General features: G+C 43.4%; 2 protein-coding genes across 4 annotated transcripts; one reads left to right on the top strand and one right to left on the bottom strand.

Moving 5' to 3' along the window:
• The first annotated feature begins 63,817 nt into the window (after positions 1 to 63,817).
• TRPV3 (transient receptor potential cation channel subfamily V member 3) lies at positions 63,818 to 85,641 on the top strand. The gene is made up of 16 exons (XM_040423338.1): positions 63,818 to 64,002; positions 68,489 to 68,572; positions 70,060 to 70,211; positions 72,361 to 72,537; positions 73,607 to 73,747; positions 74,267 to 74,547; positions 74,660 to 74,836; positions 75,280 to 75,438; positions 76,539 to 76,637; positions 78,636 to 78,709; positions 79,501 to 79,666; positions 80,070 to 80,136; positions 81,227 to 81,498; positions 82,130 to 82,242; positions 82,521 to 82,600; positions 84,800 to 85,641. The coding sequence occupies exons 1-16, from the start codon at positions 63,869 to 63,871 to the stop codon at positions 84,913 to 84,915; spliced, it is 2,292 nt and encodes a 763-aa protein (XP_040279272.1). The 5' UTR covers positions 63,818 to 63,868; the 3' UTR covers positions 84,916 to 85,641.
• Positions 85,642 to 86,786: 1,145 nt separating this feature from the next.
• Positions 86,787 to 110,480, bottom strand: ASPA (aspartoacylase). Of its 3 annotated transcripts, none has more exons than XM_040423341.1 (7): positions 110,471 to 110,480; positions 103,747 to 103,987; positions 95,666 to 95,861; positions 94,301 to 94,394; positions 91,663 to 91,770; positions 87,764 to 87,873; positions 86,787 to 87,367 (listed from the first exon to the last, which is right to left on the bottom strand). In XM_040423341.1, the coding sequence occupies exons 2-7, from the start codon at positions 103,977 to 103,979 to the stop codon at positions 87,170 to 87,172; spliced, it is 939 nt and encodes a 312-aa protein (XP_040279275.1). In that variant the 5' UTR covers positions 103,980 to 103,987; positions 110,471 to 110,480; the 3' UTR covers positions 86,787 to 87,169. The 3 variants fall into 3 exon arrangements, with proteins under 3 accessions (XP_040279275.1, XP_040279274.1, XP_040279273.1); XM_040423340.1 differs by lacking the exon at positions 110,471 to 110,480 and adding an exon at positions 110,100 to 110,464; XM_040423339.1 differs by lacking the exon at positions 110,471 to 110,480 and adding an exon at positions 109,864 to 110,080.
• Positions 110,481 to 112,670: the final 2,190 nt, after the last annotated feature.

Below are 112,670 nucleotides of genomic sequence, written 5' to 3'. Positions count from 1 at the left end.
ATTCACCTGACAGAAAAGAACTTGTGATTCTGTGGCTGGAGGTACATTAGGCGGTCACTGGATAAAAATAGAACTGCAGGCCACTGGAGTACAGGCCCCAAAAATTAGGCATTCACCTGACACAAAAGATCTTGTGATCCTGTGGCTTGAGGTATATTAGGCGGTCACTGGATAAAAATAGAACTGTAGGCCACTGGAGTACAGGCCCCAAAAATTAGGCATTCACCTGACACAAAAGATCTTGTGATCCTATGGCTTGAGGTATATTAGGCGGTCACTGGATAAAAATAGAACTGTAGGCCACTGGACTACAGGCCCCAAAAATGAGGCATTCATCTGACACAAAAGAACTTGTGATTCTGTGGCTGGAGGTACATTAGGCCGTCACTGGATTAAAATAGAACTGTAGGCCACTGGAGTATAGGCCCCAAAAATGAGGCATTCACCTGACACAAAAGAACTTGTGATTCTGTGGCTTGAGGTACATTAGGCGGTCACTGGATAAAAATTTTACTGTAAGCCACTGGAGTAGAGGCCCCAAAAATTAGGCATTCACCTGACACAAAAGAACTTGTGATTCTGTGGCTGGAGGTACATTAGCCGGTCACTTGATAAAAATTGCACTGTAGGCCACTGGAGTACAGGCCCCAAAAATTAGGCATTCACCTGACAAAAAAGGCCTTTTATGCCGCTGTATATACATAAGACAAGGACCATTCTTTGTTCTGGGTGGTGGCGAATATGTGTGGGCTGGCATGAGGAAATTCAATTACACGTGGTCGTCACAGGTGTTGAATTCCTCTAAGATCCATGCCTCATTCATTTTTAGAAATGTGAGGTAGTCCACACTGTTGTGAGCTAGGCGCTGCACTGAACGTCCTTTTGGACAGAATACTCGATGAGGGGCAAGCCAAGAGTTCCATGGCAAATTGTGCCAGCTCTGGCCACATGTCAAGCCTGCACACCAAGTAGTCCAGGGGTTCGTCGCTTCTCAGAGCGTTTACATCGGCAGTTAACCCGATGTAGTCGGACACCTATCAGTCTAGGCGTTCCCTGAGGCTGGATCCGGAGGGCGGCTGTCGATGGGTTGTCTGCAAGAATGATCTCATATCCGTAGTGACCAACACATCTTCAAACGGCCCTCTTCTTACAGGCGCAGTAGGATTGGTACCCGCACCTGTTTCACTGTGGGTGGAAATTCCTCTGCCAGCGCCTGCAACAGCAGAATGCAGCATCTCTCGCAGCAAGGCCTGGAAATGCTGCATTCTTCCAGCCCTCTGTGATGGTGGTAGCATGTCTGCCATTTTGTGTTTGTACCGGGGGTCTAAGTACGTTGCCACCCAGTACTGGTCCTTGCCATTTATGCTTTTTATACGGGGGTCCCTCTGCAGACACTGGATCATTAAGGCCCCCATTTGCACTAAATTAGAAGTGGTGGAGCGCCCTGGCTCCTGCTCATCGCCTAGGAGAATGCGGTCCTCTGTCTCCTCCCCCCAGCCATGGACAACACCACGTATCTCCGAAAAGTTTGAAGTCCCCCTATAAGCCTGCTCTTCTTGCTCCTCCTCCCCCTAGTCACCATTTTCCTCTGACTCCTCTTCAGACTCCTGCTGACTTGTCTCAGATGGAGTAGCCCCCCTGGAAATTCATTCATCATTGCTACTTCCTCATCTTCCTGCTCCTGCTCCTCGACGGCTTGATTTCAATAACACGACTCAATGCATGCTCCAGAAAGAAGACGTAAGGTACGATGTCACTGATGGTGCCCCGGCTGCAACTGACCAGTTTGGTGATCTAATCAAACGGCCGCAGAAGTCTGCATGCGTCGTGCATAAGCAGCCACTGGCGCGGTGAAAAGAAACCAAGCTCCCCAGAACCTGTCCTGCTGCAGAGTTCGTACAGGTAGTTGTTGATGGCACGTTGCTGCTGGACCAGCCTATCACGCATATACAAGGTGGAGTTCCTAAAATGGCCAGAGATTTTCCTGGCCTGCCGCAAGACGTCCTGGACGCCAGGGTATTTGGCAACGAATCGCTGCACGACTAAGTTCAGGGCGTGTGCTGTTGGCACCATTGTCGCACACCACTTTACCAACTGTCAAATTTAGCAGGGTTAGCCACTGATCGGCCTGTGACCGCAGAGCTGAAAGGAGTGTAGGACCGGTGTGGTTCTTGGCTTCCAGGCACAACATCCGCAGCACAGCATGGCAACGTCTCACCTGGGACATTGAATAGGTTCTGGGAAGCTTGGGGGGGCGCAGCGGAAGAGGCGGTAGCAGTGGAAAAGGAGGAGTTTGCTGAGGAGACGGAGAATGGAGTAGGAGGAGGAGAAGAAGAGGCAGGCCTGCATGCAATCCGTGGCGGTAACACCAAATCCACAGGTTACATGCTTGAGGTTCACCCAGTGGGCAGTAAAAGTTATGTACCTTCCCTGCCCGTGATCAGATGTATCTTCGCACCAACACTGTGTGCCAGAGATATATTCACTTGCCGCTGAACGTGGCCATATAGCCAGATGCCCTTCTGGGAGAAATATTTCCTTCCGTGGACCTTCCATTGCGGTGTGCCAATGGCCACAAATTTACTAAAGGCCTCCGAGTCCACCAGTTTATATGGCAGTAGTTGGCGGGCTAGCAGTTCCGATAAGCCAGTGGTCAGCCGTTGGGCAAAAGGGTTATCCGGCGTAATCATCTTTTTACGCTCAAACATTTGGGACAAGGAAGCCTGCCTTATGCCAGATGAATGCGACAATGGCACGGTAGAAGGTGGAAGGGAGGACAAATGGGAGGATAGAGGAGAAGAGACAAGACGTGGAGCGCCAGGAGTGTGGCTTTGTGGGTTCTGACAGCGTTGCTCCCACTGGGCTCTGTGATGGGAGGCCAGGTGCCTTCTTAAGGTGGTTGTCTCTAGGTGAGTGTTGTGCTTACCGCGACATATGCGTTGACAGCACAGTCTGCATATGGCAACACTATTGTCAGCAGCTGACACGTTAAAAAAAGCCCACACTGCGGAGCCATGTGCCAGCATCCTGGAAGCGCCAGAAGTGACCGTGCATGGTGGATGGCTAGCTCCAGATAAATTTGCAGTCTGCTTTTTGCCTCTTGTGCCCTGCAAGCTGTACCTGCTTCTCTTCCTTCTCCTCCCTCTCTGCTGCTCCGTCTCTCCCTCTGAACTCCCCTCCTCTTACTCTCTTGTGGGCACCCACGTGACGTCCATCGACACATCATCATCCTCACCTTCACCACCACTGACATTTGAGATCTCGGAGTAGGCAGCAACAGCGGGGACCTCCCTCCTTGGGCTGATCTGGGTACTGTCGTCAGACCGCTGGGTAGCGGCCGTTGCTACCTCCTCTTCCTCATCCGATGCCAAGAATTGCTGCACATCGGTAAGGTCTGGGAATGGATGGGAAAATAATTCCTCTGACTCGTGTGGAGGGGCTATTGTGGTGGTGGTGGTCGATTTGGGGGTGCACACAGCTAAGAGTGAGGAGGGTGCAGATACAGAGGATGAGGAGGGTGCAGAAGCGGAAAGGTGAGTGAGCCACTCAACCAACTCTGGTGTGTCCTTTGAAGTAATCGCACGCGGCTTCTCCAATTTCCCACTTAGGCTCCGGCCTGGTGCACCTGCCCGACCCCTACCACCCCTGCGAAACAGCCTGCCTCTTCCTCTGCCTGTCATTTTCAAAATGACCGTGTGCCTAAGTCCCTAGAGAAGAGCAGTATTTGTGGAAGCAGGTATATTGCAGGCCTCAATCAATATTTGGTGGCAGAAGGTATATCCAACCCCTTAATCAGTCTTTTGTGGAAGCAGGAATAACACGGTTGCAATTAGTTGTTTCGATACCGTTTGAACCTCTATATAGCTGCGGTATCACAGCGGAATCGCACCTAACTGCTGCACAGTTCAAATGCACTATATAGAAAGTATATTATAGGTATATTACACCCCTGCCTCAATCAGTTTTTTTGGGGGGCAACTAGTATATCACACCTGTTGCAATTAGTTGTTCCAATAGCGTTTGTCCCTCTATATAGATGCGGTATCGCAGCAGAACTGCACACAACTGCTGCACAGTACAAATGCACTATAATATACTTTCTATGTTAGAAAGTATATTATAAGTATATCACACCCCTCTGTATATCACACCTATCGGTAGCACACCTATACCAGTCCTTAAAAGGACTTTTGTGGCCCTATTAGCTAGCATTTGGTGTCCCTAACAGGCTGTCCCTGCTCCACAAAGCAACCTCTCCCTACACTGACAAAATACAGAATGTAAAATGGCAGCCAGATTAGGTAATGTTATAGGGTGGGGGTGTGTCCATGTGCTGAAACGTCTCAATTGGCTGTCCTGTCCCACCTGATGGATGTGTCATGGGTCAAAGTTCGGCGCAATGCAATAGAATACGGTGCGCGCGAACATCGCCATATGTTCGCATGTTTGGCGGATCGCGAACGCTCAAAGTTCACCGCGAACCGACCACCGGGCGAACCGCAAGGCCATCACTATACACCAATGTCTTCTCCTGACGTCTAGTGCCACAGGTAAATATCCGGCCAGTGACTTGCCTCTCCAGGGAAATGTCACTGTCGCGACCAGTCATTGGCTGCAGTAACACACACGATCCCATCCTTGCTAGATGTTTACTTGTGGCACTGGAAATCCGGAAAAGATAGCAGGGGAACCTAGGAGCTGGAGCCGAGCGTCTGGGAGCAGGTAAGTATGCTTCTCCCTATAGGTCATGCTTTGTGGGAGGGAGGATAAAAATGTATATAAGGGGTGGACAACCCCTTAAAGCGCCATAAAAGCCTTTTATTTATTGAAATCAGTGGTGGTCCAAGATTACCGGTATCTATGACATATCAGATAATCATTTGCTACTGGACTTTATCTGTATTATTATAAATTTTAAAGCTCCATTAATTCCCAGGCACTGTACATATGAAAAAAGGGGTTTACATGCAAAATATAAAACAAAAAGAAGTACAATAAATGGGAGATCCTGTCCGAGAGGGCTTACAATCTACAGTCTCCCAAAAATGAAGGTTTAAACATTTGAAAATTTTTTAGGGACCCTTAGGCCTCCTGCATACGACCGTATTTTTTTGTGGTCCGCAAAAACGGGTTCCGTTTTGCTGTGATCCGTGACCGTTTTTTCGTCCGTGGGTCTTCCTTGATTTTTGGAGGATCCACGGACATGAAAAAAAAGTCGTTCTGGTGTCCGCCTGGCCGTGCGGAGCCAAACGGATCCGTCCTGAATTACAATGCAAGTCAATGGGGACGGATCCGTTTGACGTTGACACAATATGGTGCAATTTCAAACGTATCCGTCCCCATTGACTTTCAATGTAAAGTCAGGAGTTAATATACCATAGGATCTGAGTTTTCTCCAATCCGATGGTATATTTTAACTTGAAGCGTCCCCATCACCATGGGAACGCCTCTATGTTAGAATATACCGTCAGATTTGAGTTACATCGTGAAACTCAAATCCGACAGTATATACTAACACAGAGGCGTTCCCATGGTGATGGGGACGCTTCAGGTTAGAATATACTAAAAGAACTGTGTACATGACTGCCCCCCCTGTAGTTAACACATTGGTGGCCAGTGCGGCCGGCCCCCCCACTCCCTCCCCTGTAGTTAACTCATTGGTGGCCAGTGGGCCCCCCTCCCTCCCCTGCAGTTAACTCATTGGTGGCCAGTGCGGCCGGCCCCCCTCCCTCCCCTGTAGTTAACTCGTTGGTGGCCAGTGGGCCCCTCCTCCCTCCCCTGTAGTTAACTCGTTGGTGGCCAGTGGGCCTTCTGCCCTCCCTCCCCCTCCTAATTAAAATCTCCCCCCTATCATTGGTGGCAGCGGAGTGTACCGATCGGAGTCCCAGTTTAATCGCTGGGGCTCCGATCGGTAACCATGGCAACCAGGACGCTACTGCAGTCCCGGTTGCCATGGTTACTTAGCAATTTGTAGAACCATTATACTTACCTGTGAGCTGTGATGTCTGCGTCCGGCCTGGAGCTCCTCCTACTGGTAAGTGACGTCCGGCCGGGAGCTCCTCCTACTGGTAAGTGACATACTGTCGGTTGAAAAAGCTTTTATGCAGACGGATCTTCGGATCCGTCTGTATAAAAACTAACCTACGGCCACGGATCACGGACACGGATGCCAATCTTGTGTGCATCCGTGTTCTTTCACGGACCCATCGACTTGAATGGGTCCGTGAACCGTTGGCCGTGAAAAAAATAGGACAGGTCATATTTTTTTCACGGCCAGGAAACACAGATCACGGATGCGGCTGCAAAACGGTGCATTTTCCGATTTTTCCACGGACCCATTGAAAGTCAACGGGTCCGCGAAAAAAAACGGAAAACGGCACAACGGCCACGGGTGCACACAACGGTCGTGTGCAGGAGGCCTTAGGCATTGGCATAGTGTGGTTTGTTAAGGAATGGCCTTCTACAGACAGGGTTTATTAGAATACACCTTTTTTTCAAATATTCCCTGTATACTGTCCTCACTAGGAGGTCATTATGCTGAGTAAAGTATTAAAAAGCATCTGTTACATGATCAACCCTATTAAAGGGATTCTGTCACCTCATTTTAGCTTATAGAGCTGCGGACATGCACAGCTAGATCGCCGCTAGCATGTCCGCAATATACCTGTCCCATAAAGCGGTGTCCTTTTATTGTGCTTAAAAAATTATTTTAGAGATATGTAAATGAGCCTGGTAAGGTGCCCAAGGGGCTGTACTAACCTTCTTCGTACCCAGCCACGCCCCCCTGTGAAGGAGCCCAGCACCGCCTGAGTCCTCCGAATCTCCTCCTTTCTTCACAGTTAGATTGTCATAATCTCGTGATGCGCGAGCTCATGCACAGTGCCCGTATAGTGTTCCTTCACTGTGCTGGCATCAGCCTCTGGGATCTAACTGTGAAGAAAGGAGGAGATTCGGAGGACGCAGGCAGTGCTGGGCTCCTTCACAGGGGGGGCGTGACTGGGCACGAAGAAGGTTAGTACAGCCCCTTGGGCACCTTACCAGGCTCATTTACATATCTCTAAAATAATTTTTTACGCTCAATAAAAGGACACTGATTTATGGGACAGGTATATTGCGGACATGCTAGCGGCGATCTAGTCGTGCATGTCCGCATCTCTATAAGCTAAAACGAGGTGACAGAATCCCTTTAAAGGGCTTCTGTCACCCCACTAAAGTGTTTTGTTTTTTTTGGGCTAGTTAAATTAGTTATATTGCGATATATGAAAATATAATGGTGTTACTTACTTTGATCCAGCAGTTTCTTCCAAAAACGAAGTTTTATAATATGTAAATTAGGTCTCTACCAGCAAGTAGGGCGGCTACTTGCTGGTAGCTGCTGCAGAAAACCGCCCCCTCGTCGTGTTGATTGACAGGGCCAGCCGGGATCTCCTCCTCCGGCCAGCCCTGTCGGCATTTCAAAAATCGTGCGCCTGTGTTCATTCGGTGCAGGCGCTCTGAGATGAGGAGGCTCGCCTCCTCAGAACTCCCTCAGTGCGCCTGCGCCGATGACATCACCGAAATAGAAGACGTCATCGGCGCAGGCGCACTGAGGGAGTTCTGAGGAGGTGAGCCTCCTCATCTCAGAGCGCCTGCACCGAATGAACACAGGCGCGCGATTTTTGAAATGCCGACAGGGCTGGCCGGAGGAGGAGATCCCGGCTGGCCCTGTCAATCAACACGACGAGGAGGCGGTTTTCTGCAGCAGCTACCAGCAAGTAGCCGCCCTACTTGCTGGTAGAGACCTAATTTACATATTATAAAACTTCGTTTTTGGAAGAAACTGCTGGATCAAAGTAAGTAACACAATTATATTTTCATATATCGCAATATAACTAATTTAACTAGCCCAAAAAAAAAAAAACACTTTAGTGGGGTGACAGAAGCCCTTTAAATCAGGCATAAAGTCTATTAGAGTTGCTCGTGGTGACTAAAATTAGCCCTATTTCTCTGCAGTTGGCATTACCATTGCAGATAAATTCTTATTTGTAGTTATATCTAGGTCCGACCCCTGAGCTGCTTTAGAGAAGGTGAGCATGTGAAGAAATGAGACGTGAGCCGATAAAGCCTGGTCTGAGGTTTGAATGATGGCAGGGAGTGACTGAATTATAGGGAACTAGTCTAGGGTCTGAATTTTGGGATCTGAAATAATGTTGGGGTCTAGTCTCCAGTAAAGGGGTTATCTGGGCTGTATAAAAATTGCAACCATATCAAATAGCATCTGAGATCACTGCTGTGGGCAATTCCCCTCCCTTACAGAGCATCTGTTACAATGATCAACCCTATTAAACCAGACATACTGCCTGGTAGGATTCATCATGGTGACTAAAAGAAGGCTTTTCTTTCTGTAATCTGTATTGTTGCAAATAATTTTATTAATATGTAAATGTGGTGCTTGGAGCACCAAAGGGCTGGTCTAGCCACTCGGAGCACTGTTTCATTTTCACCTCTCCCTGTTGACGTTCCTCCTTCCAGGGAGATTGACTGGGTCAGGCATCCTTACTGCCCGGATGCCTGTCACTGAAACCTCGTGCGTGCAATGGCGCAGTGAAGATCTCATGTGGTTGTCCCCGCACTGAGATATTCACTGTCCATGCACCCATAGTACTGCTGCCAACGCATGTGTGAGGTTTGAGGGCCAGGCAGCAGAGCAGTGATACTGAACAGCCCTGTCAATCTCACTGGGAGGAGTAGCAACAGGGAGAGGAGAAGATAAAGCAGTGCTCCGAGGAAGTAGACCATGCCCTTGTTGCTTTGATCACCTAATTTGTGTATAACTAAAAATAAAAAAATGGTAATACCAATTGCAGAGAGAAGGGCCTAGGTTCAGTCACCATAATCAACCCTAGCAGGCACTATACCTAGTTTAATAGATTTGATCATGGTGACAGATGCTCTTTAAGGGAGGGGAATTGCCCACATTAGTGATCCCAGATGATTTTTGCAGATATGGTTGCAATTATTTTTTTTATATAGCCCAGACAACCTCTTTACTAGAGATTAGATCCTAACATTATTCCAGATCCCCATAATTCAGACACAGACCCCATAATACAGTCACCACCTGCCCTTATTCAAACCCCAGACCAGTATCTGCTCAAGTCTCCCCACTCTCACCTTCTGTTAAGCAGCTCAGGGGACTGCCCCACAACAGGTTCTGCCCACCTCTAGGATGGTTTGTGCAATAGTTCCTGGAGCCAAAAAGCAGCCAGAGCTGCAGAAGAAAAGCAAGAAGCAAGGAGAGGAGTGTGATCTTGGCTGTTATCTACTAGATTAATGCAATAGATGACAGCCAATTTAAATGAAAAAAACTAAATTGGTTGTTTATTTTGGGTAAGGAAGGAGCAATGCCTGTATTACCTCCCTATATCCACCCCTGCGTTAGCATGATATGGTCCTATATCCACCCCTGCGTTAGCATGATATGGTCCTATATCCACCCCTGCGTTAGCATGATATGGTCCTATATCCACCCCTGCGTTAGCATGATATGGACTGGGACAAAAATGTATAAGGATTGTCTTTAAAAAATAGGGACTATCTCAGCAAATTGGGGAATGTTGGCAATTGCATAAACCAATGGAAAGATTTGTTATAGATGTTATAAATGTTAAAAATTATTTATCAAAAGTACTGCAGGATTTGTATGGACAAGTGCAGTGAAAGTGTGGATGTGACAACCCGCCTGTGCCGTGCATGTCCTTGAACACTACAGAGGACAAGCTAGGATACATTCTTTTCTATTTACAGGCACGTTCTGAATGATTCACGCTGCATGGAGTCTTCAGGTGTCCTGTTTATCAGAAGGTAGAGTTCTTTCAGGAAGCATGGGACATGACATAATGAAAACATAGAAAAGAATGTTATATTTCCACCCTGTCCGTGCCTATGAATCACTCTTTTATCTGCATATTTTCATAATACAATCACATAATAATTAAAGATAGAATTGTGAAATTAAATATATTTTCTGTAATATATATGTGTCCATGTACTGTAGTTTCAGGTTTTTCAAGTTTATGATGTTAATTATGTGGAAATATTGGCTGAATTTCAAGAAGAAACTTTTTTTCAATCAATAACATACAGCATGGAGCAGGCTCGGTCTGGCCCACAGGGGTACAGGTGAATCCTCCGGGGGGCCTCTGAGCAAGGTGGGCCCCTAGTTTCCCACCCCCTGCATAAGTGGCACATAACACAGTAGACTTACTGCACTACATACATATATTCAATGTACAGCACCTCAACCAGCCTATGTTCATATAAAAAACTTGATAGATTATTAAAGAAACTCCCTAGTTTATTATTTATTATAGACGGGATCAGAGCTGAGATGACTTCTAGGTATAGAGGAAAGCTGCCAGTGTCCTCCTCTCCCCAGGACCAACATTCTCAAAGTTGCTGCAGGGACCCCCATATTCAATCATCTGGTAACATCTTGCTTCTGTGTGAGCGGGTAATATTTGAATATATCCATACGGTGGCCCTAGGCACCCCAGTCTGTCACTGGCATGGAGGTTACTTTCTAAGGGGGTTTTCTCACCTGGGACATTTGGCATATTAATAAGAAATGGTGTAATAGCATAATAGTCTGTGTCAAGAACAGGGCCCAGAAATAACTGGAGAGCAAACCGTGCATTCACACAGCCACCCCTCCATTCACTGCTATGGAACCTCCTAAAATAGCTGAGCACTGTAGCTATTTCTCATAGCTGTGAATAGAGATGTGTCTGGAATTAGTGGTTTGCTCTCCATATACTGGTAATGGACTTCCAAAAATGGTCAAGTCCATTAGTGCTCTCCATTTATGATGGGGCCCTATTGTTGAGATAGGAGCGGAATCTCGGAGGTGGAACTCGCATCCATCAGACACGTATGGCATATCCTATTTATATCCTAGACGGGACAACCCCTTTAGTCCTCTCCGCAATTTTTGCAAAACAAATCACTGTCGCAAAGTTGCATGTTGGATCCATTCCTGTTTCTTTAAGGTGCTACTTCTCCATTTGCCTCTTAAAACCAGATGTTACCTTTTTTTGGCTGTGAATCTGTGGAATAGTCTAACCCAGGAGGTGGTCAAAGCAGGAACAATTCATGGTTTTCTAAAAAGGATTAGACGAGTCCATATAACAGAGTAACATGAATACATATGGAAATGTTTTCCACTCCACATTCCCTTCCATCCCTTGGTTAAACTCAGGGGCAGACTGGGAATTTAAAGTGGGCCTGGAAAGAAACCTAGGTGGGTCTACATTGAAATAAGGTGGGGGCAACGCAAGTAGACGGAGCCAGTAATACCATAGTGCAGCAGTCAATATAGCACAAGAGCCATAAACAGAACACTGAGTAAAACAGAACAGTAGCCGGTGCAAGTGTATTGGACCCTAATCATGGAGGGGACAAAATACCAGCAATAGGGCAATATTCATGAATGTAAGTGTAATGACCGGCGTCACGCACAGCCAATATATCTGGCAACCAGAGAAGTGTGAGAGGGGAATATAAGGAGGTTTGGGAGTGCTGGACAAGGAACAGCTGAGGAGAAGGAGCTACGGATCCCTGAGTGAGCCAAAAGGGTTTGCAAAGCAAACCCAGAAAGCTACAATAAGGAAACAACCCTATCTTACATAGAGCGTGCAGCCAACCGCTGCGACCTCCTGACCCCGGGTACAACGGAGTCAGGCGTGGCTCTTGACACCCTCGTGACAGTACCCCCCTCTCTACGAGGGGCCTCCGGACACTCAGGACCAGGTCTCTCAGAATGAGAGGCATGAAAAACCCGAACTAGCCTGTCTGCGTTTACCTCAGACGCAGGAACCCACATTCTTTCCTCGGGACCGTAACCTCTCCAATGCACCAGATATTGAAGAGAGCGGCGGACCCGACGAGAATTAATAATTTTGGATATCTGAAATTCTAGATTACCATCCACGACAACAGGAGGGGGTGGCAGCGGTGACGGTTCTAGAGGTGGAACATATTTTTTGAGTAACGACTTATGAAAGACATTATGGATTTTAAAAGTCTGAGGTAACTCCAGGCGAAAAGCCACGGGGTTGATGATGGCTACAATTTTGTAAGGACCAATAAACCTAGGACCCAGTTTCCAAGAGGGAACCTTCAATTTGATATTCCTAGTAGACAACCACACATAGTCATTCACTCCTAGGTCCGGACCTGGCGACCGTCTCTTATCAGCCATGCATTTGTATTTACCTCCCATATTTTTCAAGTTAGCTTGCACCTTCTGCCATACCGATGAAAGAGATGACGAAAACCGTTCCTCTTCGGGAACCCCAGAAGACCCCCCCTCTTTGAAAGTACAGAATTGGGGATGAAAACCATATGCACCAAGAAATGGTGACTTGCCAGTGGATTCCTGACGACGATTATTTATGGCAAACTCAGCTAACGGTAAATATGATGACCACAACTCTTGGTTTTCAGACACAAAACATCTTAGATATGTCTCCAGGTTTTGGTTGGTACGCTCAGTCTGTCCATTCGACTGAGGATGGAAAGCTGAGGAAAAGGACAAGTGTACCCCCAAACGGGAACAAAAAGCTTTCCAAAATTTAGAAATAAACTGGGTTCCCCGATCCGAAACAACATCGGAGGGGACCCCGTGAAGCTTCACGATCTCACTGACGAATACCTGAGCAAGAGTTTTAGCATTAGGTAGTGCGGGTAACGCAATGAAGTGTACCATTTTGCTAAACCTGTCCACTACTACCAAAATAACTGTTTTACCCGCAGACAAAGGTAAGTCAGTGATAAAATCCATTGACAGATGTGTCCATGGTCTATTGGGAATGACGAGTGGTAATAGAGACCCTGCAGGACGTGTATGTGAAACTTTTGCGCGTGCACAGGTAGAACAAGAAGACACAAAATCCAATACATCCTGACGCAACCTTGGCCACCAAAAACGACGAGACAATAGCTCCAAGGTTGCTTTACTACCCGGGTGCCCAGCAAGTGCCGAATTATGATGTTCCTTTAATAATTCGAAACATAGGTTCAACGGTACAAACAATTTCTCTGAGGGGCAAGAGACCGGGGCGTCCCCCTGGGCCTCTAACACCTTCCCCTCCAGAACAGAGTGTACCACAGAAAGAACCACTCCTCTTTGAAGAATGGGCACCGGATCACTCACATTACCCCCTCCAGGGAAACAACGAGATAGTGCATCAGCCTTAGTATTCTTTGCCCCAGGACGATAGGTAATCACAAAGTTAAACCTGGTAAAAAATAGCGACCACCTAGCCTGTCTAGGGGTGAGACGCTTAGCTGATTCGAGGTACAGAAGATTTTTGTGGTCCGTAAACACAGTGACGGGGTGGACTGCCCCCACTCCTCAAACGCAAGTTTAATAGCTAACAGTTCCTTATTGCCAATATCGTAGTTCTTTTCTGCTGCAGATAGTTTTTTAAAAAAGAAAGCACAAGGACGCCATTTGCCAGGAGACGGACCCTGAGACAGCACAGCCCCCACTCCCACCTCTGATGCATCGACTTCACAATAAAAGGCTGAGAGACATCAGGTTGGACTAGTACAGGTGCTGAGGTAAACCTCTCTTTTAGAGAGGAAAAAGCAACTTTAGCGGCGTCAGACCATTTAGAAAAATCAGTCCCCTTCCTAGTTATGTCAGTAAGGGGTTTTACAATAAGTGAATAATTTTTAATGAATTTCCTATAGAAATTTGCGAAGCCCAAGAACCGTTGTAGTGCTTTGAGGTTCTCAGGAAGATCCCAATCCAAAATTGCCTGGACCTTCCTAGGATCCATACGGAAACCTGAAGCAGATAAAAAATAACCTAGGAATTGTATCTCCTGAACGGCGAAGACACATTTTTCAATTTTAGCATATAATTTATTCGTCCGTAGGACCTGCAGTACTTGTCTGACATGCACCTCATGTGTTCTCAGATCAGACGAATAAATTAAAATATCATCTAGGTATATTACCACAAACCTGCCGATTAGATGACTAAAAATGTCATTAACGAAATGTTGAAAGACGGCAGGAGCATTGGTCAGACCGAAAGGCATAACTAGATTTTCATAATGCCCCTCAGGGGTGTTAAAAGCTGTCTTCCACTCATCCCCCTCCTTAATACGAATCAGATTGTAGGCCCCCCTAAGATCAAGTTTGGAGAACCACCTAGCACCCGCAATCTGGTTAAACAGGTCAGGAATGAGAGGAAGAGGGTATGGGTCTCGGATGGTTATCCGATTTAATTCGCGAAAATCTAGGCAAGGACGCAGGCCCCCACCTTTCTTTTTAACGAAGAAAAACCCTGCAGCCACGGGTGAAGAAGAGGGTCTGATGTGTCCCTTAGCCAAACTCTCGGAGATATAATCTTTCATGGCTTGTCTCTCTGGACCTGAAAGATTATATAACCTGGTCTTGGGTAATTTTGCGCCGGGAATAAGGTTAACCGGGCAATCATAAGGACGATGAGGTGGTAACTTCTGACAACCCTTTTCAGAAAAAACGTCCTCAAAATCCGAAATAAATGTAGGTAGGGTAGTTATGGAGGCGACTAAGCAATTGCTATTTAAGCAATTTTCTCTGCACTGCTCACTCCACTCCAATATCTCCCTGGCCTGCCAATCCACCACTGGATTGTGCGTTACCAACCAGGGAAGACCCAGCACTACCGGAGTGGGAAGCCCCTCCAGAACAAAACATGAAAGCATCTCGTTATGGTGGTCCCCTACCCGAAGGTGTAAATTATGAACAATGTGGGTGAGGTTTCTCTGAGACAGAGGAGCAGAATCAATAGCAAATATGGGAATAGGTCTCTGTAGCGTACTGAGAGACAAACCCTTAGTGCGGGCAAAATGGGCATCTATCAAATTTACCCCTGCTCCACTGTCTAGAAAGAAAGAAATAGTATCTGTCTTATCACCAAAAACAATAACCGCTGGCAACACAAATTGCGATGTACGTATGGAGGAAACGTATACCCCCCGGCTGACATCCTCCACACAGCCTGGGGTTAGTAGTTTTCCGACGTTCTTTTGTTTCTGAGGAAAGAAGGACAGACATTAATGAAATGACCCCTCTCCCCACAAAAAAAACAAACCCCACGCCTACAGCGAGCCACAGGAGGACGAACCTGACGAGTAGTTCCTCCTAGCTGCATAGGCTCGTCTAAGTCCGTACAGACTAACTGCTGCTTGGGAGGGGTTACCAATGGCTCCGGTTTTTTCAACCTGTCCCTAAGGCGTCTATCTATTCGGATAGAAAGGGACATAACCGCATCAAGGGAAAAGGGGGTCTCATATAATGCAAGCGCATCCTTAACCCTTTCGGATAACCCAGAGCAGAACTGACTCCTGAGAGCCGGGTCGTTCCATTGGGTATCCGTAGACCACCTACGGAATTCAGAGCAATACTCCTCTACCGGCCGCTCTCCTTGTAAGAGTCTCCGTAATCTTGATTCAGCCAGTGCGACTCGGTCAGGGTCGTCATATATGAGACCCAAGGCCCCGAAAAACTCATCCACTGACCGAAGCGCCTGGGAATCAGTAGGTAAAGAGAACGCCCAGGACTGCGGGTCCCCCTGCAGCAGGGAAATAACAACCCCCACCCGCTGTTCTTCATTACCAGAGGAGTAAGGGCGCAGTTTAAAGTATAATTTACAGGCCTCACGGAATGTCAAAAACTTGTCCCTTCCCCCAGAAAATCTGTCAGGGAGAGGGACCTTGGGTTCCGCAACAACCTGGTTACCAGTAGCAACCGCTGGGCTTGCGTCTGTTGTATTTGCTGCTGTTGCTGGAGGACCGACGCCTTCAATCCTGCCACCTCACAAGACAGGCCATGAAATTGTTTGGACAGAGCAGCAATTTGATCCATACTGGATTCTAAGTAGGTAAAAAAAAAATATATATTTTTTTTTACCTACACAAAAATAAGGGCCAGATATAATGTAATGACTGGCGTCACGCACAGGGAGGGAAAAGGGAAAGCCCTGCCCAAGGGAGAGGGTAAGGTGGTGACCCCTGACTCACCTTGCAGCTGGCACCTGACTGCCCTGACGTCCCTAGACGGGTTCCTCACCCGTGCGGCGATCACGTGCCTAAACCCTGGCTTTCCCTGAAATGAGCCCTAGATAGTGAACTGGCCGGTGGGATCGCTAGTCCGCACCACTGAACTAAGAAGGAAACACCAGGGAGAGGACAGACAACACAGACAAACACATACACCCAGGTGGGCGACCACAGCAGTCCACAAAGGTCCAACAGGGATCCGGAGGGTAGCGTTTCTGGATCAACAACCAGAGAACGCAGTAACACAGCTCCAGAGGGTCAGAATAGATGTCCAGGCAGGAAGCTCTATATCTGGCAACCAGAGAAGTGTGAGAGGGGAATATAAGGAGGTTTGGGAGTGCTGGACAAGGAACAGCTGAGGAGAAAGAGCTAGGGATCCCTGAGTGAGCCAAAAGGGTTTGCAAAGAAAACCCAGAAAGCTACAATAAGGAAACAACCCTATCTTACATAGAGCGTTCAGTCAACCGCTGCGACCTCCTGACCCCGGGTACAACGGAGTCAGGCGTGGCTCTTGACACCCTCGTGACAGTAAGTTAACCAAATGAAATAGAGGATAAAAGAAAATTGGGAAGAGAGGAAAGAAGAGGTCTTGGGGGAGGAGGAGTAAGGAAAGGGTAAAAGATTGATTCCCAAAGGGATTCTCAAGTCTGAAGGTTCCAAAACTTTGATAAACTATGGCTATCTGCCAGTTGTTAAAGGAATTAGGCCTGTTTGAAGAGGCAATTGAAAACCAGGACATTATTCTCCTCCCATAGTCCTTTTCAGCTTGATGCCAGACACGGGATACAGCACCCCAAACTGAATTTAAAAAATGTATAGTCAAACTGTTAGAATGGTTTATTTCAATCATTCATTGGCATCATGTAGAGGCATTTGTTGAACTTCTCATAAAGTGCAGTGCGATTTAATTTCTATATAGTACTGCCCTTAAAAAATAACAGCGGAGTTTTGATTGGTTGCTATAAGCAGACATTTTTTTTCCTTTTGACACTTTCATAAATCTGCCCTTTCCCTCTTTTTTTGTATTGTATTGCTATTGCTCATTCTTGTAGTCAACAACACTCAACATCAATCTGTCAATATGTTGTTTTCATGCTTGATATTGGTTGGATGTTGCTTACGGTATCTATTTCTGCATGAATTCAACCATTGTTATGTCACTGATCATCTTAAGGTTTGTCGAGTACAGGAAAAACAAGATCTTGTCTCACCATGCCGCATCAATGGGATCTCAAAACAGCATCTTGTTTACATAAAGGTTTTTTTGGGTTACATTCCCAACCCGTTTAAGACTTGGACCAAGTCCTTTATCAGATATACAACACTATACAATCAAGGTACAGAGAGGTGCTTTCTACATATACAGTATTTAATAATACTAATTACTTGGATGGGACAGCTGCTACATATTAGACTGAGCTATCTTCTTTCAGCTCCGTCCACTGTATAATTTCCGGTGTCGGCAGCTGCCCAAAATAGCTGATCAGTGTGTGTGTGAGGTATTGGACACCCACTGATCTGACATTGATGACCCATCCTGAGGTTAGGCCATGAATGTCTAATTATCCCCAAAAAATTATTTAAGGAAAATACAACTAAATTAGAGGTTAGCATACTTGAGCCTCTTGCATAAGACTATACTAGACAATACTAAATTCTACAGTTAAACTAGACAGCAGCCATGTTTTTCTAATTCTGCGCAACCCCTTTAACCTCCTAACAGTGACATTAAATTGGAATGCCAACTGGCACGGACCCTGCACTTTGACTTTAAGAGAAGTCAGGGCCAGGCGTGAACCCGTTTACACTGCCTGGTCCTGTCAATCAAAGTGCAGAAAGAGTGGCAGTTACAGAGAGAGCAGAACCTGTAGGTGTAATGGCAACGCCCCCGTTGCTCCTAGAGGCTCATTTGCCTATAATAAAACATCATTTTTCTCAGCACTGCGGGCACATATGAACATGGGACCAACACAGATGTCTTCAGCTGCCAAGTGCACATGTAACAGGTCAGCCAGTGTCATAGGGACAAATCTGCTGACAGATGCCCTTTAATACTGTTTTGTTGCCATTTAATCATGGTCAGACTGGCTCACCAGAGGACCCTCTAGTCGGCCCAGGCTCTGACACAACAATGGAGTCCAAAGGTCCAGCAGAGGACAACCCTGTTTGGAGATGACTTTGTGGTTTAGATAAATGTGGAATTTGCTGTACCTTCTGCAGTGCAAGGGGTGAAATCTGCAGTGACATCTGCAGCATAAATTGACACGCTATGGATTTAAAATCCACACCACATCTCAAGTTGTGTGCGGATACCATTGTAAAAATTTTCGAAGCTTGTCAATGAGATTGTTTTTGTTTTTTTTGTAATTTATTAAAATCTCACCTGCTGTGCTGCTACTGTAAATGCTGTGGGTTTTCTGTAGCAGAACTGCATGGCCGCACCTAGCCCTTCTAGACCTCTCACTGTGCATCAGCGGAGTCGGACCACTACTCTTCATATTTGTACGGTATACAGGTTTCATGGTGCACCCCATCTTTCATGCTATTGTTTTGTTGCTTTTCATTTTGTGCATCAACAATGTATTATCTGATGAGTATCACAGTAGACAGAATAAAAAAAAAAAAGTCTTCTATATGAGCAAATATGAGCTGCGAACCATCGACCCTACAAATTAGGGGACAAATAAAGGAACTCTAAGAAGCAGAAAATGCTAATCCAGATCTGCTGCCAGTACTGTCCTATTTTCATTAAACCATTAATGACTGGACTATTTTAGGGGTAGTACCAGAGCGGGCACTCCCATTTCTACACCCTGCTAATATCTCTAATGGCTAACAAATAATGTCATCTGTGTGCTTGATTCCAGGTTCTTTGATATTTTGCCTTAATAACATTGCTACCTGTATGTAACTTATGTATTGTATTACAGGAAACGTGCCTGGTTATCCAGCAGGTGGCAGTGTATCTGGCAGAGACAGATGTTTAGATAGAATGGAATTTGCCATTCCATTCTCCCCCCTGTTGGGCAGAAGCGGGCTAGTCCTGCTTCCTACCAAGGGAGAGGTTGCATGAAGCTATAGTGGAGTCTACATTTGAAAGCAGTGAGGGGAATGACGCCCCTCCTGCAGCAGGAGTCTACCAAGAGAAGCAGCTCATAGATCCCCTTGACTCCTTATAGTTTGCAGACAAAGTATTACGAGGCGGCCTACAGCCAAAGGCAAGCCACTCAAAGGTACCAGAACTGTCATAGAGTCCAGCTACCAGACCAAAGCCAGAGTCTATCACAGCAGAGAAAGATAAAGCAAGGTATCCAAGTTTGCCTGCCAATTTACCCCAAAACCTGCTGGAGCCAGAGAAAGACGAAATATTGTCTAGATGCAAGTTTATTCAAGTAAACCTTTTGAACTTTTACCAAGTCTGGACTCTTACTCGACCAACTATTACTCTTCCCTTTATTGCTATGGAGCCTAACCCTGAAGAGCGACGGTATCCAGGTAGGAGCACTGTGACACACACAAAACTAATAAGGCTGCATCATCACTCGGCATTCCTAAAAACCTGGGACACAATCGGCCCTGGGGGTGGCACGTTGTATAGGCCTTGAGGACCAAGTAAATATGCAAAATAACAGAACTCCTGCTATGGCTTTCTTTCACCTTGTGTAACATGCAGTAAAAATAACATAGTAACTACTGTATGTGTTTTTTGTTTTCATTTTTGTTATTTTTGCACAATAAAAACATGTTTTATAGAAAGAAAGTTATTCTTGTCAAAACTTTTTTATTTTCTTGTCAACAAAACCTTTTTTTTGTGGGATAGGTTGTAGTTTTATTGGTTAATTTTAGGGGGGTATATAATTTATCAGCTGTATTTGATACTAGTATTAGGCTAAGCTGCTATTTATTTTCTTTAAAAAAAAAAAGACAAACTTTATGAATGAAAACTTTAAAACTACAGTAGTTGCTAAGATAAATCAGGTGCGAACAAGAAAAGTAACCCCAAGAGTATGTATTGTGGAAATTAATTTTTAGGTGCTAATTCAATATAATATACAAGCCTACATATAACTACATAAAATACACCTTGACCCAGTTCCTTGTATGATATAATGCGCAAAACAAAATATGTTCCGTGTATCGTATCGTTTTTGGCAGGCTCTCTCTCTGATTCAGATGCAGTGCACGCCAATCTCATTGGGTGTGGAGGAAGCCTACTTTTTCAGAAAATCTCTCTTCTTCATTTTTAGGTCACCACTAGATATTCTAATCTTAAATTTTTATCGCAAATATCGGCACTTAGAAAATTTGCGAAGATTTAGAATATAGTGCTATATCTTCATAATCGCGAGTATTCTAGATTTCATCTACCCTCACTGCTTCTTGCTTGTGGGCCAATGAGAAGGCTGCAATATCTTTGTCTGAGCTTAGCAACATCCCTAGCAACCAATAGGAAAGTTGCCTACCCCTTACTATATAAGAACCTCCCCAGCAGCCATTTCCTGCAGTTTTTTGCAGTTCTGAGAGAGAGAGAGCAGTGACATTGCTGTGCTCTGCGCTTTGCTGACTCATCTGGATCCTTATTCAATTACATTAGATAGTTAGCTCATATATATATATATATATATATATAATACAGATAGTCAGTAATATCTACTCAGACCTGATAAAATGTGAAGTTGCATGTATTGCGCCAAAAAATATGCGCATCATTAGTGCCGATTTGCGCAATCGCGAATATATTGGACCACTTTATCTGCATATAAGGCTATTGTTCTGCCATGCATGCGAAATGTAATAAAAAACAGTGCTGTAATGTAAAATTACTTACAGTGATCAGGAGTTCTTCCTCACAGTCACGAAAGTTGCTGCCAACCATTTTCTCCAGTCTCAGGAAACTTCTAGCAGCTTTAAGAATGTAGCAAAAGTGAGCCACACCTGTATTGCGCGCGCAATACGGACATATTACATTGCCGATTTTCGCAATCAAGAAAATAATGACTGGAGATCATAATTCTAGAATTTGCGAAATGATATAAAGCCAAAAATTAGCGAAATATCGCGAAAAATGACTAGTCACCACATGGGAGTCCACTAACCACAAATATGGTTTATGTTTTCTATTAAATGATAAAGTATTACAACTCTTAACAGCATGAGCCTTAAAGGCTGCAGACATAATGGCATTGCATCAATTATGTAAATTAAATAAAAATTCAACTTGTTCTTATTAAAACTTTTCCTGTGTTTTGTCTTCTGCAGCTTGCATGTATTCCAGTGCATAGCAGGAGGCCATTTTGTTCTTTATCTGTTAGGCTTTCTGAGGGATAAATTGCTGAATTATGATCATGGTAGGGAGGAGACGGGTGGGGCACCTAAAAGTTGCAGTGGTGGTAGGGAAGCCAGGGGATGACCACCCTGGCATGGGCACAGTGGAGGGGCGTGGCAAAGTCAAGTGGGCAGTGACTCTGTGGCAGGAAAAGGGTGATACATTAGGTTCGTGTGTGTGGGTCGGTGGTGGGGGTGGGAACAACATTAACCGCTTTACGTCCGCCCATAGGATATAAACGTCCTATGGGTGGACGTCTATTTCTGAAAGCACGTTTTAGAACGTCCTTTCAGAAATAGCAGCTGCACGCTAATCGTGCAGCTGCTGATCGGGTTGCCCGCTGTCAGTGACAGCAGGGCAACCCTAAGACAAGGCAGGGACAGTGCCCAGGTGTCCCTGCCTTCCGGATCGCTGCAGACACAGCGCTCACCGAGCGCTGTGTATGCAGAGAAGGAAGCGCTGTGCGCCTCCTGTTCTGGCCCGGCAGTCATGTGACCGCCGGGACCGGAGAGTGCAGGGGCTGTGTGAGGTCTCTCAGAGACCTCGATCAGCCCTGCTCTGAGGCTGTACAGCGCTGGATTGCTGCTGTACAGCCTCTCTAGGGGTGCATTTGTCCTGTAACTGGGGCTACTATGTCAGCCCCAGTTACAGGAGAAATCAACAGTGAAAAAAAGTGAAGTAAATGTCCCCCAGAGGTCTTGTATGACCTTATGGGGGCCGAAAAGTGTAAAATAAAAAAAATAAAAAAAATAAAAATAAAAGGTTGAAAATAAAAAAATTAAAAAAAGTTTCACATGTAAAAAATAAAAATCCCCAAGTAAGAAACGAAAAAAAAAAGTTAAAAATAGAAAAAATAAAAAAAGTATACATATTAGGTATTGCCGCGTCCGTAAAAACCAGCTCTATAAAAATATCACATGACCTAACCCCTCGGGTGAACACCGTAAAAAAAGGTGCAACACCAAGTGATCAAAAATGCGTATGTCCCACAAAATAGTACCAATAAAACCGTCACCTCATCCCGCAAAAAATGAGCCTCTACATAAGAAAATCTCTCAAAAAATAAAAAAACTATAGCTCTTAGAACATGGAGACACTAAAACATCATTTTTTTGGTTTCAAAAATGCTATTATTGTGTTAAAGTGAAACAAATAAAAAAAGTATACATATTAGGTATTGCCGCGTCCGTAAAAACCAGCTCTATAAAAATATCACATGACCTAACCCCTCGGGTGAACACCGTAAAAAAAAAAAAAAAAAACTGTGTCAAAACAAGCAATTTTTGTCACCTTGCATCACAAAAGGTTCAACACCAAGTGATCAAAAACGCGTATGTCCCACAAAATAGTACCAATTAAACCGTCACCTCATCCCGCAAAAAATGAGCCCCTACATAAGAAAATCTCTCAAAAAATAAAAAAAACTATAGCTCTCAGAACATGGACACATTAAAACATAATTTTTTTGTTTCAAAAATGCTATTATTGTGTAAAACTTTAATAAATGAGAAAAAGTATACATATTAGGTATCGCCACGTCCGTAACAATCTGCTCTATAAAAATGTCACTTGACTGAACCCCTTAGGTGAACGCTGTAAAAATAAATAAATAGAAACTGTGCTAAAACAACCAATTTTTTGGTCACCTTGCCCCATAAAGTGTTATAATGAATGATCAAAAAATCATATGTACCCAAAAATAGTACTAATAAAACTGGCACCTTATCCCCTAGTTTCCAAAATGGGGTCACTTCTTGGGAGTTTCTACTGTAAGTGTGCATCAGGGGGCTTCAAATGGGACATGGCATCTAAAAACCATGTGGAGTTCCTTTCCTTCTGCGCCCTGCCGTGTGCCCATACAGCAGTTTATGACCACATGTGGGGTGTTTCTGTAAACCGCAGAATCTGGGTAAAAAATATTGAGTTTTGTTTGGCTGTTAACCATCGATGTGTTAAAGAAAAAAATTGATTAAAATGGAAAATCTGCCAAAAAAGTGAAATTTAAAAATTTGATCTCCATTTTCCTTTAATTCTTGTGGAACGCCTAAAGGGTTAACAAAGTTTGTAAAATCGGTTTTAAATACCTTGAGGGGTGTAGTTTCTACAATGGGGTCATTTATGGGGGTATCCACTATGTAGGCCCCACAAAGTGACTCCAGACCTGAACTGGTCCTTAAAAAGTGGGTTTTGGCAATTTTCTAAAAAAATTTGAAGAATTGCTTCTAAACTTCTAAGCCTTCTAACTTCCTAAAAAAATAAAATGACATTTCCAAAATGATGCCAACATAAAGTAGACATATGGGGAATGTTAAATAATAAACATTTTATGAGGTATCACTTTCTGTTTTAAAAGCAGAGAAATTGAAATTTCGAAAATTGCGAATTTTTCCAATTTTTGGGTAAATTTGGGATTTTTTCATAAATAAAGGTGAAATATTTTGACTCAAATTTATGATTATCATGAAGTACAATGTGTCACGAGAAAACAATCTCTGAATGACTTGGATAAATAAAGGCGTTCCAAAGTTATTACCACATAAAGTGAGATATGTCAGTTTTGCAAAATTTGGCCTGGTCAGGAAGGGGGCAAATGGCCCAGATGGCAGGTGGTTAAAAAAAGATTGCACTGAAGCTGTTGCCTGTACAGCATGCAGCAACTCACCAAGATGCAGTGCTATTTGCGGCTTCTGGCTCCTGCCAGCTCTAGAATCTCCAACCACCGTGGCACACATGTATGAAGTCTCTGCCCTATCCTCACATGCAGCAACTATGTCACCTGCATAAACCAAAGACCAGATGACAAAATTCATTCAGACCCTGGACCAGACACTGAGATAAATTAGAAAAACAGGAACTTACTGCAAACTGTTTATACATTAAACCAGTGCTTTAAGTGGGCCAAAAGAGGTGCCGGTACTCTATTAGGCGCCGGTGCTCCCCCCCCCTGCACATCAGACCCCCCCATCACACACATATATATTAGTTCCTCTATGTACCAGTACAGTACCCCCCCCCCCCACCACCGCACATTCGTTCCTCTCTGTACCAGTACCCCCCTGCACATCAGACCCCCCCCCCCCACTCATCACACACACACACATTAATTCCTCTCTGTACCAGTACCCCCCTGCCAGGGGGGTACTGGTACAGAGAGGAATTAATGTGTGTGTGTGTGTGATGAGGGGGGGGTCTGATGTGCAGGGGGGTACTGGTTCAGAGAGGAACGAATGTGCGGTGGTGGGGGGGGGGTACTGGTACATAGAGGAACTAATATATATGTGTGTGATGGGGGGTCTGATGTGCAGAGGGGTACTGGTACAGAGAGGCACTAATGTGTGGTGGTGGTGGGGGGGGGGGGTACTGGTAAAGAGAGGAACTAATGTGTGTGATGAGGGGGGGGGGGGTCTGATGTGCAGGGGGGTACTGGTACAGAGAGGAACGAATGTGCGGTGGTGGGGGGGGGGGGCCTGGTACATAGAGGAACTAATATATATGTGTGTGATGGGGGGGTCTGATGTGCAGGGGCCCCCTACACATCAGACCCACCCATCAGACACATATATATTAGTTCCTCTATGTACCAGTACCCCCCCCCCCCCACCACCGCACATTCGTTCCTCTCTGTACCAGTACCCCCCTGCACATCAGACCCCCCCCCCCCCCCTCATCACACACATTAATTCCTCTCTGTACCAGTACCCCCCTGCCAGGGGGGGGGGGGGGGTACTGGTACAGAGAGGAACTAATGTGTGTGGGGGGAGGGGGGGTGCCTGTCACTCACCAGTACTCTTCAGAAGTTGGATTCCAAAGCAAAGTCGATGTTCTTTGCTGCACCGTCCGACTCCTGACTCCAAGGAGGACCAGTCACTGGTCGCCGCACTGATCGCTCCTCAGTCACAGGCGCGCGGGAAGGAGTTGACGTCACCTAACGTGAGGTCAACTCCCTGCCTGCGCCAGCCTGAGCCGTACTCTGCAACGACCCGCCCCCCTCCACTAGCTGCCCAGCCAACGACATTAGGGAGGAGATACTGCCAGCTCTCCGCTGCGCTCCGGTACCGGAAACCCACGTACTGGGCGCACGGAGAGGTGCTGGTACTCTCCAGGGCAATTTTTGGAAGTGGCGGTACTGAGTACCGCCGCGTTCCGGCCCACTTCAAGCACTGCATTAAACTAAATAATAAAAGTGTATGCAGTAATCTCATAAAGGGAACCTGTCACCTCCCAAAACCATCCCAAGCCGCCAGTAGTACCTGCGTGTAGCCAGCAATGTGTTTCTGATGATGCCTTTGGGGCAGGGAAGGGGGCGCAGTTACCGTGACTTGAAGCAAGGAGGCCGCTGCCCCCTTGACTTCAAGCATGTGTGGAGAAGCGCATCGGGCAGGGGATAAAGGAAAGTTTTCAGTTCTTTTGCTGCATCTGCCTTCAGGAAGAAAGGCATCATCAGAAATACACGCAGGTACTGCTGGCGGCTTGGGATGGTTTGGGGAGGTGACAGGTTCCCTTTAAGCTCTCCCTAGTGGCCGATATAGACAGCAAGAATATTAAAGTGTATAATGTGATAGAAAAATGAATCCAGCCTACAAAGGAGGCAATATGGACAATCAAAATACATTATTATGTGTCTTGTATTACGGTAACTTCCTCTACATATTAAATGTGATTTACTGTAGTGAGACAACCCCTTTAAGTACATCGTGCTCATGTGATGATTATATGAAAAGCTGGGCTCTACAAAAATACTGCATCCTGGGAGGATACCGCGAGGGTGCTGGCAGATGTTATTACTTGTGCTTAGTTTGTTATTGTTGGCATTATATGGCACATAAAATAGGAGGAGAAAGCAGTGCGAGCCTGGATGCTTTGCACAATATGGCCAACATACAGCCACATACTACTGTGTCAGGGAAGAGTTGCAAGAATTGCATCTGAACCACGTGAGAACCACTTGTGACAAATGTGGCATCACTCCTTTCTCCAAATTTTCATTCTATATGACTAATTGTGTAGCAGTAGAAGTGTACGACAAGGTGGGGGTGTCACTGTGATGCATCATAAGGTAGGAGAGAATGCCCTTGGAAAGGGCCTACTTTGTCTACGTCTTATCCCATCCCTCAATCCTGTCACTTATTTGCTATAAAATACTAGACATATGAATTATGGAGCATAACGGTGAGATATTTTATTATTTCCCCAAAAAATATTGCATGTACAGTATATATCTTTTCTCTTGGTGATACATAATGATCTACATCTGACTAATGGGAACAATATAATTGCTTTGCCCAAGAAGGAAGCTAACTGAATGTGCCCGTCTAACAGCTAAAAGGATATCCTAATGATGATATTAATAGAAAGAGCCAGAGGGAATATGTAATATGATGTAGTGTAATGTCCCAATAAAATGGTGTGACTCATATAACATGTAATGTGCAGGCTCGGAGTGGCCCACCGGGGAGGCTTGAGATTTCTCGGTAGGCCCCCAGTCTCCTGCGCCCGGAGATAAGACGGAGGAGTAATTTTTTCTCTTGTTTCTTTAGGAGAGATAATTATTGTAGTCACTAGGTGGCAGTATCGCACCATGATGCAGCCTCCGACCGGTGTAAATTGTACAGGAGGCCCTGCAGTATCTTCTAAGCTTCCAAGGCTGCTGGCATTGAAGGAGGAGAGAACATGTGTGGCCATCCTCCTGCCCTCCCTGCTGTCAAAAAACGGTGCTTGCTGGAGAGAAGGACACCTCTGTGGTGCTGGGCTCATTTCTCAGGTGTTTGGCAGTAGTGAGCTGTATGAGAGTGTAAGGGGGAAATAGGGGATTTGTTTATGGTAGACTCAGATCTGTGAATGTGTGATGCTCTCTGCAGAGTTCAGAGTGGCATTGGGGGGACTCTGCCTTAGGTCTCCCCAATGCGTCTGCTTTAGGTGCACCCCCATTAGTGCCACAGCTCCAAATGCCCCCACTCTAAATGCACCCCTAATATTGTTTTTTCTCCAGTTGCCCCCTAATACCTCTGCTCCAGGATCACCACTATTACCCTGCCTCAGGTGATCCTAATGCCTCTGCTTTAGGTGCACAGCCATAAATGCCCCAGCTCCAAAGACCCCCACTCTAAATGCACCACTAATATGCCCTCTTCTCCAGTTACCCCTGCTCCAGGATCCCCGCTATTACACTGCCTCAGGTGACCCTAATGCCTCTGTTTCAGTTATGACCCTCCATTTGTGCCCTCTGCTCACGTTGCTCCTCTAGCACCTTTGCTTGGGCTTTGTTAAAGGTTATGACCTGCAAAGGGGGTTGGACTTATGACTGAAAAATTCTGCACAGTGCGTCACATTCTCCAGTATTGACACATATGGTTTATATGGCGGTAGTGATGATATTCCGTATTTACAGGCATCACTGCTACCATGTAAAGAGATACTGGTGGTGGAAGATTTGAAGGGGTTGTCCAGGTTTTCAAGTTATCCTTCCCACACCATAGGGCATTACTATATAATTAGTGGGGTCCGATTCTGCAACCCCCACTGATCCCAGGAACGGGTCCTGTTCCTTCTTTTTGATGGTGTGGCAGGCCACACACACGCCCTGCTGCTCCATTTAATCTCTTTGGGACCACTGGAAATAGCCAGCGTTGTACTCCGCCATCTCCAGCGACCCCATAGAGAATGGATGGAGAGGCAGTGCATGCTCGACCTGCCTCTCAGTCAAGAAGGGACCCCCATGATCAATGAAACGTGGTTGTCAGGGCGGGGAGTGGGGGAAACCCCCCACCGTGCGATGTCAGAGGTTAAAGGGGATCAGCCTGGCCAAAAAGGAGAGATAAGGGAGCAGGTCACCTTCTACCGCGTCCCCAATCCTCTCCCTGACTCCTCACCATATGAGCAGACCCCTATGGTGGGACAGCTCATACACTGGATACCTAATATCCTGAGTCACCCTGGAAATCCCTCACTTAGGAGCAGGGGAGAGACTACCTGTTCATCCACAACATGGAGGAACAGGAATCTCTAACTAAGGCCAGGCTGCAAGGAGGGGAAACACATACAGCTAAAGGAGATGGCAGGTAAGTGAAACCAGTAACACACTTACCTGCCACAGACACACTGACTGGAACCCATGCACAAGTGCTGGTGTCCACACCAACATTAAAGGACGCAGCACACACCACGAACCACAGAGGAACCCAGGACACCATAGCTGCAATAACTTGAGACAGGGGAATGTCTAGCAAACATGACACCAAACACCACCAGACATGTAACACCAAACTAGACATTCAAACACCCTTCATATAACCCACTCCATAAAAATAGGGACAGGAAGGGAAGTAGACACCGGGATAATATAGATGACCACAAGGGTGGCCCTCACTGGACAGATGGAACAACCAGACAGAGCATAACTCCAGCACACACCAAGGCTGGAGTACCACTGACTCCTGACCTAAAGCCACAGGTATAAGAAGCACAAGTGACCACACCCAGTCAGGGAGTTAACCCTTACAGCACCAGACAGAGGGAGGCTACAACTTAAAGGGGAAGTGCACACACAAGCTAACTAAGCCACACGTTACCACCGGCAACAGCATGCGTGGCAACCATGTCACGGCAATCACCCAGAAGACCGAGACACTGCCACCGCATGCTCTCACAGCAACACGTTGCTGCGGGCAACCGCAAGTGTGGCAACAGTGTCACAGCGTACACCATAGGCCGTGACAGTGGTCTTAAGAAAATACATTATTATGTGTCTTGTATTACGGTAACTTCCTCTACATATTAAATGTGATTTACTGTAGTGAGACAACCCCTTTAAGTACATCGTGCTCATGTGATGATTATATGAAAAGCTGGGCTCTACAAAAATACTGCATCCTGGGAGGATACCGCGAGGGTGCTGGCAGATGTTATTACTTGTGCTTAGTTTGCTATTGTTGGCATTATATGGCACATAAAATAGGAGGAGAAAGCAGTGCGAGCCTGGATGCTTTGCACAATATGGCCAACATACAGCCACATACTACTGTGTCAGGGAAGAGTTGCAAGAATTGCATCTGAACCACGTGAGAACCACTTGTGACAAATGTGGCATCACTCCTTTCTCCAAATTTTCATTCTATATGACTAATTGTGTAGCAGTACTAGTGTACGACAAGATGGGGGTGTCACTGTGATGCATCATAAGGTAGGAGAGAATGCCCTTGGAAAGGGCCTACTTTGTCTACGTCTTATCCCATCCCTCAATCCTGTCACTTATTTGCTATAAAATACTAGACATATGAATTATGGAGCATAACGGTGAGATATTTTATTATTTCCCCAAAAAATATTGCATGTACAGTATATATCTTTTCTCTTGGTGATACATAATGATCTACATCTGACTAATGGGAACAATATAATTGCTTTGCCCAAGAAGGAAGCTAACTGAATGTGCCCGTCTAACAGCTAAAAGGATATCCTAATGATGATATTAATAGAAAGAGCCAGAGGGAATATGTAATATGATGTAGTGTAATGTCCCAATAAAATGGTGTGACTCATATAACATGTAATGTGCAGGCTCGGAGTGGCCCACCGGGGAGGCTTGAGATTTCTCGGTAGGCCCCCAGTCTCCTGCGCCCGGAGATAAGACGGAGGAGTAATTTTTTCTCTTGTTTCTTTAGGAGAGATAATTATTGTAGTCACTAGGTGGCAGTATCGCACCATGATGCAGCCTCCGACCGGTGTAAATTGTACAGGAGGCCCTGCAGTATCTTCTAAGCTTCCAAGGCTGCTGGCATTGAAGGAGGAGAGAACATGTGTGGCCATCCTCCTGCCCTCCCTGCTGTCAAAAAACGGTGCTTGCTGGAGAGAAGGACACCTCTGTGGTGCTGGGCTCATTTCTCAGGTGTTTGGCAGTAGTGAGCTGTACGAGAGTGTAAGGGGGAAATAGGGGATTTGTTTATGGTAGACTCAGATCTGTGAATGTGTGATGCTCTCTGCAGAGTTCAGAGTGGCATTGGGGGGACTCTGCCTTAGGTCTCCCCAATGCGTCTGCTTTAGGTGCACCCCCATTAGTGCCACAGCTCCAAATGCCCCCACTCTAAATGCACCCCTAATATTGTTTTTTCTCCAGTTGCCCCCTAATACCTCTGCTCCAGGATCACCACTATTACCCTGCCTCAGGTGATCCTAATGCCTCTGCTTTATGTGCACAGCCATAAATGCCCCAGCTCCAAAGACCCCCACTCTAAATGCACCACTAATATGCCCTCTTCTCCAGTTACCCCTGCTCCAGGATCCCCGCTATTACACTGCCTCAGGTGACCCTAATGCCTCTGTTTCAGTTATGACCCTCCATTTGTGCCCTCTGCTCACGTTGCTCCTCTAGTACCTTTCCTTGGGCTTTGTTAAAGGTTATGACCTGCAAAGGGGGTTGGACTTATGACTGAAAAATTCTGCACAGTGCGTCACATTCTCCAGTATTGACACATATGGTTTATATGGCGGTAGTGATGATATTCCGTATTTACAGGCATCACTGCTACCATGTAAAGAGATACTGGTGGTGGAAGATTTGAAGGGGTTGTCCAGGTTTTCAAGTTATCCTCCCCACACCATAGGGCATTACTATATAATTAGTGGGGTCCGATTCTGCAACCCCCACTGATCCCAGGAACGGGTCCTGTTCCTTCTTTTTGATGGTGTGGCAGGCCACACACACGCCCTGCTGCTCCATTTAATCTCTTTGGGACCACTGGAAATAGCCAGCGTTGTACTCCGCCATCTCCAGCGACCCCATAGAGAATGGATGGAGAGGCAGTGCATGCTCGACCTGCCTCTCAGTCAAGAAGGGACCCCCATGATCAATGAAACGTGGTTGTCAGGGCGGGGAGTGGGGGAAACCCCCCACCGTGCGATGTCAGAGGTTAAAGGGGATCAGCCTGGCCAAAAAGGAGAGATAAGGGAGCAGGTCACCTTCTACCGCGTCCCTAATCCTCTCCCTGACTCCTTACCATATGAGCAGACCCCTATGGTGGGACAGCTCATACACTGGATACCTAATATCCTGAGTCACCCTGGAAATCCCTCACTTAGGAGCAGGGGAGAGACTACCTGTTCATCCACAACATGGAGGAACAGGAATCTCTAACTAAGGCCAGGCTGCAAGGAGGGGAAACACATACAGCTAAAGGAGATGGCAGGTAAGTGAAACCAGTAACACACTTACCTGCCACAGACACACTGACTGGAACCCATGCACAAGTGCTGGTGTCCACACCAACATTAAAGGACGCAGCACACACCACGAACCACAGAGGAACCCAGGACACCATAGCTGCAATAACTTGAGACAGGGGAATGTCTAGCAAACATGACACCAAACACCACCAGACATGTAACACCAAACTAGACATTCAAACACCCTTCACATAACCCACTCCATAAAAATAGGGACAGGAAGGGAAGTAGACACCGGGATAATATAGATGACCACAAGGGTGGCCCTCACTGGACAGATGGAACAACCAGACAGAGCATAACTCCAGCACACACCAAGGCTGGAGTACCACTGACTCCTGACCTAAAGCCACAGGTATAAGAAGCACAAGTGACCACACCCAGTCAGGGAGTTAACCCTTACAGCACCAGACAGAGGGAGGCTACAACTTAAAGGGGAAGTGCACACACAAGCTAACTAAGCCACACGTTACCACCGGCAACAGCATGCGTGGCAACCATGTCACGGCAATCACCCAGAAGACCGAGACACTGCCACCGCATGCTCTCACAGCAACACGTTGCTGCGGGCAACCGCAAGTGTGGCAACAGTGTCACAGCGTACACCATAGGCCGTGACAGTGGTCTTAAGACCCTTGTGTACATAGATTGGCGGTAATGTATTTGAATGTCTCAGGACCCCTTTTTTCATGATCAGTGTGGTGTTCCAGCAGTCAGACCCCAACAATCTGATATTTATCACCTATCCTGTAGATAGGCAATAGGTCATTATGGTAGGACAACCCTTTTAATTATAATGTAGATTATGTACAATATTTATCATGCAGTTAATACAAGGCACTTATTAATGTATTGTGATTGTCCATATTGCCTCCTTCCCATCACATTATACACAGCACATATCCGTGGTTATTACCACCGTGTAATCCAGCAGTGGTGGCCGTGCTTACACACTATAGGCAAAGGCTGGAAGTGCGCATAAGCCAAAACTTTTACCTATAGTGTGCAAGCACGGCCACCACTGCTGGATTGCAGAGTGGTCAAAACCATGGATACGTGCTGTGTATAATGTGATGGAAAAGAGTCAATATGGACAATCACAATACATTAGTAAGTGCCTTGTATTAATCTCTTCATGATAAATGCCAATTGCTGAGGTGAAACAACCCTTTTAACCTCTTTAAGTGTGCTACACTTAATAGGGTTAGGCATAAATGTCTTGGTGTGGGCATTGTGTGCTTCCTATGTGTGATTGGTGTGTGCTATATATGTTCTATGTATCAGTGGTATATGTGAAGTATGTGACATATGCATCAGTGGCATGTGAGCCATGTATAAGTTTCTTGTGTGCCACATGTGTCCAATGAGTGATTGGTGTGCGCTGCATGTGTCTTGTTTCTGACTGACTTAATGACTTAAGTGCAGGATATTGTCACGTTTCGGTGTGGGAGGGAAAGGGGTGAGGAGAAAAGGCCTGGAAACTAGGGAAAAGAGCGGGTCACTTCCTAGACAAACCCTAATCAAAAGTCCTGACTGACTGCAAGTATGAACTGACCCCAGAGGTAGGCGAGTTCATACACAGGAACCTAAAGTCCTAGCTCACCCTGTAGTACCCTGGTACTAATGTCAGAACAAGAGACAACCTTTTCCTCCAAAAGGTAGGATGAACAGGAGTCTCCCTCAGGCCTAAACACAAATGACAGGGAAAAGAGCACCACAAGAAAACTCAAACAATAAAAAAAAGGGGAAGAGGACACTTAACTTCAAATGGCAATGGAAGCGCCAGGAACTTAGCCGAGATCCAAACACCAGCAATCCAAAGATCCAAACAGAAGCTATAAACTTCACAGCATGGTGGGAGAAGCCACAATAAATAGGGAAGGTTAAATGACCACATAAGCAACACCTGAGGCCATTACCAGAAACAACACAGACACAAATTGATCCATAAGGAACCAGTCAGATCAAACCACGTGTTGCCAGTCTCACTGATCTCCTGGCACGGGAACGTCCATGACAGATATCCATATATGTGTAAATCCTGCCACATGTATGTTTGTGTATTTACCACACTGCGCCACATGTGTCCAATGAGTGATTGGTGTGCGCTGCATGTGTCTTGTTTCTGACTGACTTAAGTGCAGGATATCCATATATGTGTAAATTCTGCCACATGTATGTTTGTGTATTTTGCTGTGAATGTCTGCCATCATACTTCATCTTTGGATGCCAGGTGTGTGCATTCCACATTATGCGGAACAGAACAGCCGGCCTCTAATAGAACAGTCCTATCCTTGTCTGTAATGCCGATAATAATGTGACATGTTCTATAATTTTACAGACCGGCCATGCGGACATACAGACACGGAATGCACGCAGAGTCTTTTTTTTTTTTGCGGCCCCATTTGAAGTAAAGTCAATGGTACAGACATAGAAAAAAAAATAAGTTAGTGTGCAGGAGCCCTAAGGTGGGCCCCCAGAATCAGTTACACTGGTGGGCCCTAAGTACCCCAGTCCGACACTGGTTATGTGTCCCCTAAACACAAGACCTCGGAAACATTGGGGTAGATTTAAGAAGCCTGGCTCATATTTACAAAGTGTACAACTATTTGAAGGCAGCACAAACTGCTGACTGACCGCCTTAGCAAAACGCTGGGTCACATACTTGAATTGACCCGGTCATTCTGCAAAAATCTGTGTGAAACACTTCCAGTGTGAGCCAAGCAGTGGAGTCTGCTCAATACAGAGAACACGTCTCCAGCTCTCCCTGCTCCTCCTGCTGGTTGCAATAGGTAAAAAAAACCTGTCAATGAGGGGCGAGGAGAGCTTTGAGCTTAAAGGGGTTGTCTCACTTCAGCAAATGGCATTCATTATGTAGAGAAAGTTAATACAAGGCACTTACTAATGTATTGTGATTGTCCATATTGCCTCCTTTGCCGGCTGGATTCATTTTTCCATCACATTATACACTGCTCTTTTCCATGGTTATGACCACCCGGCAATCCAGCAGCAGTGGCCGTGCTTGCACTCTATTGAAAAAAGTGCTGGACTATGCGTGCAGTAAGCCAGACAGATGCACACTGGCGCAATATTAATAGTTTTTAGTTTGTGACGCCAATTGCAGCTTGCACAGGTACTGTGAATTTGGCTTCTCCTGGTCTTTGGATAAGTACTCACAGGACTGCTCGCAGGGTATGATAGCTTCTTCCTGGAGATCTGTAGTTCTGGAGATGGCTGCTTGCTTGTCAACCAGCTGAGGAAGATGACTCAGGCTGGAAAGGGTGATCCTGGGCCTCAGCCGAGGCTTGGATCCTAGGTTGGGATCCCTGTTTCTGGGAGCTCCTACCAACACAGCCTTCCCCAAGAGGGGGGCTGGTACACACTGGATCTAACTGGTTTCTTCCCTCCCTTGCTGCAGGGCGTGGGGCAGCCCACTTCTGCTCAAAGAGGAGGGGGGACTAGACTGGAATGTACTATTCCAGTCTAGGTATACTAAACTGGCTATGGTCCTGCTAAATACATTGCTGCCACCTGCTGGTGTACAGGGAAATTACAGCATAATATATGAAACCGGCATAGAAAATACATATAATGGAAAATGCAATGTTAGACTACACAAGATGACAATACATATGCACCTGACATGTTGTAGCAGGGAGAAAGAGTTTAGTGACATACTCCAGGATGTTACATGCGCACTCCAGTGGTCGGCGCTTTTTCTTGTAGTGTGCATGTGCGGCCACCGCTGCTAGATTACAAGGTGGTCATAACTATGGAAATAAGCAGTGTATAACGTGATAGAAAAATGATTCAAACCATCAAAGGAGGCAAAATGGACAATCACAATACATTAGGAAGTGCCTTGTATTAACTTTGTCTACATGATAACTGCCATTTGCTGAAGTGAGACAACCCCTTTTAAGAATATGAGGACTCTCTGTATTGAACAATTCAAGCAGTCTGGAGATGTTCATTGTAGATTATAGTGACCCAGCATTTTGCTAAGGCCCCTTTCACACGGGCGAGTATTCCGCGCGGATGCGATGCGTGAGGTGAACGCATTGCACCCGCACTGAATACCGACCCATTCATTTCTATGGGGCTGTTCACATGAGCGGTGATTTTCACGCATCACTTGTGCGTTGCGTGAAATTCGCAGCATGCTCTATATTCTGCGTTTTTCACGCAACGCAGGCCCCATAGAAGTGAATGGGGCTGCGTGAAAATTGCAAGCATCCGCAAGCAAGTGCGGATGCGGTGCGATTTTCACGCACGGTTGCTAGGGGACGATCGGGATGGAGACCCGATCATTATTATTTTCCCTTATAACATGGTTATAAGGGAAAATAATAGCATTCTAAATACAGAATGCATAGTAAAACAGCGCTGGAAGGGTTAAAAAAAAATTAAAAATAATTAAACTCACCTTAGTCCACTTGATCGCGGCCCGGCATCTCCTTCTGTCTCCTTTGCTGAACAGGATCTGTGGTGAGCATTAATTACAGGTAAAGGACCTTTGGTAGCGTCACTCCGGTCATCACATGATCCATCACATGATCTTTTACCATGGTGATGGATCATGTGATGACCGGAGTGACGTCACCAAAGGTCCTTTACCTGTACTTCATGCTCACCACAGGTCCTATTCAGCAAAGGAGACAGAAGGAGATGCCGGGCCGCGATCAAGTGGACTAAGGTGAGTTAAATTATTATTATTATTTTTTTAACCCCTCCAGCACTATTTTACTATGCATTCTGTATTCAGAATGCTATTATTTTCCCTTATAACTATGTTATAAGGGGAAATAATACAATCTACAGAACACCGATCCCAAGCCCGAACTTCTGTGAACAAGTTCGGGTTTGGGTACCAAACATGCGCAATTTTTCTCACGCGAGTGCAAAACACATTACAATGTTTTGCACTCGCGCGGAAAAATCGCGGGTGTTCCCGCAACGAACCCACACATTTTCCCGCAACGCCCGTGTGAACCCAGCCTAAGGGTATCTGTCACCAGGTTTATGCTGCCCTTCAGTATGGCCACATACAAACTCAAAAGATCGCCTGTTAAAAACCCCCCTTGTGGGACTAGTTAATGGTTAAATAAAAAGTTTTATTAAACAAATAAAAATTCCAGGTTAATAAAAAGCGGGAAAAAATGCAAAAATAAAATCCCCTTCACATATTTGGTATCACCGCATCCATTACAACCCGTACTTCACAATTATCATGTAATTTATCCCATACAATATTATTATTATTATTATTATTATTATTATTACATTGAACACTGTAACAAAATGCCAGAATTGTTGTTTTTTGCTTATTAGCCACCAAAAACCCTAAATTAAAAGCAATCAAAAAGTGTTATGTACCAGTACCCTAAAATGATACCAATGAATACTACAAGTCATCCCACAAAAATCCTTGGAAAAAAGTATAAAAGTTTTGAGGTTTTTTTTTGGGGGGGTTTTATTGTGCAAAAGGAGTTAAAAAAAAAAAAAAAAACAACAACTATATCTATTTGATACTGCTGTAATTGTACTGACCCAGTGAGTAAAGTAAAAATTCATAATCTAAAAACTCAGTGGCCATATTGCTGTTTTTTCCCATCACACCCAGAAAGAGTTAATCAGTAAGATATGTGTACCCAAAAATGGTGCCATTAATAGCTACAACTAGGTGCATTCACACGACCGTATAAATGGATCCGCATTTGTTCCGCAATTTTGCAGAACGGGTGTGGACCCATTCATTTCAATGGGGCCGCAAAAGATGTGGATAGCACATCGTGTGCTGTCTGCATCTGTTGTTCTGTTCCGCGGCCCCGCAAAAAATATGGAGCATGTCCTATTCTTGTCCGTGCTTGCGGACAAGAATGGGCATTCTCTATATAGCGCTGGCAAAATGCGGAACGCACACGCCGGTATCCGTGTTTTGCGGATCCGCAATTTGCGGACCGCAAAACACTTAGGCCACTTTCACACGGGCATCATGTTTTTTGCCCGGATAAGATGCGGGTGCGTTGCGGGAAAATGCGCAATTTTTCAGCGCGGATGCAAAACATTGTAATGCGTTTTGCACGCGCGTGAGAAAAATCGGCATGTTTGGTACCCAAACCCGAACTTCTTCACAGAAGTTCAGGTTTGGGTTAGGTGTTCTGTAGACTGTATTATTTTCCCTTATAACATGGTTATAAGGGAAAATAATAGCATTCTTAATACAGAATGCATAGTACAATAGCGCTGGAGGGGTTAAAAAATAAAATAAAAATTTAACTCACCTTAATCCACTTGATCGCGCAGCCGACATCTCTTCTGTCTTCTTCTTTGCTGTGCACAGGAATAGGACCTTCGATGACGTCACTGTGCTCATCACATGGTCCAATCACATGTTTCATCACCATGGTGAGGGACCATGTGATTGGACCATGTGATGTGACGTCACCACAGGTCCTTAGCCGGCAGCTCAATATTACAGAAGAAGACAGAGATCCGCAACTACGCAATCAAGTGGACTTGGTGAGTTAATATTTTTTTATTTTTAACCCCTCCATCACTACTTTACTTTGCATTCTGTATTCAGAATGCTATTATTTTCCCTTATAACCATGTTATAAGGGAAAATAATACAGATCGGGTCCCCAGCCCAATCGTCACCTAGCAACCATGCGTGAAAATCGCACCGCATCCGCACTTGCTTGTGGATGCTTGCGATTTTCACGCGGCCCCATTCACTTCTATGGGGCCTGCGTTGCGTGAAAAACGCTGAATATAGAGCATGCTGCGATTTTCACGCAACGCACAAGTGATGCGTGAAAATCACAGCTCATGTGCACCCCCCTATAGAAATGAATGGGTCTGGATTCAGTGCGGGTGCAATGCGTTCACATCACGCATTGCACCCGCGCGGAATACTCGTCCGTGTGAAAGGGGCCTTACAGTTGTGTGAATGCACCCTAATAAAACCCTCAAATCCCAAGCTCAGTCTCTGTATACCTGGTCCCTCTCGACATGGAAATATGAGAGCTCAGTCACTGGCTGAAACAGGTTACCATTTGGGGTCAGTGAGGTATGACTTTTTGAAAGCATAAAAAAAATACTGGCCAATCAACGACAAAACCTTTTTTGGGCCTTCAAGATTCAGTGTCTCTTGTTCATTACTACATTTCGAAAGCTTTCACAACTTTCTATTGACATATTCACGTGGCTGAGCTGTATTTTTTGGTGTATATAATTTATTGATTTACTTTTATTATTTATTTTTTTGTAATGGGGGGAAAGACAGCAGTTCTGTAATTTTTCTGCTGTTTAACTACTTCACATCTGGGCCATTTGCCCCCTTCCTGACCAGGCCTAATTTAGCAAATCTGACATATCTCACTTTATGTGGTAATAAATTTGGAACGCTTTTACTTATCCAAGCCATTCAGAGATTGTTTTCTCGTGACACATTGTGCTTCATGCTAGTCATAAATTTGAGTCAATATATTTCACCTTTATTTATGAAAAAATCCCAAATTTACCAAAAATTTCGAAAAATTTGGAATTTTCAAAATTTTAATTTCTCTGCTTTTAAAACAGAAAGTGATACCTCATAAAATATTTATTACTTTACATTCCCCATATGTCTACTTTATGTTGGCATCATTTTGGAAATGTCATTTATTTTTTTATGACGTTAGAAAGCTTAGAAGTTTAGAAGCAATGCTTAATATTTTTAAGAAAATTGCCAAAACCCACTTTTTAAGGACCAGTTCAGGTCTGAAGTCACTTTGTGGGGCCTACATAGTGGATACCCCATAAATGACCCCATTGTAGAAACTACACCCCTCAAGTTACTATAAACTAATTTTACAAGCTTTGTTAACCCTTTAGGCGTTCCACAAGAATTAAAGGAAAATGGATATCAAATTTTTAAATTTCATTTTTTTGGCAGATTTTCTATTTTAATCTAATTTTTTCGTTAACACATCGAGGGTTAACAGCCAAACAAAACTCAATATTTATTACCCAGATTATGCGGTTTACAGAAACACCCCACATGTGGTCATAAACTGCTGTATGGGCACACAGCAGGGCGCAGAAGAAAATGAGCACCACATGGTTTTTAGATGCCATGTCCCATTTGAAGCCCCCCTGATGCACCCTTACAGTAGAAACTCCCAAAAAGTGACCCTATTTTGGAAACAAGGGGATAAGGTGCCAGTTTTATTGGTACTATTTTTGGGTACATATGATTTTTTGATCATTCATTGAAACACTTTATGGGGCAAGGTGACCTAAAAATTTGTTGTTTTAGCACAGTTTTTATTTATTTATTTATTTTTACAGCGTTCATTTGAGGGGTTCGGTCAAGTGACATTTTTATAGAGCAGATCGCTACGGAGGTGGTGATACCTAATATGTATACTTTTTCTTATTTATTTAAGCTTTACACAATAGCACTTTTGAAACAAAAAAAAAAATGTTTTAATGTGTCCATGTTCTGAGAGCTATCGTTTATTTATTTTTTAAATGATTTTATTATGTAGGGGCTCATTTTTTGCGGGATGAGGTTGTGGCAAACATCGCCACTTATAGAATGTCTTTCTTGTCTGTACCTCTTCCCCTCCTCCCTTTTCCTGTCCCATTGTCTGACCCCACCTTTCCTTGTACCATAGTAATCTATGTATTGTATGTAAATGAGGCTGTTGGAGGATTGAAACCAGATGCGCATGCCTAGTAAAGTCAGTCGACTCCCAAACTGTGTGTCGTCCAGTCACTGGGGAAATTGTCTATGGATATTGACCTGCTTCTTCAGCTACAAGGGGATTTAAGTGAAGATATTGAGGGTATACCGTGAAGCTCCGCTACAGAGGTGATGGTTTTATTGGTACTATTTTGTGGGACATGCGCCTTTTTGATCACTTGGTGTTACACTTTTTGTGATGTAAGGTTACAAAAATGGCTTTTTTTGACAGTTTTTATTTTTATTTTTTCACGGTGTTCACCCGAGGGGTTAGGTCATGTGAAATTTTTATAGAGCTGGTTGTTACGGACAGGGCGATACCTAATATGTATACTTTTTTTTATTTATTTCACTTTAACACAATAATAACATTTTTGAAACAAAAAAATTATGTTTTTGTGTCTCCATGTTCTGAGAGCTATAGTTTTGTTTGTTTTTTGAGCGATTTTCTTATGTAGGGGCTCATTTTTTGCGGAATGAGGTGACTGTTTTATTGGTACCATTATGTGGGACATACGCCTTTTTGATCACTTGGTGTTGTCATTTTTGTGATGTAAGGTGACAAAAATGGCTTTTTTTGACACAGTTTTTATATTTTTTACGGTGTTCACCCGAGGGGTTAGGTCATGTGATATTTTTATAGAGCTGGTTGTTACAGACGAGGAGATACCTAATATGTCTACTTTTTTTTTATTTATTTCACTTTAACACAATAATAGCATTTTGTAAACCCAAAAAATTATGTTTTAGTGTCTCCATGTTCTGAGAGCTATAGTTTTTTTATTTTTTGAGCAATTTTCTTATGTAGGGGCTAATTTTTCGCGGAATGAGGTGACGGTTTTATTGGTACCATTTTGTGGGACATACGCCTTTTTGATCACTTGGTGTTGCACTTTTTGTGATGTAAGGTGACAAAAATTGCTTTTTTTGACACAGTTTTTATTTTTTTATGGTGTTTATCGGACTGGGTGGATCATGTGATATATTTATAGAGCCGACCGTCACGGATGCAGCAATACCAAATAAGTCTATTTTATTTAATTTTTTCTATTTTTTTCTATTTTTTTTATTCCTTACTTGGGGAATTTTTTATTTTTTACATGTGAAACCTTTTTTTAATTTTTTTATTTTAACACTTTTTTTTAATTTTTTTTTTACACTTTTCGTCCCCCATAAGGTCATACAAGACCTCCGGGGGACATTTAACTTTTCACTATTGATTTCTCCTGTAACTGGGGCTGACATAGTAGCCCCAGTTACAGTGGAAATACACCCCCAGAGTATAATACTATACTGTGCTGTACAGCCTCAGTGCAGGGCTGATCGAGGTCTGTGAAAGACCTCACAGCTCCTGCACTCTCCCGGTCCAGAACGTCCATTCAGAGATGGAGAACCACCTCCCGGACGTTTAAAGTCAACGTGCGGACGGGAGGTGGTTAAAGAAATAACATGTTAAGTAAAGAGAGACTGTTATACTTCTACTTCTGGCCTGATTCTTCAAATCACCTTTCCACTGCACTGATCCCTGGGGAGCAATGGCCTGAGGGAATACACCAGGGGTGGCCAACCTAAGGCTCTATTCACACGTCCGTGATGTGTTGAGGACCCGCAAATTGCGGGTCCGCAACACACCAGCCCGTCACCCCCATTGAAATGCCTATTCTTGTCCGCAAGCTGCGGACAAGAATAGGACATGCTCTATCTTTTTGCGGAGATGCGTACCCAAAATCGGGGGCGCGCTCCGCAATTGCGGCTGCAGACAGCACACTGTGTGCTGTCCGCATCCATTCCGTCCCCATAGAGAATGAATGGGTCCGCACACTTTCCGCAAAATTGCGGAAAGGATGCGGACCCATTTTGCGGACGTGTGAATGGAGCCTTACAGACACAAAGAGCCAGAAAATAAAACGTATGACTGCCAGGAGCCACAGGCTATACATTTACACAAATATGCGTGCACACGACAGTATTACTGCAATTGAGTTTTCACACATTTAAAAGTGCATTTAAACCACCTTTCCTACCTGTAATGTAGACAGCTTTAGTGAGACTTCTGGCAATCTTTGTTTTTCACAATGTGTTTTAAAATTTCTCAGATGACCGCCCCATGCTCAGGTGACCTCCCCATGCTCAGATGACCACCCCATGCTCAGATGACCACCCCATGCTCAGATGACCGCCCCATGCTCAGATGACCGCCCCATGCTCAGATGACCGCCCCATGCTCAGATGACCGCCCCATGCTCAGATGACCGCCCCATGCTCAGATGACCACCCCATGCTCAGATGACGCCCCATGCTCAGATGACCGCCCCATGCTCAGATGACGCCCCATGCTCAAGTGATCGCCCCAGGCTCAGGTGACCTCCCCATGCTCAGATGACCGCCTTATGCTCAAATGACACCCCATGCTCAGATAACCGCCCATGCTTAGACGACTGCCCATATGCTCAAACACACTTAGTGTGCTGGGCAGTGGCACCTGTGAAAAAAAGGCAGAGCAGCAGTGGCAGAGAGACTGAGGCCAGCAGCAGCCATTTCAGTCAGATTAGAGCCAATGCTGCAGACTGGCTCTAATCGGACTAAAATGGCTGCTGCTGGCCTCAGTGAGTCTCTCTGCCACTGCTGCTCTGATTGAGTGCCCACTGCCCTCCCCTGCTGCCCATCATTAACATTCCTAAAAATTTACTATGGATGGAGATTTGGCTGCTGCTCACTCTGACTGCTGCTGGAGGTGGAAGCCGGTCCTCCTTGCTTGCTGCGCCACTTCTTGCCGCCCCCACAGACCCAGCCCGCGGTCTGATGAATCTGGCTGCAGGGAGTGACTGAGTCACGTGCCCGCTCTCGGCGCTCTGAGTCCTCTCCAGTCTTTCGACTCGTTCCAGCCTTCCACCGCGGCGCTGACGGGGGCGGGACTTGGGCTGGCTGTTACTGTCTGCAGCAGGCAGCGCGTAAGTGAAGCGCTACTGCTGCAGATTATTAATTTGCTAGCTGCAGAGAGGAGAGTAAGAGCTGGCCACACCGCTCCCCTGCGAGGCGCAAATGAAGGTGCAAGGAGCCGCATGTTGGCCACCCCTGGAGTACACCGTTACACCACATCTCATCAGAGCCACTACCACTCCAATCTTCTGCTCCGGCTCCTCAGGGGCTACACCTCCACCTATGTATTATACAGGGAGTGCAGAATTATTAGGCAAATGAGTATTTTGACCACATCATCCTCTTTATGCATGTTGTCTCACTCCAAGCTGTATAGGCTCGAAAGCCTACTACCAATTAAGCATATTAGGTGATGTGCATCTCTGTAATGAGAAGGGGTGTGGTCTAATGACATCAACACCCTATATCAGGTGTGCATAATTATTATTCCTTTGGCAAAATGGGTCAAAAGAAGGACTTGACAGGCTCAGAAAAGTCAAAAATAGTGCGATATCTTGCAGAGGGATGCAGCACTCTTAAAATTGCAAAGCTTCTGAAGCGTGATCATCGAACAATCAAGCGTTTCATTCAAAATAGTCAACAGGGTCGCAAGAAGCGTGTGGAAAAACCAAGGCGCAAAATAACTGCCCATGAACTGAGAAAAGTCAAGCGTGCAGCTGCCAAGATGCCACTTGCCACCAGTTTGGCCATATTTCAGAGCTGCAACATCACTGGAGTGCCCAAAAGCACAAGGTGTGCAATACTCAGAGACATGGCCAAGGTAAGAAAGGCTGAAAGACGAGCACCACTGAACAAGACACACAAGCTGAAACGTCAAGACTGGGCCAAGAAATATCTCAAGACTGATTTTTCTAAGGTTTTATGGACTGATGAAATGAGAGTGAGTCTTGATGGGCCAGATGGATGGGCCCGTGGCTGGATTGGTAAAGGGCAGAGAGCTCCAGTCCGACTCAGACGCCAGCAAGGTGGAGGTGGAGTACTGGTTTGGGCTGGTATCATCAAAGATGAGCTTGTGGGGCCTTTTCGAGTTGAGGATGGAGTCAAGCTCAACTCCCAGTCCTACTGCCAGTTTCTGTAAGACACCTTCTTCAAGCAGTGGTACAGGAAGAAGTCTGCATCCTTCAAGAAAAACATGATTTTCATGCAGGACAATGCTCCATCACACGCGTCCAAGTACTCCACAGCGTGGCTGGCAAGAAAGGGTATAAAAGAAGAAAATCTAATGACATGGCCTCCTTGTTCACCTGATCTGAACCCCATTGAGAACCTGTGGTCCATCATCAAATGTCAGATTTACAAGGAGGGAAAACAGTACACCTCTCTGAACAGTGTCTGGGAGGCTGTGGTTGCTGCTGCATGCAATGTTGATGGTGAACAGATCAAAACACTGACAGAATCCATGGATGGCAGGCTTTTGAGTGTCCTTGCAAAGCAAGGTGGCTATATTGGTCACTGATTTGTTTTTGTTTTGTTTTTGAATGTCAGAAATGTATATTTGTGAATGTTGAGATGTTATATTGGTTTCACTGGTAAAAATAAATAATTGAAATGGGTATATATTTGTTTTTTGTTAAGTTGCCTAATAATTATGCACAGTAATAGTCACCTGCACACACAGATATCCCCCTAAAATAGCTAAAACTAAAAACAAACTAAAAACTACTTCCAAAAATATTCAGCTTTGATATTAATGAGTTTTTTGGGTTCATTGAGAACATGGTTGTTGTTCAATAATAAAATTAATCCTCAAAAATACAACTTGCCTAATAATTCTGCACTCCCTGTATTTGTGCTATTTTACATATAAAGTAGCATGGATTTACAAGTTATATTTTAATTAACCCTGTGATATATGGTATCAGACCCTGTCCTCAGCATAATTTTTCATGTTTTATTGGCTAAGGATATTATGTAGTAACAGTTATGAGACGCACAGAAGTGGATGAGACCACAGAAGGAGGTGCTCACAGTAAAAAAGGATTCGCCCCTCCTTTACAAAATTAACAGTAAAATACAATATACTGGGCACTCACACTATAAGTAGAACCATGAGATAGAAACAGTATTTTCAAATCGATAAATTTATTGATATACCCATACGTTAATAATGAAAATAAAATATAATAGGCTATCTAAAAGTTGATAGAATACATTGATACTAATAAATAGAATAAAATAGACAATATGTTAAGACTACCTAAAAGTGGATAGAATATAAATGACTGAATTAATAGACAATATGACCACAAGAAATTAATACATTAATAAGCGGCTACGGTAATAGATGCAACTGGTACCATAAATTACATGAATTGTCATGTATTAATGTCTAGTTCCGAAAAAATGAAAGATGGGACAAAGTCTCCGAGTGTTCCAAAAGTCCAATGTAACAATGGATAGCAGTCCTCTGTTACAATGAGTATTTAATGCGGCGTCCCGCTTATACTCACTGTTCGGTGATTGCTTATGTGGATTTCACTACTGCAATTCCGGTTCACTGTATCACCCAAAAGCTCGTTCTCAGGTTGTATCCGCCACCGGTCAGTATGGCTCTGGGCACCGCTCCGTATAGTTGAAGAGCCGATGTCCTCCAAGCCTGTGGTTTGCCTGCTTCCACTCTGAGTTAGCTCTGCGGTCACGATGTTAGAAATACTTGTGTTCAGATTTTGAGAAATCAAAGTTCTTGATGAGTCAGCGTGCCAGGACCTCTTGACTTACTGGATATTCCGGTTTTTTAGCGTCAGCCTGGAGTAGTTTCAGCAATATGTTCAACAAAGATTCATATATAGGTGAACTGGGGGTCTTGGATCAAACGCGTTTCGGGGCTTCACATTGCCCCTTCCTCAGTGATGAACAATCCCCCTTACAAAAGATCTTTTTATGTGAAATGCCATGCTGAATCCAATTATCCAATTAGATGTTACTCCTTCTATTTTTCACATTGTGATACCAATCAGTGCGTTGTGGATTTAAAAGTCTTTGTTGCTCTACCAGAATATACCTTTTTAACTTAATCACATTCCTTAATTTACATTCAGATTCTGTATACATGCCACCTTGAGTCTTATTTGTGTGACAAAGTATATTAATAAATAAAGAACATATCTGAATATAAATACACAGTGAATAATAATAACTGTCTCCATAAATATGTACATATAGTATGTATATAAATAAATAAATAGATGCATCCCCTGTTTCTATATTATCTAGGCAATTTTAGTGTTTCTATATTTCGCCCAGTATTATGTGAGTATCTCTAGATTGGGTTTTTATAATAGCCATATAGCTGGTAACCAATTATTCCTAATGATGTTGAAAAATATTACACCTTATTAGAAAATAGGAAAAACACGAAAAAATCAGAAAAAATATTTTTCATTAGTATCCTTGTTATCCGTAATAATAATTAATATTGTATATAAAAATTGTATATAAAAAACAGAGCAAATATAGAGAACAGAGCAGATATGCAAAATCCTTGGTTAAATAGCTCAAAAGATTTTCTTGTTCTTAAAATTAAAAAAAAAAAAAAAAAAACCTTTTACAAAAAAACTCCCAAAAAAAAATTAAATTAATTTATTCGATTTTTGCATATAACTTCTTGCCAACAGTGATGATGGGGGACTAGTTGATCTTTGGATCTGAAGATGTGGTGTATAGGTGGATGTGCCACGCGAAGGGCCGAACCCCCCAGAATATATACACTGGGAAGGGTTTTGCCATCCGCGGGGGACATCCACCCAAAATTACAGAAACCCGAACAATTCGAATTCTGCATTCAATCCACCCGGCATTAATCTATTCAGTTCATAAATTCTTTGCGTTTCTAGCCTTGACATCTTACTTAGGGGGACCATATAAGTTAAGTTAAAAAGGTTGAACATATTGCTGAAACTACTCCAGGCTGACGCTAAAAAACCGGAATATCCAGTAAGTCAAGAGGTCCTGGCACGCTGACTCATCAAGAACTTTGATTTCTCAAAACCTGAACACAAGTATTTCTAACATCGTGACCGCAGAGCTAACTCAGCGTGGAAGCAGGCAAACCACAGGCTTGGAGGACTTCGGCTCTTCAACTATACGGAGCGGTGCCCAGAGCCATACTGACCGGTGGCGGATACAACCTGAGAACGAGCTTTTGGGTGATACAGTGAACCGGAATTGCAGTAGTGAAATCCACATAAGCAATCACCGAACAGTGAGTATAAGCGGGACGCCACATTAAATACTCATTGTAACAGAGGACTGCTATCCATTGTTACATTGGACTTTTGGAACACTCTGAGACTTTGTTCCATCTTTCATTTTTTCGGAACTAGACATTAATACATGACAATTCATGTAATTTATGGTACCAGTTGCATCTATTACCGTAGCCGCTTATTAATGTATTAATTTCTTGTGGTCATATTGTCTATTAATTCAGTCATTTATATTCTATCCACTTTTAGGTAGTCTTAACATATTGTCTATTTTATTCTATTTATTAGTATCAATGTATTCTATCAACTTTTAGATAGCCTATTATATTTTATTTTCATTATTAACGTATGGGTATATCAATAAATTTATTGATTTGAAAATACTGTTTCTATTTCATGGTTCTACTCATAGTGTGAGTGCCCAGTATATTGTTTTTTAAGGATATTATGTGCCATGAATAAGTAATATAAGATGTATATTACATGAGTTGTGGTTCATTTGAGTGATAATAATTCAACAAAGATATACATTAAAAGTGGTGTACATATACTGTATGTGATGAGTCTTTTGGTATTATAGGGGTATTTTTTCTTGTATAGGTGATCCATGCAGATGTTGCTGTTGGTCAGATTTGAACTGAGAACTAGAGATTCCTTTTTTTTTTTTTTTTTTTTTTAACATAAGAGATTCTAAACAAATTACATTTGTCTCAAATTTCCCCCAAAAAGTCAAATTCAAAGCTTTTGATTTGATTTAGAAGAATCTCTCACAATGGTGGCCACCATTTTATAGGTCAGAAGACAGAGAAGGAGACATCTGCCACCAAAAAGCATCATTTTTGGACAATATTTTAATATTTTTTGAAAAATCTGACAGTACAATTAGTACCTATACAGGCTGCTTGTTACCACCGCCAACTATATATATTACTGTCACTTTGACATTTCTATTGCTGTCTTGGTGTTAAAGAGCTTAAAAGCGGCTGATACAGTCCTAGGAGACCCCTGAGTGTCATATGTGACTTTTCAGGGCAATTGTATCTGCCAAGCGATGTGTTAGATTTGGGCCCACATTGAATTTTAGAACATTCGCTCAGAACCCTACAGCTATAAGGCAACAGTACTAACCATGGGGCCCTCATCCAGCCTGGCTTCTGTAGTTCTATTACCACTTCTTAGACTATAACAAACTATTCCACATTCTCTAGTATCAAAATAACAACAATGTGCGGTAACGAAGCCAAGTTATTGTAATTTGTCCTGCCTAAAACGAGACCAAGATCTGGAATAACCAGTATCAGTGCCTCATCATCTGAGAGCGTGCCTCCTGTAGGCACACTGTCTGTTCACAAATAGATCCATGAGTCTGCAGTTAGGACAAGAGGGGTGATTCCTACTTCAGGAATGTGTTTAAGAATGTGAAGACTCTTCATTAATTCTTTATGTGTGTCAAGAGACACATGTGATGTTCAGCGGTACAGTATGTCTGTACCCGTAAGCCACATTGTGTACTGTACAGATGTGGAAAGCATGGCTCCCAATAGTGCTGTGCGTAAAGTATAAAGAATAGTCCCGTTTATTTAAACAATAATCCAATAGTCCTACAAATATTCCCATATGTATCATGTTTGCATTGGGGGTATTATTACCACTAGATAAACTGATGCAAAGCTCACCAAATAAAACACAGTTCTATGTCCTGAAAGGACCGACAAGGGGGATGCAACTAGGGGGTGCTACTAGGCCCTGGAGCCCGAAAGGTTCCTCTGTCCTATTGAAGGAGAACAGTACTATAAATTATTATTATTATTATTATTATTAATTATTATCATTATTAAAAAAAGAACCATTAATTCTATAGCATTGTACATCAAGAGGGGGTTACACATACGTAATATAAAAAATACAAATACAATAAACAAGGAACTATTAGGCCGAATGCACACGGCCGTGAGCGGTCCGTGGTAACCCGGCCGGGATTCCTGCTGACAGCAGGAGCGCACGGCGTCATTGGTTGCTATGACGCCGTGCGCTTCATTCCGCCGCTGCACTACAGTAATACACTGGTATGATTTATACGAGTGTATCACTTTACAGCAGCGGCGGGATGAAGTGCATTTGGCCATAACAAACTGGTACAGAGGGGGGAGAGGACCCTCTCCGCGAGAGCTTACAATCTACAAGGGAAGGGAATGACGAATGATAATCAATGGGAGCATCAAGTTACACCTTGGAGGGCAGATAACATGGTATGAGTTAAAGTAAATCAGGGATTTTTTTCTGTTGATTTCCCTTGTATATATAGTAGAAAGCACATATAATGATGGTGAACCAATTTGGAACATTTGCAATATTATATCTTCTTATCTTCCTATTCCTATTAACAAAACACTTTGCTTTGAAACTGTTAGGCCTTTTCGGTCCAATCGGACTGGTGGTGTGACAGTAGAAAATTGCTGGTAATGGTATAAGACTCACTGATAGGACTGAAGGAGTTTGTACTTTCTGAAGGAGTTTGTACTTTCTGAAGGAGTTTGTACTTTCTCCATGCCCGATGCTTGTCTACTATTCTGAGCGGCTGCAACATGATGTGCTGGTAATGCGGTGTAAAGGCCAATTTTACTGCAAATGTGTTGCAGATTTAATCTATCACAATATAAGGCCTCTTGCACATAACCGTATGGCTTTTTCAGTATTTTGCGGTCCTTAAAAAAACGGATCCGCAAAAAATACGGGTGACGTCCGTGTGCATTTTGTTTTTTACGGAACAGCTGGCCCCTGATAGAACAGTACTATCCTTGTCCGTTATGCGGACAATAATAGGACATGTTCTATCTTTGAACGGAACGAAAATACGGAAATACGGAAACGGAAGGCATACGGAGTACCTTCCGTTTTTTTTGCGGATCCATTGAAATGAATGGTTCCATATACGGTCTGTATACGGAACGCAAAAAAAGGAGCGTAAACGGAAAAAAAAAGGGCCTAATTGGAGAAGGTCACATCAAAATGTTAAAGGGGTTTTCCGGGATATTATTGATGGCCTATCCTCAGGATAAGTCCTCAGCATTTTATCAGTGGAGGTCTGTCTCCAAGAACCCTGCTGATAAGCTGTTTGAAGAGGGAGCTGTCCTCTGGTGAGCACTGCGGTCTTTTCCCAGGCCAGTGAAGTCATGTTCATTGGTCACATGGCCTAAGAGCAGCTCAGTTCTATTCAAGTTAAGGGGTTGCTATACCAAGAACAGCCACCATAGAATGTATGGCGCTGTGCTTGATAAGCTGACCGATCAGTTATTGATTATCTATCCTGAGGATAGGTAAACGGCCAACACTAGTGGACCTTGTCCGCGGCCATAGTGTGTCAGGAGCAGTCGTGTACGGCAGCGTGTCTTGCTCCCGTACATGACTGCTCTTGTCTATGTTACAATGGAACACTAAAATATACTTCTTCACTAAAATATACATCTTCTTTTATGAGTGCGGTGGTTTCTTCCTCTCTGCTATTGGTGGATTTGCCTTACCACTGAGCACCGTCCTCCGGAGTGCTGGCCATCTCCTATCTACCTCTATCCTAAGGATAGGTCATGAATATTGTACTCCCAGAAAACTCCTTTAAACAAATTCTCAACATAATGGAGTATACTGTAGATTTTGAAATCCCTAACATACTCATAAATACATTAAATATAAACCTTATTTTATAATAGAACCCTGAGGGTATTGTATACATCTCAGAATATACTTTAAATGTAGGCAATAAATGTAATGTGAACAGAACTTAAAGGGGTTGTCCACGTATTATTGAGTGTTGGCCTATCCCTCAGGATAGAACTTTGCTAGCTGATGGAGCTATAGCTGAACAGCTGATCAGAGGGGGTGTCGGACCCCCACAGATCAGATCATGATGGTCTATCCAGAGGATAGGCCCTTACTTCATAGGTGGACAAACCCTTTAATAAATGTCTTTCCATGTAGGGAAATTAAGTTAAAGGGGTTGTTTGTAGCACAGAAATTTATATCATATTGGTTGGTCATCCATGATATCCAATTGCTAAAAAGCCACAACCATTGCCTACAACAGGCCAACCATGCAGCGGTCATATGGAGATGACAGCAGGCAAAGTGGGGCAGTGCTCCTTAACTGCCACTGCCCCTTGGTTCTAGCAATCCCACCAATATGTCATTGTCTGTCCTGAGACAACCCCTTTAATACATTTTCCCACTGTCCTGAAATAAAATAAAATAATCACAATAAAATCATCTATTCAGCTGATTAGTTATTCAGTAAAAAAATAAATTAAAAATTTCCCTGCCGTTTTTCCCTGTGCGATAACAAATAGACTGCACAGCATACAGGAAAAAAATACAATAAATAATGCATTAAATTAAATGAATACTTTTTTGTACAGGGTAGCCCTATGGCTGTAGGATGCCACTTTAATCCGTACTTTCCAACCAATAGGGCTATCAAAGAAAAAAATATGTAAATGTATAAAACATGTACAAGAGTAAAGAAAATGCCATGAGAAGGTGGGATGCTATCCAACCATCATTAAAGTGTGACACACACACACACATACCAAAACACACACATACCAAAACAGTACAAAATGGGACAAAGCTTCTCCAGATCTTCTGTACTGACCGTTCATTAAAAAGTTCCTTAGAGCATGGAAAAATGACACATTGCATTAAAATCTCAGTGAGCTCAACCTGCATGACCAGAAATGAAAAGGATGGATGGGAGGAGCGTACTCCTTACTACTACACTATGCAAGCTATTAATTACAGTATATGATATTTAAGCTGGCCTGAAAGTCACCTGTCTTCATTACCAAGGAATATCCTCAGGATCACTGGAAGCAGGCACTTCTCATTGGGATACTTGGAGGGAATACAATTTCTTCAACTTGTATGGAAACACAACCACATAAGGTGAGCTTTAGGATCTTTACCTCTTTATGTGTATCAAGCATGAGTTGGTTATTTCTACTGTCTTTTATGAAATGTTGGCTCTTGGTGAAGACTTTTAAGTATCCTATCTGTATTAAGTTGGATATAGTAGAGGTAAAGATATCTACAATGATGGATGTACAGAAATAGATCCTGTTTTTTATACATATTTAAGTATTCCAAGGATATCATTTTTTTTATATACAGTTTTCAGATAGTAGATATAGTGATGTGTCTTACTCTTGCTTCTTTTTTAGTATTCAAAGTATCTCACTGGTTTTATACAATTTTACGCATAGTAGATATAGTGTTGTATCTTATTCTTGGTTTTTTTTTAGTATTCAAAGGACCCCATTGGTTTTATAAATTTTTTAGATGGTAGGTATAGTGTTGTGTCTTATTTTTGGATCTTTTTTAGTAGTCAAAGGACCCCATTGGTTTTATACATTTTTTAGATAGTAGATATAGTCTTGTATCTTATTCTTGGTTCTTTTTTAGTATTCAAAAGGACACCATTGGTTTTATACAATTTTTAATGTATTCGGTATAGTGTTGTATCTTATTTTTGGTTCTTTTTTTTTTACGCTTGAATGGATCTAATTGGTTTTATACAATTTTAAGATAGCTTGGCTGCAGTTGACTCCTTGTGCTGTTCTCCATGGACACCTACATATTGATGATGTCCAGATTACAGCCTAAAGCAATAACCCACAAATAAGAGGAATTGTGTGTAGTAAAAACATTAGATGGATTGTATGAATATATAGAACAGAAGAAAACTGCTCTTCTGTCATGATCAATTAATAAGTGGATAGGTGAATTCTTCTTCTTGGAAATATGAAGCTCTAGTTGTATGCAAGGGCAGACTGGGAACTTAAAGTGGCCCTGGAAAAAAAAAAAAAAGTGGCCCCATTTTGTTGCTGGGAAACACAAGTAAGCGAGGTCAACAATCCCATAGCACAAAATACCATTCCAGCAAAAACAAATAATTCAGTGTAGCACAATATAAGGCCCCAAAAGCTGTCCCTCTGTGATGGTCATCAATAGCTACCATCTTTTGTCCTCCTCCTCCAGTTGTCTATGGAGTAGGGGCCTTAGGAGGTGAGGTGTGGGCCATAGCAGTTGAATTCAGGAGGGCATGTGTGGTCGCTGACCCGATTTTTACAGCATTTATTACTGTTGAGAGCTCATTATGTACCCAGTCAGTGGCAGAGAGTAGGACTTGGGTGGCCCCCTGGGTCATCGGCCCACCAGGAAACTTCACTTTAGGGTCTATGGCCAATCCGCCCCTGGTTGTATGGATGGAGTGACAGGTCATTTAAAGAAGTCTTGCTATCATGGACTTTTATGGCGTATCCTGGGGATGAAAATACCCATTACTATAAAGCGCATCCAGTGTGACCCCTTAATTTGTGTAGATGAGGCCTGGCTTTATCAAAATTACATTCCTAACTAGAAACACCATGTATTTTCTTATACTTACCATCAAAGGTATAGCTATAAAGAGTACATGGGTAAAAGTTGCAGATGGACCCTGGTTCCAGTGGGGGCCCAAAATCTCTGTGCCACATAGCACCCTGACAGACCCCGTTATAAGTAAGGGAGTCATCAGGTGCCACTGGGTTCTCTTTTATGCAGTATCTGGTACAACGCATATATGAGCGGAGCCAAATATAATTGACACTTGGGGGGGGGTGACTTGTTGCTGGTTTTACATTGGGGCCCAGACGTTTCAAGTTATGTTTCTGCCTATAAGTTATAAAAAGCTATAAAAATATCAGTATTTTATTCATCAGATTAAGCCACATAAAATAAATGTGTTATCCTATGTGTAAATGTGCCCAATCAGCTCTATCGCTCCTCCAGTCCGTGCACAAAGTAACGCTTAATGTAAGGGACAAAGCATAAAGGTAAACGTTGTAATTGCACGCTGATCCTTAGCACATGGGCAGGTCTGTGACAAAATGACTGCAAGCTAGATATGGCTGGCACACGAGCGCCACAGACATTGTCATACGTATAATTAGTCCTATAAATAGTCCTGTGTATGGCACGAGTAACCATAAAAGGAAAATTGTGGCTTCTGTAGATTATTATTATTATTTATTATTAAAGCGCCATTCATTCCATAGCGCTGAAAAGGGGTACACATACATAATACAGACCATTGCACTAATCATAAACAAGACGAGTTACAAACTGGTACAGAAGGAGAGAGGGCCCTGCCCGTGAGGGCTTACAATCTACATGGTATGGGAGAAGGACACAGTAGGTGTGGGTGAAGTTGGTCATGGCGGTATGGAGGCAGCAGGGTCACTGGTTGTAGGCTTGTCTGAAGAGGTGCGTTTTCAAGTTTCTTTTGAAGGATTCCACTGAAGGTGAGAGTTCGATATGTTGGGGTAGCGAGTTCCAGAGTATGGGGGATGCACGGGAGAAATCCTGGAGGCGATTGTGGGAAGAGGAGATAAAAGGAGAGGAGAGAAGGAGGTCTTGTGAGGATCGGAGAGTGCGTTTGGGGATGTATCGGGAAAGTAGCTCAGAGATGTAGGGAGGGGACAGGTTATGGACGGCCTTGTATGTATTTGTTAGTACTTTGAAGTTAATGGGCAATGGGGAGCCAGTGAAGGGATTGGCAGAGGGGACAGGCAGAGGAGTAACGGGGGGAGAGGTGGATTAGTCGGGCAGAAGAGTTGAGGATAGATTGGAGGGGTGCGAGAGTGCTAGATGGAAGGCCACAGAGGAGAGTATTGCAGTTATGAGCAAAAATATTGTAACCTGAGAGAAATTTGCCTGTTAAAGCAATTATGTATATGTGCATTTTATCAGAGTGTGGTCATGTATAGGGACAGAGTGCGCATAAGCAGTGGCTTTGACCATGGTGGCCAGAGGCTGGCACTGTTTTTGGACATCCATATAATAACTCCTGTACCTAGCTGACTGACACAGTTAAACTAATTTAGAGCAGATGTTGCCCTTGGCCAGAAATAACCCCCCGGACCCTTTGTGCTGCAAGGTAACAGTGCTAGCAAATGAGCCCCTAAGTACCCTGGCATAACGTTGGTTATAGCTTTTCAGAGAGAATTGGGACCCACTTGGAATAGGACAACCATGAGGGTAACAAGATTGTAATGATCACCAGTCATTTAATTAAAAGGGTTGATCAAAATTTTACAAGTGATGGCCTATTCTCAGGATAGGCCATCACTATCTCATTGGTGGTGGTCCAACACCCTGCAACCACACCAATCAGCTATTCTGCTCTGGCACTGGATGACGTCAACAGGACTACATTGTGTAGTAGATGGAGCTGGTTTTTGAAGCGCTGCCCCCGTTGAAGTGAATGGGAGTGCTGCAGTAACCAATTATATCCACCACAGAATGGAAGGTGCTGTGTAGCTCCAATCCTGACTTCCAGTACCCCCCAATCAGATAGCAATGGTTTGTCCTGAGGATAGGCCATCACTTGTAAAATCCTGAGTAACCCCTTCAGTTTTCATAATAGGAAATAAATAAATTGAATTGCCCTTTAAAGGGAACCTGTCATCAACTTTATTCTGCCCATACTGACGGCAGAATAATGTAGAGACAGGTGAGTTGATTTCAGCGGTCTGTCATTTATAAGTTAAAAGAAAGCGGTTGCCGAGAACCAACATCACAATCATTTCAGACTGGGCATGGAAAAGAGTCCCGGACACCTGAGAAGAGTCCTGGTTATTCATGAAGTACTGCTCTCCTGCCCACCTGCTGATTACTGACAGTCTTCTACCTAGTTTTCTCCCTTTGACTCTAGAAGAGAACTGCCAATCATCAGCAGATGGGTGAGAGAGCAGGAGATTAGGAATAACCATGACTCAGGTAGATTTGACTCTACTCAAGGCCTGGGCTGCAATGATGAAGATGCTGGTTCTCAGCAACCACTTACTTTTAGCTCCTGAGTGACACACCGCTGAAATCAGCATTTCTGTCACTATTTTATGCTGCCCTCATCGAGGTCAGCATAATGTTGATGACAGGTTCCCTTTAAGAGAGTTTTCCCTTTCTAACAAAGTCATCCAGCACTTGGAAATAAAACCATACTTTCTTTATTCCATATCGATTAAAATCACTCCAGTAGCATCTTACAGACTGTCAATGCATTTCGTTCAGTAGATTTTACCCATGTCATGATTTTACCAGACATGTAATAAAGAAATAATGGTTTTATTTATGAGTGCTGGGTGACTTTCTAGAATTTACTATACCGCTGGAGTACAGTCTGTGCACCAGACTGTTGCCTCTGTTGGCCTGGCTGGCATAAGTCCTTCATTAGTTTTCACTCTATACCCTGAAAATAAAAATTCTCGTAGTTCAGGTTTTTCGCTTACTACTAAACTGTGGTTGTAAAATGCTAAAACAGACTAAGGCTTCATGCACATGACCATATTTTTGGTCCGTGTCCGATCTGCATTTTTTGGGGATCGACCGCAGTCCCATTAATTTCCAAGAGGGTGTAAAAAATGTGGAGAGCACACAGATGTCATCCATGTGCTGTCCATCCGTTTGTTTGCATGGTCTCCCCCAAAAAAAGATAGAAGATGTCCTATTCTTGTCCCACATTTTACAATAGTGTGGGATGGGAAAATGTTGGACGCACACAGCCGGTATTCGTGTTTTGTGGGTCCATGGATGATAACGATGCAGACGATTACCTGCTATTTATTATCCTCAGATAGTGCTCCTTGCTAACTTTTTAGCTCAGGTCTAAAAGGACAGTGTTGTGATCTGTCACTACAGTTTAGCTCAGGTGCCTACACAAAGCTCGGAGGTAGTCTGAGACACCCCATTTGTCTCATTGTTGGTTCAGGCTACGGCAGATCACAGCTTTCCCCTAATGGATCTGAGCTAAAAGGCAGACAAGGAGTAAGATCTGAGGAAAATAAATAGGTAATCCTCTCCTGCAGGTACTAACGTACAGTACATATTATATTTGAGCTTCTGACTGAAGGGTCACTTTAACTCAATGTTTGTGTGGGAAACTATAAAATGATATGCCACCGAATGTTGGACCCAAAAACAACATGGACAACCTGCCCCACATCCGGTGATAAACGGGGTTCTTCATCACTGTAAAATGTGAAGGATCCTACATAGCTCCCATAGGTTTTAGAGTTTTAGAGAAGAGTATTCTTTTGTGCAGGATTCTTTTCAACATGACCTTTGTTGGCCATCCTCACCTGACTACAAGGTGTTTACTGCCTCGTTTGGTTCTTACTCACAATTTGACGGTGATGGGGATGTAGCAGTGACATAATGATACTCGAGAAACAATAAATGTCGTACATGTTTGATGAGTAAAATGGCTTAACTTATGAAAACCTGCAGCTCTAAAGCTGTCAACTTTGTGATGGTATTAATCACATTCGAGAACATCCCAGCCTGTAGGTTATGTTTTGGTTAAATTCCTCATTATGAACTTGGTCCAATTTTTTATGCATTTCAAAGGGGTGTTCCAGGTAATCAAAAATAGTTGGCAGCAGGGTCTGTGGGGCTTAAAGACATCAAAGAAGATTGCCCAGGTCCTACTGCTCTCTACTTCCGACTCCCACCCTGACACAAAGGGAATACCTTAAATAACCTCTAAAAAAATCACTGCCCAGAATGGTGACCCACCTTTTCCAGTGATTGGTTAAGCAGGCATTTTGAGGCATTTCCTGCATGTCGAGGCAGGATCTGGAAGCAAAGAGCAGCGGAATGGAACAACAGTGGCTGTCAAGGAATCGGTGGAGGTGAATATCTCTGATTGCCTGCAATACCAGTGCTCTAACTCAAATCTAGTGCCATACACTAACCTTTCCTTTATGTTCTGTGGTGCTCAGCATTACAGGAAAACACATAGGGGGCAGCATGGCATGCAATCAGTCTGCATGTTCCTTGATGCAACAAACTTAAAAAGCTGCAGCGCATCTACTAGTGTAGAATATGGGATAATGTGCCCCCTACTGTAAATGTAGAATATGGGATAATGTACCCCCTACTGTAAATGTAGAATATAGAATAATGTGCCCCCTGCTATAAGTTTAGCATGTGGGATAAAGTGCCCCTTACTGGACGTGTAGAATATGAGATAATGTGTTCCCTAGTGAAAATGTAGAATATGAGATACTGTGCCCCCTACTATAAGTTTAGAATACGGGATAAAGCGTCCCCTACTGGAAGTGTAGAATATGGGATAATGTGTTCCCTAGTGGAAGTGTAGAATATGGGATAATGTACCTCCTACTGGAAGTGTAGAACATGGCATAATGTGCCCCCTTCTGTAAATGTAGAATATGGGATAGTGTGCCCCAAGGTGGTGTACCCTTTATTTATCTATCTACCATCCTGAACATTGAAATTGCAACACCAAGAACGACAAGCCGAAAAGTTATGTAAATTGAGAAAGTAGTGGGTGACGCTAAGATCTGAAGATGATCAAATTTTGAAGCACCTATCTCCAATCTGTGGCATGTGTGAGGGCCATAAATGCCAGATTAAAAGCAATGTTTTTTAGCCACATGAAACCTCAAAAATCGAATCACGTTGTGCGGGATGATTGATGTCTCCTGTTAGTTGACGTGCCAGTTATCTCCACTTGCAAACTGAGAAGGACAGGATCCTTGAACGGAGAGACCTTGGTTTATCACTCTGGCAGTTTGCTATGCACCTAAGCTAAGATTTCAGCACTGTTTAACGCTACGTGTCTTGGTGTTTGGGAGAACAACAACAAACTGGAATGACAGCAATATATGCACAGAGGTGAACCTCTGCATGGACGGATCGTCTAATTAGAAGAATGGCGCATAGTGATCCATTCTGTACTGCAATGGAAATTGGACATCACATCCCAAGCCTAGGGTTGAAAACAGTGTCTACACAATTTATCAGATTTATTTGCATTACATTGGGCTAGAAGCCAGATGTTCACTATAGGTGTTCCATTAATCTCACACCACTACTCTCAAAAGCTTTCATGGTGGACAGCATCATGACAATGGAGGCTAGAATGGGGGTGTGTTCTCTTCCGTCATGAGTCCCGCTTTTGTCTTGGACACTGTGGTAGCCGAAGATTGGCCTGGAGACCACATGGGCAATGCCATAAGGCCTTTGCAAGGGACCATCACACCAGTCCTGGGGTGACATAATATTTGTAGCCAAACCCCTCTAGTCTTCATTTCAGGCACAGTAACAGCTCAGCATTACATTGGTTTGGTCATGGAACCAGTGGTGCAGCCGTTTCTCCAAAGTGTCCCAGCAGCCGTTTTTCAAGCATATTGCTTGTGCTACTGTCAGCACCCTGTATGGCCTAAACATGCTACCATGGTCGAGGACATCTGGGACGTCAATGTTCGGCAATTGCAAAGGGAGCTGTCAACATCAGATCTTGATGATTTGCGTGCCCAAGTGCATTCAGCATGGCAGAACATTCCTCAGACAAACATTAATAACCTCACTGATAGCATGCCAAGGCATGTGAGTATATTTCAGCATAGGCGCTCATACTCGATATTGAATTAATCTATCAATCAATATCATTAACATGTTTATTGATCCTGTGATTTCCATAATTCCCGGGTTTTTCCTTCATGGTGCTGAAATTTCAATGTTGTGGAGTCTTTCTATCTATCTATCTATCTATCTATCTATCTATCTATCTATCTATCATTGTTCATAGAATTTAATGTCAATTCTAAGATAACGCAATTGTAGGAGACATCACTATATGGACAGTATCATGTGTTACGTAATAGGCTTTGTACCTGGTTCTTGGTGTAGTTCATGCAGTGCCAGAGTTTACATCACCCTCAGTTATTTCTAGAATGACTTAGTCATTGTGTTTTTTTTTTTTCAAAGCTGTCACAACATCAATACCAATTGTGGACAGCGTGCACTCGCACGTCTGATTCTACCTGTTCACTGTAGTGGAATTCTGCCTCGGCTGTTACATACCGGCCATACATCCAGTATAACTATGAACTGAAACTGAACTATTAGACTATATTGAAAAAATCCAAGACTTTACATGTATATTTTGTATATGAGTCACCTGGTAGTGAAATGTGGGACGTTATAGTATCAAAGCTAACAAAAAGCAGCTAATGAGAGCTAACAGACTGAAGTAAAGTTTTTCTAAATTAAACTGACAAACCTCCACTACAATCCCATTGGTGAGGAAATACCGAATCCAACCTAATTTCCCCTCTTATTTAAAATAGGCAGTTATTTTTATTTAGAAAATCAACTTTACAAGATATAATCTACATATAATAACACGCAAAAACATTTAGTTTAACATTTACATGTAACACATAAATTCTGTTTACCATCCTCTCCACATTTTATAACATTATTATACTATTTCAGATATATCGCCACTTACGGTAGAATATTTTTTTACACGTTCACAGTACTTCTTTCCTATTTTGTCAAATGCTATTTAGATGTTTTGTGTCATTAAACTAATGTGTTTTTCCCATTTATTACAGAAAGATGAGTAAGACCGAAGGCGTGCCCCTTCTCGCCAAGGACAGGATTCCACCAGGGACTCCCCCCAGGACACATAAACTTCTAGACAATGGGTTGAAGAAGAGGTATATTTATATATGTTTACATTTATAGCAATATATGGTAGATAATACTACAATTTTGTTCTGTTCTTTTGTCTCTGGGATTAAGTGACAGAGCCCAAGTCCTCCTCATGGCTGCCAGTCGGGTACATAATGATCTGATGCTCTCAGCATTAATTAATGCAAGGAGCATCAGGTACTTATGTACCAGGCTGGCAGAAGAAAGTACCTTCCTGCAGTCAACTGTTTTGCCGTGGATGGTGATAGAGTTGAATGCTGTGGTGGGGGTGCCAGTATTTTGTGCTGCACTGTGTATTTGGTTCTGCTGGGGCAGTATTTTTTGCTGCACCACAGTATTGCTGGCCCTGCCTTCTGTCAATTTGGACCTGCCTACAACATGGGGCTACTTTTATTTTTTATTTTTTCCCAGGGCCAACTTCCAATAAATTTTTACCATACAGATGGATGGACACTGAATAATCAGTCATGTCATTCTTATCTAAGACTACAGCATTAAAGGGCATCTGTCAGCAGATTTGTATCTATGACACTGGCTGACCTGTTACATGTGTGCTTGGCAGCTGAAGGCATCTGTGTTGGTCCCATGTTCATATGTGCCCGCATCGCTGAGAAAAAGGATGTTTTAATGTATGCAAATGAACCTCTAGGAACAACGGGGGCGTTACCATTATTCTTAGAGGCTCTGCTCTCTGTTCAACTGCCACATCCTCTGCACTTTGATTGACAGGGCCAGGCAGTGTAAACGTGATCACGCCTGGCCCTGTCAATCAAAGTGCAGAGGGTGCTGCAGTTGCACAGAGAACTGAGCCTCTAGGAGTAATGGTAACGCCCCCGTTGCTCCTAGAAGCTCACATGCATATATTAAAACGTTATTTTTCTCAGTAATGCGGGCACATATGAACATGGGACCAACACAGACGTCTTCAGCTGCCAAGCGCACATGTAACAGGTCAGCCAGTGTCATAGGTACAAATCTGCTGATAGATGCCCTTTACTGGGGGGATGTATGAGATTAAAATTTTTATTTTATTTTTTCAAAAGATGGCGCCACTTGTATTCATGGGCTGTGTCTGATATTGCATTCCAGCCCAATTCATTTGAATGGGTTTGAGCTACAATACCTGATCCAAGACTGGTTCTCAACAAATATACATGGGAAGAAATTGTTCTGGTCACTTTGAATTTTAGAAATTCTTAAAGGATTGGGCATCCTCAATCTTGATTGTATTTTGGCAACAGAAAGTAAATATCGCTAGGGCTAAAGTAGTTACGCCTGATAGTAGACAATGGATGTCACACAACTACGACATGTATGCACAATGTAAGTCATGAGGATTAGGCATGTCAAAATCCTCCTTTCTCTCAATATCAGAAGATGAGGGACCTTTAGACTGCCCCATCCACATGACATTATGGATAGACCCAATGATGATTAACTAATTGGTTTGACCAGCTTAAAGAAAACCTGTCACCATATACTGTCCTGTCTGAGGGCAGCATAGACTGAAGATAGAAACGGTGATCAAAACACTAGGTCCCTTTCTGGAACTAAGTCAGTCATTTTGCTAAAATCTGTACTGAGCAGCTCCAGTGCAAGCCGAGTGCAAAGAGCGCCTCAGGGAGTCCTCAAATTCATGAGCTCCTGCACCTCCCTGACTCCTTTTACTAATCGGCAGCTCTCTTCCTATAGCAAACAGCAGCGTGGGGGCATTGTGGGGTGGGTGCTCATGAATATGAGGACTTCCTGGCATGCTCTCTGTATTAAACTGCTCAAGCACCTGGCTCCTGCTGGAACTTAACTTGGCTATGGGTGTCTAACAACAGTTCAAAACTGGTGACAGATTTCCTTTAAGAAGAGGTTACTTTAGACCATGAGTTACCCATTCGTGTAATTCATGTTGTTCAGAAACAGAAACACTGCCATATTTTGTTCATGCGATATGCCTGGTATTGCAGCCCAACCCTGTTGACTTGAATCGATATAACCTGTAATTCCATACACACCCCATGGGCCGTGATGCATAATTTAAGTCACATGAGAGTTAGGCATGTTGAAATCCTTCTTTCCCTCAGTATCAGAAGCGGTATTTGTCCAGCCGAATTCCAGCATATTTGCCAGGTAGCAGCCTGATCTCCGCCAGACCCATTATAGTCAATGGAACCAGCAGGCATTCCGTTAACTTCTGACAATGCTGGATCCAGAGAGCTCTGGCAGGCTGTTCCGGCAGACAACTCTTCAAGGGCTGCATAAGACAGAAACAGTCATCTAAACACTGGGTTGCTTTCTTGAACTGACCTTGTGGCTAATATCTGTACTGAGCAGCATAGGTTCAAGCCGAGTGCTGGAGTCCACTCAATCCAGAGAGCGCGCCAGGAAGTCCTCATAGTCATAAATTCATGATGGTGCTATTTCTAGTAATAAAGCAGACCTTAATCCTTGTAAACCCTTAAGATTTATTTACATAGGATGGACAATCCCTTTAAGCAAGAAGCATAATTTTATAAACGTAATATAGATAATGTTTAGAGTAACACACATTTGGCTGAAAGCTATGATCAGGACCTAAAGCCACAAACTACTACATAATTATTACATCTATTCTTAGGTACATCAATGTGTATCATAAGTAACACAACTGGTTAGGGTAGTAAGATTGGCTCTGCCCTAAATTATGCCACTCAAATCCAGTGTGCTTCCTTATTACAAGTCAGTCTTATTACTGTTCAGTCGTATAGCCGAAGTTCTTAAAATATCATCTTTCTTTTTCTACATATTTTATGTCTACTATTCTACCTCAATGGCCCTCTTGAATCTAGAACCGGTACTAACAGGAAATTCTCTCGGCAGTGACACCACTGATTTCTCTCTTGGTTCAAAAACCTCTTCGTTCCCAGTGTTTTCAAGGCCTATGGACTCAAACATAAAGCCTTGGTGAGTACCAATATTTTAAATTTTAAATTTTCAGACAAGATTTGTTGTATAAAGTTGTATTTCTTTGTGCTGATTTTGTGTAATTGTGAATTGGAGGCTGACAAGTATTACAGTACTCATTACTGAGATGTAGATATAACTGCAGATATAATGAAGATAAAGATAATAATGGTGAAATATCAGGGAATTTACCATTTGTTCGAAAAATCACATTTTCTGAAAGATATCTACTGTATATGACACATTCTAGCCATAACAGTTAACGTTTTTTGTGGGGGGGTTTTGCAGTGACCACCAAAAATGACATTAAAAAGAGGGCTGGTCTCCTCAAAAAGATGACTAGTATGTATAATATATATTGAAACTTGGAAATCTGGGCAAGATAAGAGAGTGTTTGGAAATTTTTAACTGTATTTTTGGAGGATACGATAATTACATTAGTTAATGCATTATGTATTGTCTTAAAGGGGTTGTGCAGGTTTCTACAAGTGATGGCTTATACTCATTTGATACCCTGTGCCCCCCTTTCCCCCCTTTCTAATCAGCCTTTCTGCAGTAGCTCCATACTGGAAATACACAGCTCTGTCCACTGAGTGTTTGATGGAACTGGTTACGGAGCCCTGCTCCCAATGAAGTGGCAGGGCTGGTTACGGCAGCCCTGCAGCCCTGCAGTTACCAGTTCCATCCACTACACAACGGACAGAGATATTTAGTTCTGGTTCCAGCTTCTAGTGCGGAACAGCTGATCATGGGGTGTGCGGTGTCAGACACCGGCCAATCAGCTGGTGATGGCCTATTCTGTGCATAGGCCATCACTTGCAAAATCCTGGGCAACCCCTCCAAAGAGACAAAAAATATACCGGTATGTAAAAAGGGCTCAGAGGGTTGAAAATAAATGTAAAAAAAATCCTGGTTCCTCACCTTTATCTTCTTCTAGTGTTGATCGAGTGCCAAAGTGCTCGGGTGCTCGAGTAGAACACTTTGGGATGCTCGGGTGCTCTACCGAGCACCCGAGCACAATGGACGTCAATGGGAGAACCTGAGTATTAAACCAGGCACCCCCTGCTCTGAAGAGGGGAGGGTGTCTGGTTCACAGGAAAAGGTCAGAAATTGATGGAAACACCACTGAAATGGTTTGGGAACAGCATGGGGAGGATGTCTGGATGCATCTTGGACTCCCACGTCGCTGCTGGGAACGATGTTGTCCGAGTAGTACGCCACTTTTACAGAATGACAATAATACGCACCAAACTGAAGATAAAATCGATTTTAGAGGAAAAATTGTTAGAAAACATTCTTTCCTGTATATTTACTTGTATATAAAGTGCAAGTGCTGCCAAAAATTACAAGGAAGAGGCACTTCGATACAACCTGTATATCACATAAAGTAGGGCCTCATTCACATTGTGGTACAATTGTTCAGGTAGTGGGACTCCTACACTCATAAAGCCAATGCACTAAGGGAAAGGGCTGCTAAAAATTACAAGGAAGAGGCACTCCGATACAACCTGTATATCACATAAAGGAGGGCCTCATTCACATTGTGGTACAATTATTTAGGTAGTGGGACTCCTACACTCATAAAGTCTATGCACTAAGTGAAAAGGCTGCCAAAAATCACAAGGAACCGGCACTCCAATACACCCTTTATTACACATAAAGGAGGGCATCATACACCCTTGAAAAGTTAGGATTAATGGCCTGCTGGTGACCCTCAAAAACATTAGGAGCAAGGGCCTGCTGGTGACCCTCTAAAACATTAGGGACGAGGGCCTGCTGCTGATCTGACCATCTAAAACATTAGGGGTGAGGGTCTGCTGCTGATCTGACCATCTAAAACATTAGGGGTGAGGGTCTGCTGCTGACCTGACCCTCTAAAAAATTAGGGATGAGGGTATGCTGGTGACCCTCTAAAACATTAGGGGTGAGGGTCTGCTGCTGAGCTGACCCTCTAAAACATTAGGAGCGGAGGCAGCCTAATAAGCATGTTGATATGATGGAGGAGGAGGAGGACGACGATAAAAGGAAGATTGAACAATATACCCTATTTTGTGGTGGAGGTAGTGCATGGGAAAACAGTGTATTCAATACACCATAAAAGCTACATTTAAAGTGCCTTTATATTCAGTCGCTTTCCTCTGGTGGAGTAGAGAAGTCAGGGGAAATCCAGGCCTTGTTAATTTTGATAAGAGTCAACCGGTCAGCATTTTCAGTTGACAGGCGGATGCGCTTATCAGTTATTATGCTCCCAGCAGCACTAAATACACGCTCTAACAAAACGCTGGCGGCAGGGCAGGCCGGCACCTCCAAGTCGTAGAGCGCCAGTTCGTGCCACGTGTCCAGCTTGGACACCCAATAGTTGTAAGGCACAGAGGGATCACTGAGGACGCTGACACAGTCTGCTACGTACTCCTTCACCATCTTCCAGCTGTAGATGACTTTCGGAAATGGGCACACATGCGGCGCACCTTCACCAGTAGCTCAGGCAAATTGGGGTAGGTTTTGAGAAACCGCTAAACCACTAAGTTAAACACATGGGCTAGGCATGGTATGTGTGTGAGTTTGCCGAGCTCCAAAGCTGCCACCAAGTTACGGCCATTATCAGACCTAACCATGCCTGGTTGTAGGTTGAGTGGCAAGAGCCACAGCTAAGACTGGTCCCTTTTACCCTGCCACAGCTCTGCGGCGGTGTGCTGTTTGTCACCTAAGCAAATCAGTTTCAGCACGGCCTGTTGCCGGTTCCCCACTGCAGTGCTACACTGCTTGCAGCTACTGACTGGTGGCTGACTGGTGCTGCAAGATATGAATTCAGAGGTGAAAGTGGAGGAGGAGGTGGAGGAGGAGAAGGCAGGGTTTCAGCCACTAAAGTAGGTGGTGGTGGATATCCTGATGGAAGCAGGGCCCGCAATCCTTGGCGTCGGTAGCACCTGTGCCATCCCGGGGTACGACTCGCTCCTGGCCTCCACAACGTTCACCCAGTGTGCCGTCAGGGAAATGTAGCGTCCCTGGCCAAAAGCACTTGTTCATGTGTCAGTCGTTAAGTGGACCTTCCCAATAACTGCGTTGGTCAGGGCACGGGTCACTGGTCCATAAGATGTGTTAGAAGGTCAGTTGGTAGATATTTAACGACTGATACCTCATCAATTTCCTGAACAAATTAGTCCTGGCATTAATTTCCATGCAGAAATGGTCAAGCGTGTACAGCCATCTCTTCGTGGAGGTCAATGGGAGTTTCAGTGTTCTTCTGATATGTCTACTACTACAGTAGGAAATGTCCTTTAGGTCTCCTTAGAAGTCATGGGATCACTCAGCCTAGAAACTGTAATGGATGATAGTGGTGTTATAAGGTGAAATAAACTATGAAGTATTTGTTCATCATAACTGCAATATGTTACCTCTATACCATGCTGGGGAACATAAAAAAATTACAATGGTGGTGGCTTAGCAACTCGGCTCTCCAATGATACTTTAATGAAGGGGTCCAGCCCATGGTGTAGACCCTTTATCTTGATCATCTCTTAACTTAAGACCCATTTATTTTAGTGGTATGAAGGCCCAACACTGATGCTATAGATAAAAGGCGGGTCAAAATATACTGAGACTAGAGAGCCAATGATGTATTTATAGGAGTGCAAAGCATTTCTGGAGATGAGTAGAAGACAATTATCTCATTATGTAAATAAGGGCAGGGTTTCTTCTGACAAAGCCATGGAGGAATCTACAGTGAACTGGCCATACACGTTAGACAAATATGGAGCAATCCTGCCAAAATAATGTGTAGAAGGGTAGTCCAATTGTCAGCAGAAATCTGCCATGAGGGGACACCATTTTTTTTAGGACCCACCAACAATCTAACGTGTGTTGGGCAACTCTAGGGAGATAGCAGTTGGCAGAACAAACATTCTGGCCACCATTACTGCAGATACTGTAGTAAAAAGGAGCGGTAGTTCTCTCAGTACAAAGCAGGGAATTCATATTGGTACATGATATTTATGGCTTTATTTTCCAGCTTCCACCAGTTTTGTGACTTTTTAGAGCAACCCCTCCCGCTAAACAGTAATCAGCTGTTCTGTAGTAGCTACCGCAGCACTTCTTCCATTCACTTCAGTGGGAGCAGTGCTCCAGTAACCAGCTTCATCTACTACAAAACGGACAGTTGTGTAGTTCCGGAGCTACTGCAGAACAGCTGACCGGCAGGGGTGCAGGGTGTCGGACCACCACTGATCAGATATTGATGGCCTATACGGAGTATAGGTCATCACTTGTAAAGTGTTGGACAGCCCCTTTAAAAATAAAAAATGTTGTTCGAGGGCAGACATTCCCGTTAAAGTTGTTTTTTTCTAATGACAAGTCAATATATTCAGACAATGACTGATTAGTAATGTGTTGCTGATTTACATATTTCATTTCCACAATACATTGATAAATTTATAGATATAATTTTGTGACATTTTTGAACCCTTTAAATTTTTTCCACATTAAATAGTGACAGCAGAAAAAGTGAGGATATCGATTCTCCACAAACCCCTCCAGAAGTGACAGACTATTTGTTAAAGCGATATAATAATGGGTAAGAACCTTTTCTATATGAAACAGGATAGTATAATGATCAGTGTTTCCTCTTATACAGTATACTGTATGTTATTGGAAAACCTGTGATCGCCACGATCACAATGATCATCATAATGTATGTGTATGCCTTATGTATAAACATTTCTTATGACTTTTGTTTTCTTTTTTTTAATTGGTGATTAATATTGTGTGTATATTCTTGAGTTGTAATGTCAAAGAGCTCAGAATGGTTTATCTAGAAGCATCTAAACATACCATCCACATGACTATAAGAAACTTTATAATATATCTTATCTTATCTTACTTTAAAGGCTGCTTTACTCAGGCCAAGAATCAGCCAGATATTCGCTAACAAGCGTTTATAGGAACACTCATTAGTGATTATTTGGCGATGTAAAGAATGAATGAGCGAAATGCTCGTTCATTCTGTAATATGCTCGTTTATGCGAACGCTTAAATCATCATTTTCTGGCAGCAGATTGTGCCGATTAAATACGCTCTGCTGTTGGCAAACAATGATAATGTATGGGGATAAGTGATTGCATTACTGATCGCTCCTCCCCGCACTGTGAATAAGAGGGAGATCACTGCATGTAAATGCGACGGTCTCCTTCACTGACAGGCAAGCGCTGGCAGGGAAGGAATACTTCCTTCCCAACAATTGCCTGCTATATTGTCACATGTAAAAGGACCTTTAGGAAATGCGTCTCTCTCCACTTATCAGGCATATTTCCTTTCCCCCTAAACTAACATTCTCTGTCTTGAGAGGCCAAGATAAACTGTCAGCTCAATTCTCTGCTCTCCGTAGACATCTATTAGCAGCATGTAATCTGATCCTTTAGTGCTCTGACAGTCCATCTCGGTCTCTGAAGATAGAGAATATTATCGTAGTTTAGGAGGGGTAGGTGATAGGGAGCCAGATAAATGGAGAAAGAGGCATTTTTTCTGCTAAGTTTCTTATATTCACTTGCATTATGTACATTGTCCTAAGGTTAGTGACTATTTAAGTTTCACACCTACTATGCCTGTATACACCCTAAAATGGCATAGTGATGTCCATTTTCATGCAAATCTGCTTAAGCCCAGCCTCTTAGATTACTGTTTGTAGGGCAGTTTCTTGAAAAACAGGACTGTTGGGAGCTATTTGTATATACAGATCAAATAAAGCATCCAGCTACTTCAGCTTCATAATATACTTTTATGTCCTAGTTGATCCAGGAACAGTTACAAAAATCCCTAGCTCTTGGGTAGAGTGACTTTACATCTCTTCCATGATCATATCACTTAGGATTTTTTAATAACCATAATGTTTCACTGAGGGTGGGCAACAGGAGATAGATCAAATGCATATGCTATCTGTCAGCTACATTGAGGCATCTTATAAATGACCTCATTTAAAACATCCTGTTTTAGTTTCACATGATCTTTACATATGTAACTCTGGTTTATAATAACACCATGTTTTCAAATGATTTTTTTCTAAAGCCCTGACTCATTAAATCCAAAGAAAACTGCAAAACGGCCCCCGAAAAATTTATTGTTTAAAGCTGTATCTGAAGGAGACGTGGACTCGTTGAAGAGACTTCTCCAAGAAGCTAAAGATTCGTCTTCCACATTCACAAAGAAAGCGGCACAAGGTCCCAATAATCTCAATCAAGTAACATTTTTATATACTGAGTTCTGATTTGCTGTTTTCAGGTATCAACAATTTATTTTGGTGAGTAAAATTAGACCGGCACTCAAAACACCCAGAGAAATGTGGATCCAAACTTATTTATTTAAAGGGAACCTGTCACCAGGATTTTGGGTATAGAGCAGAGGACATGGGTTGCTAGATGGCCGCTAGCACATCCGCAATACCCAGTCCCCATAGCTCTGTGTGCTTTTATTGTGTATAAAAGCCGATTTGATACATATGCAAATTAACCTGAGATGAGTCAGAGCTTGAAAATATGACTCTTCTCTAGTCACACAAGTAAGATATGACTCTTTTATGTTAATTTGCATATGTATCAAATAGTTTTTTTTACACAATAAAAGCACACAGAGCTATGGGGACTGGATATTGCGGATGTGCTAGTGGCCATCTAGCAACCCATGTCCTCAGTTCTATACCCAAAATCCCAGTGACAGGTTCCCTTTAAGTACAGTAAAATATATCGAGTGTGTGTATTGGCATCAAAGATACAATTTTATCGATAGAATATCGATTATAAAAAATCGACTACAATGAATCGATCCAATAAAATCGAATAGGTTAAAATACATACATAAAAATACAGATAAAATGCAATATCCTTAATTGATAAAATACTCGATTTTTCTGGAGACCTGAGTATTTTTTTCAGTTGAAGTCCCAGTACAATAAACCCATGTATATGGGTGAGTCCCAGTGGAATTAATCAAAGCTGTGTCCCAGTGGAGGTAATCAAAGCTGTGTCCTCAGAGCTTTATATAAGGAACATGATTTTGCCTTTTCAGGCCTGCATGATTAATAAAATGCACCAGCTTTCACGATTAAGCGTATATTTATTACTCACAACCTTTGGCGCTGATCGAGAGGTTCTTTAAATGGGAATTATTTCAGGTGGCGTCCCACCATTCACATCCCAGTCCAGCAATGTTGGTTTCCCTCTGCAGCAGCTCTCAGGATCTCGTCACAAAGTATCACAGGACTTGGTCCGTCTGTAGGTTCCGTGAGTCAAACAGAAACTTTTCCTTGTATAGTTGGTTTCAGTACATGGCCATGTAGAAATAGCAGTCGAGTTCACGCACAGGTACAGGTACAGCTTTGATTACTTCCACTAGGACACAGCTTTGATTAATTCCACTGGGACTCACCCATATACATGGGTTTATTGTACTGGGACTTCAACTGAAAAAAATACTCAGGTCTCCAGAAAAATCGAGTATTTTATCGATTAAGGATATTGTATTTTATCTGTATTTTTATGTATGTATTTTAACCTATTCGATTTTATTGGATCGATTCATTGTAGTCGATTTTTTATAATCGATATTCTATCGATAAAATTGTATCTTTGATGCCAATACACACACTCGATATATTTTACTGTACTTAAATAAATAAGTTTGGATCCACAGTTCTCTGGGTGTTTTGAGTGCCGGTCCAATTTCACTCACCAATTTATCCCAACAAGAGCAAGGGGTGGCTCTTTTTGTCCAGAGCACCTAGCGTGATTACTCATAGTGAGCCATCTGTTTATTCTCTCTAAGTGAACAATTCATTTTCATTGGCCTTTTTGTTTTATAATATTTAAAGGGGTTCTGCAGTTTTTTTAAACTGATGTTCTATCCTCTGGCTAGATCATCAGCATCTTATCGGCGGGGGTCCGACACCCGGGACCCCTGCCGATCAGCTGTTTGAGAAGGCAGCGGCGCTGGCAGTAGTGCCGCGGCCTTCTCGCTGTTTACCGCAGGCCCAGTGACGTCACTACTAGTATCCAATCGCCTGGGCGGAGCTAAGCTCCATTCAAGTGAACAGAGCTTAGCCCCGCCCAAACCATTAATACTAGTCGTGACGTCACTGGGCCTGCGGTAAACAGCGAGAAGGCCACAGCGTTGCTGGAGCGCCGCTGCCTTCTCAAACAGCTGATTGGCGGGGGACCCGGGTGTCAGACCGCCGCCGATGAGATGCTGATGATCTATCCAGAGGATAGATCATCAGTTTAAAAAACCTGCAGAACCCCTTTAAGACTTTATAAAACTGCAGAAATATCATTAAACTTATATATCTCTTTATGTTACATCTGGGTTAAATTGCAGATTTCTTCATGTATAAATTAACATCAAAAGACACCGGGAAAACATGTTTGATGAAGGCATTGCTGAACATTAATGACAACACCCCAGAGATAGTCTGCATTCTGCTGTCATTTGCTGAGGAGAATGGATTTCTGGCCAGGTTAATTAACGCTGAGTACACAGAAGAAAATTATAAAGGTAACAAGGAGCTTCCATAATCGATTATACCGTTAGACTGGGAAATGATTACAATGCAAAATAAGAACTTACTCTCATTAATAAGAGTCAGTAACTCAGACCCAAGGACTATTATACATACGTATACTGTATGTTTAATATCTCCTTCCTACTGGTCTTTCTCCCCAACAATGACCCCTAAGGTCCAACATACAGTACACACTCTTTGTGTTATCAACCCCAGCCACCAGCTACCACTAAGGTAAAAAGTAGTGGCTATGAAAATCTGATTTGTTTGTAATAATCCATTTTTTATAATATGTCACATGTGGTAGCAGTGACTTTGTTGGAATTAAATCTTGGTCTACAACAAAATAGCTGACCTATCATACTGGAGATATACTCATTGTATTACTTAGTAGAAACACTGGGGAAAGAATGTAGGGATAAGCTAAAATCAACATGTAAGGAAAGAATTTACATTGTTCAATGAAATAGATAGAAAGATAGATATATTCAGCAACCAATATTTAATAAAAAAGAGCTTAAAGGGGTTGTTCTAGATTTTAACATCAATGGCCCCAGGACAAGTCTGACAACCCAAACCATCTACACAACCACATCCATTGTGTAGTGGACAGAGCTGGTAACTGCAGTAGTGCTACCATTCAATGGGAGTTGTGTACTTCCACCGCCAACATAGGGTATCAAAGCTACCTCTGCTGATCATCAGGATAGGCCATCAATATCAGACAGGTGGGGCTCCAATACCCCACATGCCCACTGATCTGATATTGATGGCTTATCCTAAGGACAGGCTATCAATTTGGTAACCCTTTTAAAGTAAATGTCTTTAAAAATATAAATTTATATAATGTGATGCTGGTTGAATGTTACCAGAGAAACAACTATGTGATAAATTATGAGCTAGGTCACTCAGTCATGTGATATAAGCAGAAAGCATTGAACATTGGAGGTACAAGGGAAGTGGATGAGACTTGGACAATTTCTTTAAAATTGGTGGATGTTTTTGTTACCTTGTTGTTGATACATGTGATGATAAGTGCATACCTGACATTATTTCCTCCAGGTCAGACTGCACTGAATATAGCAATTGAGAGACGACAAAGTGACCTGGTGAAGTGCTTAATCAAAAAGGGAGCCAATATCAATGTTCGGGCACAAGGCCGATTCTTTAATCCAAAGCATAAACATGAAGGATTCTATTTTGGTAAGTTGTCCTATTTTATTGGTGAGAATTATAGAGCTCTTGAACAATTAATATATTCTATAATGCTTCTACAAAACCAGAGGTCTCACATTCTTGACATGTTAAATTTGTTAAAATTCTGGTATCACTATTACTTTCTGCCTAGAAAGGGAGTCAGCAGGAAAAGTTTCCTAGTTTAGTTCCATGGGAGTTGCTCATGAAGGTTCTGATCACACTACCATCATGACTTTCGTTCTTAATGCAGCCATGACAAGTATGTCTCCAGTATATACCAACAAATCCTCATGGATCCCATTGACTTCTATAACTCAAGTATTCTTCTAGTTTCTTGTGGATTTCACAGCAGGAAAAGCACTGTATACTGGGTGATTTTACCATAAAAATCACACAAAAAAACCCCTGATGGAACAGAACCTGAAGCATGTGCAAACAGAGGCTTCCCAAAGTGGTTATCAACACCTATATTTTATATAGCTATATATAGGACCAGTTTTTAATGTCTTTCTTGTCTTTTTTAAGGTGAAACACCATTAGCTCTTGCCGCATGTACCAACCAACCTGATGTGGTGCAGCTTCTCATGGAAAACATCCAGACAGATGTCACCATCCAGGACTCTTTGGGCAACACTGTCCTTCATGCCTTGGTGACCGTTGCAGAGAATTCAGAAGCACAAAATGTCTTCATCATACGTATGTATGATACAATACTACGAACCTGTAAGAACAAGTCTTTGGAAAGTATTGAGAATAATGAAGGCCTCACTCCAATGCAACTGGCAGCCAAAACAGGAAAGACTGAGGTAAGACATAAATCCTGATCTATTGCAAAAGACCAGCTCAGACATGAACCTTTTCATTCATTCATTATTATTTTTTGTTACCTAAATTTCTATATTTGATGTATTGATCCAGATTCTTCATTACATTTTGAGCCGAGAAATAAAAGAAAAGGAGAACAGAGTGCTTTCCAGGAAGTTCACAGACTGGGCTTATGGACCTGTTTCATCTTCACTGTACGACCTGAAGGATGTAGATACTTGTTCCAGGAACTCAATACTTGAAATAGTGGTTTACAACACCAGGATTGATGTAAGTACCAGGAATATTACAACCAATCAATAGGAAAAAATAGTAATAGAACTGAAAGAGTAATGTTGCAAAACTAAGTTTAAATGAGGTGCCTACTTCTCTTATATTGATGGCATAGCCTCAAGATAGGACATTAATATATGATTGGTAGGGGTTCAACACCCCGCACCCCTGCCAATCAGCTGTTTGGGAGTAGCTCTAGCACCAGAAATAGGACAGAGCTGGTAATCGCAATGCTGCTTCTATTCACTTGAAGGAGACAGTGGACAGAGCTGTGTAGTTCTGGTGCCTGAGTTACTCCCAAACAGCTGATCGGCAGAGGTATGGGGGTGTAAGACCCCATAAAATTAGATATTGATGGCTTATACTGATGATAGGCCATCAAAAGCAAAAGAGTGGACAACAATTTAAGTGTATTTTCTTTTTGTGTTCTTATCTTTTAGAATCGTCATGAACTGTTGGCTTTGGAGCCTCTTCATACACTTCTTCAGTTGAAATGGAAAAAGTTTGCAAGATATATGTTCTTTTTGTCTTTTCTTCTGTCATTCACCTACAATGTCGTCCTTACATTAGTCTCCTACTACCGACCACGTGGAGAACAGGTATGTCTCACTCATTTAAAGATATAATCATATATGCAGCCTAAGAGCCTTCTCCCATCAGGAAAACCTTAACCTTATGCCATAGCATTGAGTAAGAACATCACAGAGTCTCATACTAGAAGATTACTCTGCCTGAGCGGAGAGCCCCTGACAAGAGAGTCTCCTGGTACTGAGGGCTCAGCATGACCATAAATTTCATAAAAATATTAAAGTCCTATACAAGTTGTGATATAATGCCCATATTCTACTTGATCCAAGTCATATTCCCATGGGTTCAAGCAGGGATGTGACAAGTGGTAGATGGAGTAGGCAGCCTTTTGTTTTTGTTTTTTTGTTAGCAAGGATTTCTCTGCCTTTACTATTTTTACCTATTAGTGTTTTCCTGTATAAGTAGGAACATTAGGGATTGGTGAAATGTCATTCTGAACTTTAGGTACAGAGTCTGAAGCCAACCACCTTGGGTGCCAAGAAGACTTGTCCCACCCTTGTGTCCAAGAAGCTGAGATATGAGTTAGTTTGATGGGATCCTCACAATGTAGAGCTGCTGTCCTGTGAAATGGAAAGAACAATTGCGCCAGTCTTGATATCCCCTGCACCACTGGAGGATGCAACTAATTTATGTTGAGGTGCATGCCTCATTATAAATTCTCCTGCAGTCTGTGCACCTAACCAGAAATCTATGACAGCTCAGAACTGCCACAGATTTCTGACTTCATTTGTGCCAGAAAACGGAATTTCCGCTCAGCAACCCCTGCTCTATAACATGCTGCCTCCAGTTTGGATGGAATTTTCAATGTGACTGGTTTTCTTTAAAGTAGTATCATTAGTGACCGTAGTCCCCATGTCCCATATTGGCACAACAGCCCTACAATTTTCGGATGCCACCAAACCACTCTGTATATCTCAGCTTTCTGGACCATTTTGACAATATTGGTTGAGAGGGAATACGGGAGTAAGGTATAGTCACCCCTGAGTTTTTAGTTTTTGAATTATATCTATATTGTATAATGTTGTGCATTGATTGCTTACACAATAACATGATTGAAGATTTACAGTGTGTCCATAGCATGAACACTAACATGTCTCTTCTACGACCACAGGCTCTATATCCCTTAAGTCTAACATATGAGAGAGGGTGGCTCCAGCTAGTCGGGCAAATGTTTATCATTGTTTGTGCCACATACCTGATGATCAAAGAGGTGAGTAATACAAGAGTTATGAATTACAATGTGTTATTATGTAGATGAATCACTTCCATGTGTTGTGATTGTATCAAGCTTCTCAGCTATGATGTGACATAAACGTATCCTCCTATAGCATATACTGAGCAATCAGATATGGTGTAGATGTAGGTATAGAAACCAACGGGAAACCCGCTTCACATTGTCAACTTATAAGAAATTTCTGCTGTAGAAAATTATTGTAGGTAATAAATATCTCCTTCATGAATTTCCTCTCAAGATCTTAGTTTGTTGAACAGTTGCTTGCTCTCCATGACCCAACTCACTACTAAATGGAAAAATGGTTGTTCATAAAGGGCTTTTCTGAGGTTAGAAAAAAGGCATGCATATTTTTCCCCAGGAAGAGCACCACATTGGTCCATGGGCTGTGTCTGGTATTACAACTAGCCACAATAAAGCTCTATACTGCCCTTAAAATCATGGGCTAAGCAATGTGTCAGCAACTTATTTATACCATTTTGTTGAGTATCATATATACATATTCCTAGTAGTTATAAGCAGCTTGACTCCTTAACTCAGGCGGGTACTGTAGATAGGTAAGACAGGGGTTTTCCAGGATTTTCCTATTTCTGGCCTACCCTTTGGGAGAGGTCATCAGTATGAGATTGGTAGGGGTCTGGTTATCAGCTGTTTGTAGAAGCCGTGGTACTCAGCATAGCTCCAGTGAGCGCCGCGGCCTCCTTGGAACTTATCAAGCAGAGTGCTGTCCACTTGATTTAACTTTGGGACAGAGCTGTGCCTCGGCTATGTGACTGATGAACTTGACGTCGCTGGCCTAGGAAGAGGCCTATGCCCTCACGCAGCGCAGTAGCCTCTTTGTACAGCTGGTAGGTGTGTCGGGAGTTTGACCCCACCAATCTCATATTGTGAGCTATTTTGAGGATAGTCCATTAATATGAAAATCCTGGAAAACCCCTTTAATATTGTGGACTTTAAATCTGTAATACTGTTTTTTCCTTTTTTACTAACTTCACTGGACATTGATTTACAAGCACTAGAGGACCTGTAACCCTAATTAGGGCATCATATTCAGTCAACATATCTACTTTAAAATATAATCTGTGAAATTAGTTAAAGGCTATGTATATCTTTGGGGGTATATTTTTTTTTGCTGCATAGTACTCATTTTGAGCTAAAAATACTTTTTTCAATTGGTCTTTGAGGCCCTTTCTCTGTACAGTTTGAGATTCCATCAGGCAGCTGAGCTGATGGCGCCTTATCTCTGATCTCTGACCTAATAAACACAAATTTTAGCTCAATTCTTATCTCACTGATAGAATTTGGCTTAAATAAGTGTTCTTGAACTACAGTACTAGTAATTTAGAGATAAGGTTTATTAGATGACCAGCACAACGTGAAAGTGAGAGTACAATTCACACAGCTAGACAAAAAGTTAACCCTTTGTGACAGAACAGTTGAATGTTTTGAATAAAGAACAACTGAAACATTTTTTTTTGCCTAAAATAAGTAAAATGTAGTCAGAAAAATAAAATTGACCTCGAAAGTGTACATAGCCTTTAAAGCGGATCTGTCATTGGATTATGCTGCTCCATTTAAGGGTAGCACAGTAAGAGGGACAGTTCAGCTCTCCAATAACCAAAACAGCACATTAAACAATGTGCCATATCTGACTACTAGTATTTGTATACGCAGCAGCGAGCCATCAATCACTGGAATGAGAGCAGGGGAAGTGTTCTCCTCCTGCATACACTGGACTGATAGAGTATGTGTCTGGTGTATCCTCTGAATAGGGGACGACCTGTCCCAGTCTGATCAAAGATCTGCTTTAGGCATAGTTCAAAATTTTTATGAACTTTATGAAGGGTATTCATATTTATTCCTAAATGGTCTGATTTCAAGATTCTTATTTACGATGTAGTTTACGATATAGGGTAACAAATATATACAGTTTAGTTGAATAAATTGATACTAAATAACTGCTTTGTTTTCCCCTAGGGTGTGGTTATTTTCTTAGTGAGGCCTTCGGATCTTCGTTCAGTGCTGTCAGACGCCTGGTTCCATGTTCTCTTGTAAGTATGATGCCGTTTAAAACATTCCTCCAATTCTGTATCAGGTTTGAAATGAGACAGCTGTTCCAATTGACCAAATCTGTGTATACAGGGGAGTAGCTAGAGGGGTGCCTGAGGGAAGCCAGACTGCACAGCCATAGAACAAGACACCAGTAGTATAAATGGCCCATGGTAGATGGGGGGCCTTGTTACAGGTTTTGCACTGGAGCTCAGAAGCTTCAGGTTACACCTTTGAGCATATACAGGAGTGTAGATATTCATGTGAATTATCTATAAATAGTGTAACAGATTTAACATATTGCTCCATGCATGGTCTGCTTCATACTACATTCAGTGCTTTTAGTATAGAGCTAAGGGGGCATTCACACGACTAGAGTTTCAGTCCGCATCCAATCTGCATTTTTTGTGGATTGGGTGTGGACCCATTAATTTCAATGGGGCTGCAAAAGATGTGGACAGCACACTGTCCGTTCCCCAGCCACGCAAAAAAAATAGAACACGTCCTATTCTTGTCCCTTTTGCAGACAAGAATAGACATTTCTAACAAAGAGTAGGACGTGCTGATCCACAAAATGTGGAGCGTACATGGCCAGTATCTGTGTTTTACGGATGTGCAATTTGTGGGATGCAAAAAGGATACAGTCGTGTGAACGCCACCTATCCTTGTAGAAATGTCATACCATAATATCCATATGCAGACAAATGTTTGCATAAAATACCAATGACTATAATATGACTCTTAATAAAGTTGATCCATGATATCTAAGTGAGGATACTTTTTCCCCTTCTAGTTTCATCCAAGCGATCCTGGTTATAGCATCAGTTTTCTGTTACCTTTTTGGTGTCAAAGAATATCTGGCATTTCTTGTATTAGCCATGGCACTGGGATGGGCAAATATGTTGTATTACACAAGAGGATTTCAGTCTCTGGGAATCTACAGTGTTATGATCCAAAAGGTAAGCGATGGAGCTTCTGCTTATACTTGCAAATGCCACCAATATACACCTTCTCTTAACAATAAACTATAAGAAACTGGTACCGACTTGTCTTAGAAGATCATATGTTTGACCCTTGGGCAAAAGTATCCTATGGATTTGCAAAATGATGAGATGGTTCAGAAAAGTAGCAAGAGTGAAAATACTGTAGTGCTACGTAGTATCTGATTTGTTGCTATGGTCAACAGCCCTTATATGTGGCAATATGAGAGAATTCCCAGTTTATGACTGTCCTTAAGCTATAGTCCTATACCCATATTGTTACTATGCCAAGGTATAGGACATAGCAATTTGTTACATGGATATAATGACTAGGAAGTTAGACCTTAATAGTAACATTATGTTACTTTTCCCTTTCTTTTAGGTCATCTTGAATGATGTTCTGAAGTTCTTATTCGTGTACATTTTGTTTCTGTTTGGATTTGGAGTGGGTACGTATACTTTATTTTGTTATTGGGTATTGATGATAATGTCTCAAACTTTTCCTCTCCGTTTGAATACAGTATGTCCACCACACCTTATACATCTTTATAACTATAATTTAGGGATGGGTGAGCTTCAGTGTCCAGCAGGTGTAGGGGCACCACAGTTTCCTTTACACCCCATGCAGACTCAGAAATGGATCCGTAACTGGATTTGTCAAAGCAGCAGATTACTTTCTCCTCCACTGATAGCAACTGTGGTTGTCACATTAAAGAGGACCTTTCACCACTCTTTACATTCCTGTTTTATTAGCTTCATGCATTCCCCATGTAATAACTATTCTGGAGCCACTGTTCTTATGTCTGTATGTTGTGCCATTCCTTTTATTATTTCTACTAGAAGTTATAAATAAATTGCTAGCAGTCTGCAGTAAGGGTACAGAGGGGAGGTAACCAGTTGGGGGGGTGTACCTGCACAGACTCACTCTATCCAATCAGTGCCGCCTTTTTTAGCTTGTGCAGGGACACCCCACCCCACCCCCCCCCCCCCAACTGGCCACCTCCCCTCTGTACCCTTACTGAAGGCTAATAACAATTCATTCATAACTTCTAGTGCAAATAATAAAGGAAAGGCACAACATAGAGCCATAAGAATAGCGGCTCCAGAATTGTTAGTACGGGGGAATGCATGTAGCTATTAAAATAGGCAGGTCAGGAGTGGTGAAATGTCCTCTTTAAATGACCTCATCTACAGTACCTATGTTCTGCTCACACAGAGATCCATCAGATTACTCCTGTTTGCAATGTTATATGTTGCTTTAGAATTTAGTCTAAAAAAAAAAGGACTCAATAGATTTAACATAAATAACCCTCTTATATCCTCTATGCTTTCTTACCTTGTCCCCCATAGACATTCAGTATGGGTCCCTGAAATATATCCCTTCCCTTTTTAAGTCATCTGTGATAGAAAACCTGAGCCTGGTGGACCAATAACGAGCAACTGCATTTTTCTTTATTGAAATTTGAGGAAAGATTTGACAAGGTACTAACAAGTGATACATGAGTATATACTAACATATGTTCTTCTATCTTGGAACAGCTCTTGCTTCTCTGATAGAGAACTGCGCTGATGGTGACGAATGCAGCGCCTACAAGAGTTTCAGCACGGCCATTGTAGAACTTTTCAAACTGACGATTGGGCTTGGAGATCTGGAAATGCAGCATGACTCTAAATACCCTGTCTTGTTCCTTCTTCTTCTGATCGCTTATGTTATACTCACATTCGTGCTTCTTCTAAACATGTTAATTGCATTGATGGGAGAAACCGTGGAAAAGATTTCAAAAGAAAGTGAGCACATATGGAGAATACAAGTGAGTATAGTGATCTGCTCTATATGGAATAAAACTCTTACACTTACAAACCCAAGTTAACTTTAAAATATATCTCACTTGGTGTAGGCTGTAGCATTTCCATTCCTGTGCCCGGTGAAAGCACTCCTTTGGACTTGTTTAGCCTTACTTAAGAACATTATATGAATTCTAATCATAATTTATATCACATCATTAGCGACAAACTCCCCAAAGTCAAGATTAAAATAAGTCTCCCCTTCTGATGCTGTCTAATACGACCACATCCTATAGGAAAACGTGGAAATTTTTTTTGCCACCATCTTCTTTCTATGTTTATTGAGTTTTTAGGACCTGTGAAGAAGAAACCCCTATTAAAAAGGGGATCCAGTCAACCAGGGACCCCATAACAACTGCATGGTCTATCTCTATTGTAGCTTCTACATGCCCTTGGATCATATCCTAGCTAGAAGTGGGAGTTATATGTGTATATTGGTAGACAGTGATGTGAATGGTGATTTAAAGGCAAAAATATAATTCGGTTTAGTTTCATAAAAAGAATCATGGCTAATATAAACTTTACTAAATAAAAAAAATTATGAATTTAAGTTTATTAATAATAATAATAATAACCAATTTTTTTTTTTACTTGCAGAGAGCTAGGACTATACTGGAGTTTGAGAAGAATTTACCTATGTGGTTAAAGGGTAAATTTCAGCTCGGAGAATCTTGCACTGTTTCCAAAAATGACAACAGAATGTGTTTAAGGTAAGTTTTAATGAGTCACTTATTCAATTAATGTGAACAGGATGATTTTTTCTGGAGCCTGTAATGTATCTGATAATCAGATTTTTAGAACCATATGGAAAATGCCATTATTGATTTTTACAAACTGTAAATGAAGGCCAGAGATGATACTGGTGTTAGATACTACTATATTTAAAGTACTTTCCGCTGACTAATTATACATCTTGTACTAAGTCCTTGCTGTCATATAATGATGAGCACACTGTCATATTATTAATGCCCTGTTGTTTCATGAACAGGATAAATGAGGTGAAATGGACAGAATGGCACAATCATGTTACCTGCATAAATGAAGAACCTGGGTTTGATATGCATCCTGGTACGTACATGAGATTTTAATTACATGAAATATGTTAAAGTCTAGCTCAAAATAAGAAAATGTCCAGGAGGTAGCTATAGGAGGTGCAGAGATAGAAACTGCCACCCGGTACGAGTGCTCGAGGGAGCCCTCAGCCCCATTAGAAGACACCAGTAGTAAAAATGGCACATGGAGGGGCAAAGCCCTGATACAGACTTTGTTAACCCTAGAGTTCCTCAGAAGATTGGGATTTGTTACATACTGTAGATTCCTCATATGGTAAGACTAGCAATTTTCAATATAAAGAGCTACAGAGTCATAAGATCCATTTTTGACTCTTCAAATGGATGTTCTAGTTTAAATCAACATCCTTTAAAACAATAATTTATGAAGGTAGCTGTAACTTTGTAATGTATATAAACTAGTAGAGCATTGTTAGGGGCGGAGCAGGAGCTGTGACAGGGAAAGGAGAAGTGCATCATGGGTTTGGTTGGATACAGCAACAGGAAGTGCTAAGTAAACAAGGAGGTAAACAACCCAAAGTGATTTGTTTACACAGTAAAAATGGGTCAGGGAAGTCCAAACTGAAAAAAAAAAGGGGGAACATATACATGATAAACAACAACATGAGCATATTTATTAAAACCAACCGTATTCCCAAAAAACCCTGGGAATGTTTTATTTACAACATCTGACATATTATAGAGAAAATTCGGAAGTTGTACTTGGTCACCCTACATGATGAGACCCCCACTGATCATGAGAATGTAAGAGCTGGCCACTCAGATGACCTCTGTCCCCTTTCAGCTACAGATGGCTTTTTTTTGGATCTCCTACAAGAGTTAAAAACTACGAAAGTGAAAAGGAGCAGAAACAGCACAGCTCTATTTCACTTACGCAATTGGTGGAGATCTCAGTATAGGGCCCCCCACTCATTACAACATCTGACATGTCTCTATGACATGACAGAGGTTGTGCAACATAATACTGACTCTGTAACCCCGTTGAACCTTAAAGGGGTTGTGCCATAAACTACTTTTCACTCTAAAGTCTGTTTTCAAATGTAACTTTCATTTGCAGTTTTCTCTTATCCTCCATGCTTGAACCCTACTTCCTCGTTTGTCATGTGTCTGCTGTCCCGTTATGCCTTAGAGCAGTGTTCCTCAACTCCAGTTCTCAGGGTCCACCTGCCGGTCATGTTTTCAGGATTTCCTTAGTATTGAGCAGCTGATATAATTAGTGTCCATTCATGAGGACTTACCACAAGTATTCATTCTGTGGGATATTCTCAAATCGTGACCAGCAGGTGGGTCCTGAGGACCGGAGTTGAGGAACTCTGCTTTAGGGCTATGAGATGTGTCCTGACATCAGCAGATCATGTGAAACTAACACACCCCATGTTCTTACCAATGAGGCTTCCTATGTCCCACATGACAAGGCTCCACTGCAGGATGTAACCTACAGCAACTGAATATCAAAACAGATTTGCCACAGGGTACAATGGTAGGCTGATAACTTTAGAATAAGGCAGTTTTGACAAATGGTGGTATTTGGGGAAAGTGATACAGCAGCGATATCTGTTATATTAGTGGCACAACCCCTTTAAATTGTCTAAGGGCCATGCTGTACATCTCCATGAAATCTGACATGAAGGAATTTGCATTACGTTGCATCGGATGCCTTATTGTTTCGAGGCGAGTATAGTTCTTAAAGCCTCTGTGTGATTTTGTACAATCTAAAGGCTTTACCTTTCTAAAAACCTAACATTGAAATCTGAAATAGGATTTTGGAATATGTGGGGGTTGCATCACATTACTGGGTGAAGATCCTTTTCTTTTCAGAAAGTAAGGCCTCATTGACATATACGTAGACCACGGTCCGTGAAAAGCCTGCTGAGTGCATGGCGTCATTGGTTGCCATGACGCAGTGTGTTTTGTGCCGCCGCCGCTGTACAGTAATACACTCGCATGATCTATACCAGTGTATTACTGTACAGCGGCGGCTGTACGAAGCGCATGGCATCATAGCAACCAATGACGCTGTGCGCTCGTGCACTCAGCAGGATGGGTTTTCACGGACCATAGTCCACGTATGTGTGAATCAGGCCTTACTTTTTAACATTATTTGCATTTAATACTTTAAACTGAGCATATAATATATAGTAATAAACATAAGAAGCAATACAAGCACAGGTAACAGGATGTGTTGTTCTTCCTCCAGGGACAAGCTACGCTAACTTGATTACTGATGATGAAGTGGATGGTTATGAAAGAGACCAACATGTTACAATTGATCTCAAAGATTCAGCAGGACAAACCTATGAAACCACGGTTTAGAGAGTGGGAATAATATACAGAAGTCTCTGGCCTCCTGGATGCTGTTCCAGCAATTCCAATAGGACGCTCTTCTGCCACATTGAACTTTGTAACTTAAGTAGCATGGTGTAAAACACGACCTACCTCTGCTCTGTGGTGTGTGCTGGCCATCATCCAAACTGTGAAAAGTTTTCAACATAACAAGCGAATCCCCAAAAATGTTGTTAAAGGGAGAGAAAATATAATTGATGTTGCATATGCAGCAATTGTTCTGTGATGAGGTTAATATTATTATTATTCTACTTGTTTACATTTCTTTTACCAAACGTTTGCACTTTATATAATGGCTTACTCTATGTATAATGGCTTACTCATGAGTCCTTAGTATACAATGTGCACATTCCGTAAAACTACAGATTAGTCCATAAGTCATGTTATCCATTCACAAGACCTTTTGGAAGTGACTTGGGACCCAATCACTTACTACTTACAAGTTATTAGCCTATGTGGACATCTCTGATCTAAAGGCCTGCATCTGTAATCCATTTGGTAGATGAAGCCCATGTATTTCATTATATTTTGCACTCCTATTATATAAAGTTTGTAGGTGATATTTCATTTGATGCATTTTACTGATGGTTTTTTATGATATTTTTTTTCTTCAGAATTATTAACTATGTTAGGGTGGGCTCACATCTGCGTTCCGGATTCTGTTATTTATAATGGAAAATAACGGAAGCCTTTAGAGGCATTCCATTTTGATCCGCCATGATAGAAGTCTATGGGAATCATAACGGATCCGTCTGGTTCCCGTTATGCAAAACAGAAAACAAAGTCCTGTCGACAGGCTTCCGTTTTGCATTCCTTCATAATACAAGTCTATGGGCAGCAGAACGGATCCGTCTTTCCATCTTATGGATTCCATTATAACCATTTTATAACGGAAAGCCAGAACGCAGATGTGAACACACCCTTCTATGGATGCTGCTCTGGTAAATGCTTGGTGCTAGGAATTTGTAATCTCAGGGATGCACAAATCTAGTGCTACGTGACAGCAAACAGACTTAATATGTTTGATTTTTACATTGTTTTTATGTGTTTTTTTACACTATTTATATCATAATATTTGTAGAAGTTTGTATTTTAGGTGTACACATTTTTGGTATATTTATTATTTTGTGCTTTTCACTGTCATTTAAGTTTGCGTTTTAGTTCATAAGTGAATCCTACCTCTAATATCTGCAATATGGTTTCTTGAAGATAATAATGTCATATTAACAAGGAGTCAATGACTGCAACTTATTTCTCTGTTAAATATATTTATTTAAAATACATTGTAAGGCATTGTGAAAAAAGTGATAATAAAACTATATATTTTTTATGAAATTAGTACTTAAGCTTATTTTTATTGCATGAATTACTAGAGAAGAAAGATGCCATGGTTGCCACCAATAACTCCTGCAAGTTGACTACGTTAGTGCTGTAAACTGGACAGATCTCTAGTCCGGTGAAGCTTGAGTTGTAATTATTTATTAAGGAAAGAGTCCTCATGTAGCCCCTGCCATTAGAGGGGTTGATTGGTACCTATACTGATAACCTATCCTCAGGATAGGTCAGTGTCCGACTCCCGCTGATCTGCTGTTTGAAGAGAACACAGCGCTCATGCAAGTGCACCCGTTTCTTTCCAATTTACCAGCTTGCGGTCGACATAACAGTGGTGAACAGGTGTACTTACAGCTCCTCTGTGTCATTGACTTCAGTGGGAAGGAGGAGTGCCTATTGTTCCATAATACAGAGCCACAGGGAATCCGTGTGCCCCCATACAGGATCATACACACGGCTCTGGCATTGGCAACATCAATTCCAATTTGAACCCTGGGAAATATTTTTTGGTCTCTGCCCTTTTATAACATAGGTAACATTTTTATTACTGCTGTATTGCAAAAGTGACAGAACAACTGATAAAAAAGCAGCAAATGGTGAGAACACTACCAATAGTCCATGGTCAATGTATGGAGTAAGGTTTGCCTTTCAGTAAAAATCAGCTGTCTTGCAAAGTGCAACCTCAATCCGGTAACAAAAGAGACAGAAGTGCATGGCCCACCGCACTGGAATTTGATGAGTCCACTACAAATTCCAGGATCTTTCATCTAAATTCTGCTCCCAGGATTCAGGACGTTCATAATTTGTATAAAAGAAACAAAAAAATAAAAAACTCTTCAGGTTTTCTTTAAGCACCAAGATAATAGCATAATAGGACTTGAATGACTTGTTCTTATATAGAGTTACAATGAATTGACTGTGCAGTGAGTGTCACTTTCTCAGTTTTGGCAAAAGCTTGACCTTTTTCATAATATGCTGCCTCATTCACAAATGTTGGATAAACTGTATTTTCCCCTTCGTAGCAGGTAACTTTTCCATCCATTGTAATAAACATGGGGTCACCAGGATTCAGTGGTTTCCAGTCTTGATCCTGTAAAAAAAAATAAAAAAAAATATATAATAATAATAATAATAATAATAATAATATTATATTGAAAGGGGTTTTCTCCCTATAGGAAGTGATGGCATATTGCTACAGTATGCCCTCACTTACTAATCACCAATTTTCCCACAACCCACTGAAAAGGGAACTACACAGCCCCATATACAGTCCACTATACAGGGCATAAGTGAATAGGACCTCGATTGTCAGTGCCGCCTCTGCCCTTTGTGACATAGAGCGAAAGTCCAGCATACACATGATCAATACTTTAAAGGCACATACAGATGGACAAAGAATAAAATAACAAATGGTAATATATGAAGAGTAATGCCTATTAAACCCGTGACAGCACCTTCAATATGCAGCCAATCTAGCAGAGCATACCTGGAGGTTTGGATGAATAATTCCAGCAAGGTCACCACTGTCATTCCTTGGATAGTCTATCTTTTCCAGTACTTTGTACACTTCTATACTGCAGGGTGGAAACTCTGTCCCTGCAATGTATGTACAAAAATAAAATCATCAGGCTACATAAACCAGGATTATTGAATGACTTTTATATTAGTTATTACTTTTATAGTAGTTAATATATCAGTACATTAGAAGCTACATAAAGTCTACCTCATCTAACGTCCCACTGCTTTAGTAAATCTGCTTTTTTGCATTTATTTTTTTATGAAATACGCATCCTTCTCCGCAACCTCACAACATTATTTATCTGTGCTCCACTGATTAAGAGATTTCTTTGTGATCTACCCAGGGCTTTTTTTCTCAGAGAAAAGGTGGTGGAACTCACCCCCCCTCCCCTGGCCACGCCCCTACCCAACCCTAGGACCGACCCCCCCCTACCCGCCCCTAAGACCGCCCCCTACCCACCCCTAGGACCGCCCCCTCTACCCAACCCTAGGACCGCAAGTAAAATTTGGGGGGGGAGGGGGGGCTATAAAAGTCCAGCCCAGCAAAGAAACCCCCCAGATGGGGATGGCACTGGATCTGGGGATGGCACTGTTAATGGGGGGATCTGAGGATGGCACTGTTATGGGGTGGAGGATCTGGGGATGGCATCCACAGATCCCCCATCCTATAACAGTGCCATCCACAGACCCCCCCCATCCTATAACAGTGCCATCCACAGACCCCCCCACCCCATAACAGTGCCATCCACAGACCCCCCACCCCATAACAGTGCCATCCACAGACCCCCCCACCCCATAACAGTGCCATCCACACACCCCCCCCCACCCCATAACAGTGCCATCCACAGACCCCCCACCCCATAACAGTGCCATCCACAAACCCCCCCACCCCATAACAGTGCCATCCAGAGACCCCCCCACCCCATAACAGTGCCATCCACAGACACCCCCACCCCATAACAGTGCCATCCAGAGACCCCCCCACCCCATAACAGTGCCATCCACAAACCCCCCCACCCCATAACAGTGCCATCCACAGACACCCCCACCCCATAACAGTGCCATCCACAGACCCCCCCACCCCATAACAGTGCCATCCTTGGATAGTCTATCTTTTCCAGTACTTTGTACACTTCTATACTGCAGGGTGGAAACTCTGTCCCTGCAATGTATGTACAAAAATAAAATCATCAGGCTACATAAACCAGGATTATTGAATGACTTTTATATTAGTTATTACTTTTATAGTAGTTAATATATCAGTACATTAGAAGCTACATAAAGTCTACCTCATCTAACGTCCCACTGCTTTAGTAAATCTGCTTTTTTGCATTTATTTTTTTATGAAATACGCATCCTTCTCCGCAACCTCACAACATTATTTATCTGTGCTCCACTGATTAAGAGATTTCTTTGTGATCTACCCAGGGCTTTTTTTCTCAGAGAAAAGGTGGTGGAACTCACCCCCCCTCCCCTGGCCACGCCCCTACCCAACCCTAGGACCGCCCCCCCTACCCGCCCCCTACCCACCCCTAGGACCGCCCCCTCTACCCAACCCTAGGACCGCCCCCTCTACCCAACCCTAGGACCGCAAGTAAAATTTGGGGGGGGAGGGGGGGCCATAAAAGTCCAGCCCAGCAAAGAAACCCCCCAGATGGGGATGGCACTGGATCTCGGGATGGCACTGTTAATGGGGGGATCTGAGGATGGCACTGTTATGGGGTGGAGGATCTGGGGATGGCATCCACAGATCCCCTATCCTATAACAGTGCCATCCACAGACCCCCCCCCATCCTATAACAGTGCCATCCACAGACCCCCCCACCCCATAACAGTGCCATCCACAGACCCCCCACCCCATAACAGTGCCATCCACAGACCCCCCCCACCCCATAACAGTGCCATCCACACACCCCCCCACACCCCATAACAGTGCCATCCACACCCCCCCCCCACACCCCATAACAGTGCCATCCACAAACCCCCCCACCCCATAACAGTGCCATCCAGAGACCCCCCCACCCCATAACAGTGCCATCCAGAGACCCCCCCACCCCATAACAGTGCCATCCAGAGACCCCCCCACCCCATAACAGTGCCATCCAGAGACCCCCCCACCCCATAACAGTGCCATCCACAAACCCCCCCACCCCATAACAGTGCCATCCACAGACACCCCCACCCCATAACAGTGCCATCCACAGACCCCCCCACCCCATAACAGTGCCATCCACAGACCCCCCCACCCCATAACAGTGCCATCCAGAGACCCCCCCACCCCATAACAGTGCCATCCACAGACACCCCCACCCCATAACAGTGCCATCCACAGACACCCCCACCCCATAACAGTGCCATCCACAGACACCCCCACCCCATAACAGTGCCATCCACAGACCCCCCCACCCCATAACAGTGCCATCCATAGACCCCCCCCCCACCCCATAACAGTGCCATCCACAGAACCCCCCCACCCCATAACAGTGCCATTCACAGACCCCCCCACCCCATAACAGTGCCATCCATATACCCCCCCCCCACCCCATAACAGTGTCATCCACAGACCCCCCATTGCCGCTCCAGTACAGTTATACAATGTGTAATGAAATGAATAATGATTCCTGCTGCCCCTCAGTAGTATAACATTCAATGTATTTGTACTCACAGCCGGCTACCGACATCGTAATCCAGGCAGGCCGGGCAGACGAGCGGCAGCGTCACTGACTGACGTCACGTGAGTGCGCCGCCTACTTTATGAATGAAGCAGGCGGCCCAGGCAGGTGACGTCAGTCAGTGACGCTGCCGCTCGTCTACCCGGCCGGCCTGGATTACGATGTCAGTAGCCGGCTGTGAGTACAAATACATTGAATGTTATACTACTGAGGGGCAGCAGGAATCATTATTCATTTCATTAAACATTTTATAAGTCTCTACTGGAGCTGCGGGGCCGGAGCACAGTGAACGCACCGGCCCCCAGCTCCTCCTCCCAGTCCCTCCCCGCTGATACATCGCAGCTTGCGATGTCAAAAGGTGGCGGAACGCCGTTCCGGTGCGTTCCGCCAGAAAAAAAGCCCTGGATCTACCAATTTATGAGGGGGTTAGGGTGTCTTGAAATACTTTAGAAAAAACAGAGTGGCGCTTTGGTGTCCCCCTTTCCCCACATCATTCCATTGCCCCGGCTAAAGATCCAGTATGTGGACCTAAGAAAAAGGGGCAGATTGGGAACTTAAAGTGGCCCTGGAAAAAACGAAACGTGGCCCCAACGTTGTAGGTAGGTCCAAATCAACAGAAGGTGATACACGGAATACTATCCCACAGAACCAAATACCTAAGTGCGGCACAAAATACCTCTCCAGAAGCTGTCTCTCGGCGTTGGCCCTCAATAGCTGCCATGTTCTGTCCTCCTCCTCCAGTTGTCTCTAATACAGATATGGAGCAGGGGGCTTAGGAGGTGAGATGTGGACCACAACACCAGGCAAGCCCTATCTTCAGCATGCTGCCTGGACTTCATCTGATGACCTCTATTGTTCCCCTAGTATTATGTACCCGGCCAGCAGCAGTGAGGAGGGCTAGGGTGGCCCTAAGGGCATCAGCCCACTGGGAAAATTCCCTGTAGGGTCTATGGCCAATCCGCCCCTGCCTAAGAATGTGTGGCCTCTAAAGGCCACAGTATACAAAAAAAACTGTACCCCAACACCCAGGGCAAATGTGCCTTTGTCTGGGACAACTTCTCTGATGTATCTTAGATGATCATCCCAAAATGCAGGGGCGCATGTTGTAAGAACAACTCCACTGGTAGATTTTGTGGTTCTGTATGAAATCATTCTTTGCACGTAGCAGAATGTAATTCTCAACCAGTATCTGTACCTTCATTAAAATACTGCATGAAGTCGACTGCATACTTTACTACGTTCCTCATTTTATGTAGAATATCTGCTCGAATCACACCATGTGGTTGAGGTCCAACCTCCACACCTGTGGAAAAAAAATCAACATTAAATGAATAATCATAATGATAATGATAATAATAATAATAATAATAATAATAATACCTTCAGTTAATCCTAAAGCCAGATTACATGTTTCAGCATTATACAACCATACGGCATTCAAATACACTAACCAATGACAGGAATTATGTGATATACAGTATGTGAAAAGGAGAACTTAAAGGGCTTCTGTCACCCCACTAAACTCTTTTTTTTTGTGTACTTATAATCCTTATCCTGCCATATTGCCATACATTATGTTATTAATAATTTTCGTTCAGTAGATTTAGCAAAAAACTTACTTTTATGATATGCTAATTACCTTTCTACCAGCAAGTAGGGCATCTACTTGCTGGTAGCAGCCGCAGAAAACCGCCCCCTCCTTCTGTTGATTGACAGGGCCAGCAGCGATCTCCTCCTCCGGCCGGCCCTGTCAGCATTTCAAAAATAGCGCGCCTGTGTTGATTCGGCGCAGGCGCTCTGAGATAAGGAGGCTCGCCTCCTCAGCACTCCCTCAGTGCGCCTGCGCCGATGATGTCACCGAAAGAGAAGACGTCATTGGCGCAGGCGCACTGAGGGAGTGCTGAGGAGGCGAGCCTCCTTATCTCAGAGCGCCTGCGCCGAATCAACACAGGCGCGCTATTTTTGAAATGCTGACAGGGCCGGCCGGAGGAGGAGATCGCTGCTGGCCCTGTCAATCAACAGAAGGAGGGGGCGGTTTTCTGCGGCTGCTACCAGCAAGGAGACGCCCTACTTGCTGGTAGAAAGGTAATTAGCATATCATAAAAGTAAGTTTTTTGCTAAATCTACTGAACGAAAATTATTAATAACAATGTATAGCAATATCGCAGTATAGGGATTATAAGTACACAAAAAAAAATAATATGAGTTTAGTGGGGTGACAGAAGCCCTTTAAAGGCAGGGGTGTACACAGATCTCATAGGACCCCATAGCAAGACTTAGTATGGGCTCCCTGCACCTAGTTTCCCAGTGTATGTGCGTTAATCACCCTCAGGCAATGCAGAATGTGTGCAACATTTCAGATGACAAATTTTTGTTTGTTTGTTTTTTAATCAAGTGGAAGAAATTTTAATTTAATACAAATTGGAATTAAAAAAAGTTGCCTTTGGCCTCAACCACTTTATCCGACTTTTAAGTCGGAAAAAGTGAAATGGGTGCTTTAAATATATGGCACTAATTCTGAAAAATTTTAATGACAAAAATACATGGTCTCAAATGGCAGGAAATGCTCAACCCCAAATGCAGTTTTGCATTTATACTCGGAGGAGCAGATACTGCGCTTGTGGTCTGTTGCTAAGGGCGATCCCCAGAAAAAAATGCATACAGTGGAGGGTGCCCACAACAGACCACAAGTGCCACAGAGACATCCTACACCAGATGGTAAAATGTGTGTATGTGGAGTGATATATATAATAAATAATTACAATAATAGGTGCACTACTGTGGTGGATGCAAACAGTAACATCTGACTTACGGTATTTATTTTGCAGACAATGGGGAGGGGAATATAAAGTTATGTATTTAAAGATTGTTATAATACTGATATGTGACTGTATTTTAAAGATGTTATAATATTGTTATATGAAGTTAAAAAATTTCAATAAAAATTTAATTATAAAAAAAAGAAAAAGAAAAAAGTGGTTCTCCGGGCTTTTAGTATTGATGACCTATCCCCAGGATAGGTCATCAATATCAGATCGGCGGGGGGTCCAACACCCGGCACCCCCACGATCAGCTCTAATAAAAAAAATATATATAAAAAATAAAAGAAAGTGCGTCAATGGGGGACGGATCCGTTTTCTATTGTGTCAGAGTTAAACGGATGCATCCCCATTGACTTGCATTGTGGGCCATGACGGATCCGTCTTGCTCCGCATCCCATGACGGATATGGGAACACAACCAAGCGGAACAGAATGAATTTTGGAGCATTCCGTTCTGTTCAGTTACATTTTGTCCCCATTGATAATGAATGGGGACAAAACGGAAGCGTTTTTTCCCGGTATTGAGACCCTATGACGGATCTCAATTCTGGAAAATAGAAATGCTAATGTGAAAGTAGCCTAAGGACACATGACAATTACATACAAGAACACTTTTTTTTTTTGCATTGACATAGTTAAAATAACTGGTGTGCGCTACTTTCAATAATTTTTTTTTTTCATTCATGGGATACTCCATTAATGAACATAAAATATTTATTGTTTAGTTTACCAATCTATTTTGGAAGCTAATTACCATTGATCAGAACCCCATGTATTAGCAAGATACAGGTAATCAATAGCAATTGACCGTTTGCATTATTATGTATATGGCCACTTTTAATTCGATAATGGAGCAGAGAGTCCCTTTGGGCAGCTATGAGTACTTATAATATGAACCTTTAATATAATAAGTATCTTTTGCTTAGTACAGAGTTTCTCTGCGCCTCTTTTATTGCCTCGTCAATTAACATTTCTGTATTAAAATATAGTGGAAGAGTCCAGGGTCACTTACCAATTGAATGCTTTGCTATAGAGCGAGTTGTTGCATATTTTACATCAGGGTGTTCAATTAACAACACAGCACAAGGTTCAGGAGCCATGGACTTCTGTGGTATACGTAAAAAGAAGAACTTAAATGGTCACTGCCTTCAAAAAAAGTTTGCATAAATCAATAGTGCAGGTGACTATAAGAAACTTTGTATCATAGCTTATTAGAAAAAATGCTTCTTTCTCCCTCCTGAACCCGTCCCAGGTTAACATTCCCTGACAAGTCTGTTTGACCTCTGTGAGCTCACTGAAGGATCATGCTGCCCATAGAAGACTATGAGCCGCATTTATAGAGAAGAGACATAAAAGAGCTTATTTAAGGAGACAGAAACACACATGCTGCCCATGAAAGTCTATGGAGAAGGGAAGAAGAATGAGCTGCTAGAGGTGGAAAAGGGCATTTTTTCCCCTTATATTCACCTGTACTATTGACTTACGCAAAGTTTGTTGAAACAACATGTAATTCTTATGATTAAATTACAGGGATGTAAGAGAGCAACTTGAAAAAAAAACCTTCCATGCCAGTGAAGCCCCGAGGACATTTTCAGATATGAGGCCCATATGGGCTTACACAGGAGAGAAAGGGCCCATATCAGAAAATAAAATGGTGACATTCCCCTCTAACTCTCAAGGTTATTCAATTCCACTCTCCACCTTTTGGAAAACAGAAAGGTGACATAACCATCTCTGGGGGCTGACCCCGTGTACACCCTCAGCATGTGTTTATGGTATGTATTACCATGTGTACACGAGTGTGTGGGCAGGTTAATAGTACCCACCCTACGTAAAATGTTATTCTGGACAATAGGTTCAGATTTGTTAACTTGTTATGTGCGATATGCCTTTTTTTTTTGTAGAATTGTGTTGATGAGTTACATACTGCCTTCCACTTTCTTTCCCCTTCCAGGGCACACTATTGGGATAGAAGGAATTAACAAGAATGGTATGCAAATTCTTGTTTGCGGTTTGCAAGGAGGCCCACACCAGTGTAGTGAAAGCATCAACTGAGGGCGTAATGAGGAGATCCAGTGCCAGGGGCCAGTAAATTACCACCCGAGAGAGCATTACGGAGGAAAGAGGTAGCCCACCAGAGATGGCAGTGCAAGAACCTGTGACATGAAGCAGAATCCTCTGACAATATTGAACTCTGTAGATCCCAGTGGCTAATAGCTGCACAAGGGCATCCCGGTCTCCATTATCTGCTGTGACAGTGCCAAAGGACCCCTACATATAGTCATGAAGAAAAACATCAAAGTCTGAAACTACAAAAAGTACAGTACTAGTTGAGCATGGATGACCCTTGTGTCCTCAGATGCGTTCATTATCTTACCTGAATGTATTTGCACATATGTATAGTGAAAACATCTCTAGAATTCTCGAGGATCAGTGTCGCCCCCATGTGTGCAGTGGTGTTGTGCAGGTCGAGTATTACATCGTAAGCATCTCTACTCCCTTTTGGACCAAATATGTAGTTGATATTTTGTGCTTGTTCTATTTCATATGGTACTTTTCCTGCATGATCATTGCTGCAAAATAAGAAGACAAGACATCTCTTACCTAGAAAGGAACATGAATCTGCTTGGTTACAGCACTTGCTAAATAAAATGCTGTCTAGGGTACAATTTAAAAGGATTTTCCGAGACTTAAATACTGAGGACCTATCCTCTGGATAGCTCATCAGTATCTAATCTGTGGGGGTCCGACACTCAGGACCTCCACCAATCATCTGTTTGAGAAGGCACCGACGCTCGCAATAGCGTGGCAGCCTTCTTGCAGCTTTCCCTAGGCTGAGTGACTGCACGTTCATCGGTCACATGGCCTAGGCGCAACTCAGCCTCATTGAAGTTGATGGGGCTGAGCTGTGATACCAAGCACAGCCGCTATACAATGCGTTATTTGGCGACTATTTTTCCATAAGAGAGGAATCACAGTTTTAGCTGCTAAAACTAGGAATCTGATGAGGTCTCTAGTGCGATTGCCTAGAGCAGCGGGAAGCATGCATAACAACAAGGGGGTGCGATTATTATCAAGCTCTGTCTCGGTAATTTTACAGATAAGATGTATCACTTTACACCAGAAAGATTGTAACAAAGCGCATTCCCATCAGATATGGGGCACGGTGCCCTTCACTTGTCCACAGCGCTCTGATTTTTTTAAATTCTCAGATATCCTTCACACATTCATAGTGCAACATAATAAAATTCTGTCTTCCTATAGCTGCCACTAGGGGGAGCTAACTGTACAGAGATTTTTACAGCTTTCATTAGAACTCAAATTTGTAAGCAGTGATAGAAATACAGCCTTGAATAGCACCTATCAACAGGGTCTACTCTATTAAACCTGCTGAGTATAATGATACTGTACCTCTCGTGTGAAAATCAGTTGCTGCATTACCGAAGGAAAAAAAAAACGTATTCGTTATGCAAATGAGTACTTCAGTGCACCGAGGGACCACAGCTTTCCAATGCTGGCCCTGCCCCTCAGTGCACTGAAGTCATCATTAACATATAGAATAAAGAATTGTTTTCTTGGGAACACAGCAACTGATTTTCATGAGATGGGTATCATTTTAATCTGCAGGATCAGCCCTATATCTAGTTTAACAGAGTTTATCCTGCTGACACTCTTTAAAAAAAGACAGGACCAGGCAATGGTAACATCATCATACCTGGTCCTGTCAATCAAAGTGGAGAGGATGCAGCAGTTACAGAGAGCGCAGAACCTGTAGGTGTAACGGTAATGCCCCCGTTGCTCCTAGAGGCTCATTTGCATATATTAAGACTTCATTTCTCTCAGCAATGCGGGCACATATGAACATGGGACCAACACAGATGCCTTCACCTGCCAAGTGCCCATGTAACAGGTCAGCCAGTGTCATAGGTACAAATCTGCTGACAGATGCCCTTTAAATCTGACTTTTTCACCCTTTCTAGCAGGAATCTTTGGAGAAATTTCTATATATCTCAAGCAGCTTTCAAAATGCTGCATCAACAAAATAAGGCTGTTTTATGCTAGAGGTTTGCATTTTCCATGCTATAGGGCAAATACAAGCTGGTGTTAACATATCATTGTGTCTACTGAAATACTAGTTAAGATATCATGAAGAGATTTATTAGGATTAGCGTATTCCCATTGAGTATACAGAAGTGCTGGGTTGTGCAATCCCGGGCAGCATCACTTGTGATAATGAAACAAAGTGGATCCATTCAACTCATGCCAAGAACAAACCCCAGGAACAAATGATGGGACGAATGAGCACAAGCAGAAATGTCACTGACATGGAAGAGAAATGTTCCCTGGTCCAGCAGTGCAAAAATGCACAGTACTGTGTGAGCCAGAGAAAATACTTTGGGGGGAATTTACTGTATCATGAGGGGAAATGTGAAGTCCGTTTTGCTTGAGTCTACGTTGGAGGACTTTATGCCACATTTATCAAATGTCTCATATTACTTGATAAATTGGTCTTAGGGCTTGTTCACACGACCGTATGGCTCTTTCAGTGTTTTGCGGTCCATTTTTCCGTATGACATATAAAGTATGCAGCAATTACATAGAAAAAAATTGGGCTGGGCATAACATTTTCAATAGATGGTTCCGCAAAAACGGAACGGATACGGAAGACATACGGAGTATATTCCGTATGTGTTCCGTTTTTTTTGTGGACCCAATGACTGGAATGCAGCCATCTTTGAACGGAAAGGAAAAACGGAAATACGGAAACGGAATGCATACGGAGTACATTCTGTTTTTTTTTTTGTGGAACCATTGAAATGAATAGTTCCGTTTAAGGAACTAAAAAAGGCCCGTATACGTAACGCAAAAAAACGTTCGTGTGAACGAGCCCTTATCCTTAGACCTAACACTTTGTTCTACAGAAGCTCCTCCAGTTTTCCTACTCCACCCTCCTGGAGTGAGATTGCCACTTTTAAAAAGAAAAAGTCTCAGTGATAAATCTGGAGTAAAACTCATTAACATAGCTAACCACACCCACATTACAAAACTGAAGGGAGTGGTGTAAAAATGCTAAAAGTCGCAAAATCTAGCGCAAATGAGTGCAAAAAAAGTAGCAAAACTTTGTACAATGGTTTAAATTTTTAGACTTTTTGGCACCAGAATGCTGGAGTGGAGGTATGATAAATCAGGCTTTTTACTTTTCTGTTAATGAATACAAAATTATAGAAATGATACCTTTATTGGCTAACCAGAAAAAGTCATATTGCAAGCTTCCAGAGCACAGGGCTCCTTCTTAAAGGGAAAGTGTCATCAGAAAATGACCTATTGTTTAAATTATGTTTTTATGTTAAACATATTTTAAAATAATTTTTGATGTTATTTTAAATTTTCCATGTCAATATCTATATTTAAACAAAAACCATAAAATCCTGCAGTTTTCATACTGGCCACTAAACCTTACAATAGGCGCCACTTTATGGTCTGTAGAGATCACACTACTGCAGTCACCTACTTATCTATATACAGAGGTGATCTCATTACCACCATTCACAATAGGTAATTGTCAAAGCAAGCCTTATCACCCTTAAAATTTAAGAATTAAAAAAAAAATTGGCCAGTGTAGCACAGCCCGTACTACACTGGCCAATTTTTTTTTTTTTTTAATACTGCCACCGATTGCCCTATGAATGAGCAAACGCTTGTTCATCGGGCAATTCAGATTTTTAAGCACGCTATTAGACAGCACGATCTGCCGCCGGCAAATCACCAGACAGCACGGGGACGAGTGATGATATAACAATCGCTCCTCCCCCCATGCTGTGGAGGAGATCGTTGTATGTAATAGCAGCGGTCTCCTCCGCTAGCTAGCACCGGGAGAGAATGCTTCCTTCCCGACAATTGTCTGCCACATCGGGCTGTGTTAATACAGGCTCTAGAGTGTCCTGGTGCAGAGAAATGGTTTCCCACACTTGTATCGGCCTTGTGCTTTATGCTGTACAGTCTCCCCAATATAAATGCCCCCCTTAGGACACCTTGTACAAAGTATCATGTCCACCACATTGGAGGATTCACATGAGGCAGTGTCAGTGATGTTGTAGGTCTGTTGGGTATATGGACTGTCTGTAGATAGGACATGTGCAGGTCCTGCTTTTTTAATGTTGTATGGAAACGTTCCAGTCTCTGATGTTGAGACAAGGAGATTCCTAAGGTTTGGTGGTTGTTTGTATGCCCGAAGAGGTAACTCTGGAAATAATTTTGCCCCACAAAACAACTTGACAGAACTCATTTTTGCAGAAGAATGGTCTTCAGATTACCAGTGAAAGAATTCTTTCTTGACAAATTTGACATCACAAGTGAAGGAGGAACAAAAAGCGTCAGCAAAGAAGAAAAGGACAGCTTGGACCCCACAATCTGGACAAATCCAAAATCTGAGTACATAGACTGCTTAAGAAAAATCTCATATTTTGGACAAAACACAGAGTAAAGCAGAATCTCAGCACGGAACAAGGAGATCGTCATCAAGCCAGCGGACAAAGGTGGTGCAAACATCAGATTATGTTGAAGAACAACATTCGGGCAAAAAGTACTACACTGGACCTGGACACTCTGTGGAAGACTTACAATTTTTAATTCTTAAAGGAAATTTTAAGGATTATAGGGATAGAAAAAGTTGGGAATTCAAGCTGATAACCATGTTCCAGCCACTGACCCAAGGACTAAATCTAACACCAGGTCTTATGAGCCACTACATGGACACATCTCACATTTCCCCCAGTGGGGCTCCAAATCCCTAATCCACACACATCACCTCTGGTGCCCTTGTCCATTTGTAACAAAACCACAGTTTTTATTGCGCTGTCTTATTAGAACTATGCGTCCCCCATACACATGGTTTCATGTAACAGCCTGTAAAGGCTGTGCTAGTTTCTCAGTCTTCCATTTTTAATTCAGCTTGAAGAAGGACCCTCTGAGCTGTGGAAACTTGCAATATGACTTTTCTGGTTAGCTAATAACGGTATCACTCCTATAATACTTTTGTATTCATTCATACGAAAGTAAAAAGTACAGTATGTTCCCTGGTCTTGGAAGGTCGGTTGCTAATGCTGCTCTCAGCACATTTTACCCTTCACTACATTTATAGGGGCAGAGCTATTCAATAAAACTAAAATTCAGAAATATATAAAAGAAAGCAATTCGTACTGATGTTCATGATTGCATGTCGCAATGTATCTTTGTATGCGGTATGTATACTGCAATTTGTGTTGTTCTCTTATGTTTGTAATTGATAATAAAAGAAAGCAATTCTAGAAAAAGTTTCCTTCATATCTTGCAAAACAGATTGCAACTATTTAAAGGGGTTTTCCGGGTTCAGAGCTGAACCCGGACATACCCCCATTTTCGCCCCTCCGGCCCGCCTGATATGAGTATCGGAGCAGTTCATGCTCCCCCTTGCCCTGTATCGCGCAGGGAAAGGGCTTTTTTGTTTATGTTTTTACACTGCTTGGTGGAGGCTTCCGCCTAGCGGTGTACTGCCAGTGACGTCACCGGCTCTGATGGGCAAGCTTTAGCACTGCCCTAGTCGTTTTACAGGCTAGGGCAGCGCTAAAGCCCGCCTATTATTGCCGGTGACATCCCCGGGTTCACTGTCATACGGAAGCCTCCGCTTAGCAGTCCCTATGGAGAGACTGGTACGTCACCGGATCTCCTCAAAAAGTCTTTGCCTTGCGCGATTCAGCACAGGGCAAAGGAGAGCATCAGAGCATGAAATGCTCCGATGCTCATATTAGGGAGGCTGCCTGGGTGAAAACAGGGGTATGTCAGATTATCGGGCAAATTATCTGAGATGAGCGTTTGTATAAAAGCTCGTTCCCGATTTTCTGCCTGCGTAAAAGGTGTCGACGATCACCCAGTGAACGAGCGTTGGCTTGTTCATCAGGTGATCCTGTCATTCTGCCGGCATGGAAAATGCAGCAGATTGTACTGTCAAAACAAGGATTATGCAGGAATAATAATTCTCTATGAGATTTGGGCGGTGTCTGCTTCATTCCCAGTAATCTGTCAGATCATCTATATTTGTAAAAGGACCCTTAAAGGGGTAGTCCGGGTTCCGATCTGAACCCAGACATACCCATATTTTCACCCAGGCAGCCCCACTAATATGAGCATCGGAGCATTTCATGCTCCGATGCTCTCCTTTGCCCTGCGCTGAACCCTGCAGGGCAAAGGCATTTTATGGAGATGCTATGCTCTCCATAGGGACTGCTAGGCGGAGGCTTCCGCCAAGCAGTGGGCCCGGTGACATCACCGGCACTGATGGACAGGCTTTAGCGCTGCCCTAGCCTGTAAAACAACTAGGGCAGTGCTAAAGCCGGCCCATCAGAGCCGGTGACGTCGCCGAATACATGCTCCGATGCTCATATGACTGGAGTGAAAATATGGGTATGTCCAGGTTCAGCTCTATGACACTTCTTAAAGGGGTTATCAGAGACCCCTGTTGAGATGGCCGCCAGGGTACAAAAGTTAATTCTGACCTGTCTCAGGTGCTTGTGGTCCAGTGCCAAGCTCCCTTCTCCTCTGGTGCTGGTGCATCACTGCTGAGGCCATTTACTGGACAGCAGGGGTAACCTGTTTAGGCACGGCCCATCACCACTGCTACCACTGAGGCATCATTCAATAGTTCATGTAGACAGCACATTACATTTCCAGTCCAGCAGAAACTGGAAGTGGAGGAGAAGGGAGAATGGAGCTGGACTCAGAACCTGTGACAGGTGAGACTTTTTTTTTTTCACTTTTGCACTCTGCCCAACCATCTTTAGGGATTCCTGGTCTCAAACCTCATACATTCCGCAATTGGATGGCCCTATTCCCTTGTTAAAATAATGTTTTCCCATACAGGATGATATTGTCAGCATAGATTGGACCGTGTATAGGGACATCCACCATCGACAAGTGGAATGGTAACAACCATTGTCAATATATGGATACAGTTACAAAAGGAATCACAGAGAAACAACAGAAGGCACTGAGGGGTGGGGAGGTGTAACATCCCAGAGTGGTGTGACCACTTCTGCACCCTGCTACTGTCTTTATTGGTCTAACCTAATGTCATCTTATGCATTTACCGGCGTATAAGACGACTGGGCGCATAAGACGACCCCCAACTTTTCCATTTAAAATATAGGGTTTGGGCTATACTCGCCGTATAAGACTACCGTATAACAGTGATTTTATAGATATGCAAATTACCGATACCTTTGTGCCCAAGGGGCTGTCGCTCCGCAGTTTTGTGCCCAGCCACGCCCCGAATCCTGGATCCCAGCGCTGCCCCTCTCAATTTATTCACTGCACTTCCGTTTTTTTAATCTTCTGAAGCCGCTCGTAATCTAGCGCATGCGCAGTTAGTTGGCGCTGTCTCCTCTATTCCCTCCACCCTCACAGCAAGAACGATCGAGTGCTCCAACTAACTGTGCATGCACGAGATTACGAGCGGCTTCAGAAGATAAAAAACGGAAGTGCAGTGAATAAATTAAGAGAGGGGCAGCGCTGGGATCCAGAATTCGGGGCGCGGCTGGGCACAAAACGGCGATAGCCCCTTGGGCACAAACGTACCGTTACTGGTAATTTGTATATTTATAAAATCGTTTTTTTGCAATAAATAAACCACAGGCCCCTCCTCCGCCCCTCTCTCATCATTCGTGGCAGCGGGCAGCACAGGGGGGAGGGAGGGACTGCTTCCTTCTCCCCTGCGCTGCCTTATACCCGGCGTATAAGACGACCCCCGACTTTTGCAAATAATTTCTAGTGTTAAAAAGTCGTCTTATACCCCGGAAAATACGGTATTCCATGTGCATTCCTGTTTTGTTAAGCAACTGTTATGTTCACACGGACACCGGCAATGTGCGTTCCGCATTTTGCGGACTGCACATCGCCGGCACTCTCTTAGAAAAAGCCTTTTCTTGTCCGCAATTGTGGACAAGAAAAGGACATGTTCTATTTTTTTTTGTGGAACAGAAGTGCACATGCGGACAGCACATTCCGGCCCCATTGAAAATGAATGGGTACGCATCGATTCCGCAAAATTGCGGGAACGGATGCAGACGTGTGAATGGACCCTTAAGCTGTGCTGAGCTCTCCGTTCTAACTTTGCTTTTATTATTTGATCACAGAATCGCCCAGGTTTTACAGAAAAGCATATGGGGTCATTTATCAAACTGGTTTAAAGTAGAACTGGCTTAGTTGCCCACAGCAACCAATCAGATTCCACCTTTTATTTTTCACAGCTCCTTTGAAACATGAAAGGTGGAATCTGATTGGTTGCTATGGGCAACTAAGCCAGTTCTACTTTACACCAGTTTGATAAATGACCCTAATAGTCTCTGCTACCACCCACATCCCAACACAAATTAAAATCTATAATATGTTCTAAATTATATCATAGAAAACATGATGCTTTCTTACCTAAGACTTTGACTGTCAAAAACTCGGTTCAGGTCAGTGTCAATATATCTAACACATTTCTCCACAGCTTTTGGGTTGGTAATAAATGGTCTCACCTCCATGCCCGGTCTGGCAATTTCCCCTCCATGTTTTAACCAGTGTTTAACTAGGAAGACTCCGGATAACTCATTTCCATGGGTGCCCCCAAATACTGCCACTCTGCGTATAGCAGGGTGATTTCTGCTTGCCGCCATGCTGACAGCTGAGAACATAGAAAAAGAGACAGATGTCAGTAAATCTCAGAGACCAAATCATTCTGCATCTCCAATTCACTACATATCGGAGAGACCATCTTTTGTTCTGTAGCCTATAACATCGAGGAGACTAAAATAAAACATACAAAAATACGGTCCTAATTTAGCGAAAATTGAGAAGTACCTGGTGTGTGTGTGTGTGAAATCGTTTATCCATTTGGCGCAGTTCACATTGGGGTACATTTACTAAGGTGGCTTTTTACGGTGGTCTTAGTTCCCCCCCTTGCCCTGCCTATATTCATCTAATTTATGACATAAATTACGTGCATCTATGGCAGTTCTTATGCGTGGTGAAAAAAATGGCTGGTGTCGTTTTTCGCCTACATTTACATCTTAGTAAATTTGCCAGGGCGCATGGCGCTCATTGAGTGCTATACACTGAGCAAAGGAGAAGCGGTAATAGGCGGCTTCTGTCTTTTTCTCAGGTTCCCCAGCTGTCTCTGACCCGAGCTGCTCCTGATACATGTAAGGCGCTTGGTTGTTAAGGAGTTAATAAGGAGTATTATTACTATGGGGGCCTATATGGAGTTTGCACAACAGATAGGTCATCAATATCAGATGGGCAGGGGTCCTTCTCCCGTTACCGCCACCAATCAGTTGTATGAAGAGAAGGCAGCGCTCATCGCGGTTTTCCTGCTCACTGTCCGCATTGCAGCGGTAAACAGTGTAATTACAGTTCCTCACTTGAATGGGGCGAGATGTAACTACAATGGCTCCGTCCCATTTAAAGTGAATGGGACAGAGGAGCTGTAAGTACACCTGGATACTGAGCAGGTAAACAGTGAAGAGCACACAGCGCTCAGATAAGAGCTGCAGTCTCTTCAAACAGCGGAACGGCGGGGGCCCGACTCCCTGAGGAGAGGTCATTTATATGGGAAAAGCATTAAACCCCTTTAAGCCCCCACAATAATAATCCTCCACGGGCTAATCTGTATTTAGGCCCCATTTGGCCCCCAGCCAGCCCCACTGACAATTATTCCCATGGTTCCCCTTCTGCAGCCTCCCCATTGGAGCAGTACTCCACCTGGTTTAGGCCTTGAGGGGGCGTGGCCTATGAGAGAGCAAGGTGCGTGCACCCGACACCCTTGTAGGCCGCCGCAGGCCTGAGCCAGCCTGTGACTGAGTCAGTGCCATTCACTCTGTCGCAAACAGCACACTGCGCGCGTCCTGACATCGACGTTCGGTGAATCATTCACTGAATGGAAATGGCGGGATGTGGTCAGTGCGCTGCCTGCAATAGCATTGACTAACAGTGCTCAGACAACTGGGCGCCCCCTTACAGTTTGGCACCAAGGGCAACTCCCCCCCTCACTGTGCAGTGTGTCCAAAACATGGAAGAGGTGCAAAAATTTCCATTTTAGTTCATGTTCCACTCCTGATTTTGGCTAACAAGTACTATGCAAGATGCTGACCAAAATACTGCTGTGTAAAAAGAAGCCTTAGGGCTCATGCACACGGTTTTATCCGCAACCATTCATTTCAATGGGGCGGCGTGCTGTCCCCATCCATATGTCCGTTCCGCGGCCTCACAAAATGGGGTCATTTTTCAAACTGGTGTAAAGTAGAACTGGCTTAGTTTCCCATAGCAACCAATCAGATTCCACCTTTCATTTTTGACAGCTCCTTTGGAAAATGAAAGGTGGAATCTGATTGGTTGCTATGGGCAACTAAGCCAGTTCTACTTTACACTAGTTTGACAAATTACCCCCAATAATGTCCTATTCTTGTCTGTTTTGTGGACAAGGATAGGACATTTCTTCAGAAGTCCAAACATAATTGGTGGCATGCACTCGGCCGGGATCCGTGTTTTGCAGACCGCAAAAACAGACAGAGTCGTGTGCGGGAGGCTTTATTCAGATTACTGAGATAGTTGTAGATTAGTTGTAATACTGTACGGAGTTCCCGCTCCGTACAGTATTAGAATGTATTGGCTCCGATGAGCTGAAGTTATTACTTTGCGAGTCACGCAAGACTTCGTGTAATAATTTCAGGAATTAATTATTACTGTAAAAAACCTTGGTACTGAACTCGGGTTCGGTTCCAAGGTACCACAGTGAAGTTTTTTGCAAATCGACTTCGGATGTACCATCCGAAGTCAATTTGCTCATCCCTAGTCATAACCACTCATCTCTATTTCATCAGATTTCTGGTTTTATGGTAAGAATTAGGTTAGTTTCCCACTAGCGTTACAGGTCTCTGGCAGAGAACATCCTGCCGGAGCTCTCTGGGTCTGGCATATCCGAATGATACCGCATTGCCCGCTGGCCCCATTGACGATAATGGTATCCGGCCACTACCCGCCAAATATGCTGTGATTTGGCCGGACAAAAAACGCTGCCGTAGATTAATAATGTGAATTTTAGAGCAAATTCACTGCACGGGTGTTAGGGCTTATTCAAACGTCCATGATGACATCTGTAACAAGATGGTCACTGGTTTAGGCTACTTTCACACTCGCGTTTTGTGCGGATCCGTCATGGACGGATCCGTTCAGATAGTACAACCCTCTGCATCCGTTCAGAACGGATCCGTTTGTATTACCTTTGACATAGCCAAACAGATCCGTCCTGACACACAATGTAAGTCAATGGAGGACGGATCCGGTTTCTATTGTGCCAGATTGTGTCAAAGATTGCAGCGTTTTGGTGTCCGTCTGATGAAACTGTGCCAAACAGATCCGTCCTGACACACAATGTAAGTCAATGGGGACGGATCCGTTTGACTCAGTTTCATCAGACGGACACCAAAAAGCTGCAAGCAGCGTTTTGGTGTCCATCTCCAAAGCGGAATGGAGACTGAGCTGATGCAAACTGATGCATTCTGAGCGGATCCTTTTCCATTCACAATGCATTAGAATGCAAACTGATCCGTTTTGGACCGCTTGTGAGAGCCCTGAATGGATCTCACAAACAGAAAGCCAAAACGCAAGTGTGAAAGTAGACTTGCCCGTGAAGAATTCGTGTTTGGTCCGTGCGTCTGTTTTTTGCCCTCCGTGTCTAAGGGCTCATGCACACGTCCGTATGTATTTTGCGGTCCCCAAAAAACGGATCCGCAAAAAATACAGATGACATCCGTGTGCAATCCGTATTTTGTGGAACGGAACAGCTGGCTCTTCACAGTACTATCCTTGTCCGTAATGCGGACAATAATAGGACAGGTTCTATTTTTTGCGGAACGGAAATATGGACATATGGAAACAGAATGCACACGGAGTAACTTCCATTTTTTGCAGATCCATTGAAGTGAATGGTTTTACATACAGTCCGTAAAAAAAAGTGAAGGATTTACTACTGGTTTTGGCTCACAATAACTGATGGAAATAACTGACCAAATAACGGAAGTGTGAACTCAGCCTAGTTCGTATTCCAAGGACAATGCTACGTTGAAAATTAATTAACCGTGTTAAGGGCTCATGCATACGACCGTATGTCGTCCGAGACATACGGTCTGTGAGCGGGCCATATGTCCCGGAGCGGCATACATCGTGCGAACGGGAGCGCACAGCATCATAGGTCACTATGATACTGTGCGCATCGGGCTGCCCGCGGGGCTATTGTCCTGCACTCATATGATCATACGTGTCTGTGTTTTTCATGGACCTATTGACTATAATGAGCGCAATGGATCCGTAGTCACTAAGTAGAGAACACGGCTATACACATCCGTGATTCACTGATGTCTGAATAAGGCCTCATGCACACGACCGTTGTTGTGTTCCGTGTCCGTTGATCCATTTTCCGTGATTTTCTGTGGACCCATTGACTTTCAATGGGTCCGTTGAAAACTCGGATAATGCACCGTTTGTCATCCGCGTCCGTGATCAGTGTTTCCAGTCCGTCAAAAAAATATGACCTGTCCTATTTTTTTCACGGACAACGGTTCGCGGACCCATTCAAGTCAATGGGTCCGTGAAAAAACACTGAGGCACACAAGATTGTCATCTGCGTCCGCGTCCGTTTTTTTCCTATCATTTGCATGGCAAACTTGACTTAGATTTTTTTTCACTTTCCTTCATGTCTGGTGATCCTCCAAAAATAAAGGAAGACACACGGAAACAAAAACGCAAACGTATCACGGAACAACGGAACCCCGTTTCGCGGACCGTGAAAAAATACTGTCGTGTGCATGAGGCCTAAGGCCTTAGGCTACTTTGACATCTGCGTTTTTCCTGGATGCAGCAGGGGATCAGGAAAAACGCTTAGTTTTGAACGGATCCGCATGGATTTTCTCTAAAATGAACAAGCCGGCACAATGGGTGCCTGATCAGTTTTTTCGGACATAAAAAAATACGGATCCGGCACCATTGACTAACATTGTGTTTCATGCCGAATCCGTCTTCATTAGTATCCCATGATGCACACAAAAATGCAGCTTGCAGAGGTTTTGTGTCCGGCATGGGAACGCAACCAAATGTAAAGGGATACATTCTGGTGCACTCCGTTCCGTTTTGTTCAGTTTTGTCCCCATTGACAATAAATGGGGACAAAAATTGAAGCGTTTTCCTCCGCTATTGAGACCTCATGACAGAAAGGAAAACGCAGATGTGAAAGCAGCCTTAGACCTCTTCAACTTGAATGGGTCTGTGATCCGTCCGCACCGTAAAAAAAATAAAAAAATAAAATAGAACAAGTTATTATTTTTTGCGGTGCGGAGGCACAGACAAACACCACGGAAGCATTCTGTAGTGCTTTTTATGGGGGTTCTGTGCCTTAGTTCCAGACCGCAGGGAGCACACGGCCGATGCCCACATATTGTGGACCCGCTGTGTGCATGAGGCCTTACGCTGACTGTCCTGTCAAAGATGTCACCACAGACTTGTGAATATGGCCTAACACGTGGATTTTGCCACAGATTCATGGGAACACAGCAAAATCTGTGTGAAAATCCACATAAAATAAGGCTTTAAAAAACATATTGGGGGTCATTTACATAGCACACTGTGTCTGTTTTAGGCATAAAAAAAAGTTGTATACCCCCTTTTTGTGACTTTTTTAAAACTCCCGTCGACATTTGGGAGTGGTGAGGGAGTGACAGGGACCAGAACATCAGCCCCAGTTAATTTACTAACATTTCAGACATAAATGTTGGGGTAAAACTACTCTACTCAGGGGATGGAATAGCCTCACGCCTCGTCATGAATTAGACGCAAGCTACGACAGTGCATGGGGATACAAAGACTGACAAAAAAAAGCCGGTCTTCGTAAATGAACCACATTCATAATATCTGTCATGGCTTCAATAGCAACAGACAACGGGACGCTAATGTGAACAGAGCCTAAAGTCGTATGCACACGGCCATGTTTCACAGTGTCATAGCAACCGATGACGCCGTGCGCTCCTGCTCTCAGCAGGAATCCAGGCCGGGTTACTACGGACCGCTCACGGCCGTGAAACATGGCCGTGTGCATTCGGCTTAAGACATAATTGTACAACGTAAGCAATCCATTTAACTAAATGTTAAAACGATACTAACTACTAGTGTTGAGCGAACTTGTGGTTTCAAATTCGGCATACAAGGTTCGCATTCGGGTTATCTAAGAATTCCGTTATGGATTCCACTACCACGGACCATAACGGAATTCTTAGATAACCCGATCCTGAACCTCGTACGCCGAACTTGAAACCACAAGTTCGCTCAACACTACTAACTACTACTATAACAATACTAACATGATAATAATACATTGATAACCATAATAAATTCTATAACACCACTGTATTTATAACAACATAATAATAATAATAATAATAATAATAATAATAATAAAGTCAATCATTTTATGGGCAGTTGACGTAGGGCAGGCAGGGCTGTCCACACACCTACCTGTAGCAGCAGGTAAAATGCACGCACCGTTCCTCCTGCTGGACTATATCTACTCAGTTTCAGTAAACATTAGTTCCCAGCTTTATCTTGAAGTTACTTTCTTGCCCTTTTGTACTGGACTTTCCAAGGAGCGATCAGACTGCTTAGATTTTTCTCTGAACAAAAACTTTCTTCACAAATGAATATTCAACAATATCTAACTCCAAACTGCACAACAACAAGACAGAGACACCAACCTAATCCGAGAGGAGGGATCCTGGAACGCAGCCCCAACAACAGACCTCAAGGAGCTTTATACACAACTGAAAAACTTTACTCCCATTGAACTTTGCTGCAGGACATTTGAGGTCAAGCAAAACATCTTGGGCCTTGTGTTCCTGCAGCTGATTTTCTCACAAAAAAAAACTGAAAAGCAGAAGAAAGCAAGTCTTGTTCCACTTCCTACACAGCCCAGGCACACAGCACACAGCAAGCTAGCAAGCAGCTCATCTGCTAGACAAACAAGTCCTGTGTCTGCTGCTGCATGTCTGCTCATTGCATTCTGCATCTCAGTAAGCTTCACCTGATCACTATACAGGAGATCACCCCGAGAAGAGCCGTCACCGACCTAACAGAAGAGATTGGTCTTAGACTTTAGTGAGAAAGTCCTGTAGATCAGCACGCTCTGTGCCCAGTGCCTAATCTGCTGACTAAGAGTCCTTCACCACACACAACCACAGTGTGAACTTGTCTCAGGTCAGCAGTCAGATCATATGCTTCTACTTGTTGATGACAAAAGAGCTGCTGAACCTGAACATGTAAACCGACCTCCAGTGGCGTGCCCAGGGTGTTTGGCACCCGGGGCGGGTCATTTCTCTGGCAGCCCCCCAATACTTGACCACATACCTCTTACATCCAGGGACATCTCCTGTCATGTAGACCTTCTCTTTCCTTTTCTCCTCCGTTAGACCGTCATGACTAATTCTTTCAGCTGCATCTCGTCTCTACAGAGTTTGTAACACAGACACATTAGATTTCTCAATTTTTCCATCAACCTCCCCATCCTGGTGTCCTAACAATATCATCCTGCTGCCACTCCCAATACTGTGCCCGTTGTGTCCCCCAATGCCCCAGGTACTATACTGCTGAAAAAATAGTGACCCTAACAGACATAATTGGGGTCATTTATCAAACTGGTGTAAAGTAGAACTGGATTTCCGAAAATATGAAAGGTGGAATCTGATTGGCTGCTATGGGCAACTAAGCCAGTTCTACTTTACACCAGTTTGATAAATTACCCCAAATGTCCCTATAGTGTCTACAGCAGCTATAATGTCCCCTAGAGTGTCCCCTGTAATAATAACACCCTATATTGTGCTTCAGGTAATAATCCCTGTATAGTGTCCCCAGAAATAATAGAATGGCCCCTACAGTGCCTCCCCAATAGAAAGGCCCTCATGCTGCCCCCACACAGTAATTTCCCCCACACTGCCCCCCACACAGTAGTGTCCCCCACACAGTCGTGTCCCCCACACTGCCCCCCACACAGTAGTGTCCCCCACACTGTGGTGTCCCCCACACAGTAGTGTCCCCCACACTGCCCCCCACACAGTAGTGTCCCCCACACTGCCCCCCACACAGTGGTGTCCCCCACACAGTAGTGTCCCCCACATTGCCCCATACAGTAGTGTTCACCACACTGCCCCCATACAGTAGTGTTCCCCACACTGCCCCCCACACAGTAGTGTCCCCCACGCTGCCCCCACACAGTAGTGTCCCCCAAGCTGCCCCATACAGTAGTGTCCCCCACACAGTAGTGTTCCCCACACTGCCCCCATACAGTAGTGTCCCCCACACTGCCCCCCATGCTGCCCCCACACAGTAGTGTCCCCCACGCTGCCCCCACACAGTAGTGTCCCCCACGCTGCCCCCACACAGTAGTGTCCCCCACACTGCCCCATACAGTAGTGTCCCCCACACAGTAGTGTCCCCTACGCTGCCCCCACACAGTAGTGTCCCCCACACTGCCCCCACACAGTAGTGTCCCCCACGCTGCCCCCACACAGTAGTGTCCCCCACGCTGCCCCATACAGTAGTGTCCCCTACGCTGCCCCCACACAGTAGTGTCCCCCACACTGCCCCCCACACAGTAGTGTCCCCCACACTGCCCCCACACAATAGTGTCCCCCACGCTGCCCATATAGAAATTTCACCCCCCACATAGTAATCCCTCCCATAATAATTTGCACCCACACAGTATCCCACCATATTCCCCCCCAACGTCCTCCTGTGTGCACCCCCCTCATCTCCCCCAAAGCTGGCACATAAAATAAAAATAAAAAATTTGCCCCCACACAGTATCCCACCATATATTTCCCCCACACATCCTCCTGTGTACACCCCGGCCCCCTCATGTCCCCCAAAGTAAATACTTATCTGCGCTTGCCCGGCACTGTGCTGCTGAGTACTGGCACAGGCGCACGCGATGATGTCATCACGCGCGCCTGCGCCGGGATTTCACTATCGCATAGGCTTCAGGCCTACTAGGCCTGAAGCCCATGGCAGTAATCGGCGGCAGGGCAGGGAACTATGCGCTCCACTCCCTGCCCTGGCGCAGTATGTGGGTGTCAGCGCTCCAGCAATGAGCGCTTCCATCTGTATTGATGGAAGCGCTCATTGCTTCCGGGCCTGCTGGCACCCCGTGAGAGCCAGCACCAGGGGTGGACCTTCCCCCCCCCGGGCACGCTACTGCTGACCTCTGATGTACTCATTCTTAGGCCTCATGCACACGACCGTTGTTGTGTTCCGTTCCGCAAAATGGGGTTCCA

This window comes from Bufo bufo, chromosome 3 (genome assembly GCF_905171765.1).
Source record: "Bufo bufo chromosome 3, aBufBuf1.1, whole genome shotgun sequence".
Classification (NCBI taxonomy): domain Eukaryota; kingdom Metazoa; phylum Chordata; class Amphibia; order Anura; family Bufonidae; genus Bufo; species Bufo bufo.
Note: the sequence above shows the minus strand (reverse complement) of the source record. Positions and strands in the feature narration are given on the sequence as shown.

Coding starts and splice junctions, on each gene's coding strand:
- TRPV3 (XM_040423338.1), top strand. CDS start 63,869: ATGGCCCTCTTGAATCTAGAACCGGTACTAACAGGAAATTCTCTCGGC. Junction 79,667..80,069: donor ACAGTGTTATGATCCAAAAG/GTAAGCGATGGA, acceptor CCTTTCTTTTAG/GTCATCTTGAATGATGTTCT. Junction 82,243..82,520: donor GACAACAGAATGTGTTTAAG/GTAAGTTTTAAT, acceptor TTTCATGAACAG/GATAAATGAGGTGAAATGGA.
- ASPA (XM_040423341.1), bottom strand. CDS start 103,979: ATGGCGGCAAGCAGAAATCACCCTGCTATACGCAGAGTGGCAGTATTT. Junction 94,395..95,665: donor ATATGTGCAAATACATTCAG/GTAAGATAATGA, acceptor CGTATACCACAG/AAGTCCATGGCTCCTGAACC. Junction 87,874..91,662: donor CATGCAGTATTTTAATGAAG/GTACAGATACTG, acceptor CATACATTGCAG/GGACAGAGTTTCCACCCTGC.